Source organism: Miscanthus floridulus, chromosome 4 (genome assembly GCF_019320115.1).
Source record: "Miscanthus floridulus cultivar M001 chromosome 4, ASM1932011v1, whole genome shotgun sequence".
Taxonomy (NCBI): Eukaryota; Viridiplantae; Streptophyta; class Magnoliopsida; order Poales; family Poaceae; genus Miscanthus; species Miscanthus floridulus.
In genome coordinates, this window is record NC_089583.1 from 21,291,333 (window position 1) to 21,435,511 (window position 144,179).

Sequence of the window (144,179 nt, forward strand, 5' to 3'; positions counted from 1 at the left end):
CCACTAATCAGACGCTGCCAGCGTCTGGTCACATGCCACCGGACGTGTCCGATCGCATTTTCACCGCTCTAGAACCTCTCTATACTCGACCGGACTTTATTGTCCTGCGTCCGATTGATTTGCCGCCAGTGTTCGGTCCATAGTCCATAACGTCAAGCGTGGAGCCCATGCACGTGTAGGAGGAACAGGCGTGACCAAGAAACCGCAGCCGACCACCCATAACGTAGAGCGCGGAGCCTGTGGCACGTGTAGGGAGGGATCGGAGACTGGGTCTTCTCCATAGAGAACAGAGCTGAACGTGTGCTGCTCGGTGGTTGTTGAAATAACTTGGAGATGTACGTAGTAGAAATGGCATCCGAGCAATAAGTTTTGTGCTGCGCTCTCGGCCTTGGCCAACCCATAGTCCTTAACATCAAGCGCAGAGCCTATGGGCGTGTAGGAGGAACAGGCGTGACCAAGGAACCGCAGCTGACCACCCATAACGCAAAGCGCAGAGCCAGTGGCACATGTAGGGTGGGATCAGAGACTGGGTCTTTTCCATAGAGAATAGAACAGAATGTATGCTGCTCGCTGATCGGCGAAAGATCTTGGAGATTTGGAGAAAAATCTTCAGCGATTTGGAGAAAATGTGTTTGGTGATTTGGAGAAAAACATGTTCGGTGATTCGGAAAAAACGTGTTCGGTGATTTGGAGAAAAGCATTGAAGGGAATCGTGATGCCTAAGAGGGGGGGGTGAATTAGGCAACTTAAAATTCTAACTCTAAACTATGGCCTCTTTTTCTAACCTTAGCAAAACCAATGCAAACGACAAACTATCTAAATGTGCAACTATGGTTTTGCTAATGTGTTGCTATCTCTACCGCAAAAGGAGTAATGCAATCAATGTAAATGCGGAACCTAAAGAGTAAGGTAGAGATATGCAAACTCCTATCGATGACTCTGGTATTTTTACCGTGGTATCGAGAAGCGCGCAAGCTTCCCCCTAGTCCTTGTTGGAGCCCCTCGCAAGGAATCCCACGTAAGGGCCAAGCTCCCGGTTGAGTAACTCCGTGGATAGCCTTGGGCCTTCCCCACGTGCAAGTGGGTCTCCGACGTGCCTTCCGGCAAGCCTCTCCCAGATGCTCCCCGTCGTCTTCACTATCGAGCTTTCGATCGAAACGCCGCAGGCCTTGTTCCCTCCGGTACACGGTGGCGGCCACACCACAAACACTGTTGGTGTGATCTCGCAAGACTACGAGCCCCTCCGATATACAACAATGGTGCGCACAAGCACCGAGTGGTAAGAGGTATGCAAACCTCACTAAACAATAGGCCTAAACCTAGAGCAAGCGCATAAGCGGTGGTCTAATCAACCTAAGCACTTTGCAAAGCACCTACGCTAATCACCTAATAAAACACTAAGCACTATGCAAGTGGATATCACTAAAATGGTGTATCAACACCCTTGGTATGTTTCCTCAGCTCCACACGTCCCAAATGGCCGGTTGGGGGTTGTATTTATAAGTCCTACTGAGAAAGTAGCCATTGTGGATGAAATACCGCTTTTCTGCTACTAACCGGACATTGGAGTCATCCTGATCGGACGCGTCCGGTCGTCCCAACCGTTGGAGCCGCGATCCACTAATCAGACGCTGCCAGCGTCTGGTCACATGCCACCGGACGTGTCCGATCGCATTTTCACCGCTCTAGAACCTCTCTATACTCGACCGGACTTTATTGTCCTGCGTCCGATTGATTTGCCGCCAGTGTTCGGTCCAGCGTCTGGTCACACCTGTTGCCGAGCCTCTTGATCGGAGTGTCCGGTCACTTTCCTCCAGCGTCCGGTCTAGCGTCCGGTCACCTCTGTGGGCTCGTTTCTTTGCGATCTTGCGTACGGCTTGGTTTTGATCTTCGTGCTTAGACTTTGCTTGATATCTTGAGTCTTCTCTTGTGCTTCTAAGGTCTTGCTTATGGTGTTGATCATCGAATCATCACATTGCCTTCGTCCAAGTCACGTCTTGCATCCTATTGAACTATAAAACAATCACTTGTAAATTCATTAGTCCAATTTGGTTGTGCTGGTCATCAAACACCAAAATCCAAAGTAAATGGGCCGAGGGTCCATTTTCCTTACAAATATGTTTGGCGATTCGGAGAAAAACGTGTTCGGCGAAAACGTTGGAGAAAAACATGTTCGGCGATTCGGAGAAAACGTGTTCGGCGATTTGGAGAAAAACATGTTCGGTGATTCGGAGAAAAACGTGTTCGGCAAAAATGTTGGAGATTTGGAGAAACGTGGTCAGCGCAGGTACGGCGATTTCGTTTTGGAGTTCGTCATGGAGTAGCGTAGAGCCCTGTGACCGTTAATGGAGATTTAAACCATAATGGAAAAAATGGAGACAAATTATGGAGATCAAAACTTTATTCATCATAAAGTGGAGAGTACATATCTGGGATGTTTCAAGGATAGAAACGTATGAGGTCCTTGATGTGCCAAGAGTTGGGAACATCGATTCCGTCTAAGTCACAAAGGCGATAAGATCCTGGTCGGGTAACATCTTTGACGACATAAGGCCCTTCCCAGGGGGAGGAAAGCTTATGCATCCCTTTGGTTTTTTGTTTCCTACAGAGAACAAGGTCGTCGACAGCAAATAAATGACCTTTGATGTTGTGATTGAGTACCTCAGCAAGCCTTCAAGATACTTGGCTGTGCGGACGCAAGTGATTAGGCGTTCTTCCTTGGCCCTATCGACATCCTCTGTCCGAACAGCTATGGCTTGCTCTTCATCATAATTTTTCACCCTAGGTGCTCGAAAGGCAATATCCGTTGGTAGTATGGCTTCTAAGACATAGACCAAGAAGTATGGAGATACACCGATGCTACGACTAGCTTGAGTGCATAGTCCCCAGACTACAGCTGGTAGCTCCTTGAGCCATCTGCCTAGGTACTTTTCTTCTTTCTGATATAGTCTCTTTTTGAGGGCATCAAGGATCATGCCATTCGCCCGTTCGACCTAGCCGTTGGCTCTAGGATGGGCAACAGAGATGTATTTGATGAAGATGCAATGGTCTTTACAGAAGACCCAAAAGTGATGGCTAGTAAATGTAGATGATGCTGTTCGGGAGACCGAATCTGTGGATGATGTCTTCAAAGAGCTCGACTGCTTTTTTTGTAGTAGCGAAGGCGAGCGGTTTATACTCAATCCACTTGGAGAACTTATCAATGGCGACGTATATGTACCGGAAGCCACCTGGCGCTAGCTTAAAAGGTTCAATCATGTCTAGTCCCTAGCATGCAAAGGGCCAGGAAGCTGGAATGGTCTGTAGCTCTTGTGCTGGCGCGTGTATTTGCTTGGCGAAAAACTGGCATCCTTTACAACATTGGCTGAGGTTTTCTACATCAGAGATGGTCGTGGGCTAGTAAAAACTAGCTCAAAAAGCTTTGCCGACCAGTGTTCTCGATGCCGCATGATTGCTACAGGAACCAGAGTGAATTTCAAGAAGTAACTTCACTCCGTCTTCTTGGATGATGCATTTTTGTAGAATCCCTTCCTTGGCACTTTTCCTCATCAAGTTGTCGTCCACCAGCACATAATGTTTGCTTCAATGGATAAGGCATTCAGTTTTTGTCTTATCAGTGGGTACTTTAGTACTGGAGAGGTACTTGATGAACTATTCCCTCCAATCGGCGGTCAGCAAAGGTACCATATGTACTAGCTGCTCGGCGAGGGGAACTTCCTGAATTTTCTTTTCTTCCTTAATAGATGGTGCCAGAAGATCTTGAATGAAGACCCCCAATGGAATCTTGGCGCGAGAGGAGCCCAACTTGGACAAGTAATCGGTGAGCTGATTTTGATCGCGTACCACGTGGTGGTACTCGATACCGTAGAACTTCCCTTCAAGCTTCCTAATTTCAGCGCAATATGCATCCATCTTCTCGCTGGAGCAAGACCAATCTTTGTTAAGCTGGTAGATGACCAGCGCAGAGTCCCCGTATACCATGAGGCATTTAATGCCAAGCACAACGGCTATACGGAGTCCATGGAGGCATGCTTCATATTTGGCGGTGTTGTTGGAGGCCGGAAAGTGTATCCGAAGAACGTATTGGAGCTTCTCCTTAGTCGGTGTAATGAACAGAATGCCCACACTAGCACCATTGATGTTAAGGGCACCATCGAAGTACATCACCCAGTGCTCGGGGCAGGTGGCGGCGATGGGCTCTTGGGTCTCGATCCACTCAGCGACGAAATCAGCAAGCGCTTGAAACTTGATTGTAGGCCTGCTTCTGAATTCAATGGAGTAACTACCGAGCTCGATAGCCCACTTGATGATATGGCCGTTGGCCTTTTTGTTGCGGAGGATGTCCCCTAGAGGGAACTCGGTGACCACGACGATCTTGTAATACTCAAAGTAGCGACGGAGCTTGCGCGACATAATCAGAACGGTGTAAACAGCTTCTAGACCTGAGGATAACGAGTCTTGGGCTCATTAAAAACCTCACTGATGAAATATACTAGACGTTGCACCTTATAGGCGTGCCCAGCCTCCTCACGTTCGACCACAATTGCTGTGCTAACAACGCGAGAAGTAGCGGCGATATAGATTAGGAGAGTTTCATCTGGCCATGGCGCCATCATGATCAGAGGCTTTGTTAGGAACAACTTAAGCTGCTCGAAAGTTGTGTCTGCCTCTTTCGACTAGGAAAAGCACTCGAAGGCCTTGAGGAGTTTGAAGAAAGGTAGCCCTTTTTCGCCGAGGCGCGATATGAAGTGGCTTAAGGTAGCCATGTAGCCTGTAAGCTTCTGTATATCCTTGATGCATGTTGGCCATTTCTTATTGGTGATGGCGGAGGCCTTGTTAGGATTGGGCTCGATGCCTCATGCACTAACAATGTAGCCTAGGAGTATATCGGATGGAACTCCAAAGATGCACTTTGAAGGGTTCAGCTTCCATCGGTACCTTTTTAGGTTGGTGAACGTTTCTTCGAGATCGATGATAAGATCATTGGTGGTTTTGGACTTGACGACCACATCATCGATGTAAGCTTCGACGTTGTGGCCAATATGTTGATCAAGGCACATCTAGATAGCCCTTTGATAAGTCACCCTGGTGTTCTTGAGTCCAAAGGACGTGGTGGTGTAGCAATACGCACTGAAGGGCATGATGAAAGACATCTTGATCTGATTTTCTTTCTTAAGGGAGATCTGGTGATAGCCGGAGTAACAGTCAAGGAAGGAGAGCAGTTTGCATCCAACGGTGGAGTCTACAACCTCGTCTATCTGAGGCAAACCAAAGGGGTCTTTGGAGCAGTGTTTGTTAAGATCAGTGTAATCAACGCTAATTCTCCATTCTTTATTCTTTTTTTGAACGAGAACAGGGTTTGCTAACCACTCAGGATGATACACTTCTTTTATAAATCCGACAGCTTAGAGCCATTTTATTTCTACCCTAATAGCCTCCATGTCTAGCGTGAATCAGCAGAGTTTCTGCTTGATTGGTTTGGCGGTCGGCAAGATATTCAAGGAGTGCTCGATCTTCTCTTGTGGTACCCCTAGCATGTCTGTAGGTTTTCAAGCAAACACGTCGGCGTTGGCACGTAGGAAGGAGATGAGCATGCTTTCCTATTTGGGGTCAAGGTGAGCCCTAATCTTCATGGTCTTGGAGGGGTCATCGAGGCCGAGGCCGACCTCCTTTATTTCCTTGGACTTGGCGGAGGCATGGGGAGGCTCCAGCTCTGGGATCTCCATGTCGTCGGTGGACAACGTCTTGGCTTTGGTGACCACGCTGGCCATCTGGATGGAGAGGTTGGTGGCTTCGGCGAGGGCGAGACTCTCTATCTCACAAGTGTAGGCGATGGAGGGGTTGGCCTGCAGGGCTAGAACTCCTGCAGGTGAAGGCATCTTTAGCACTAGATACACATAGTGCGGCATAGCCATGAACTTGGCCAGAGCTGGCCGACCAAGTATGGTGTGGTAGGCGGTGTTGAAATCGGTGACGTAGAAGTTGATGTGCTCGACATGGTAGTTGCTTGCCGTGCCGAACTGTACTGGTAGGGTGATCTCTCCAAGTGGTTTAGAGGCCCTGCCAGGTACCACACCCCAAAAGGAGGAGTCAGAGGGTGTGAGATCCGCTAATTTGAGGCCCAGCTCCTTTAGGGCTTTAGCGAAGAGGAGATTTAGAGCGCTCCCACTGTCGACGAGCACTTTTCTAAAGAGCACCTTCTGGACGGTTGCGTCGAGGACAAGGGGGAAACACCCTGTGTAGGGAATGTTCGCCCACTGGTTGGCCCTGCTGAAGGTGATGGAGACTTCAGACCATGGGTGATAGCTAGGGTTGGCGATAGCATCCTCTGTAGTGATGTTGAGCACCCGCCGTGCGGCGAGCTTCCGCTCTCTTCTACTCTTGGTGGAGGCGAGGCCCTTGAAGATGGTGGCAACCACCTTGTCATGGTCCTAGAAGGCATTGTCATTACCCCCAGGTGGTCGGCGACCTCTGGCTCCATTGTTGGCGTTGTCGTCCAGCGTTTTGTCCTAGAACTCCTTAGGCAAACCGAGGCAGTTCTTCATCTTGTGCTTGGCATTCTTATGGAGAGGGCATGGGCCATCGAGGATCTTCTTGTACTACTCATTGTAGTTGCACTTGGTGCGAGGTTCATTAACGGCAGCAACGATGTGGTCTAGCCGGTCTTGAGTCCTTCTGGCCGATCATGGCCGCTGTCACAATGAAAACTACGATCATCGTGGTGGCGGTCATTGTGGCGGCGGTCATCGGAGTGGTCGTCATAGCGGCATGTTTGGCTTCCTCGGCATCGATGTACTGGTTGGCGGTTGTGGTCATCTCACCAATCCCCGTTGGTGGCTTAAAGTTGAACTTAGAGCGAAGCTCACGGTGATGGAGTCCTCGGATGAAGGCGGTGATGACCTCGGCTTCCGTGATATTTGAAATAGAATTCCTCATCTCGAAAAAGCATCGAATGTAGCTATGGAGGAGCTCAGATGGCTTCTGGTTGATGCAGTTGAGATCATGCTTGGTTCCCAGTCGTGTACACATAGCCATATAATTGTCGGTGAAGACTTTTTGCAGCTCATCCCAGGATCCGATGGAGTCCGAGACAAGGCTAGTAAACCAGTTCATGATGATTAGTGCGAGCATGATGGGAAGATAGTTCTCTATGACACTGGTGTCTCCCCTAGTGGTGCGAACAGTAGTGGCGTAAGCCTATAACCACTGTGTTGGATTCATCCTCCCCTTGTAGGGCTCGACCCCAGTGATTTTGAAACTATGGGGCCACTAAAGTGTTCAGAGCACCCTTGTGAATGCTGGGGCCCCTCAGGATTGTCGATGCCATCATCTACAGCGTTGCCATCGTTGATTGGCTCAAGGGCTGAGTCCGGGTTGTCATACTCTTGCTCGTACTCCTAGTAGCGGCGTACTTCGTCCTCATGGCGACCAAAATGGCGTTCGTCGATACGTCATCATGCATCTTGGAGATTGTTGAGGTGCACCCAAATGTCCTGGTCGACCTCCTGGTCATGTTGGCGGTGATGTTCGGCGTGGTTGCCCCTAACTCCGCCCTGGAGGGGTTGCCTATCATCGCGGTGCTGGTTGATGAAATGACTTTGGCGGCGATCGGTTCTTATGGCAACTGATCGGCGAATCGAAGTAGTGGAGTATGAAGGTCTTTGATCCTGTCGAATCTCATTGACCTGACAGTGCGCTGCTTTAAGCATGGCGGTGACCTTGACGAGCTTGGGCGTCTGTGGGAGGCGAGCGAGCTCATTGGCGGCCACTGCCAGATTGGTGTTTGGAGTCTTGAAGACGTCATGACCGTCAACACGAAGAAACTCTTCGTTGAGGTTGCGCTGGAGTGGCCTTCCTTGTGAGTTGAGCTGCTGCTCGGCCATTGTGAGGGCATTCTCATTTGCTCGGCATTGTGCACAGTTGACATTTTGGTTCTCATGAGCGGCGCATTCCTCCTCGGTCTTGCCGTTCCGAGGGGGCTATCGACGCTGACGTTAAAGATCGCACCACCCGGGAGAGGAGGGAGAGGAAGTTGCTTGGTGAAGGTTTCAGCGAGGGTCTCCATAGAGCCTTGGAACTCAGAGTCTGGATTCTCCTCCAGGATGGTCTGGAGGGATGCTCCAGAGCGTCGGCTGACGTGGAGCATGTTGTTGGCCGGCGGAGGCTGGTCAGCGATTTGGTCGGCAAGAGGAAGGATGTCTCCCACCTGGTCGGTGAATCTGCCCCCCAGGGCATCTTGGTAGGTGACAGCTATGTTGGTGAGCCCAAAGGACAGAGCCGCAACTCCTGAAGTTTTTTGAGCAGCCTCTGATAGATTTGGATCGGAGGGCGGTCGGCGCTGAACCAGAATGTCTAGAGCCGATTCAGCGACGGATAGGCAATTGGCGAGCTTCAGACTGACCCAATCGATGGATACAATCAGATCATCGTTGTTGATCTACCTCCTCTGGTAGCGAGGAAGCGGGCGGCGAGTTGTTGATAAAGGTGACCTCAGAGGTGGTTCCGTGATCAGATCTGCAGTCGCAGGTGTGGAGATGATCGGCATAGAATTGACCTGCGTCGTCTCGAAGAGCTCTCTGACTCCGTTAGCGTTGATGAACTAGGAGATCGATCCAACCGTGAAGATCTGGCCGGGCTACGGGAGGGACGAAGAGCCTATGGAAAAAACCATCTTCTTCAACAAGGAAACAACACATAAACCCCTACCTGGCGCGCCAACTATCGATAGAATATCATCGGCAGCCCTCTGAGGGGTATCCCACGAAGGTAGATTGATCGACAGAGATACATGAGATCAAGAACAAGAAGGCAATAGAGACACACGAGTTAGATAGGTTCAGGCCATCAGTATGACGTAATACCCTACTCCTGTGGTCTGTTGGTTTGTATTAGCTATCGTATGATATTGCGTGAGTTTGGAGGGGGTCCCTGCCCGCCTTATATAGTACGGGGAGCAGGGTTACAAGTCGGTTAGATCTGAGAGATAGCCGAAAAGTAATAACTGATTACAAGAATCTTGGGATCATACATATCCTAAGAGATCTCGTAGTATCTTTAGGATATCCTCCAGATGTCTTGCGGAAGGCGCCGAGCAGAGTCGTACCCCGCAAGGCTTTATCTTGTGGGCTAGACCACCCCTGAGGGCGCAACCCATGTGGTCTACCGTGGGTATCCAGGGTCATACCCCCCACACCCACCCGTGCCTCTGCGGCTCCACACCTCATGCTGCTGTTGGAGAGAGGGAGGGAGAGAGAGTAGGAACGAAGCAGGGAGAGACGACATAGCTCTAGATATTTTGGTGGGAGAGAGCAGGCTTTCCGGCCGATGGACGCTTGGGCGCTGCCGGGGATTTTTTAACACTTTTTTAAACTAATTTTAAATTTAACATTGTTTAATTTTTTTTCCAAAACTAACACTTTTGGTAGCGCCTATTTTTCTGGCGCGGCGAAACACCTGTGCTGCACCATGCATGGTGGCGTGGTGAGGGGGATGACGTGGAGACGACCGGGGCACTGACTGGTGACATGGCAGTTTCTATCGCGCCACCGATCTTGGCGCGCCACCGACGCGCCAAGGCCCATGGCGCGACAGGACCTGGACACAGACAGAAGCCGACCAGCCTCAATTGCAATTGAACCGGAGCTGAACAACTACAAGTGTCGCGACGCATTGAAACGAATATGAAGCAAATAAATGGAGTCTGTGCGTAAGTTGACAAGTTGCCACATGACATTTTCATTGGTTCGACATAACCAACTAAGTCCCAGGAGTGTAAGGATCCCTCGGACGCCTTTGTCTCTTTGGATTTGTAGGCAACACATTGGAAGTGTAGCCAACATCGGTGTGGTCACGTTGCCGATGCGTACGGCTCGTACCCTGCAAGTATATGATATGCACAATTACTTATAATCTTTATGATCGTTAGTTCATGGAGCCTACGTATTTAAAGAAACTACCTTTGTTACTACCTGTGAGGCTCCTTGGATACCAAGTGGGGCACCACCTAGCTGAGACATGCTGATCTCGTCCTACTGCCAAGGGCCCCACTGGTGGTGCTGTATGCCGAAGCCCCGGGGGTCGTCGTCATCGTTATCGTCGTCCTCATTTGCAGGGTCCTTCCCAGTGCTATGATGTGGTGGTGTACGCACAGCGAAAGCGACACCTGTCACTGGCTGAGAAGAGTCGCCTGGTGTCCTCAAAGAACCAGAATATGTGCCACCGTACCGCGTCGGGTAATCGGGTTCCACCCAAGAAGTGCCCATGTAGCTCAACTTCTGAGCTAGATTCCTGCAGCTTCGCTTCACCTTTTGCATAAATAGACGTTAAAGTTAGTGCATTTTTCAAATGCATATACACTAAAGAAATATTTTCAGAATGGACAAGTTTATGTTTACCTCTACAAAAGCCTCGAGAACGCCTGGCCCCTGCCCTCTAGACTCGTGAAGCCGAAACGTTGCTTCATTGGACAGCCTTGACAATTATGTCGCCTGGGTACAGAAACGCGGTTGGATAGTTTTAGTACACATACTTAATATCAAATAGATAACAAATTGTACCATTTGAGTATCTTACCACGTATCTTTGAAGCAGGGCTCTCTATAGTTGTGTGTCGTCTCTAGTGGCAACGTCGTACACATCTTCGATCATATCTTCCTCGTCAATCGCCTCCTCAGTGTACGGGGGCTTGATATGTGTCTTTGTAGACCTGTGAAGCCATCGTAGGTACTCATTGAAGGTGTGCTGGTCGTGTGGGGGACCCACATCGACCGGATACCGGTCCCTGGTCTGCCACAACTGGATGAACGCGTTGTGTGTCACGCGTCAATCCTTGGTCTTGTACCTCTTCCTACGGTCATACCTACAACAAAATGATCATTAGTTGTACCATACACACATCTGAATTATAGCTTTGTTATTAATCGATAACGCACCCGTGCAATTCTTGGTTGGTGGAGTAAAGCGGTGGTGGGTAGCCTGTCATTCTTCCAAACTGCCTGCAAACCCTGATGGACAAGTGAATCTCGACCACGTGGAAGAAAATAAGAGGTACGTTGCAGCGATACTCGTCTGACTCATCCCTAGTTACAGGACTCAGATAGTCCTAGAGCTCCGTAGCATCCCATTGACACCAATGCACCTGAACATTTTGTAATTGAGTTAGGTTGTGATATAGTGTACATTGAACAAGACACATGTATGATAGTAAAGAGAGTGTAACCTGGTGCTGTGTTAGGACGTTGAGACAATCCGTGTACTCCCTGTACTTGTGCCTCGCATTCCCTCTAACTAACTCTGCTTGCGTCCAGATATACAGAGTTGTAGGGAGTGTATCCTGTCCGTTCCAATGCTGCATTGAACACGATAATGAATTAGTCATTAATAATTTTATCATATGTAACTGCCTCGAAGAATATAGTGAACTAAAGTACTTACAGGGAAACCAGTAACAAGGGGCCTCCCAACGGACCATCGTTCTCAACACCAAACCTGGAGTAGGTAGGAGCAACCCCCAAGGTTCGCATACCCTAAGGTGCGACGGCAGGCAACGCATAGCTGTCGATACATCCATGCCAGGACTGCGCTGCCCCAGCTGTACGCCGCTATATTATCCCATGGCTGGTGTAGTATGTCAAGAAAGATCCGGCTGATGGTGTTGCTGGAGGCGTCTGGGAATAGGAAAGCACCAAGGAAGTGCCAGAGCCACACTCTAGCGACGAGAACTAGCCGATGGCAGATAGACAACGACGCCAGCGTGCAGGCCTCCCTAGCACCACCGTCTGATAGGAATCCAACTGCCTGCATTCGTTTCAATGACGTGGCCATGCTGAGGCCGCGTCGGCGGCGGCGCGAAAGGCGGCAGCCCCAGTCCAGTGATGAAGATCCAGCGCCCCACAGTAAAAACGTAGTCGCGGCCACGCCGGTTGCCCTCCGAGGCCCGCGGCTCTCTTGAGATTAAATTACATATTTGCAAATTTGGGCTGGTTTCTTCATGACCTGATTATTGTATTTTACCTAGCTTTACCGCCGTCGGGGATTACTGTATTCTGCTCACTCAACGGAGCTCTTCTGCCATAGGAGTATTTGTATCCACTAGACCAAATGGTGGGTGCTCGTAGTAATTTACCCTAAATTTCTCAAAGAAAGCAAGCAGTAACTTTGATCCGATTGGGATGTGTTGATGCTGATTTCGGTCACCGTATCGGTAGGGGCTACATCGTTCATGGCTACGCACGGCCTAGATACACATCGGAGAGAGGTCTAAATGATGATTCCGACCAGCAAGTCGACGAGGCATATTTGACGCTAGTCTTTTGCCCCAAAAAATCCACGAGCGGCTCCTAGAAAGCTCGTCGGTCGCACAACGGGGTATCCTAGTATCGATAAAGACACCTATAACGCCGGCAAATGGTAAAAGGCAGCCATTTTGTATTAGTTTCAAATTGAGTACCTGCTTGTCAAATCTCATGGTCGCTTGTTGATCATGTGGTTCACACGGGAACCAAGGAAATCCTGTATACGATGCCATCAGTGTTGGCCCCATCTACTGGTATGACACCGGCCACATCAAGGTTGTTTAAAACCCACTCCATTCTGGGAGCACCACAACATTCTGGGACTCGTGGCTCCTTCATGTTCTGACGAGTGACGCAGGTTGTTTTGCAAAAAGCCACTCGAAATTTTCGCTAACTAACCCACAGTTCCGTTCCTCAAACCGAAACAGTATCCACGTTTGTTACTTTTCCGAATAAGTCCCTAAAGAAAATTTTATTATAACATGAAGAAGAGAAAATTTGATATTGGTCTCTTTTTTGCGAAGAAGCCCCGCAAGGCACTTTACGGAGAGCCCCCTTCACCTTCCTCAAAGGCCCGAACAATAACCCTCTCCTCATTCCTCTCTCTTCTCGCAGCCGCCGCAATCCCTCACGTATCGATGCGCTCGCCTCCCGACTTGTCATCGCTCCTCCACCTCCTCCATAGGTGCATCCACGGCGACGACATCCTCCTCCTCCCTCCTTCACGGCCGCATTCACGGCGACGACATCCTCCTCCTCCTCTTCCGTACGTGCTACGCCGTTGGGGCTATCTCCTCTGCTCAGACGAGGATGACAGGATCCATATTGGTGCTGTACAAAACTGTCGGGGTGGTGCTTGGATACTCGGCGCACGGGCAGGCGGCCATCATCCTCGGCTCAGCGGCCACTGTGGTCGAAACCCGATCTATGGCGCGCAGGCAGGCCAGGCCGGCGGTGGGATCCATGGCGGACGAAGGGCACACGGGGGCAACGACGGCCATTTGTGCACGCACCCTCGCCATAGCCATGACGTGGGTACTTACCCAATGGCAAATCTGCGGCTACCTGCATTAGGTACCTTCCAGAACTTGGCATGTCATTTGCCCCCATTGCTTTGTATTAAGAAGTTACTAATTGAAATAGAAAGGTGGGGTGAGGGTGACGTCAGAGGCTCGCCGCGCCAGCAGGATGTTTTGCTCCGGTTCCGGGAGGTCGGAGGAGGGGCACCCAGGTGAAATCAAAACTGTGGCGAGCGTGAGGCACGAGTAGCTCGCCAGCTCTCTGCTTCCCCATCCGGCCTCCTGTTCCAGCAGCGTGAGTTCATTGTTCTTGGTAAAAAAGTATTAAGTTTAGCTCCTGGAGTTTTTATTTATGCTGAAGCATGAAACACACTTGCCGTGTTCAACACAAAACTTGAAGGATGATTTAATTCCTGTTTTTTTTTCTTTATTTGATATCGTTTGAAACCTAAGTATGTCATTGTCCTACTTCTCCCTCCGTCAGTTATCCTAAGTTTAAGTTTTTAAGGATAACTTTATTTTGAAGACACTAACTTAAATGAACAGTGCAAATTCCTCTTGGAAACATGGAACATTGATTTATGGTATATATGATGCCGAGGATGTTTGGAGCTCGACATTATAACATGTTTGCTAACTGTGATTCAAAGTATAGTGAATAAACGATGACATCCTGCACATAACAGATCTTTTTTGGCAGTGTTTGCTTCCGGTCTTTTTTGGCAGTGTTTGCTTGATGCACGGCAATGTTTTTAGGCCGTCCGATTAATCACGATTAATCGCGATTAGTCGTCCTGGTCGGTCCGTGGTATTCGATTAGGAGGACCGACTCTATTAGCTCGACTAGAAAGTTGGTCATCCAATTAGTCGACGACTAATCGCGATTAGTCGTTCGACTAGCATAGGGACGACCAGTTTGGTTACTCTGTTTTTTGGCATATTTAACTGGACGAACATGTGGGACTATTGAATGTCAATGTTTGTGAGTTTGTGTTGAACACTTTAGCTTATCTGTATTGAACTAATTTGGTTATGTAATTGTTTACATCAAAATTTGGAAGAAGTCTCGTAGAGACTTAAAAGCTCCTAAGATCATGTCATCAAGGAAGCAATTACGTGCAGATCGAAATTAGCTGATTCGAATGCAGCACCGGAATCGGCTTTCTTCAGACAGCGCTGGCAGATAATGACAAAGGCTACGATCGGCGTCAAGACAAAACATGATGGACTCTACAAAAGGGGAAAGATTAGAGTCCAAGTTATCTTAAATTATGAATATTTTCCTTTATACCGAAGATTGTAACGAATCGTGATCAAGTAGGATTCATGTTTAGACTCCGGGTATAAATACCAAACCCCGGCTATTGTAAAGACAACAATCAATCCAATATACAAGTCATTTACTTTTTTGGCTCCGGCCACCCCTTAGGAGTAGGAGTAGAGTAGATCTCGATGAGTTCTTCAGCAAGTACGGCTGCATCGATCCGGTCGACCTCCACTGCTTGTTGTAAGTACCGTCATGGCTTATACCTCTGTTCGTACGGCTGCATCGATCCGATCGACCTCCACTGCGACTCAGGTATAAGTTAGTTATCGATTCTTGCCTAGTTCAAGTATGGCTGCATCGATCTGGTCGACCCCCACTGCATGAACTAGATCAAGGTCAAGTTATGGGCTCTCCCTTAGAATGGCAGTCTTTGATAGATTCATTAAGTTACCGATATTGCTTATTGCTTTCATTATTTATCTAAATTACAGCCATATCACTCTGTCCGATCAGGATTGATCTAGATCGGCCTTATATCATGTTTAGTCCATCGTTTGTTAATCTAAAACTGATCTAATCTGTACATTAAACGATGAGTTACATTTTATCAGTTGTTTTACATCAATCTTGATCGTGCATAGCGTGCGGTTAAAGCATGTTGCGTCTTGAGTAGATTTATTGGCTAGCAAAAACCGTTCCATGGCCCGTTATCACGACCTGTGTGATTCTGCCTCACACCCCACTGTTAGCACCGTGGAGTGGGGATCATTATTCGGTAGGTCTATTCCTGATAAGGCATGACTTTAACTATGCGCTATGCCTGAATCGGCTGTTTTAGCCGATATCGAGTGCTTTCACGAACAGTTCGAATCACGAGACCGTTGAAGTAAAGATAGGTTGAAGAATGTGTTAGCCCCATGATCTTATTATGTATTACGGCCTGTATAATTCTACCTCATGCCCCACTAATATTAGTAATGAGTTAGGGTCATCGAGTCTATTGTTATTTCTATGGCCTGCATGATTCTGCCTCATGCCCCACTGGTCATAGCGATAGATGAGATCTAACATGTTCATTAGATTTATCTTTATTAAACGGTTAAATGGTGTTGAATTGTTTCTTTATATAAAAAGGGGTTCGGTTGCTTGTAATCATTGGCTCAGCATAAACCAATCATTGTTGACATCTTATTTGCCATTGATTAATATCTGCTTAAATAATGACATTTATCTTGAATGATAACCAATTCTTCTTATGCAACGCAATGAGCTTTAACCGATTTATTCTCATGAATATGCTAGAATCGACTATATAGTCAATCTCCTTTCATATCGGCTCTCAGAGCTGCACATTCGAGACTGTCTAGCAACACTGGCAAGTTCCGCTCGTTAATTACTGATAAGCTTTCTCTCCTTGTCAATTACAGGGTCAAATTGACTGCCATGTCTCGAGAGGAGTGCGCAGGATCGACCATCCGTGTGCTGAAGCTAGGCGGATCTACAGCTCCATTGAGCAGACCCTTCTAGCTTGATGCGTGTGTCCTCGACATGGGACAAAAATTCTATGTCGACACACGTTTTTGGCACGCTCGGTGGGACCCTATAATCGTCATGGCGGTTCACAACAAAAACGACATCCTTATGCTGCATTATGAAGATCTACCTGCTGGGGATAAGGGTATCATCAGCAAAGCTACAGAAAAGTTTCAGAACAAATGTTTGTTGTCCTACACCAAAACACGTGGCAACACAATTGTTTAGAAATTTCCGCTACCAAGAGTTCTACTATACGGACAGACAGATAGGACTAAAGATGAACATAGGTGTTTCTTTAAGGAAGTTGTAGACAAATCTATTCATGATGCCATATCAAGCCATAACGAAGCTTTCATGGACATATTCCACAACGCCATGAGAGAGGCGATTCATGGATTTTTAGTTGGTCAAGGCAGACCGGCTTATTACAACATTCTAGATCCATCGACCCAAGGGACTAATCAAGTCGGTACCAGCCATCAAGAAACAACACTAGCTGGTAATGGTGATGTCTAGATAGTTTAGGGTTCATCTGAACAGGCAGGACCTACTATGAATCAGATACAACACAATCCTGGACCATCAGTACAGCATGTGCAATAGTCGGTGGGGCAAAGTCAGAACCAGGTGATCAATTTTGGCACATCAGGCCACATACCATCGTCAGCTCAAAAAATAGCACCATCAATTCAAAGGATCCGTAGGGATATAGATCCTTATGTCTATAATCAGAGACTTTAAGCAGGAAGCCCGCAAAGGACCCAGCAGATCGAGATTCCATGAGGGTATCACTATGGCATGAATTATAATACCCTTCACATAATGCCAAATCCAGGATACCAAGGCACACATGATTTTAATCCATAGATGGGTCAGCAGGTGTAAAGAAATCCAAATCCGCAAGCCGATGAATTACTGCTGAGGGTGACCGAGATGATGAAGAATTAGTTCGGTCTGAAGCTAAAAGGGCTGACCTTTTCCTACAAACGCCTATATCTAGAATGGTATGATTTGGTCTCTCTTCCAACAAATTATAGGCCCCCAGAATTCGCTAAATTCACTAGCCAAGACAGTACAAGCACGATAGAACATATCAGTTAGTATCTTATACAATTGGGCGAAGCATCAGTTGAGGATGCCCATCGAGTTCCTTTCTTCTCTCTGTCCTTATCAGGGCTAGCCTTCACTTGGTTTTCATCATTTCTAGTCAATTCCATTGCCAATTGGGCTGACCTAGAGAAGAAGTTTCATACATATTTTTACACTAGGACTGGAGAAAAGAAGATCACCGATCTGACAACTATAAGATAGAAGACTAATGAATCGGGCATTGAATTTCTTCAGAGGTTCCAAGAAACCAAGAACTTGTGCTTCTCCTTAAACTTGGCCGATGATCAACTAGTTGCTTTAGCTGTTCAAGGAATGCTACCGATGTGGAAAGAAAAGCTGCTGGGACAAGAATTTAACAACTTGGATCAATTGGCTCAATGAGTAGCAGCGTTCAATAGCCAATTCCAGAGTATGCACAGAGATACCCGGTTCCAGAAGAGTACCGCAGTAGTCGAAGCTTATGATCCATACTCAGTCGATGACGACTATGAAGATGAAGAAGAAAAGGTTACTGCAGCTGAATGGAATTGGGGCAAGAAAATAGTAATGGTGTTAAATCCATGGGGAAGAGGAGTTGAGGAGAGCTATGACTTTGATGTCACCAAATTAGACAAGCTCTTTGATTTCTTACTTGAGAAAGGGCAGATTAAGTTGTCCGATGGTCATGTCATGTTGCCCCCTGATCAATTAAAGAATAAGAAGTTCTACAAATTCCATAATGCTACTTCTTATTCCACCAACGAATGCAAAATTTTTCGGCAGCATATACAGAGGGCTATTCAGCAGGGGAGGCTCAAATTTGATACGCCTCGGAAAATGAAAGTTGACGATAATCTTTTCCTAGGAGATCTAAACATGGTTGATGCTGGGCTATTCAAAGTAAAAAGGTCCTAACACCAACCAAATCAAAAGAAGCTGGAACAGTCAATCCCAAGATGCAAATACCGGCTGACGAGTACAGAGAGATTAGAAGACGTCATGCCAAGCAAAAGAGCCAATACGAGCAAGGGGAGACGACAAAGTCGCGGGTTACATCTCAGATTTTGTTGAATAAGTGGCAGCGGTAGAAAGAAAAGGATTATCAGTGTTGGTTAAAGGATCGAGCGTACCAGCATCAACTGAAAGAAGAGAGGTATGAAAGAAAACAAGTCAAATTACATTGAAATTGTCCTTTCTTCAGACATTGCTGGAATGAAGGTTTAAAGTTGCCTACCAGACATGACTGTCCAGAATATACCAATCAATATCGGGAGCATAGGTAGTCTCAAACCAACCGCCGGTCTATCCATGCTCAAAATGCATATCATCATAATAACATGGATCGACGCTTAAAAAATAAAAGTGTTCACGATTGGCTTGGGAAGAGAGTTGTTGACTTGGACTGGGTTGATCATGAAGAGAAAGGCAACTAAAGAAAATATGTTTGGCAGGAGGGTCAATGGTGTCTAGGATGTTTAACAAGAAGCCAGAAGAGAAGGGTGCAACGCCTAAGGAATAAAAAGATGGAACAGGCTCAGGCATCCGATAAACCTCAAGTATGGCATACCAAGCAGATAGCCGATAGAAAGCAACCATTGGCTAATATACAAATGGCTTTTCTATTGCCATCAGAATTTAGAGCTCCGGCAGATCAAGAAGTTTATTTGGATTTCGATGAATCAAAGTATGAGGAGATAGTTGCCAAGTTAATGGTTGTACAACAAGCAATATTTGACAAACCAATCAAACATCGGCACTTAAAAGCGCTATATATAAAAGGTCTTGTTGATGGGAAGTCGATGAACAAAATGTTGGTGGATGGAGGTGCTTCTGTCAATCTTATGACTTACACTACTTTTCGTAAACTTGGCAAAGGACCAGGAGATCTGATGGAGACTGACATGATGCTTAAAGACTTCGGAGGTAATACGTCTAAGACCCAGGGGGCAATAAATGTCAAACTAACAATCAGAAGCAAGACTCTGCTCACAACATTCTTCGTCATCAATGAAAAAGGGTCATATAGTTTGCTCCTCTGTCGCGATTGGATTCATGCGAACTGATGTATACCATCGACCATGCATCAGTGTTTGATTCAACGGCATGGACATGATGTTGAACTGGTTCATGCTGATGATTCCGTGAGCATCGCAATTGCCGATCCAGTCTTTCAGGAACTAGCAGACTTTGAATATTTTTCTAGCAAGTCATGGGAAGGAGGCTTCATTAAGATCAGCAATGAAAGCCAATAGCCGATGCAAGCGATCGGCTCTGAGAGTTTGTTTTAGTAGAAAAGTCACGGCTTCACGTCGACCGTTGGATTAAAGAAAAAAAAAACATTGAGTCTTGGAGATGGATTTAGGCCGACGTATATGAATGCTGAGTCAAAGTGCAAGCACGATTCAGAGTTAATGGATTTCTTAAAGAAGTTCTGTTTCGCTTAATAGGACGCTTGACCTGGGTTGATTAATCGTTTGACCTTTGATATGAAAAGTTCTACGGAGTGTTATCCTAACATTTGATCAACACTTGATAGCCGATTCATTCTCGGCTCTAATAGCCGGTACTAGGAGGGTATCGCCTCTAGTTCAAAAAATGAAAATCTTCAAAGACAATGAAAGCCGATACGATATGTATCGCCTATAGAGCAAAAACAAAAAGAAAAAAAAAACAGTCATACACAAGGGATTGCACTGAGGCACATACATGAAAGAACAAGAGTCTTTGTTCATTAGATTACCCCAAGTACAGACTAATCAAAGACCTTGTTCACCACATCCTGAGCGGATGTGATGTCTACTATGGCCTCCGCTACCATGATGAATTCTTCAAGAAGGTCCTTATGCTCCTCAGGGTCATCGCCCATTGGGAAACCAATCTCCATGGTGTGGAGCTCGTACCCAGTTTGGACTTGTGCCACGGTCAGCGCCACCGCCGCACCATGACGAACGCCGTGGAGGGTGATCTCCTGAACGCGGACCAAGACATCTTAGAGACGAGCGTCGATAGGGGAACCCCATGCATTGACGGCATCCATGGCCGTGTTTGCCGCCAGTTGGAGAGACTCTAGCTACACCGTCAGGGATGACAGTCATAGGAACAAAAGATTATCAAGATAAAGATAACGGAAATCGGAATGAGGCATTCTTGGAATTTATCTTACCCACCACCATGGCGTTAGACTCAGCCAGCCACATTCAGACGGCGCTGGCCTCCTCCTCAGTCGCATGAAGGGCGACCTGAGAGACCCCGAGGCGAATCTCTAGTTGGCCGTTCTCCCAAGTCGCCTCAGAATAACGATTCTGAGCCATCCTCCACTCATGAAGGTAGTGCCCGGAGTTGTCGCCATTGTAGGAGTCGGAAGAATCCGACGACAAGGTCGGCATAGAAGATGCGACGTCAGAAGGCCCACTGGCCCTGGGAAGAGGACGGAGACTGTCATTCATAACAAACCTATAGGTGAGTTAGAACTGTTCATCATCTTAAACAAAAAATGTCAATCTCACCTCATGCATCGGAGACGCTGGTTCATCAGCATGTTCTCCTCCAGGATTTCCTCCGCCATGCGCTTGCCTCAGTTGTCTTCGTCAGCCATGAGGGATGATTGGATCTACGAAAGGGAGAAGGAAAACCGCTACAAGGTTTCAGTAGGCGGAGAAGAGCAAAGGAACAATTGCGAGTGGAGATGTGTTCGAGGCCGAAGCCACCGACTGGTATTTGAAGACCTGGAGCAAAGAGGCGGACACCCCGAGACATGCAAAAAGCAACCGCAATCAATGGAAGGTGAAGCGCCACTTCAGTAATGCCGATGGGAATATGGCGTTGAGCAACTTAAGGCAGGAAATCGAAGGGTTCTCTTAATAAAAGCCGTGTTTTCAGACTTGATTGGATTAGAAGTCTAGGATCGACTATATCAAATAGGCTCTTTAGCCAAAAAAAGAAGCGTAATTAAATAACAGAGAGTATGATCGATTCTACACAAGATACGCGTTGACATGTAGATTTCAAGTCTGGAACGTCATGGGTCGGTCTCAAAATTTCTAAGCCAAATAGCATCAGCTCCCGTGATCTGTTTGACTTCTTCGGCTGATCTAGGGATGCTCTCGAAGATGTACTTATGATGGTCAATGGCAATAAGACTCCAGAGAAAGCTAGGGATGGATTACCCTTGACGGCCAAAAGCGAGATAACCAGTATGGTTGCCTAATCAGGAGAAACCTTATCGGATCAAACATTGTGCGCCTGGTAATATTTACATTTTTGGAAACACTGAGAGGAGAAGAGGAATTCGGCAGAGCAATCGAATGGGGAATATTTAAAGGAATATTACCCTAATATTTGGAGTAATACTTGACAGCCAGTTTGCTCAGCTATCAGTTCTAATAACCGATACCAGAAAGGTATCGCTTCTAGTATGAAGATAAACCCAGAAGGGTAAAAGCCGATACGATACGTGTCACTCGTAGGAGCGAGGCAAACATGGACAAAGTGGTGCATGAAGTAAAAGGAAAATCATTGGAGACGATGAAATTGTTTGCTTGATGTCACTTATTACAAGCTATAGACCAGAAAACACTTTGTTCACTATATCATCGGCCTAGGAGGTCAGGACTACAGAGTTGGCGGCGTCGGAGAAATCCTCGACCAGGCGCTCATAATCTCTAGGGTATCCGGTGGCTGGAGCTCCATGGGGAAGAAGCCGAAGATCGTGGCTGGAGTGAACTTGTGCAGCAGCCAGCGCCATGGCAGTGCCATGATGAATGCCATGAAGAGCAAATTCTCTGACGTGGTTTGGGATGTCGTACAAGCGAACTACTGGAACGGTGCCCTTGGCATTGATGAATCCTGCCGCATGGTCCACAGCTAAACGGAGGCTTTCCAGCTGAACCGATAGATCTAAAGGATTTAAGGAAGAGGTGATCAGGGTATTGGAGGCAAAAGTTAAGAAGAAACAGAAAAATTATGGTAAATGTCTTACCAGCGATTCTGGCTTTAGCCTTAGCCAACCTCTCCCATGTCGGGTAAGCCTCATGGGGTGATCGGCCCTGAACTATGGCCAGAGCCAACTCTGCAATAAGGAGGCAGTCGGCAAGTTTCTCATAGGTCCGGTCAATGGAAGCGATCAAGTCGTCGTTATCTCTTGGCCTCCTCAGATAGTGGGGAAGCTGGCGACAAATTGGTGCTAAGGATGACCCCAAAGGCTGAGCAGAGTCAACCCTCTGCTCTGAAACAACAGGAGCATCACGAGGTGCACCCTCTTGATGATGGATGCGCTGGCGTGATGATGCAGATCCATCAAGAGCCTCCTCAACAGATCTATTGCTGTTCTCTGTGATCTCAAGCCTACAGAAAAAGCAGAAACTATACTAAGGATGCAGGAGGTTTAAGACGAAGCAGGTGGCTTTTCGATCCAGAGCCATGGCCCATATATATAGGCCGGGAAGGCAAGAAGATGGACTTCACTGGAGGTGTAAAACTAAAATTAGGAACGGAAACGGATCGACACTCTAGAAATTCAGGGGACAGATAACGAAGAAATAACAAATTCGGACTTATTACTTCCCCGAATTACAAAATATCGTGGGCGGATACGAAGAATTTACATTGACCAGAGACCGACCCACCAATACTTCTCTGAATTGAAGGGAGTCCGGATCCCCACAAGGCCGAAGGTCATCGTGAACTGAGTCACGTCAGCCCATTGATAGAATTGTGCTAGGAAAAGGGGAAAGGCCACCCAACAGATGCCTAGCTGATTCTCGGTGGCTGGGAAACTGTGAGAAAGAAGATTGTGGCTTTTCCGGTGGGCATTTGGTGGAATGAATAAGGGGAAGATGTCCACACATTTTAGCCTTAGCAAACACTAGAACAGCTCTACGAGCATGGTGAGAAGACAGGTGATATCACAAGACTTCTTCTAGCCATAGTAGTTGATCCTCTTTCTCGACAAGGCGCTAGAATCAGGGGTACAGACATGATAATTTTGGAATAAAATTACTTTTATCCCAAAATTGAGGGGCATGTGTTTACACCAAAATTTGGAAGGAGTCTCGCAGAGACTTAAAAGCTCCTAAGATCATGTCATCAAGGAAGCAATTGTGTGCAGATCAAAATTAGCTGATTCGAATGCAGCACCGGAATCAGCTTTCTTCAGGCAACGCTGGCAGATAATGACAAAGGCTACGATCGGCGCCAAGACGAATCATGGACTCTACAAAAGGGGAAAGATTAGAGTCCAAGTTATATTAAATTAGCAATGTTTTCCTTTATACCAAAGATTGTAACGAATCGTGATCAAGTAGGATTCATGTTTAGACTCCGGGTATAAATACCAAACTCCGGCTATTGTAAAGACAACGATCAATCCAATATACAAGTCATTTACTTTTTCAGCTCCGGCCATCGCTTAGGAGTAGGAGTAGAGTAGATCACGGCGAGTTCTTCAACAAGTACGGCTGCATCGATCCGGTCGACCTCCACTGCTTGTTGTAAGTACCATCATGGCTTATACCTCTGTTTGTACGGCTGCATCGATCCAGTTGACCTCCATTGCGACTCTGGTATAAGTTAGTTATTGATTCTTGCCTAGTTCAAGTATGGCTACATCGATCCGGTCGACCCCCACTGCATGAACTAGATCAAGGTCAAGTTATCGGCTCTACCTTAGAATGGCAGTCTTTGGTAGATTCATTAAGTTACCGATATTGCTTATTGCTTTCATTATTTATCTAAATTACAGCAATATCACTCTATCTAATTGGAATTGATCTAGATCGGCCTTATATCCTGTTTAGCCCATCGTTTGTTAATCTAAAATTGATCTAATCTGTAAATTAAACGATGAGTTACGTTTTATTGGCTATTTTATATCAATCTTGATCATGCATAGCGTGCGGTTAAAGCATGTTGCGTCTTGAGTAGATTTATTGGCTAGCGAAAATCGTTCCATGGCCCGTTATCACAGCCTGTGTGATTCTGCCCCACACCCCACTGTTAGCACCGTGGAGTGGGGATCATTATTCGGTAGGTCTATTCCTGTAAGGTATGACTTTAACTGTGCGCTATGCCTGAATCGGTTGTTTTAGCCGATATCGAGTGCTTTCACGAATAGTTCGCATCACGAGACCATTGAAGTAAAGATAGGTTGAAGGATGTGTTAGCCCCATGATCTTATTATTGTATTTTGGCCTACATGATTCTGCCTCATGCCCCACTGATATTAGTAATGAGTTAGGGTCGTTGAGTCTATTATTATTTCTACGGCCTGCATGATTCTACCTCATGTCCCAGTGGTCATAGCGATAGATGAGATCTAACATGTTCATTAGATTTATCTTTATTAAATGGTTAAATGGTGTTGAATTGTTTCTTTATATAAAAAAGGGGTTTGGTTGCTTGTAATCATTAGCTCAACATAAACCAATCATTGTTGGCATCTTATTGCCATTGATTGATATCTGCTTAAATAACGACATTTATCTTGAATGATAACCGATTCTTCTTATACAACCCAATGAGCTTTAACCGATTTATTCTCATGAATATGCTAGAATCGACTATTTAGTCGATCTCCTTTCATATCGGCTCTCAGAGCCGCACATTCGGGATTGTCCGGCAACACCGGTAAGTTCCGCCCTTAATTACTGATATGCTTTCTCTCCTTGTCAATTACAGGGTCAAATTGACTGGCACGTCTCGGGAGGAGTGCGCAGGATTGACCATCCCTGCGCTGAAGCTAGGCGGATCTACAGCTCCATCGAGCAGACCCTTCTAGCTTGCTGCGTGTGTCCTCGACACAGGACGAAAATTCTATGTCGACAGTAATATGTTGACTGTGGGGCTGCTATGGTCTGCTAAATGTTAGTTGTTTTGCTACTGTAGCAGTGTTGCTGTTTAGGTGCGTCAAGATCAAGACTGCATTAGTGTCACCAGCTAAACACTAATGCAGTCTTGATGCTTTTATATATATATATATATATATATATATATATATATATATATATATATATATATATATATATATATATATATATATATATATATATAGACACACACACACACATGAACGGCTAGGATGGACGATCAGGATGGACTAATCGGTCTGGTCAACGACTAATCGCGATTAGTCTCCTGGTTGGTCCCATGGCAACCAGGTTCGACCAGACGACCTAAATACATTGATGCACGAGCTATCTTTGAGGAGATTAATGTTCTTTCTTTGCAGGTCCTGTAAAATCCTCTTGATTTAGATCAGATTGCCAATGTGTGGTCCTTGCTGAAGCATTTTCAGGCTACTTATATGGAAGGACAAGCATTATTGACTTTTTTTGTTCTTACAAGTTCTGTAAAATGCTCTTAATTTAGTTGCTATGTACTACCTATAGGATGTAGCGCTAGCCATTTGAAAAGTAGTGCACAAGATGCTCTGAAGTCTATTAATGTTTATCTCTCCATCGTTGGGTAAATTTGTTGCGGTTGGAGTAGATCGTTCTTTGTGTATTCAAGCTATTATATCTTAGACTGGTTGACTGAACATAATCTATGTATATTTTGACAATTATTTCTGCATAATATGCTGAATAAAACCTTGGTGGTGCTAGCGTGCCGATGATCATACCTAGAATACTGGGATGATTACTGAAATTGAGGACAAGGAGCCAGAGGTATTTTTCTCTGTATTGCTATCACTTTAGATGCTCGATCTGTCAGTTTAAGTCCCCTTTGAAATGTGCTTCCAGAAGATGCTTTCCATTATTAGTGCTTGGAAACTAATTGTCACATATAAATAATGCCATGTTCTCCTGTTGTATGTTGATGGATGCTGCTCCTTCTCAATAAGAGATCATGGGAATAGCCTGATAAACATATTGCCATGTTCACTAAATAATGATTTTGTGAAGCTCAATACTTTGAACAAACCAAGTGATATGATTAGAAATCTTGAGAGTTCCTGTCAAATGATGTAATTTCGGCTAGATGTTCTCATATGGTCCTTGAGGCTGCTGTAATAATTTGGGGTTGGAACTAAAGCTTACGATGTGCCACATAATAAAGATTATTTGATTTTCTAAAATCCAAAGGAGATGTTTGGGATGATTAGATTGTTACTAGATGTTTCTAAGCGTAACTGTAGAAGATATGATGCCCGCTAAATGTCCTAATCATGACGGGCTAAGGGCAGAGCACGAACTGTGACACTGCTCCATGGTGCTCCATCGAAGCCAACGACAAAAGTGGAGTATCTGGACTATGAATGAATTATTACTAAGATGGTTGTGCCTTGTGAATTGCATTTGTTAGTTGTTGAGCTAACTAGCTAGGCTTGAATAGCCGATGTTGGAATTGGAGGAGAAACTCTGGTTTGATGCAGTGTTCTATCTTTTTCTTTATGCGAGCGTGTTCTATCGTTTTTCTAATGCACTAAATTATGAGGAATGACATTGAGCGGGGTGTTTCGTGTACAAATCTTTCTGGATCTGTTTTGGTTAAGTGGCTAACTGTCGCGCCTGCTTTTTTATGCTCTCTTCGGGCATGCAGTGACAGGATTCTTTTGAAGTGAAATGAAGCATTCCTAGCACACAATTATAATCTCGAGATAGGATTTGTCATTAGTCAATCAACATGCAGTACAATTTTGCAAAGCAGTCATTAGAAAAGCATTCATCAGACATTAATCTCTTACACTATTAATACATAAAACAATTATCTAACCAACCTGCTGGAATTCAATGCTATAAAAAATAAGTCATGGCAGGGCGCCCTTCGGGCGCCTGATTCTAGTCCATATGCATCTTGGCCCCATCTACTATGCATTTCGCTGCAAACAGTAGTACAGTACCAAGTGTAAAAGGAGTAGGGTTAACGTGACACCCCTTAGGGTACACGGTTCCGTGTTATATAGAGGTGGGAAGAGCCCCCACCGTGGCTTACATGTTTGTCAAGATTACAATAATCAGATCCACTAATCTAGGAACTAATTACGGTTTACATATGTGCCATACGGCTTACATAAAGACTTCTATTTTCTAACATCCTCCCTCAATCTCAGCCACTTCTAAGGTTGAGGTTGTCTCTAAATTTTCTTAACTACTACAGGAAGAGCCTTGGTAAAACCATCAGCTACTTGATCACCTATTGAGATGAATCTCACATCTAACAACTTTTGAGCCACTCTTTCTCTGAGAAAATGAAAGTCTATTTCTATGTGTTTTGTTCTTGCATGGAACACAGGATTAGCTGAGAGATAGGTTGCTCCAAGATTCACCATAGCCGTGCTCTTGGGGGATGATGAATACTGATTTCTGTCAACAACTTTTGAATCCATAGCAATTCTGCAGTTGCATTGGCCAAAGCCTTGTATTCGGCTTCTGTGCTAGACCAAGAGACAGTAGGTTGTTTCCTAGCTGTCCAAGAGACCAAATTACTGCCAAGGAACACAGCAAAGCCACCAGTGGATCTTCGGTCATCAACACAACCAGCCCAGTCAGCATCTGAGAACACACTAACAAGCATTGATTCTGATTTCTTGATATGTAACCCAAGTTTGATGGTGCCCTGTACATACCTCAGGATACGTTTCACGGCGCTCCAGTGAACTGTAGTAGGTGCATGCAAAAATTGGCAGACCTTATTCACAGAGAATGAAATGTCCGGTCTAGTCCATGTTAGATATTGTAAGGCTCCAACCACACTTTGGTACCTTGTTGCATCATCAGGCCCAAGACAGTCACCATCAGTAATGCTTAGCTTCTCAGAACTAGACAGTGGTGTGTCAACCGGTTTGCATCTGTTCATACCGGATCTCTTAAGGACATCATTAGCATATTTTTCTTGGATGAGAATCATACCATTGCTTCCCCGCTTGACTTCGATGCCCAAGAAATAATGGAGGTCACCTAAGTCTTTGAGAGCAAAGTCTTTCTATAAATCAGCAAGAAGAGCGGCGGTTGCTTTAGATGAAGAGCTAGCCACAATTATATCATCCACATAAACAAGAACAAACAATGTATGCCGGCCCTTGTTATAGTAAAAGAGTGATGCATCTGACTTTGATGGAGTAAAACCCAAGGCTTCAAGCTTACCGCATAGGCGAGCATGCCAGGCTCTTGGAGCCTGCTTAAGACCGTAGATGGCTTTATCAAGTTTGCACACATACCCAGGGTTCCTATGATCAACATAGCCAGGAGGTTGACGCATGTAGACTTCTTCTTGAAGCACACCATGGAGAAAGGCATTCTTAACATCGAGTTGTCGGAGAGACCATCATTGAGAGACTGCAACAGACAAGATAAATCGAACAGTGGAAGCTTTAACGACGGGACTAAAGGTATCCTCATAGTCAACACCATATCTCTGTTTAAAACCTTTGGCAACTAATCGAGCCTTGTACCTCTCAATGTCACCATTAGCTTTTCTCTTTATTTTATAAATCCACTTGCAATCTATAACATTTTTGCCGCGAGGAGGTGGAACCAGGTGCCATGTACCATTTTGAATCAAGGCACGGTGCTCCTCGTTCATGGCCATAATCCAATTTTTATCCCGCAAGGCATCATTGAGAGTAGTTGGTTCTTCTAAAACAGCAGCACTGTTACACCACCGAACCGTACCATCGGAGTAGGTCTTGGGTTTGACAATGCTGCTTTGAGATCGAGTGGCAGGTCGAGGCACAGTAGGTACTTCACTTGATGATCCGGGTTGTAGCAGCGAAAACGTAGTATCACCAGCAGAGTTAGCTGCCACAGCCGATCCATTCAGCAGCCGAGATCCTGATCCCCCCGGCCCGAGATCAGTTTGTGCAGCCGCACTCGATGAGGTAGGCGACGGTGGTGGATGAGGCTGCACAGAGGATCCAGATGGGCTTGCCGGTTTGGATCCAGATGACGCGTGGCTCGGCAATGATCCGGCCCCGCCTACCGTGCCTGCATCCGCTGACGCGATCGAATCAGCTCCGAACGCCGTGCCACCGTTGTCTCCTGGCTGGTGACACATGAAATAAGGGTTGTTTAACCCGATCTGAGCACCATTTTGAGCACAATTTCTAGCCAAATTTCCTCCAGTACGTTCCCCATCCTGTAACACATCTCCAGAAGAACTTGTAGAGATATTAGCAAGGTATGAAGAATCAAACACATGATCATGTGATGAGTTGCTCCCGGGAGTGAAAGTAGGATTAAGGAGAACATCAGGAAGAAGTTGAAGCTCGGCTCGGAGTTGAGCACCAGCATTTGGGTGAAGTTTAGAAAAAGGAAATACGTGTTTGTCAAAGACTACATCACACGAAACATAGACTCGACCAGTAGAGGGCTCAAGGCACTTATAACCTTTGTGATGATCACTATAACCAAGGAACACACATTGCTTGGAACGGAAAGCAAGTTTCCGAGAATTATATGGTCTAAGATTCGGCCAGCAAGCGCACCCAAAAATACAAAGGAAAGAAGAGTTTGGTGACTGACCATGAAGTCGTTCAAAAGGTGTATCATGGTTAATGACCTTGGAAGGCGGCCGGTTTATTAAAAACACAGTTGTTGAGAAAGCCTCGTCCCAAAATTTTAGAGGCATGGATGCGTGGGCCAACAAGGTGAGTCCTACTTCAACAATATGCCTATGTTTGCGTTCGGTTGACCCATTCTGTTGATGAGCATGAGGACATGACACATGGTGAGCTATGCCTATGCGTTGGAAAAAGGTACTCAGGGACTGATATTCGCCACCCCAATCGGTTTGAACACTCTTGATCTTGCAATCAAACTGTCGCTCAACAAGTTGTTGGAAATCATGAAAGCGTTGAAAAACTTCAGATTTACGCTTCAGAAGGTAAATCCAAGTAAACTTACTATAATCATCAATAAAACTTAAATAATATGTGTTCCGACCAACATAATTTGGAGCAGGGCCCCATACATCCGAGAAAACAAGATCAAGAGAATTGCTAGACACACTGGTGGACTTAGGGTATGGCAACTGATGGCTTTTACCCTGCTGGCATGCATCACAAACATGAGCTTTATTTGACTCTTGGGCAAAGGGGAGCTGGTGGTGACTGATGACACGCTGGACGACTGGAAGGGAAGCATGACCGAGTCGATGATGCCACAGAGAGGTAGGAGGCTTGACAGCACCGAGCGCCTCTTTGTGTGGAGTTTTTATTGGGTAAAGACCATATTCACATCTGCCCTGAAGAAGAGTATTCTTCGTTCCCTGATCCTTGACAAGAAAACGATCAGGGTGAAACTCTAGAAAGACATGATTATCACGAGTAAATCGATTTACAGAAACAAGATTTTTGTTGGCTTGAGGAACATGCAAGATGTTACGAAGGTGTAATTTAGTGGAAGGAGAACTCAAAACACTATGACCAATGTGATTGATTTTCATACCTGATCCACTAGCAGTGTGAACTTGATCTCCACCATGATATTGATCACGCACGGTGAGCTTCTCTAGATCACTGGTGATGTGATCAGTGGCACCGGTATCCATATACCAATTGGTGTCCACTCCATAGCCAGTTGTTGCAGTTGAGGCGGACCTTTGCTGCTGTGCACCCCCTGAATAAGAGGAGTCATACCTCTTGTAGCATCTGCTGGCATGATGACCCTCCTTGCCGCAGATCTGGCAAATGACACCGGCTTGAAAAGACGATGTGCGACCGCCGCCATTGTTGCCGCGACCAGAACTAGCGTTCCGGCCACCACCACCACGGCCACCTCCAGATCGGCCACTTCCACCGCGGCCCTTGGATGATTGACCGCCACCACGGCCACCCTTGTGCGCCGCGTTCATGGAGGGCTGATGCCCACCATTGCGAATGGCGATGCGTTGCTCGTGGCTGAAAAGCTGCACAAGCAACTCAGAGACGGCGATCGGCTCCACCCGTGCTGCCACCGCCGAAACGACCGGATCAAAGTCCAGATCGAGACAGGTGAGAATGTAGGAGATGAGTTCTTCGTCCTCCAGCTTGCGTCCCGCGGCTGCCATGTCATCTACCAAGGCTTTCATTTTGGCAAAGTATTCAGAACTGTGGATGTACCTTTGGAGGCTGTGGCCAAGGCCATCCTGGTGCTGATGATCTTTGCGCGCGACTGGGATGCAAACAGCCATTCAATGGCTGTCCAGGCGCTCGCCGCAGTGACGTAGGTGTTCACATGCCCTAGAATCTCCTTGGACATGTTCGACAGCAGATAATTGAGGACGGTTTGATCCTTAGCCACCCATGACGCGTAGTCAGGGTTTGGCTCAGGATCCTTCTTGGAACCATCCGCCTTGGATCCATCAGGGGTGATAAACGGCGACGGCGGCACAGCAGTTGGTTCGATGAACGAACCCATCTGGGCGCCCTGCACCGCCAACAAGACCTGGGCTTTCTAGGACTGAAAGTTTGTGCGGTTGAGTTTTTCATTTGTGGGAAGAAAGGTGAACGGAAACATGGCGGCGGCGGCGGAGGAAGATGAGAGCGCCATGAGAATTTCCGTGGGGATTGCGGCTCCTTGATACCATGTAAAAGGAGTAGGGTTAACGTGACACCCTTAGGGTACACGGATCCGTGTTATATAGAGGTGGGAAGAGCCCCCACCGTGGCTTACATATTTGTCAAGATTACAATAATCAGATCCACTAATCTAGAAACTAATTACGGTTTATATATGTGCCATACGGCTTACATGAAGACTTCTATCTTCTAACACCAAGGTCGCTTCTTCTTTACTACTCCACATCTTGCAGACATCGTTCGCATTCACACACACACGTCCATCAAGCTCCACGAAGAAGATTACCATTCATGGCAGAATCCAAGCAGGAGTCCTCTCCTCTGCACATCGTGGTGTTCCCATGGCTCGCCTTCGGCCACATCATCCCCTTCCTCGAGCTCTCCGAGCAGCTCGCCAAGCGCGGCCACTTCGTCACCTTCGTAAGTGCCCCGAGGAACCTCGCCAAGCTGAGGCCTGTCGCCCCCGACGTTAGGCCGCGCATCCGGCTCGTCCCACTGCCCCTGCCGCTCGTGGACGGCCTCCCGAACGGCGCCGAGTCAACGGCCGACGTCCCGCCGGAGAAGGTCGAGCTCCTTAAGATCGCCTTCGACGGCCTTGCCGCCCCCTTCGCCGCCTTCCTCGCCGAGGCTTGTGCCGGCGGGGAGGCCAGGGAAGGGCACTCCAAGAAGCCCAACTGGATCGTCCTCGACTTCGCACAGCAGTGGCTTCCGCCCATCGCCGACGAGCACAAGGCACGTACCTCTCACCGCCACCGCGCCTCCTCGTGTTTGGTTTCACTACGCATTGGTCTGACCGTCTGGTCCGTCTCCGTGCCAAGAGTGCAGGTGCCGTGCGCGGTGTTCCTGATCTTCCCTGCGGCCTTGATCGCCTTCGTGGGCCCAAAGGAGCTCAACGACGCGCACCCGCGATCCGCGGCGGAGGATTTCACCGTTGCGCCGCCGTGGATCCCTTCTCCGTCCCGTCTCGCGTTCCGCGGCCATGAGGCCGAGTGGATCGCAGGGGCGTGGCAGCCCAACGCGTCCGGCATCTCCGACTTCAGCCGCTTCTGGGAGACGACGCAGCGCTGCCCGCTCATGGTGTGCCGCTGCAGCCACGAGGTTGACGGCCCGCTCTGTCCCCTCCTCGGCGACCTCTACGGCAAACCCGTCCTCCCCTCGGGCCTCCTCGCGCCCTACGACGCGGCCGTTCGCGCCGCGGCTGCCGACGGCGAGGGCGAGCATGACGACGAGGAGAGCGCGGGGATCATGCGCTGGCTTGACGCCCAGCCCGCGCGGTCCGTTCTCTACGTGGCGTTCGGGAGCGAGGCGCCGCTGACGCCTGCGCACGTCGGCGCGCTCGCGCTCGGGCTGGAGCTGGCGGGCGTGCGCTTCCTCTGGGCGCTCCGGAAGCCGGTCGGCGGCGAGCAGCCGCAGCTCCCGGTCGGGTTCGAGGGCCGCGTGGACAGGCGCGGGGTGGTGCGCGTCGGGTGGGTGCCGCAGGTGCGCGTGCTCGCGCACGCCGCGGTGGGCGCCTTCATGACGCACGTTGGGTGGAGCTCCCTCATGGAGAGCTTCCTGTTCGGCCACCCGCTGGTGATGCTGCCACTGTTCGCCGACCAGGGCCTCACCGCGCGCCTGATGACGGAGCGGCGGGTCGGCCTGGAGGTGCCGTGGGATGACTGCGGCAGTGCGTTCCGCGGCGAGGACGTCGCGAGGACCGTGCGGCGGGTGATGGTGGAGGAGGAAGGCAAGGAGTTCTCGCGCAACGCCAAGGGATTGCAGGAGGTTCTCTGGGACACAGCGACGCAGGAGCGCTACATCGATGAGCTGGTCGAGCACTTGCTGCGCCGCCGAGGAGATTACTAGGACGAAGATCAATGTATCCGTCCAAGGGACATGCTAAAATTCTTGAATTTTAGTTTTCTTCCGGGCAACAACTATTGCATATATTTTGTATTAAAATTGTAGCTTTAGTACGTTGTAATTTTCGGTTTTGAGAATAAAAAATTCATTAGACAAAATTACAAACCCGATTAAATCTGATTTGTGTTAAGACAAAGACAATTAACAAATTTACTATTTACAATTGTTTCTATAGTCAAACAAGAACAAAAATTTGATATATTATGACATAAAAACAAATTACAAATAACAAAAGTAACAATTTACTTGTACTAGTTGGTGATAAAAGAGTGATGCTTGAAATTATCTTAAAATTCAAGCACCTGATAGGCTGAAACATTGGAGAAGTGAAATGAGAAGACCAAATGAATTGCTTACACTCTGTTTTATCAATTTTTTCAGGTGACAAACAGTAGCTACCGGGTGTCAATTTGACTGTCCCTGCTCAGCTGCTATCGTTCTCCTTCAACTTCCCTTTCGTCTTCCTCGTAGTGAAAACCACTCTCCATTATGGCTCCTCCACCGATCGTTGGCCGACTCCCATCCTCAGTGGTGTCCCCGCCGGCAAGCCTGTCCCTGCTGCTCTCTTCTTCATGTTAACCTGATGTCATCGGGCCATCAACATGACTCCCATGTCCTTCCTTGACTCAATCGTCATCTCCCACCACTCGTGGCCAGCAGTAGCCCCGTTGCTACGCCCCACATCCGTCTCCTTCGCCTGGCCGACCTTCGTAAATTAAGTTTCAGAGGTGGTTGGATTTTGGTTCACCTTTAGAAATTGATTTCTAGGAACGGCTCGATATCCCAATTCTTTTGGGCTCTACTTGTTCCCCCTCTTCCCATCGCCCGATAGGTGGGAGCAATAGCGGCCGGCATCCTTGGCTTGGTTGGAAAATGCGGGGATACCTTGGTTGTGGCGGCGAGTAAGGATATGGGCATGTAAGGGTTACTTCTCTTTGGAACAAGGGCTATGAGAGAGGAATTAATGCTGGTTAAATCAATGGAGTTGTCACTGAAGTCTTTGAAGAGCCTGAGAAAATCTTGCTTGATAATGGGTCATCACTTCTTGATGAATAACCCATTGTAGCCATCAGTGTGGCAGAACCGCCCGAAATAACACACCTTCGGAGGCGCTCGTCTTCCACCAGACACTAAGCACCTCGAAAGCACGCTACATCGGGCGGATTCCGTCGAGCACACCCCAAGGGAGAACTCGAATGATCCATATTTTTTCTCCAGGGTCCAATAATGAGAACGAGTTTACAATACTCAGTCCATTTCATACAACCAGAGTTCTTAGAAATACATTGTTACAGTGCCAAGTTCAGAGTGTAGAAATTAAATAGCGGAATTAAAATAAACATTTATCGATAATATACAAGGATCCGTTTGTGCCCATCAGAAGAATCCTTCACACAATAGCTACTTCTCAAGTTGCACCTACAACAGGGGTAAATAAACCCTGAGTACACAATGTACTCGCAAGACTTATCCTTTGGCTCTCTATGATGAGGCTTGTGCGGCATGTGAAGATGATGCGGCTTCTTGCCCTCATGGCAAGGGCAAGGCTACTGAAGAAGATGAGGAATACATGGAGGATGATGATGATGAAAACGACGATGGTACTGATGATGGTGACCAAGATGAGGATGATGACTACGAGGACGAGTAGTTGGTTCTTCATGCGGCCTACCCCTTTTGGCACTTGTTGACAAAGGGGGAGTGTTAGGCTTTGATCCATCTTGTAATAAGTTAGTTGGTCATTTCGTTTTGAGACTTTAAAAACTTTAGCTTGTATGAACTATGTCGTATGGTGGCTAGTATGTGATGGACAACTACATATATGTGTTTGTGATGCTTGATTGTAGGACAAGTAATGGTTATCTATTTATCTATCTACCTTATTAGCTTGTGCTTGTCTCTACTTGTGATGGTGGACGTATTTTGGATGGCCATGTGTTGCTTCAAGTTTTTACATTGAAATCTTGGCCATCATATTCTCTTTTTACTTGTTGTGTGAAATAACATGTCATATTGCATTTCTTTTCACGGATATATATTTATTCACACACACTTGTTGCACCCCACGGATTGCAAAATTTAGGGGGAGCTTTTTATCTTGATGCATGCAAATCATGTATAGATGACTCTAATTGAAATTGAAATTCATGCATACATCAAGGGGGAGCTCATCATAAATTTTGGGTTTCAAAAGCTTTAAATTCTTTCATTCTTATAAAAGCCTAAGTTGGTTGTCATCAATTACCAAAAAGGGAGAGATTAAAAATGCATTTGCCCCCTATGTGGGTTTTGGTGTATTGATGACATCCAAATTAGGGGCTAATGTGATCTTAATGAGATATGTCACAGCTATTAGTCCCATGAAAGATTCTAAGAGTTGATAAAGATGAAATGGTATCCCTCAATTCTTGAAGTTGTAAAGGCGAACGAACTCAAAACGCTCTCCAAAGGTTTTATTTTTGTTTTTGAGTTTAGAATCCGCCGCACTATAAAGAGGGATGCAAACTTAGTTGGTCTAAGGAAGATAGAGTGCTCAAGCATAAAAATAAAATCAAAAGAGAGACACTCTAGCACTCCACGAGCACATGGAATATTTTCCTGTGACTGTCGGTGTTGGAAGTCCCGACGTAAGCCGAAACTCCCAACCATCAGAAGTCACGACTCATGCCGGAAGTCCTGACGCCCAGTCACTTAGCCTATGCGATGACTGTGGGCGTCGGAAGTCCCGACGTGAGTCAGAACTCCCGACAGTCGGAAGTCCCAACACCTATGGTTCTGCTGGCCGGTTGTCTACGCCCGTTGAAAGTCTCGACGTTCGTCGAAACTTCCGACAGTCGAAAGTCCCGACCCATGTCGGGAGTCCCAACACCTGGAGTGTTGCTGGTTGGTTGGCTGTCTGCGCACGTTGGAAGTCCCAACGTACGTCGGGAGTCCCGACTATCGGAAGTCCTGACGTTTGTCGGGAGTTCTGACATTGACTAGTGCATGCGGACTTCTGACCCTATGTGAATAGTGTTTTCTGTTAAGGTCAAAAGTCCTAAGATCTGCGTTGGAACTTCCAACATAGATCTGAACAGTTAGATTTCTACTAAGAGTATCAATAGCCCTCTCTTCACTTCTAACCATTACGGACTCATTCACAGCTCACCCAACTTTGTCCTAACAGCTCCCAAGCAACAAAGGCACACCTCTCCTCCCTCTCTTGCTCCAATCTTCGATTCCCCTAGGGTTTTGAGTGAAAGGAGAGTTGATTAAGTGAGAGAATCACTTTGGCAAGCTTGAGCACTTGATTTCTTCATCAAGCCAGTTGGTTTTGTGTCTATTACTCTTGGGGCTTTGCCCCTAGCCGGCTAGACGTTGCCCAAGAGCTTCCATCTTGTGGAAGAACCTTGGAAAGGTTGTATTACCCCTGATTTCTTTGTGGAAATCTCAATTGATCTTTGTGGTAGCTTTGAGAGAGGCAAGGAGGTGAAAGAGACTCCAACCTTAGTGGTCACCTCAACAACAAGGACGTAGGAGCTCCACCGTGGGGTTGCCGAACCTCAAGATAAATCCTTGTGTCCCATGTGCTTGTTGTTGTGATTGCTATATATATAGTACTTGTATTTGTTTGTCTCTCTCTCTCTCTCCTAAATTTCATTTTAGGGTTTGGACTTGATCTAGGGTTTGGAGGCATTACGGCATCAAGGGAGTGACCCAACATCTTCACCAAACCACTAGGAAGTGGGGTTGTAAGATTATTTATCCACAAAGTTAAATTTGGTACTACTTTTGTAGTTCATGTAGGCATCGGGACTACTGACGTTTGTGCTGAAACTTTTGACGATGTCGGGAGTTTCGACCCAAACGCCGGGACTTCCGACATTGTCTGACAAATTTGAACTTAGCATTTGCAATTAATTTTTAGTTACACCTATTCACCCTCTCTCTAGGCATTGTTAGATCCTTTCACACCGGTGCAACTTTCTGTAGGTTGTGTACAGCGGCGGTGGGCATGGCTGCAATCTTCCAAACTGCCTGTACACCCTTATAGGGTAGTGCATCTCGACCACGTGGAAGAAAATTAGTGGCCCGTTAAAAAGCCACTCGTTAGACTCTTCCTCAGTACGAGGACTCAGGTACCCCTCTAGCTTGAATCTGGACCACGAACACCAATTCACCTAAAAGTTAGATAACTACAGTTAGTTTTTTGGAACAGTAAAAAAGATACAACACCGACTAGCAGTATCAAAGTGGTCGTTACCTGGTGCTGTGTCAGGACGTCTAGCGTGTTCGAGTACTACCTGTTCCAATGCTTTGGGTTCCCTCTAACTACCTCCGCTTCTTGCTAGACGTACAGAGCAGTCGGTCCTATGTCCACGTGATTACATGCCTGCATTGAATAGGATAGTCAGTCACAAGTGCGGCATCAAGTTTGAGGAAAATAAAAAATGAATGCACTTACAGGTAAACCATGAACAATAGGCCTCCCGACTGGCCATCGCTTCCAACACCAAACCTGTAGTAGGTGGGAACAACCTCATAGGTTGGCACCTCCTGTACTGCATTAGCAGGTGTAACAATCTTGGTGTTACACTATATAGCTTTTTGCTAAAACATTGCATGAGCATCATACTTATGTGTAAATATGTGTAATATAGGGTGTAAAGCAATACACGGAAATTGAAACGTCCATCGGAAACACGAAACAAATGTTACATTTCATGTCGCGTTATATCGCTTAGGGTTCTCAATGAATTTTTATGGAACAAAAATGCTATAGAACGCATATGCAAAGCTTTAGTAAAGTTTGTCGCATGAACTTCGTAGGTGATGGTGAAATATGTACGATCGAGAACAGGATTCGCTAGCTAGTGTATCGAGTAGCTTGGAAATCGCATTCGACGCGAAACCATTTAGGACTTAGCCAAAATTTCCTAAGTCAGACAACGCATTGACTAAGCTAAGTTCGACAATTTTTGTAGAACGATCGAGTTAAGCAGTGGCATAGTATTAAGGTTGGTTTTAGTAGCTTGATACACCATATCAAACGTAAAATAGTTGGTTTAGCTACTGGGCCATTGGGTTGGAATTTTAAGCAGCTTTAAAAAGTGTGCAAGTCACGAGTTTGAACGATGCCAGCGCTTGGGCACGGTCACCCTGCCCGGCTCACGGCATTGCCGCGCCAGCCGCCCGATGCGCCTACGCACGCATGCACGCGCGCGTGGCCCCGCGGTGCTGGCCACGGCCTCCTGCTACCACGCTCTGGCACACAACTCGCACGCGCATGCCGAGGTCCAGCATGCCTGGCTGCTCTGCCTGCCATCGCCATCGATGTTGCGTCGCTGCGTCCACGATTGCACTGTGCTCCGACCGCCGCTATCGCGCGAGCATTGCTCCTATTGACCTTTCGTGGCTGCACACACGTGGGCTGACTGCCTGCCTTTGCTTTCACGTTCGCACACGGTGCCACGCCACGCCGCTGCTTTCCCAGACATGCCAACCTCTGTGGCGTAGTGCCGTGCCGCCCTCGCCTTGCCGGACTCGTATGCGCACGAGGAGTTGTCACCGTCACGCTGCCGTCCTCTCCCAATTAGTGAATGCACCACGCCAAGCCCCGTCCCATCGCCTTGAATCGTGCCGACCAAGCCGCACTAAGGCCTAACTGCAGAGCAGGTCCCATCCCTGTAATTGTGCACATTTGGAGGTCGCACTGGAGTCTAGCTTCATGCTAGGGTTGCCACTGTTGCGGTAGTACGGTGTCAGGGCGCCAATTTGAGTTTTCCCCTCGCCGGCCGCCATAAGACCGAGTTGAGTCGCCCAACCAATTGGCCTTGCGTAGTCCACCTCCTTCCAATTAACCATGCACACAACTAGTCTTAGTAGTTATCCAGTGATTGGAGTCGTCCCGGTGAGTTTCCATCTTACCGTGAGGTAATGCGGGGCGTTTTCCCTGTGGTGGTCCGCCATGGCCGTCGCAGCAGGTACTCGGCTAGGGCATCACTCAGTGCTCTGTTGTTTCAATTGAGTGGTGTCATTGTGTCATGTTGACTTGGTTGCCTCACCATGTAACAGTTTCATCGGTGGAGCAGCAGGTCACCGGCGACGCCGTCACCGCGCTTGCCATGAACCAGAGTCTCCCCGCGCTCATGGCCAACCACCTCATCGAGTCTCACGTCTTCATCTAGTCTGTCCGTCATAGGTCTAGTGAGGCCCTCCTGCTCCTAGGGTAGTTGGTTGACTCAATTAGGGCCGAGGTTCGCCAGAGCACGTGGTCGTCTCCGGCGGATGTGGTGTAGGTGCCGTTACTGTGGCCGACGCGTTTGAGCATAGTAGCGATTCAAATAGGAAATTTATATTGTTGCCCATAGTCTATAGATGGTTAAAGAGTAGTGGTAGAGGTGCTGGGCTAGGTAGATGCGTCGGCGTCGGTGTTGCCGCGGCTAGACCCTGCCGCGGCGCATGGCCACGTTGTCGTGTTGCACCAATTGTGGCGTTTGATACATCGATCAGTTGCTCGTCAGCGTTGGCCGGAGATGCCACGACCTTGTTTAGTTCTAGCTAGGGACTTCATAAAACATGAATTGGATTAAGGGAAGGGTGCTAGATGCAAAGATAGTGACTCAGCTAAATAGTGTTCGAGTGAGCTTCGTGAATAGAAAAAACAGGGGTTCTTTAGCAAAAGCGCCAGCTCACGCATGGGTTTAGCCGTGGGCTGCGTCCGCGCGCCGTCGAAGGATAGGAGGGTGATGGGTTAGTCCTGCTTGTGCCTGGGGTACAAGCGGGGTGTGTGTTTTTGGGGTACCAGCTGGGGGCATTGATTCACGAATCACCGGCGTTTCGGTACGGCTTGTCTATGGTTTAGTATCATAGTAAGAACTGAAAGATGAAAGGTGATGAAATGGACTGATTGCTCAACTCTTGCTTGAAAGTAGAACAGGTGCTTACATAGAATGACTAGATAATAAATTAATATGGCTATTAATAATAACATAAATAAGGACTTACTATTAGTATTGCTTTCTGCAAAAAGGAAATCAGCAAACCATAAAGCTCATCATATTCCTTGGAGTCAGGAAATTATTCTCACTAGTCGGATAAGTCTTGCGAGTACATTGTGTACTCAGGGTTTATTTACCCCTATTGCAGGTAACACATGAGGAGTACCTTTGTGTGGAGGATTAATCTGGTGGGCACAGACGGATCCTTGTTCTTTATCGCTAGATGTTTATTTTCAATTCTGCTGTTTAATATTCCGCACTCTGACATTTGGCAATGTAATAAAGAATTTCTAAGAACTCTAGATGTATGAAATGTATTAAGTATTGTAACTCGTTCTCATTATTGGATCCTTGGAGAAAATGTGGATCTTTCGGGTTCTCCCTTGGGGTGTGCTCGACGGATACCGCTCGCTGTAGCATGCTTTTAGGGTGCTTAGTGTCTGGTGGAAGATGAGCACCTCCATAACTGTGTTATTTTGAGCGGTTCTGCCACAACAGGCAATGCAGAGCTGATGATAGATCCATGCTAGGATCGCACTACCCTAGCTGTAGGCTCCTATATTCTCCCTGAGCTAGCTAAGTATGTTGAGGAAGGCCCAACTGATGGTGTTACCCAACGCGTCGGGGAATAGGAAGGCGCCTAAGAAGTGCCACAGCCACACCCTAGCATACCTCTCGATGTCCTGCTCTGGAGCGTCTGGGTGCAGCGAAGCCCCAAAGTTTTTTGTTATCCAGACTAAACTGACACACGATGTTTTCCTGCAATTTATGAAGGACAATTACATGAGAGCTGAGGGAACAAAAATAAACATTAAATTACGTAAAGTGCTGGTGTCTAATTGGTAAATGTTTGGAACGTAGAAATTCTTACTTTACTCTCTTAGCATCCTCATCCTCAGGTGGTCTTCTGCCACAGAACTGCTCCACCAAGTCCATCCAGTGATCGTTATCAAGGATCCCAGTCATTGGAAGACCCCCCCAACCGTAGGCATAGAATCATCTTCACATCCTGCATCGTGATAGTCATCTCACCGCAAGGAAGGTGGAAGGTGTGGGTCTCCGGCCTTCACTTGTGGATTTTTAATTCAATACAAGAAGTTTTTTAATTCAAACAATGAGACAAATCAATGCTTTGTACTATCGCAAATGTGTATCAAATCATACCTATCGACATCAGTAGTGATTAGTGCAGGGTCGAGGATCGGTAGCCTAGTGTTGAAGACGCAGACGATCTCAAGGAAGCCGGCACGCTATATGTATGGCCGGTATCGCTCGTCCCAGCGATGCGGCTGGTGCGTGCATAGTCTAAGAGGTACCAAATTCTCCTAAAGCTCCGACAGGCGCTTGGCTCGGTGGTCCTTGTCGTAGTGCACCTCAAGAATGGGGTACTACAGATGATGATCCCCCATCCTGGTTCAAATTTCAAATGTATATGTTAGAACAAACATTAAGAGTACTATAATTTGATTGAACAATAGTGCATAAAAACAAAGTAAATGTAAAAGGAATAAACTATTATGCAAAATTATAGAATAAACATATATCATAGTAAACATAGCTCCAAAGTTCCAATGTACTAACATAGTAGTTTTAAATAGCATTGCAAACAATTAACATTAATATAATAAAATGTATGCTACATGCACCTACTGCCCTTGCCTTCTATGTCTGCTAGCCTTGTGACCAGGTTCTTTGCAAACGGAGCAAAGATTCCTACCATGGGTCTCGTTGAAGTCTCCCCCTCCGCACATATCTTCGCCATACCCTCTCATAGCATCCATGTCCCCCTTGAGTCGCTTCTTCTTCCTGCTACCCTTACCTACCTTCATTAGATCTGGATGTGGCACGTAGTCATAACCATTATAAGGTGGCCACTATGTTGGGTCAAGGTATGGCTCGAAGCTCATCTCCCAAATACTAATGGTGTTCGAACGGAGATACAAGGGTGACATATATGGCAGATCCTCATAGTTGTACCCGTGAACCCTGTAGGCCGTGATCATAAGAGAGCAAGGGGCATGCATGATCTAAGGGATGTTGCAACTGCACTCTACCTTTTCAAGATCAACTTGGTAGTTTCATCCACCATAACGTTCGCCACCCAAGCTTGTGCCACCCTTGCCCCGTACACTAAAGATATGGCGGCGGGGTCCATATGGCTCGGTAGTGTGCTGCTTGGCCAATTCCTCGGCCTCCTTCGAATGTTCTACTCCGACCTTTCCAAAACGCCCCTGCTCAGCTATATTCCTTGGCGCAAGTTCTCACCTCTTGACAAAATATTTGTTGCACTTATGAAAGGAGAACTCAATAATTCTAGACACAAGCAACGATCGAACTCCGATGAATACACGGGTTGAAGGACTCCAAAGAGTTAGTGGTCATGATGCCATACCTAAAACCCCCCTCATCATATGATAACTCCCACTAAGCCTTCTGTTCCATCTATGCCTCTAACCAGGCCTTTCTCGCTTCATTTAGCATCTTGTCTAGTTCTCTCTTTGTCTCCTTGAACTGGTGCTCTGTATGTACACAACATAGAGCCTTTACCTTGTCACATACCTCCTGCTTCCTCTTACGCTACCAGAAATTAGTGGCAAAGTGTCTCATGCACCATCTATGCACTAGAGGTGGGAACCCATCTATATGCTCAGCTGCAGCATTAAGAAGCCCTAGGTGATGGTCCAAGATCAAACATATAGTGCGAGATGGTCCAAGCACTTATACACGTAGAAGCCGCATGAATCATGACCATGATTCATTGTTCTCTCCCTCTACCAAAGCAAAAGCCATGTATACTATCTGGTCCTTAGGATCAACAGCAATAGCCATCATCAAGGTGCCCCTATACTTTCCTATCAGGAAAGTGCCATCAACAAGTATGATTGGCCGACAAAACTAGAATGCATGTTCCGTTTATGCAAATGACCATAACACACAATAGAGGACATGCCTCAACGGGTCCCAAAAATACATCCCACCGGTGTCCACAAACCATTTCAAGCCAGGGTTGTAGTAATGCATTGCACATAAGATGCGGGGCACCCTATTGTACGCTTCCTCCCAACTACCCCATCGAATCGCCAGGGTAATTTGCTTAGCATGCCAAGCCTTTCCGTACTTCACATTGTACTTAACGAATTCAGATATGGACTGTTGTAAAGAAGACACTGAAATATCGTTATTGTCATCAACAAGCCCCAATATATGATGGGCAAGGTAATGTGCAGTGAGTTGCTAATGATTTCCCTTCCCCCTATTTGTTAGGCAAGTGTGGGGTTCGATAACTTTACTTATCCTCCACTTGCCATCACTCTGTCTCTTTTGTGCATTTAACCTCCACATACAACTGTTTTTGCATATCACGTGGTACCTCAACTCCTCGTCCGAATGAGTGACATTGTACGGCCTATGGTGTTCATTTCTGACATTGTATTGAATATCATCCCCTTCCTAAGGGTTTCTTTCTCATGGTCATACAATGATTTCCTACACATCTGGAGACCGGTGTCACAAACTACCATATCCATCATGCTGACATCCCTATAGTTCGAAATGCCCCTAAAAGGGTTGTTCATCGACCTTAGTTGCTCAAGCTCAGTCGCTGTGTAAGGTGGTGGTGGAACATACTGCTGTGCTTCGCTAATTCTGCCCCATGAATCATAGGGGGTATCATCTACTGGCAAATCTATGACTAGTCTACCTTGAGCCTGGATAACATGCAAAACCTCAGTTGGTACTGGTAATGGCATACCATGAACAGGCACTAGCATGGCATCAACCGGTGTGGGCATAGCATGTCTATCTCCCTAGTCATCATCAGAATCGTCCGAATCACTGCTAACTCCATCACCGATCCTATCCTCCTCCTGCTCCTCCTCTTGTAGTTCGAACTCGTTCACATCGAAGTTATTGCTTATACAACCTACTTGACTTGAATGAAATTGCTCCTATGTCAATGGACCATCCAAATCCATGTTACCTTGAGTTGCTTCCCCTTTGACCCCCAATTCTTGCTCATTGCCTCCAACACCGTTAATGGACGGCCTGTCTAGGACACCCTGCATCCTGTACCCATTCTCCACCACCACCTCAGCCATGGGCATATTGGAACCTTGGAGCACCCTAGCGTAGCGGGACCAATGAGTAGGGTCATGCAAGGGCATGAGGACATAGTGTGCCCTAGGCTTTCCAGTATCAAACCTCCCCTTCAGTGTGAAATCACCGCCAAACTTTGCACTCAAATGGACACAAAGGTCGTTGAAGCTAGGAGGTTCATCAAACCATTCCAATTCTTCTTCCATATCCTCAAACATAACATCTTATCTCCTAACACTTCCTCCGTAAAAAACTCTAACACAACAATCCATCTACAAATGCATTTCAAGAAACTTCATCAAGTCGTTGAAATCATCGTACGTAATGTCCACAGTAATATTAATACCTATTCTATAACTATACTAACTAATCTAATATTAACATCTATACAAGGATAACTACAACAACTAATTATACTAAATACAATGTATAACTAGACTCACTAACTGTACTAACTAAACTAACTAACTTTACTATCTATACCAACTTACTATATTGCCTATACTAACTAAACTAACTAACTTTACTAACTATACTAACTTTACTAACTTTACTTATTGTACTAACTTACTATACTAACAATGTCAATTCAATCAACAAATACACTTGGGGAGTACCTCATAGCAGTGGTGCTTGTCCTCGTGGTGGCAGCGGCGCTTGTCCTCGCGGTAGCAGCGTGCGCTCATCCTCACGGCGGTGGCACGCTAGACCGGGCCAGGAGGCACGGGCGCTGGCCTCAGCGGCAGCGGCGGGTGGACACGGGATAGAGAGAAGGGCGTGCATCAGTTGGGAGCGGTGTACAGCGTGACAGCGAGGGCATCGACGACAGTCGTGGGCATTGCAGTGAGGGCAGTGGCGCGACAGTGAGGGCGGTGGAGGGTGCGGCGGGCGACTGGAGGGGGTGGCGCATTGGTGTGCGGGCGCGGCGAGAGTGGCGTGCTGGCGTGCGTGGCGCGATCGGCGCGGCGGGCGACGGGTGGCCGCAGCCAGCGGTAGGCGTGGTGGGTAGGCGCTGCCGGCGGCAGGCGCGGCAGGCAGGCATGGTGGGCAGGCATGGCGGGCGCGGCAGGCGGCAGGCGCGAGCGGGCGCGGGCATGCGTGTGGTGGGCAGGGCTTGGCGTGGTGGGACTAGGGCACGGGCCTTTAGCCAGCTCTGTCGCGCCATAATGCATGGTGCGTCACCGCCAAGCCTTGATCGGTGGCGCGGTAGAGCCGGCCATATCACCGATCAGGCCCCTGGTCGCTGCCATGTGGGAAAGCTTGCCGCACCGCCATGCAAGGTGCGGCAGCGTTAATTCGCCGCGCCGTGCGAATAGGCGCGGCCAAAAGTGTTAGATTTGAAAAAAAACTAAACAATGTTAGTTTTAAAATTAGTTTTAAAAATGTGTTAAAAATAAAAAAAAACATCGACGACAGGGCAAAACAAGAGCAGTACGTGGATGAGCTTGTGGACTATTTGCGACGCTACAAATAAGATTTATCTAGTTATTTCAGTGTATCTTTCAGTATTGTCCGAATATGTTGTCTCTAATAGTTTGGTTCTTGTATCATTCAGTATAAATTGGTGAACATTTGTTATGAAATACTTGCGCCTTTCTTTAAAAAATGGTAATACTACAGACAGGACATCCGACGGCAGCAACTCCTCTCCGGACGCGTGGCGTGACGTGCACCACAACTTTACCTAACTGCCGCACGCATAGCTTGCCTAAACAAATAAAATAACAAAATCAACTCCTAGACGCCTTGCTTCGCTCCGCACACGCCGCCTACCCAATGAGCTCCTCTCTCTCATGCTTCCTTGCTGCTCTGCTCTCTCTCGCTTGGCCACCCTGGCGGTGCCCCTCCCCCCACCTTGGCGCCCTCACCCACCGGGAGCCCTCAATGCTGCAGATCCGGTGGCCATTTCCCCCACCCTAGCGAGATCCATGGAGTACTAGCGAGATGCGGCGGTGTTGTAGGGGAGTGGGCGGCTCTCCCCGACCCCGGCGACCGAGCTCCCCCCACCCCGGCGGCCATGGCGCTCCACGCCCCTCATCCCCCATCGTCTCTGCCGAGCCAAGCCCAGTACTGGTGGTGCTGGTGAAGGTGGTGCTCACGCGCAGCCACTCGCCACCATCTCCGACCTCAACGACCGAAATCGACAGGCCCAACCTTTCCCTCCCCTATGTTGCATAGGTATGTTTTAAGTTTTCCAGATGTTTTAGATGTATATTGCAATTGTTTCATATGGATATTGCAAAAGTAGATCGGGGGATGTTGCACATGTTGCATATGTTGCAAGCGTTTGTTCAAAATGTTTTATCTGTTTCTAGACATATGTTGCAAGCATTTTGATCTGGATGTTTCATATGTTTTCACACATATGTTTCAACAGTATGTTCAAAAAAATTTCATCTGTTTCAGTCTTCTGTTGCATCAAGTGCTTTCATGTTGCATATGTTTTCACAAATATGTTGCAAGTATATGTTCTAGATGTTCTATCTGTTTTAGACATATGTTGCATTCAAGTGTTTTATGTTGCACGTGTTTCATGCTGTTCGGGGGCGCCGGGGAATGGGGCGCGGTGAGCCGGTGGCCGGCGGACATGGCGCGCGGCATGCTGGGGGGCGACGGTTGGGGTACGACGGGGTAGGGGTGCACCTACAGGGGCAGGGTGAATGGATGGGGTTGGGGGCAGGTTAGGTGTTAGGGCGGGCGTGTCAGGCGTGTGGGCGGAGCTACAAATAAGCATGGTGAGGTGGGGGATTTTTTTATTCGCATATTAACCTTTTAGCAGGAATTTGCCCCGTCCGAAGCTAAACATCCCTATAAGGAAAATGAACCCTAGGTCCATTTACTTTGGATTTTGGTGTTTGATGACCAACACAATCAAATTGGACTAATGAATTTGCAAGTGTTTGTTTTATAGTCCAATAGGGTGCAAGACGTGACTTGGACGAAGGCGACGTGATGATCTGATGATCAACACCTTAAGCAAGATCTTAGGAGCACAAGAAAAGACATAAGATATCAAGCAAAGTCCAAGCATGAAGATAGGAACCAAGCCATACAAAGATCGCGAAGAAACAAGCTCGTAGAGGCGACCGGACGCTGGTGGCTCGGCAGTCAGGACGACCGGATGCTGGACCGATGGCTCTACAGCCGGGACGACCGGACGCTGGACCGGTGGCTCTACAGTCGGGACGACCGGACGCGAGCGGTGAAACCGACCAGACGTAGGGAAGCAGCGTCCGATCGAGTACAGAGAGGTTCCAGAACGGCGAAACTGCAACCGGACGCGTCCAGTGGCAGGTGACCGGACGCTGGCAGCGTCCGATCAGTGGTTTGCGGTTCAATGGTCAGGACGACCAAACGCGTCCGATCAGGACAATTCAGCGTTCGGTTAGTAGCAGAATTGTGGGAGTTCGACCCCAATCGCTACTTTCTCAGTGGGGCTTATAAATACAACCCCCAACTGGCCATTTGAGAAGTGTGGAGCTGAGGAAACATACCAAGGGTGTTGATACATCATTTTAGTGATCTCCACTTGCATAGTGCTTAGTGATTCATCAAGTGATTAGCGTAGGTGCTTTGCGAAGTGCTTAGGTTGATTAGACCACCGCTTATGCGCTTGCTCTAGGTTTAGGCCTAGTGTTTAGTGAGGTTTGCTTACCTCTTACCACTCGGTACTTGCGAGCACCATTGTTGTACATCAGAGGGGCTTGAAGTCTTGCGAGATCACACCAATCGCGTTTGTGGTGTGGCCGCCACTATGTACCGGAGGGAACAAGGCCCGCAGCATTTTGGCCGAAAGCTTGATAGTAAAGACGGCGGGGAGCATCTGGGAGAGGCTTGCCGGAAGGCACGTCGGAGACCCACTTGCGCGTGGGGAAGGCCCGAGGCTATCCATGGAGTTATCCGACCAGGAGCTTGGCCCTTGCGAGAGATTCCTTGCGAGGGGCTCCAACAAGGACTAGGGGAAAGCTTGCACGCTTCTCGATATCTCGGTAAAAATACCGGAGTCATCGACGGGAGTTTGCATATCTCTACCTTGCTCTTTAGCTTCCGCATTTACATTGATTACTTTACTACGTTTGCGGTAGAGATAGCAACACACTAGCAAAACCATAGTTGCACATCTAGATAGTTTATCTATTGCATAGGTTTTGCTAGGGTTAGAAAAAGAGGCCATAGTTTAGAGTTAGAATTTTTAAGTTGCCTAATTCACCCCCCCCCCCTCTTAGGCGTCACGGTCCCTTCAATTCCGATCAGACGTCCGGGCACTAGCAACTCCATTAAAAATCATTTGGTTTCTTGGCATATCTTCAATCTTACATACAATACTAAAGAGAGCAAACTTTTAACTATGAAATATACTTGGCCATCGGGCCAGCCTGGCTCGGCATGGCCCGAACACGGGTCAGGCACGGCCCAGAGGATGTCGGGCCGGCACGGCACACCGTGCCTCCCATGCCATGATGCTGCGGGCCTCGTGCCTTGCCATCAGCCCAAGCACGGGCCTGTGGGCCTAAATTCGTGCCGTGCCAGCCTGCTAGGCACGGTCAAATCACCAGGCCGTGCCAGCCCGAGGCCCATAGGGTTCAAAACACATCAAAAAATTCATCTCAACAAGAAGTATTCAAATTTGAAATATTTTTTCCCAGAAGAGCTTCAAACCAAAACCAAAACCATACACATAGAGAACAAGAGGAAATCAAAAGGATAACTAAGCTGTGTGCAATGCTGCCTCATTAAAAACCTTTCTGGATAAAACTCACCCTTGTGAGAAACCCCAGAAAGGAAAAAAGAGTGCAGCACAGCTCTTATAAGTCTTAAACATGTTCAAAGGTTTACATGATACATCACAGATACAGATCATAATCAAGTCTCAGGCTCTTATCTAACCTCTCAAGTCTCACAATCTCACTGTCTCAATCTCAACTCTCAACTCAAGAACCACCAGATGCAGAAGCCACAGATGCAGATGTGCTAGCAGAAGGAGCCCTAGAAGTAGATGCATCTTCATCAAGATAGAGATGCTCGAAGGAGTCTACCAGTTCTTGGTTGTCAACATCATGTTGTAGTCTTCTTTCACCTAGCTCCCAATATTTTATGCAAGCAAGCATCTCCACATGTTCAGGCAATAGTCGACGGTGCCGCTCCTCAAGTATTCTTCCTATCAAGCTAAAACAAGATTATGAAGACACTGTTGAAATAGGAACTGACATAATGTCTCTAGCCAGGATAGAAAGCACTGGATATGTTAGCTTATGGTCACACCACCAGAGAAGTAGATCAAAGTCATCCTCATATGCAGTGACATTGTCACTGTCCAGATAAGCAGATAGCTCACAAGCAGCAGCAAAAGTAGATAAAGAAGGACTAGGAGCAGAGGCAGGGGAAGGTCCAACAACACCAGATGCTCTAGGGCCTCCAAAAATTCTTTCCCATGCCTGCTTCCTCTTACTTGTGATGTTTGTAGGATGTGCAGCCCTCCTTTGAGACCTAGCTGCACCAAACTTTTCTTCATACATGTTAAACAACTTGAAAATTTTAGTTTTCACAATACCATAATAAGAAATGTAGTCAAACCAGTTTTTTGTTGCATTATGGTAAGAACATTAAATAAATCTCTCATTTTACCTCTAGGATCAAGAATGAATGCAAATGAATACAGCAAAGGTATGTCCTTCCAGTATTTTAGGTATTTAAGCTTCATAGGATAGACAATAGAAAACAGATTCTGATCCTTTGAACTTTCATGCAAATGAGTTATAATATCTAGCAGATGGTGCAGAATAAGTGGACTAGTTGGATAGTAAACACCAGAAAGAGTGACTGTGGAGTCATAAAAAACTTCCAGGAATTCAAGTATTTTATCAGCAATGTACCAGTGACTTGCAGTTAACAACGTTGAGCCATAGTTGGAATTAATGAACACAGAAAAAATATCCTTATATGGAAGCAGGTGTTTTAGCATAAGATATGTAGCATTCCATCTAACATCCATATCCAAACCAAACTTTCTAGGTCTAACACCCTTAGCAATGCAAAAGTTCTTGAACAAAGCAATCCTTTGATTAGATGAATTCAAAAGGTTAATAGCAGTTCTGAAATCCTCAATGTAAGGTTTGAACCTTTTTAAGCCAGATTTTACTATCAGATTAATAATATGGCAAGCACAACGTTGATGCACACGATGATACTTAACCTTATTAGGATCTAAAGGTGTAGGTGCAGGTTCAGAACCCAGATAACCAACAAACATAGGTGTCAATGTTTCCATAGCCTTAGCATTGGAAGAAGCATTGTCAAGAGTAACAGAGAACACCTTATCAAGCAAACCAAATTCTTCAATCACACAAGCAACTTTTTCTGCAATATTCTCACCAGTATGTTTTACCTCAATCAAGCGGAGACCAATTACCTTTTTCTGCAACTCCCAGTCAGCAGTCACATAGTGAGCAACAACACTAATATAGTCTTCCTTTGCATTACCAGACCAAATGTCTGATGTCAGACCAATAGAAGAAGCACCAGACAACACATAGTTCTTAATTATATTACATCGTTCATTAAAAAGTTTGCCAAGATCTCTAGTGGTGGTCTGTCTAGAGAACTTAACAAACCTAGGATTATGAGTTCTAACAATGTATTCTTCCCAAGCATCAGCCTCACCAATTCCTAAAGGTAGATCAAGCTTAGCAATCAAACGACATAATTTAGATCTAGCAACTTCAGGTTTATAATCCCAGTTATAAACAGAACCATCAGGATTGTATGAAAGCCTAGATTGAACCCTAGCACGTTGATCAGTTTTAATCCTACATGATTTTTGGCGCCTTTTTAAGTGACCAGTGCCAGCAGCAGATCTAGCAGATAAGGTAGATTTGCACATCTTACAAACAACCTTGGTGCAAATTTTAGAACCATTAATAACCTCATAGATCTCCTCAAAATCAGCCCACACAGGCGATTTGCGCTTACTAGTGTTACCTATACCAGCAACCGAAGGAGCAGAGCCGTTGGAGTTCGCAGTCGCCATCGCCCCTTCGCCACCGTCCACGTCCACATCGATCGGAGCAGCAGAGCCGTCCCCAAGATCGATACCGAACAACGCAGCAGCATTGGCTCGAGTGTCATCGTCGTTCTCGCCCTCTGGGGCCAGGCCAACCGACAGGAGGCCATCCTTGTCGGCCATGGCCGCCTCTCTAGCCCCATTCCTCAACGGTGCGGGTGGCCGCCTTGCTCGCTCTAAGCCGCAGCTAGAAGACGATGCATCGGCTACCGACCTGCGAAACAATGGAAGAAGAAGAAATCAGAAGCATACATTGAAAGAAAAAGAAGAAATTAGAACATGGTTAGTGTTAGGGTTAGGGTTTCACCTGCGCAGCCAGAGCCCGGTGTCGGAGAAGACGACGAGCACCCAGAGTCCAGAAAAGACGACACTCAGTCAGCAACGACGGCGGACGGCGGAGGAGGGACAAACAGAGACAACCAACTCACATAATCAACGAGATCTAGAGGGGAGATAGGGAGAGGGAGAAGGGAGAGGCGGAGTAGGGAGCTGCTCGCCGGTGGCAGGAGGATCGTCGAGGTCACCTCACCGGAGTCGGGGAGGATGGAGCCGAGACCGTGAGAGCTGAGAGCGAGGTGAGGCGAGGAAATGAGCAAGGGTTCAAGGTGTGAGAGACGCCACGGCTGCGGCGTGCGCTTATATATGAGGAGGGGGGAGGCGTCGAGGTCACCTCACCGGAGTCGGGGAGGACGGAGGCGAGACCGCGAGGGCAAGAGCCGAGACCCGAGAGCGAGGCGAGGTGAGAGAGACGAGAGCGAGGCGAGCGAGCAAGACGAGAAATGAGCTAGGGTTCAGGTGTGAGAGCCGTCGCGGCCGCGGCATGCGGCTTATATATGAGGAGCGGGGGGAGGCAAGACGGTGGGCCGTGGGCCATGGGCCGGCCGCGTTGGGCGCGTGGGGAGAGGGTATGCCGGGCCGCTGCCGGGCCGACCGACTCAGGTCGGGCCATGCCATGCTAGCCCACGGGCCTGAGCAGCGGCCCAGGCACGGCCTGCTCCCTCGGGCTGGGCTATGCTCGTGTCGGGCTAAAAAAACGGGCTTCGTACCGTGTTGTCGTGCCTCGGGCTGCATGGCCAAGTATACTATGAAATGGCTCCATCCTTTTTTTATAAATGATGTATGTTTTTTCTTAAAATAAAGACCCCCACCGACTCTTATTACAACTTGGTACCAGCATTTAACGTGAATCAATACTGGCCTACGGAGAGGCAAACATGAGCTGTGCATGCGGCCATCAATTCGGATTCAGATAGAAACAACAGCAAATTAAATCAGCAACATCGACAGACAGACAGACATGCAATGGCTAGCTAGCCCCTCTTTAGTTCACCAAAACTCCCAACTTTGGTATTATGCAAAAAGAAGATTTCCCGTTATATCAAACTTGTGGTACATGCATAGAGTACTAAATGTTGACGAAATCAAAAACTAATTACACAGTTTGGTTGTACTTTGCGAGACGAACGTTTTGAGCCTAATTAGTCAACGATTGAACAATTATTACCAAATAAAAACGAACCGCTACAATACGCTACAGTGCCAACCGAATTCTGCCGGCGCCAACTCTGGGGTGAACTAAACGGGCCCCTAGTTGAATTCAAACTCCGATCTACAGTGTGTGCTAGCTGTATTGGTGTTCCCATGGTTGGCGTTGGGCCACTCTCATTTTCAATGTTTGACAGCTGTTGGCAAACGGCAACAGCTCTTTGAATGTTTGCAGGTCTACAAATGAGGCTAATTATTCAACTTTATAGGGCGTGTCCTTTTCTGTAGTCCTAAGGCTAGAGACTAAAACAAGCCTAGTGAAGGAACTAAAATGATGTTTATTTTTATGGATTAGAAAGAACTAAACATCATTAATGTACCTGAACAATGACCAAAGAGCCCCTGATCAATGCTGCTTATCTATCTCTGCTCACTCACCCGCGCTGGCCTGCTGGCTGCTCTTGCGCAGGTGTGTTCCCGCGCTGGCTGCTCCCGCACCGAAGCCAGCTGCTCGCGCGCCTGCGTCGCTCACTGATGCTCCCGGCCGCGCTGCTGGCCAGGATTTAAAAAGCACCAAATTTCATTTATTTAAACCATTGTTCATGCAGTTCAACAATCTCTATTATTATAAATCATTAAAGCTACCTCCTAGCATACAAATCATCGGCTATCCAATCCTAAAACTGATTCATATTTGGATCTTCATTGCCATGAGTAGTACTAGCTCCATTAGCTTGGCTAGACGATGGTTCTTCGAGTGGATTGTAGTTTTCATCTTCATCACACCTCTCAAAGTCCATGTCCTTTTTATCATTCTCTCTTACGAAATTATGAAGGGCCATGCACGCGATAATTATTTTGCTTTGCTTTGGCATCGGATAACTCGGTAAGTCCAACAAAATCCTCCACTTCCAAATGACCGCTCGATGACATTTCGAAGTGAAGAATGTGCATAATTATAGAGCCCTTTTCTACCTCTTGGGGTGGGACCTTGTCGATACTCTCGGACATGATACTTTGTATCCTTGTAGGGTGCAAGATAACCCGGTCGGTTTGGGTAACCCGAGTCGACAAGATAGAGCTTTCCTACACAGTTGTAATTACTTGTAAGCCAAATGCAAAGTAAGAGCATCTAGATGAAACAAGAGATAACATGACAAATCAATACCTTCAGTTGGACGTGGAAACTTGTCGCCATACTTGTCGATTGCATCTTTAAATACCCGCATATCATGAACCGATCCAGGCCATCCCGCAACAGCAAATGTGAATCTCATATCGAAATCACAAAGGGCCAACACATTCTGACTAGTGTACCCATGTCTTCCTATATGAGGTCCTACTTGATTCGCTGGCACCACTACCTTCACATGTGTTCCATCTAGTGCTCCAATGCACTTATCAAAGAAAGGAGCAAACCTTGGGGACTGCAGCCTCTTATGCACAACTCTAAATTCAGGGTCTTTTGGTCTAATTATATCAGCTGCTAGTTTGCACAAACCAGCCAACACCTCTTGCGGCTGGAACTACCCATTGGACTATTTTCAAACCCATCGGTATCGGTCCCTGCCTCCCATGGTACCTCGTATTCTTGTTCCTGACTTGCAGCTACTGAAAACTGCCTTGGGATGCAAGATGTAGAGCCATCTACCACTACCCCTTTGAACATCTGCTCCAGCAAGGGGAAATACGCAGGCCAGCCCCATCGAAATTTCTTGCACTCTGTAGGCCATCCCTATAATTTCTAGATTTAGTCAGAATGAAATCAGAATCCATAGTTTGACAGAAGTTTGACACAAGTTTGATAGAACCGACTTTACCTTCAATTCGTTTTTCCACCATTCCAGCGTTGCATCAATTGTTCCATCAACCTTACGGCCATCAACCTTACGGTCTAACCCTGTGTTCTTCATCAGTTTGTCGCCAAAATGATACACGGGCTTCAAATGACTGACTCGGTTCTTCAATTGTTTTCTAGTATGCTTTAGTTTAGTTATCTTTTCCAATTGGCGTTTAATTATATTGTAACCTCTAGTTGTCATTGTCCCAGCATTCCAGTTTCCGGAGTTCATTTTCTCAACAGAGTTCACACAAAGAGGTAATGTTTTGATCGGACCAATTGACCTTGTCTTTTATGTTCTAAAAAATGAAAATAGGACATCACATATCAAAATAGTTTTCATCCATGAACCAAAAACATGCAGCATGCAGTTTTCAGGTAACAGATAACATGAACACAAAATGGTTCAGTTTTCATCACATATCCATGCTAAAGAATCATCTGGAGATCACCAAAACACATCTAGCATAGGATTTACAACAAAATAGGGTTTAGGGTATGGATCTTACCAACGCAGGGGCGTTCTCATCGGATTGTTCGTTGTCGTCATCATCCTCTCTGTCCAGATCCTCTATAGTGTCAGAGTTGCTGGCGGCAGATGTGGATCCATAGGACACCATCTGCCTCATCCTGACCCCGCGGCCACCACCGCCCATTCCAAAAAGTGGCAAACCTTGAGGAGCGGATGCTGCTGGCTGTTTACCGGAGATCCGGTAAACAGAGCTCCGTGACGGCTACCTCCTGAGCGCGTAGCCTGGCTATCTCCACGGCTAGTTCTGGGACATGATCCGGTTAGCATCGACCGTGGAGGCTAGAACTGGCATTGAGCAGATCTGCCGCCAGGGCTAAGGGGAGAGAGCCCAACGCTCACACGAAATCCTTCCGACTGCAGGTGCTCCTGGTTGGGGAAGACGTCGAGGTGGGGGAACTTGGCCTAGGAGTTCAGATCTAGGCTCTCTAGCCGTGACCGTGGAGCATAGAGGCTGGGGAGGCGTAGGGAGAAGAAGGAGCTTGGGAGTACACGCCAAACTTATCATTGACGGGGAACTGAGGGTAGGGCTCAGATCCGACGGCGGGGAAGGAAGAAAACCCAGCAAAGTAATCCTTGTAGTTGTTCCCGTAGCATCCATGGTGGATGCGGTGTGGGGAGGAAGGTGAGCAGCGGCGGCGGCGTGTGGGCGAGATGCGCCGGCGGTGTGCGTGCGAGATGCGCGGCGGTGAGGGGATTTGATGCGCGGGGGCGGTGGTGAGTAGGATGGCGAGGGGAGCGACTAAGGACGGTGAGGGCTCGGAGTGGTGGCGGGGACAAGAGAGAGGGCGAGGGAGCAAGTTGCGCTGAGGGTTTCGAGATGGGTGTATGAGGGTGACGGAGCAGGCACTGGGAGCAATTATTGAAGGACCAGGGGTGTCAATTTAGACCCTTTAGTCCCAATAAGCATCCCATCAAGGGACTACTACATTTTAGTCCTTAGTCCCTGGTGTTTCGTTCAAAGGGACTAATTGAGACTAAAATTTAGTCTTTAGTTCCTTCTCTCATGGAAATGAACACGCCCGTATATTTGCAATTGAGGTCAATCGTTCAGTTGCATTGGAACTAGTGATTTGCACTTGTGATTTGCGCGCGCCCATGCGCGCGTAGAGCCACTTCATTCATTTTGATTACTTACAAAGCATGAGAATATCTTATCAAAATATAAATATAAAGAGAGTGAAGGAATGTGTTAGACATATTTATGGATCTGAACAAAATATAATGAGATACAACGTGGGATCATATGATCGAAAACAAAAGAAGAAAAGAAAAATTAGAAACATCGGTAATCAAACTTCAGACCTACACTGTAATCTCTGACTAAGCTGACGCAGATGTATGATCTTGCATTATAAAATCTCAAATTTGAAGCTATGGGAATCTGATGATAGAATCTAGGTGGAAATGAGTGGATTCACAATTCATACATCACACGGACGAAAAGGAAATGTCTTCCGTGAATGTAAAGTGCACATTAGAGATATGAAGGCATGCCGTCTAGGCGGTCTCTCAGTGTGTCCACGTATATTCTATTTAGTTGGTGCGTTAGCTAGAAATTCTACGACCTAGATGAAGCGCATCACAACCAGCCTTCCTCCATGCATTCGGTAGTGGATAGATGAAGCAAGTGGACATATTCAATGAAGTAGATGAAAAATTGAATGACCATGCTTGCAAGGACAATATAAACTATAGGTGTACTTTGCATGAAAAAAATTACTACGGCATGCAGGTGATGTGCCACAGCTACCAAGGGGACCCTATTAAAACCCAAGCACATGCTATGGTACCAGCAAACACCGCAACGCCACTATGGCAGCAGCAGCATCGTACGGCAAGCTCACATCACCCCACCCCACCTCTGTAACCAAAGCTCTGGCCTCCTGATCAGGATCACACTGACCCCCGCGAGGCGTGTCGGCGTCCAGTGGTTGCACTAAGGGAGCCTTAGCTAGCGAGTGACGGCCACCCACCCACCCACCATGCTCGTGAGGAGCGCCTCCATGCCGGTCCTCGACGCGCTGCTCCCCTCTGGCAGCCACTCGCCAGCGGTCTCCTCACCGGCCGTCCACTTCCCTAAGTCGCCAGCGGCCGCCTACCACCCAGCACCCATTTCCTGCCACCTGGCCGGGCCCGGGTCTAGGTCCGACCACAAGCACTCGAGCGCTGGCATGTGTCGCATGTGCTTCGAGGACAACCTCGCATCTCTGGCCAGCGGCCGTGCGGACGACCACCACCACCTCCTCCCACCATCCGGCAAGGGCGCGCCCCAGGCACAGCCGGTGCTGCTCGAGACCATCCAGTCATTCAGGGGCCAGCAGGCATCCACAAACGATGAAGAGGATGAGGACGAGGAGGACGCGTATGAGGTGGAGCAGGAGTTGCGCTTTGGCCAGTTCAGCTTTGCCGATGGCGGCACCGGCAGCACCTGTTAAATTTCGTAGGACTCAATCGAGTCAAAATCCTAGTAATCAAAGATCCTAACACACGATCTACAAAGAGGTAGAGAGAAGGGGAGTGAGAGGTTGCAGACCATCGAAGGCCATAGTGGTCGAAGTAGCCGGAGTGGTGGAAGCGCCGGCCGCGGCCTCGTTCGCGGATGCCATCTGCGCGCCAGCAGCGACGTTCGGTGGAGAGAGGAGTTGGTGTAGTGGCGTCCTTAGCGGCGGCATGTGCGTTGGGGTGGCGTTGCCGGTGTCGGTGGTGCTTCCCATCGCTGGCAGTGCCCCTTCTCAAGATCGGGTTAGGGTTAGGATGTCGGTGGGTGTCTGGCGGTGCGGTGAACCTCGTACTGCGAGCCCCGGCCCCTACCTTTCCTTTATAGCACTGTGCAACGGGGGCCCACCAACCATGTAGGGTTGGGCGCCCCCGATCAGGGCGCAAGAACAAGGCCCAAAGGCTGTTGGGCCTAATTGCGTGGGAGATCAATCCAACATTCTCCCCCTTGATCTCTCATCACTTTCTTCGTTCTTTAATTCTTACTCAAACTTTCGATTCATATTTTTCTTGCTTCCATCCTATTTTATTATAGATTAGTGCATAGAACTGTCCCATTATCACAGCAATTAGTGCCATTAGACTAACAGCCACAATACACTTCTCCGTTTTGAAATGTAAACTTTCTTTGGGCCCTTCGTATGTTCGGGAATCATAGGCTTTCCCTTAAACCCATGCCGGCTACGTGTTCTCTGAACACGTTGGGTGGTAAGCCCTTTGTGAGTGGATCCGCGAGCATTTTCTCTGTACTTATATGCTCAAGATTTATTATATGATCCCGAACTTTATCTTTCACAACATAGTACTTTATGTCAATGTGTTTGGCAACACCACTTGACCTATTGTTGTGAGCGTACTGTACCGCTGGATTGTTATCACAATACAATCTCAGTGGTTCATTTATATTATCAATCACTTTCAATCCGGGTATGAATTTCTACAGCCAATTCACCTGCCCCGTTGCCTTATAGCATGCTACAAACTCGGCATACATTGTCGAGGATGCAGTTATAGTTTGCTTGGAGCTTTTCCACGATATAGCCCCTCCTGCGAGAGTAAATATATATCCTGACGTGGATTTTCTTTCTTCTCCCGCATAATCAAAATTTGAATACCCCTCTATCTGCAGGGAATTAGATCTTCTATACGTAAGCATGAGGCCTTTTGTACCCTGCAAATAACACAGGACTTTCTTCACTAAATTCCAATGTTCAATTCCTAGATTCTTTTGATATCTGCCAAGTAACCCGGTAATAAAAGCTAGGTCAGGGCGTGTACACACTTGAGCATATTGTAAACTTCCAATAGCTGAAGCATATGGTACCGCTTTCATTCGGTCAATTTCATATTGGTTCTTGGGACACTGATGTTCCCTAAATCTATCGCCCTTGACTATAGGAGCAGGTGAAGGACTGCATGCATGCATACTAAATTTCTTTAGGACCTTTTCTATGTATGCCTTTTGCGATAATCCTAGAACCCCCTTTCTCCTGTCTCGGTGAATCTCTACTCCCAAAACGAATGAGGCCTCACCGAGATCTTTCATATCAAAGTTTGAGGACAAGAATTTCTTCATTTCCATTAGTAGATTGATATCACTACTAGCAAGTAAGATATCATCCACATACAAAATTAGGAATATATACTTTCCATTCTTGAACTTTGCATAAACACAATTGTCCTCAACATTTTCTTTAAACCCAAAACCTTTTATCATTCTATCAAACTTCAAATACCACTATCTTGAAGCTTGCTTCAATCCGTAGATTGATTTCTTCACGCGGCATCCCATATTTTCCTTTCCTTTTACGACAAAACCTTTCGGTTGTGCCATATAAACATTTTCTTCCAAATCCCCGTTTAGGAAAGCCGTCTTTACATCCATTTGATGTAACTTCAAATCATAGTGGGCTACAAGTGCCATTATAATTCTGAAGGAATCTTTACATGAGACTGGAGAAAACGTCTCATTGTAATCAATCCCTTCTCTTTGCGTGAAGCCTTTCGCCACAAGTCGCGCTTTAAATCTTTCTATATTCCCTTGGGAGTCATATTTCGTTTTGTAGACCCATTTATAGCCTACTGTTTTGGCTCCTTTAGGAATATTTTCTAAGTCCCAAACTTTATTGGTACTCATTGATTTCAATTCATCTTCCTTGGCCTTAAGCCACTTTGATGAATGGTCGCTTCTCATGGCTTCTTCAAATGAGGTGGGATCATCCCCCATCTGACATTCTTCTGTTTCATAAACTTCATAGTCATCAATAATAGCTGATCTTCTTATTCTTTGAGACCTTCTAGGTGCCTCTGGCACTTGTTCCACATTGGGTTGTTGTTGTTCTTCCTCATGTGCAACATTTGGTTCTATAGGTTCCTCAAGGATAGGTTCCTTAAGGACAGGTTCCTCATGTTCATTCATTGTCGCCACGGGAGAACTTGCAACAGGTGTTGGCACTACAGTGTCCTACACTGTTGGTGCAACAGCAGCAGGTAGCGTGAAGAATGGTTCTTCAACCATCAGAGTGGGTACATGTACCCACTTTTCCTGTAGGCTGATTTCTCATGCTACCATGCTCCCCCTGATCATGTTATCCTCCAAGAACACAGCGTGTCTTGTTTCTACAATCTTCATATGTCTGTCAGGACAATAGAAGCGATATCCTTTTGATCTTTTTGGATAGCCAATAAAATGGCAGCTGACTGTCTTGGAGTCTAACTTTCCTATGTTTGGGTTAAACACTTTTGCCTCAGCTGGACAGCCCCACACACACAAATGGTTAAGTGAGGGTTCCCTTCCTGTCCATAATTCATATGGTGTTTTAGGCACCGATTTACTTGGTACTCGATTAAGTATGTGAATGGTGGTTTTCAGTGCCTCCATCCATAAACTAATCTGTAATGTGGAGTAACTCATCATGCTTCTTACCATATCCATTAAGGTATAGTTACATCTTTCAGCCACTCCATTCTGCTGAGGCTCCCCCAGTGTGGAGTACTGAGCAACTATGCCATTTTCCTGTAGGAACCTTGCAAATGGTCCAGGAATTTGGCCATATGGGGTATGTCGCCCATAGTACTCTCCACCTCGGTCTGATCGTACTATCTTGATTTTCTTATTGTGCTGATTTTCATCTTCAGCTTTAAATATTTTGAATTTATCCAATGCTTCCGATCTTTCTTTAATTGGACAAATATTGCCATAACGAGAGTAGTCGTCTGTGAATGTTATAAACAAGTCATAACCATCCACACTTTTCACAGGAAAAGGACCACATATGTCTGTGTGGATTATTTCTAAAATTCTTGTCCTTCGTTTGGCATCTTTCTTAATTTTCTTGACATACTTTCCTTTGATACAATCAACACATTGTTCTAGATCTAAAAATTCTAAGTGCGGTAGAATTGATTCTTTAACCAATCGTTCTATTCTCCCCCTCGAAATATGGCCCAAGCGACAATGCCACAATTTCGAAGAGACATAATCAATTCTCTTCCGCTTCTTAGTTACATTCGCAGATGCGGAATCATTCACATTCATATCGCATACATTGTTCGCATTCTCAGCAAGAGATAATAAATAAAGCCTGTCTTGTCGGAAGGCAAGACCAACACATTTATCATCAACCAGTATATTACACTTGCCACCACCAAAGTGGCAATCAATTCCATCATCATCAAGTTTCGAAACGCTTATCAAATTTCTACGCAAAGAGGGAACATAAAGTACTTCTTTAAGTCTAAGTACAAAACCATTATTCAATTCTAAAGAAAAAACTCCAATGGCTTCAACATTGGCTTGCACTCCATTTGCAGCTTTAATCGTTCTTTCTCCTCTTTGCAAGGTTCTCGTCCCACTTAACCCCTGTAAGGAATTTGCAACATGAGTAGTTGCTCCTGAATCAACCCACCAAGTGGATTTATCATAACATAAATACAGGGATTCATCTACAAATGTAATAAATTCATCACCTTTCTTTAGCAGAGATTTCAGAAAGTCTGGACAATCCCTCTTGTAGTGTCCCTTTTTGAAGCAGTGCTTGCACTAATCTTTTTTAGCTCCACCATACTGCTGATTCTCAGAATCCTGAGGTTTCTTTCCCTGTGAATTGGAGGAAGAGGCCTTATCCCACTTAGGTTTCCCTTGTGGTTTAGAATTCTTGCCATTAAAGTTCTTTCTTTTGTTATCATTCACAAAATGAGCGGATTCACCCTGTGAGGACTTTATCCTCTCCTCTTCTTGAGCACACATTGAGATGAGTCTTTCTATGCCCCATCTTTCAGGCTGCATATTGTAATTCACAATGAAGGTGTCATATTCTTTTGGCAAAGAAGCAAAAATCAAATGAATCAGGAAATCCTCCTCCTTCAAATTCATTTCCTTTAGCTTAGATGCCGTAGTGTTCATCTTCAAAATGTGCTCTCTTATGCTACCATCAGTGAATTTCTCATTCATAAGCTTCTTAATCAGTGAACTTGCTGTGGCCTTGGTAGACCCAGTAAACTGACTCTTGATTTTCTCAAGATATTCTTTGGCAATAGCACATTCAGGGATTGAGCCCCTTATCTGTTCTTCTATGGTGGCCTTAGCCACCAACAGGCACTTGCGGTTGGAGAGAGTCCATTGCCTAAGTTCAAGGTCATATTTTATTCTTATTTAAGCATGATCACGCTTTCGAGCAGTGAAATCAGCGTCAGATTCATTTTCACCTCTCACTGGGTCCTCTGGCTCAGTAGGACACGGTGAGGTGATGGCAAAATCGACCTCTCCCAACGCAAGTTCCAATTCATACTTCTCCTGCCACACACGGTGATTGGTCCCATTGAGTATCGGGATGTTGGCAATGTTCACAATGCATTTGCCTCCTAAAATCACACCAGAGTAAGTAAGAAATATTTATACATAAAATTTCATGCTTTAACTCAACGTTGGTCAAATTAAAACTTATAATTCATCCATGCAAACATTTTACATCACCGTTGGGCAGAAGTAAAATTAATGCATAATTTCTCATAGATCAAAATTATAATATTGTTATTAACAATGTTGGTCAGAAAATAACAACATCATAATCTCATCAAAAAATTATCAGAAATTCATCACTTCTCTTAAAATTAAATTATCCCATTGGTTCAAATTTAATCAAAGAGAACAATAATTATCATGCACAACGGAAACTTAATAATCTTTCATATTATTATTTTCCAGAAGCACTAAAAAAATTCACTGTTTTCTGAGCAAAATATCGTTGGATAAAATTTGCACAGAAAAATTATATCAAAATCATTCAATTTCATCAAAAAATATGCATTAAAATTGCTCCTAGAAAAATAATAACAAAAAAATTTCTTATTACTTCAGCCCAGCACAGCCCAGCTCGCCCATGCGCGTGGCCCAAGACGGTAATAAACCGGCTCGGCCTAGTCCTCCGCGCGCGCGTAGGCCGCACCCAGGCCGCAACCTGGGCCTGGGCCGGCAAAGTGCCGCGTGCGCTCACGCCCACCTGGGCCGGTGATGGCCCGATTTAATCTGCACCGTTGGTTCTGATCGGACGGTCGCGCGCGCGGATAGGGTGAACAAAAACCCCGCCCGCGGCCACGCCCTCCAAACCCTAATTCACTTCTCTCTCTCTCGGCCTCTCTCTCTTCACTCCTCACACAGCAGCGAGGCGAGCGGGCGGTGGAGCGAGCATGGTGCCATCGCCGACCCCCTCGCCGGCGCTCGTGCTCCCCAATGGGTGAGCACGCTGCCGTCGAGCGGCCAGGCCGCGGCGCCCCTTTGGCCGAGCCCGGCGAGCAGTGCCCTGAATCGGCTCTTCTTCTCCCGCGCCAGTGAAGGGCCGGTTCGGCTCTTCTTCTCCCGCGCTGGCGAAGGTGAGTCCGCCCCCTTTTTACCTTCTTCCCCATCCTTTCTCTCTTCTGGGATTAACCTGTGGTGGGGATGGGGAAAATTTAGGGTTAGGGATTTGCTTTTCGATTTGATTTTGCCGATTCGGTTTTCTGTTCTTTTGATTTCTTTTCTTTTCGTTCATCTGAATGGGAAACTAGGGTTAGGGTTAGGGTTCCGACCCTTCTTTTCTTTCTTCTTCCCCTTTCCCCTACTCTGATATGATGTGGGGAATTAGGGTTAGGTCTTAGGGTTCGGCTTCGTGAGCCGAGGGCCCTATCTCTTCTCTGATCCGAATGGATCTGTTCTCTTTTCTTCTTTTACCCGGTTAGGGATACACAGAGGCACCTGGCTCTAATACCATTGTTAAATTTCATAGGACTCAATCGAGTCAAAATCCTAGTAATCAAAGATCCTAACACACAATCTACAAAGAGGCAGAGAGAAGGGGAGTGAGAGGTTGCAGACCATCGAAGGCCGTAGTGGTCGAAGCAGTTGGAGTGGTGGAAGCGCCGGCCGTGGCCTCGTTCGCAGATGCCATCTACGTGCCGGCAGCGACGTTCGGTGGAGAGAGGAGTCGGTGCAGTGGCATCCTTGGCGGCGGCATGTGCGTCAGGGTGGCGTTGCCAGTGTCGGTGGTGCTTCCCGTCGCTGGCAGCGCCCCTTCTCAAGATCAGGTTAGGGTTAGGATGTTGGTGGGTGTCTGGCGGCACGGTGAACCTCGTACTGCGAGCCCTGGCCCCCACCTTTCCTTTATAGCGTTGTGCGATGGGGGCCCACCAACCATGTACGGTTGGGTGCCCCCGATCAGGAAGTGAGAACAAGGCCCAAAGGTCGTTGGGACTAATGGTGTGGAAGATCAATCCAACAGCACCTACTCGCAGGAGTACCCGCTGTTCCTGGCCAGGGGCCTTGGCATCGATCGCCTTGGCTCAGGCCTCCTCAGCACCGACGGCGGCGACGCCGGGTTCGATGGCAGCGATGGCGACGGCGGCAGTAACTTGGTGGTGTCGGGGAACAGAGGGGACTGCTCTGGCATCGAGATGCACTACAAGAAGATGATCGAGGAGGACCCCTGCAATGGCCTCTTCTTGAGGAACTATGCACAGTTCCTGTATCAGGCAAGCAGCAGTCTCGTTCTTCAGAATCTTGTAGAAGATTAAAAAAATAACGTTTTTTGTTTCTAAATTCTGACGGTGGCACCTGCACAGTGGGTTTTAGGTGAAAGGGGACTACAGGAGGGTAGAGGAGTACTACTCCCGTGCGATACTCGTTGACCCCAACGACGGTGAGCTCCTATCAGAGTACGCCAAGATGGTCTAGGACGTGCACCGCGATGAGGAGCGCGCCTCCAGCTACTTCGAGTGGGCAGCCAAGGCATCCCCGTAGAACAGCCACATCCTCGCCACGCACGCCGCATTCCTATGGGACACGAACGACGAAGAGAGCGGCGGCGATGTGCTCAGTAGCTACGCGGGCTTCGCTCAGCCCGCACACTCGTCGACTCTGACTTCGGCGACCACCTAAATAGAACAGCCTCTCCATCGTCTCTGAACTCCAAAGTGAATGAATGGAGGTAGCTTGCACGATAGTGGCCTATGCTCATCTCTGTAGCTTACCAATTAGAGATATGAAGGCATGTCGTCTAGGCAGCCTTCTAGGGTGTCTATGTATGTTCCATTTAGTTGGTGCGTTAGATAGAAATTCCACGAATCAGCGCCATCTAGGCGGCCTCCTAGGGTGTCCATGTATGTTCCATTTAGTTGGTGCGTTAGATAGAAATTTCACGACTCAGATAAAGCGCGTCACAACCAGCCTTCCTCCATGCATTCAGTAGTGGATAGATGAAGTAAGTGGATGCATTCAATGAAGTAGATGAAAAATTGAATGACCATGCATGCAAGGACAATATAAACTATAGGGGTACTTTGCATGCAAAAAGCTACTATGGTAAGGGGATTTACATCACTATGCTTTCACGTGTCCTTACTTAAAAAAGTAACTATGACAGGAGGAATTTACATCACATGTGCCTTCTCCTTTTACATTAATGAATTTACTATCAATAGATACTAGGCAGTAAATTTCCATGTATGCACGAGTGCCTCCCTAAGCTATCCAGAAATTCACTCAGTAAATTTAAAAGCACTAGACATCTTCACCTACGCAGGGTGGGTCGAAAGAAGGTGGACACATTTAATACCTTCCCTCCATGCTACCATCACATAAAAAGAAGTCGGACAGGTGGACACATTTAATGCCTCTCCTCCTTACCATCAGATAAAAACAATTCACCGACCATGCAGGAATATTTGTACTTACACATGCATCCATGCATCTAAGAGACGGCTTGGGTTGCGTGCATGTTGCTCCCGAGGTGGTCGGTGGTTGGGGTTGGTCACCATTAATACGGCTACCATACTTGCATATGCACCCATGCATGCACATGCGCCCGTTCCTCCTCCAACTCTTGCCTATAGAAGCATGTGACATCCATTGCTTCATCGCACCCCTCCTAGCCCTCCTAGTGTCTCCATGTGTCCTCCTTGTAGTTCATATATGAGGAATCAGTAGTTATGGCCTCAGGGGCACCTGTAGTGGTGAGTTGACCCATCTCAGATAAAGACAGCCTATCAACTGAGCCCATGAGTCGACTCCAGTCGGTCAATTTTTCCGGCATCCACGTTGGATGATGAGTCGCTTTTCTATCCCCACTGGAGAAGCCATCATTGTAGTTCATCCCCTGCAGTAGTTTGTGTGTACATTGGCTATGTGTAAGCTCGCATATGTACCCGCCCCTGTTTGCCACCTTCATATATACATTTTTTTTAATTTTAACACTTTTTGGAAACTAATTTTAAATCTAACACGGTCGGTTTTTTTAAAAAAACTAACACTTTTGGCCGCGCCTATTGCCTTAGCATGGCCAAATGCCTGTGCCACACCATGCATGGTGGTGCAACAGCTGGCTGATGTGGCGTCGACTAGAATCGCGACTGTTGACGTGGCAGGGCCTGCCACGCCAAGCGCGGCGGTACCTGGATGGTTTACCGCCTCTGTGCCTCATGCTTGGAACTACGCCACTCACCAGGGCCACATGCCCATCCACCTATTGCAGCCACTACCAAGGCCTGTGCCGCCAATGAACTTCACACCGGCGACCACCCCGTCACTCCATGGCATCAAACTCTGCACCAGCATCGAGCTCCGTGTTGATGAGCTTTTTGCAATCGGATGTTTCACGCGTTTCAGATGTATGTTTCATGTGTTTTCCCTTTCAACGGCCACCCATATTTACCACCATAATGACTTGTTTTTAGTTCCCCCCTTACACACCTCTCACATTAATTATAGGTGAATCAATCGATCACAAGCACTCGTGGACTAGTGGTGTTGCTCCTTAACAACTCATAGGATATATACATACGCACTCATCGTGGAAGTTCATCAGATGCTTTTGACTTCTGGCCTCCTCCTCCTTGTCTATCTTTTCAGCTCCATAGAATAGATAGAAATACAACTATAAAGCTAATCATGATCTTTAGGTTGTGGGGATATATAATCTGTTCCTCAATTGTTATTCGATGCTCATCTGTTGTGTAGTATCTTGGGACGCCACGAAAGCTAATCATGATGGCAGTGCTATCGCGACGCATAGAAACGAATATGAAGCAAATAAATGAAGTCCGTGTGCAAGTTCACAAGCTGCCACATAACATTTTCATTGGTTTGACATAAGTTCGACATAACATAACCAAATAACCCCGCAAGTTTTGGACGCCAATATTTGTTTGACCTAACAAACTAAGACCCAGGAGTGTAAGGATCCCTCGGATGCCTTTGTCTCTTTAGATTTGTTGGCAACACATTGGGAGTATAGCCAACATCGGTATGGTCGAGTTGACGGTGCGTACGGCTCGTACCCTGCAAGTATATGATAAGCACGATTACTTATAATTCTTTATGATTGTTAGTTCATGGAGCATACGTATTTAAAGAAACTACCTTTGTTAGTACCTGTGAGGCTCCTTGGGTACCAAGCGAGGCACCACCTAGCTGAGACATGCTGATCTCATCCTGCGGCCAATCATCCCACTGGTTGTGCTGTCTGCGGAAGCCCGGGGGGTTGTCATCATCGTCATCGTCGTCCTTGTCATTCTCGGTTGCAGGGTCCTTCCTAGCGCTATGATGTGGTGATGTATGCACCACGGAAGTGGCACCTATCATCAACTGAGAAGAGCCGGCTGGTGTCCTCAAAGAGGCTGATGACGTGCCACCTGACCGCACTAGGAGTGGTAGTTCCTCATAAGGAGTGTCCATGCAGCTCAGCTTCTGAGCTAGCTTCCTGTAGCTCTTCTTCACCTTCTGCATAAATAGACGTTAAAGTTAGTGCATTTCCCAAACGCATATACACTAAAGAAACATTTTTGGAATGGACAAGTTTATGTTTACCTCCGCAAAAGCCATGAGAATGCCTAGCCCCTGCCCTCTAGACTCGTGGAGCCAAAACGCTGCTTCGTTGGACAGCCTTGACAATTGTGTCGCCTGGGTACAGAAACATGGCTAAACAGTTTTAGTACACATACTTAATACCAAAAGGATAACAAATTGTACCATTGAAGTATCTTACAACGTATATTTGAAGCAGGGCTCTCTGTAGCTGTGTGTCCTCCCTAGTGGTAATGTCGTACACATCTTTGATGACATCTTCCTCCGAGTCCTTGTCAATCGCCTCCTTAGTGTATGGGGGCTTGATATGTGTCCTCGTAGACCTGTGAAGCCACTGTAGGTACTCGTGAAGGTGTGCTAGTTGTGTGGAGGACCCGCATGGACCGGATGTCGTACCCTGTTCTGCCACAAATGGATGTGCGCGTTGTGTGTCATGCACCAATCCTTGGTCTTATACCTCTTCCTGCGGTCATACCTACAACAAAATGATGTTAGTTGTACCACACACACCTCTGAATTGTAGCTTTGTTATTAATTGATAACACACCTGTGCAATTCTTGGTTGGTGGAGTAAAGCGGTGGTGGGCAGCCTATCATTCTTCCAAACTATCTACAGACCCTGATGGGCAAGTGAATCTCGACCACATGGAAGAAAATAAGAGGGACGTCACAGTGATACTTGTCTAACTCATCCCTAGTGACAGGACTGAGATAGTACTGGAGCTCCGAAGCATCCCAAGGACACCAATGCACTTGAAATTTTGTAATTGAGTTAGGTTGTGATATAGTGTACATCGAACAAGACACAAGTATGATAGTAAAGAGAGTGTAACCTGGTGCTGTGTTAGGACGTTGAGACCGTCCGTGTACTCCCTATACTTGCACCTCATATTCCCTCTAACTAACTCTGCTTTCGTCCAGATATACAGAGCTATAGGGAGTGTATCCTGCCCATTCCATCGCTGCATTGAACATAATAATAAATTAGCCATTAATAATCTCATCATATGTAACTGTCTCGAAGAATATAGTGAACCGAAGTACTTATCGGTAAACCATTATTAAGGGGCCTCCAATGGGCCATCGTTTCCAACACCAAACCTGAAGTAGGTAGGAGCAACCCCCAAGGTTCGCATATCCTGAGGTGCGACGGCAGGCAACGCATAGATGTCTATACGTCCATGCTAGGACTGCACTGCCCTAGCTGTACGCCGCTATATTCTCCCATGGCTGGCGTAGTATGTCAAGGAAGATCCAGCTGATGGTGTTGCCCAAGGTGTCTTTGAAGAGGAAAGCACCAAGAAAGTGCCAGAGCCACACTCGAGTGAACCTATCGATCAGAGCCTCCTCAGCCTGTGGGTCCAAGTAATCAAAGCGCTCTGTGATCTAGGACAATGAAACATCGGAACTTTTCCTAAAATTGACCAAAGAAAATGAGACCCATTGGCTACAGAAAAGCAATGCAAGTATTAAATAGGCTTAAATTACTCACTTATTTTTCTTGGAAGCCTCGTCGTTCAGTGGAAGAAAGCCAGTAAACTGAGCCACTAGCTCCCTCCAGTGATCGTTGTCAACTATCCCTGTCACTGGAAGTCCCCCCAACCGAAGGCCTAAAATAGCCTTCACGTCCTGCATGGTCAAGGTTATCTCGCCACAAGGTGGGTGGAACTTGTGGGTCTCAGGCCTCCACCTATTATAAGAATAGAACGAATGTTAGTTGCCTCAAATTTGTTACAAGAAAGTTTACGTACAAAGAATGCACTCACACCTGTCTATAGCTACAGTAAGTAGTGCTGGGTCAAGGGGCGAAAGACCATGGTTAACAACACGGACAAGCTCGAGGAAGCCGACACGCCATATGTACGACGCATAACGCTAGTCCCACTGGTGCGCCCTGGTGTGCATGCGGGGCCTCAAAGTAGGCAAGGCCACCTCTGCGTCATTGTCACTCAAGATGTGTGCTCGGTGCTGGTCGTCGTACTCCACCTTAAGAATGAGGTACAACGGGTGCTGCGTGGGAGGGGCCATCCTATTACAAATTGATAAACAAAGCGTTAGAGTATTCAAATTAACAAAATTCAAATTAACATTATGTAACATTACAAAATTTGAACTACTTGTTATGCAATATGAAAGCACATGTATATTTTCAAAGTAAAATTAACAGACATATCACGCACTAGTAACATAAACAACTTCACTAGGAATATAAGCATTTGACGAAACTTCATGAAGTCATCAAAATCGACGTATCACGCACTAGTAAGTACCGACATTTGTAAACTAGTATCTATACCCAAAATCCCTACCTAAATAACTAACTATAAACTAAATAATAAATACCTAATCAATCCCTAAACCCAAAATCCTAACCTCAAACCTAAAAACTACCTACGTAAATCACAAACAAATTCACTAACCTAACTATCCTAAATCACTAACTATCATAAATCACTAACTATCATAAATCAATAACAATCATAAAACCCTAACTATCCTATATTACTAATTATCCTAAATCACTAATTATCCTAAAACAATAATAATCAAAATAACATAAAATCGAGAGGGAGGTACCTTAGGAGCGGGCGGCCTTGACGCACCGGTGTTCGTGGCGCGGCCGGCGCGGGCGCTGTGTGGTGGCGGGGCGCGTGTGGCTGGCGGCAGGTGATGCGCGGCGGCAGGCGAGCGGGCAGGGGTGCGTGCGGGCAGGGGTCTCGCTCGCGATATTTATTTGGCCCAGCCGCGCCAAGATCGGTGGCGCGATAGAGCCTTGCCACGTCAGCTATCGCGTTTTTGGTCGTCGCCACGTCAGACCTCTGTCGCGCCATCATGCATGGCGCGACACAGGTATTTGGCCGCGCCAGGATAATAGGCGCGGCCAAAAGTGTTAGTTTTAAAAAAAAACCGACCGTGTTAGATTTAAAATTAGTTTCCAAAAAATGTTACAATTAAAAAAATCCAAATATATACATGTGGTGCATGTTTGTGATGACATGTATTCCATATTGAATGAGAAGGAGCGTCTCCTGAACAAACTCTATTACCGTGTTAACAAGCAACTTGGCCGCAGAATGCTTGAAGCCTAAGCATCATTAGCATAATTCTAGGCAAGCACACTTGCCTATGGCGACAAGGACTAGCACACCCGCTGGCACCGAGTGGCAGTACTCACAAAAATTCACATGTACCTAGGGACATTCTATAAGTGAATTAACTTACCTACCATGTGTCATGTAACCAAAGACATACTGGTACATACAAAGTCTACAATATTTTAGCTAGCTGGTAGACTATTCTAATGTCTATGGACTACTTTTCTGCAATATTGTGGTTGCTCTTAGATTATGTTTTCAATGATGTTTCAATTTCACAACTAACTAAGTAAACAGTAAGCTACTCAGAACATAAAAGTAGACAATCATGGGATATATATAATGTGTCTACTGGTTGTACTTGGATGGAACGTTGGCATGGTTAAGATGGTCGAATTACATGCACACGCTCGCTCCTGCAGTTGTGCGTGGAGATTGGAGCACCATGACTGCCTGCGCGCCACGCAACGCCAGCCAGAGCCCGCCGTAGAAGCTAGCGTCCAGAGGCCCACCGCCCACCTCCCCCTTGAGGGGAATTCCAAAGGAAGAAACTGATGCGGTTTTCATAGCACAAGAAATCATCTATATAAACTATCTTCCACAGTGGAGGTGTCTTTGTGTAATAATTATTTTCTCTTTCTCTCTCCCAACTCTATCTTCTTCCTCCAATAGAAGTGTGGCACGAGCCCCCTAGAAACTGGTGGTTTCTCCCCAATGGCGATTTCATGGTTTCTTGGTGCATTGGGTCAAGAGAAGACCTGATTTCTTCATGAGGAAACAATTTCTAGGATTTTTGCTCTCTTTTTCATTAATTATGTTGTCATGTCAGCATTTTGCCTACGTGGCAAATTATTTAACAAGGATAGTACAATCGCCGCTAGCTGCCTGCCTCATCTTTTCGGTCCGTACGTGACCCTCTCTCTCGGCTTGCATGCGCCACTATCCTCTCTCTTCCTTTGTCGGCATGCTGCATGCCACTGTCCTCTCTCTCAACGGATCTAGTCATCGTGTCTGCCTAGCTCTGCATAACTAATGGCACTTTTAAGCAAAGCCACGGCCGGCCAGCCCTATATGGTGGCCGCTTTGGAATCTGGGGGCCTTTGCAAATATATTCCTCCTATCCCTTCGCTCGCCGTCCCCTCTCACAATGCAAACAGATCGATCGAGTCCATATATATATATAAATCATGTAGCTGGCTACAAAATAACTTATTCTATAGCTACTTTGAGTTACGATAATTACTATGTTAATTTACGAGATTATAGTAACTCCATACTAAGTGGTTTACTATAATGTTATGGTAAATATCTCCATGTGTTATAGTAACCCAACTATCGTAAATATGTATTGCCATTATCGTAAATTAATATATAAATTATCATAAATGGAGGTGGCTATGGAACCTTGGTGGACCGCGCCAGGACCACTGACCGCTCTGCCTTTATACGCAGGGTCTAGCTTAGCTATTGGTACCACCACTCGGTGCACTTTAGCTCGCCTAGCTTTTCCTTTTGACCTAGCTTTTCGCTCAGTCCTTCCTTGCAACCACCGCCAGTGATGGTAGGAGCCTGGGTTAGTAGTTACTGCCTAAACACTAAGGGTTTTCCCAAGATCCTGTATGTTACCCTGCAAAAGCTCGGAGTCAAAGATCATCCCGAGTACGAGGGCCGTGAGTATGAAAAACATGGCACTGAGCAGTGTGAAGTTACCATCTACATTGGGAAGAGTGAAGAGTTCCCTGACATCACTAAAGCCTGGAATGTGACCGCAACCGGGTTTCGCTTCGTCAACACCTACCAGGTTGTGGCCCATAAAGCCTTGCGGTACCTTTGCCAGATCTATGAAGAGCCCATTGCCTGTACCCCCATGAGGTTCTTTCCACCTTTGGAAAAAGAATCGACGGGCATGGAGGGATCGTATGGAGGCTTTGCAAGGGCGGGATGTGCAAGAAGATAGTCCTACCATGGTGCACTTGATCACGTACCTGCTTGCTCTAGATGAGCAGTATGACCGGTAAGCCTCAGAGCTGAGGAAGTGCCTTGGGCGAGCCGAGGAAGCCAAGATCTTCTCTAGGATGCTCCAGGTGCACCTTGCCGAAGCGCATGTCAGTGCGACAGCCGCTGAGAGTCGAGAGACTGCCATATCAGAAGCTCTAAAGGAGGCTGAAGATCGACATGCCCATCAGTTGGGAGAGGCCTACCTTGTCACCAGGGCCAAGCGGAGGACGCTGGCTACTGAACGGCAGGATCCCTTGATCGTGGAGGGGATCCCTATCCACCTACCTGAAAGAAGGAGAACCGGTGTTGTAGTACCGTTAGCACCTCCACCCTCGGAAGTGTTAGAAGTAGAACCCTTGATTCCTCTCACTCAGCCATTGCCAAGAGAGGAGGCAGATCCATAGCCAGGGCGGTAGAAGAATCTGCCAAGCCTGAGAATGAAGATGTGTGGTCCAAAGTAGATTAGTTGCCTTGGGATGATGTACCTATAGTTAGTAGTGTCTTTTGTCGCTATCCACCGGTATTGTAATCTTTTTGTTGTATTTTGTCCGTAGTTGTTGAGATAGTCTGATCATAGAAAAGGTGAACGATGTGTCGAGAATGGGAGACTAAGTGTCTATATGCTGTACCCGCATAAGGATGTTCGGAATATGCATTTTATTTATTTCGCTACGTTATTGCATCCATCTACCTTAAGTCTTGTTAGACGTGCTTAGGGTTTTCGGATGCGAGCAGACCAGCCGTGATTGGATAACATAGGACACTATATCGACTAATTGTGGATGTCCCAGCATAACACTTGAATCTCTTTAAATCAAATCCGTTGTTGGATTTGAAGTCCTTGTCCCTTGTTGCAAAAGAAACCCTTGTTGTTTGAATCTTCCCTTGTAATACTCCTCTGATTCTATGGTCTATGACCCCACCGTCTTCATTGCATGTAAGTTGGTAGTAGTTGCCTGGTTAGTAGCTTATGGTGCCACAACACAACCGAGGGCCCCTGTGGAACAGTTGCCACATGGTGACGCTGCTCAGCACGCGCTGGTATCGAGGTTGTTGACCAAGTACCTTTACCAAATTACACCACCATACCACTTTTGATACAAATATTTGGGTGTTTGAATGGGAAATCCACAACGGGTTGATGAAATAGTGTTCTCTCAAATAAAACAAGAGGAGGTGGTTTCAGAGGAAGCATGTATGTTGCGATCTCACTTCATACAAAGGTTGACGCATATTATGGACAAGGAAGGGAAGGAAAGAAGAACACCTAAAAAAGTTAGCCTTGGGTAGTAGGGAGTGCTTAGAAAAGCCTGAGTGGATGTCAAGTCCCAAGCACTGTGCCCAGCTCAACCATGCTATGCATGTTGGGTCGCTGTCACCGCGTGCCCTGCAGACGCCATCGATGTTGGGCCCATTAGCACCCTGCCCTCGCATGTCCACGACATTGTGCCGCACTCGCCGTCCTCATGCACTATGTGCTTCTCCTTTTCCTGGTCTCCGGTCCACTCTTAATCCTCGCCCTCGTCCCTGTACCGGACCCCCTCCCTTCTTTCTTATTTTGGGGACACGGACGCTTGCACGCCTCCCTCGTCAAGTGAACCCTCTCTCTCCTCTCCTTTATCGCCCCTCCACTCGCTTGCACAGGGAGCATGCCATGGCTGACTTTATCCCCACAACGTGAACCGGCAGTGTATCCCATCCATGCCGTCTCCAATTTTGGTGCACTGCGCCCCATCTCCGTTTGCCACTATAAGATGTCCTTGGTCCTTGCTCTTCTTCTTCATCCTCATCCCTCTCGAGTCTGAAGCAGAGCTACGAGATCCAGTCATCATTGTGGAACTAGGTTCGTCTGACAGAGGCGATGGTGTAATCTGAGAAGAAGGGATCTGGTTTTTGAAGAAGTTCAAGTCTACCGTTGGTTAGTTTGGTCTTAGGGTTCACGATGTTTGACTTCTCAGTCTCCTATTTCTAGATCTGTTGGTCATACGCCATGTTTTGAATAATCATTATCTTGTTGTTTCTCTATTGCCCTTGTCTATCCCGGCTTCTGGAGTAAGCTTTGGTTGTACTAGGTTGCTCTTAACCATGTAACTTTAAATTCCGGTGTTAGTGTTCGACATCATGTAATCTTTCATGTAATTCCAGATTTATGAAATGTGTTGTAGTTTCGCCTAAGGGGAGTGGATCCTAATTCACTCTTTTGTAAACCCTCGTGTTAGGAGATGTACTTGTGTTGTAGTTTTTGCTCTTTCCACCTATAATGTAATCCTAGCCAATGTTGTGCTTTGAATCTAAGTGTGTTAGTTGCTTGAGCCCAACTCCATCAAATGCTTCTTTCCACTAACATGTCATTGATTTGCTGGCCTAGAATGGGCACTATGTAATGACAACCAACCTCTATGTTTATTTATAACATTGTAATGAAAAAAGCCATGTTACCTTTTCTTCCCATATTTTCCCATTTAATGTACCAAATAGACCAATCTTTCGTAGCAACGCGATGAAAAAACATATTAGACATATGAGCCATATTTCTCAAGATTTTTCCTATACCAAACACATCACCCGCAGCGAAGCGCGGACAGCAGTGGCTAGTGTAAGGGATGATTTACACTATCAAGAAAGAAAGTCAAATTGTTAAATTGCCAAAGAAAAAAAAACAAAACTCAGGATAATACCTTTGTTCAACGTGGAGCCTGGCTTATTGGGAAGTTGAATCATGGCTATCCCACATGCCTGAACGATTAATCCTATGACATAAAAAAAGAGGGGATACCATTTAAGGGGACACTTTTAGGAGGTTTGATGACAGATCATAATCAGTAATACACAAAATTTAATTAAACTGTCAAATTTATAAAGTACATTGTGTCATCAGCACATGAAGATATAGCTTGGGTAAAAGTGCTAAGGTTATAGGCATACTGTCTTTGCAGTTATAGTTGGCCAAACGAGCCGCCCGACACGGCACTAGCATAGGCACGACCAGGCATGGCCTGGCCAGGCATGGCACTACGCGGCACGGTAGACTAGCCATGCCATGCCTGTCAGTGCCACCGTGCCGAGGTGTCGGCCCAGGCATGACACTATTAGGTCTTAGCCGTGTCGTGCTGTGTCACTGGGCACAGCGGCCTAGCAGCGCCCGTGCCGACACTGGCACTACAAGTGATCAAACACCTCAAACTGATAAGAATATCAGGGACAAGTTCATCATCTCAAACACCTCAAACACTTCATCATCTCAATCTTAAGTTACAAGTTCAGAGAACTTATCAAAGACTCAAAGTTACATATTCACAGAACTTATCAAAGACTCAAAGTCACATAATCACACAAACACAGGCAGAGAACAAGGGTTAGGGTTAGGGATCCATCCATCGCCACTCATCGGTGCCCCGGTCCCTCAATGGCTTCAAACAAAACAGAGCAAGGGTTAGTAGAGATTGAGGGTTAGGGTTAGGGATTGAGCAGGGGTTAGGTCGACGGCGACTTACCTTCAAAACCGGAGCACCAGAGTCACCGGCGAGGTCGATGAGGCATGGATCTGGCCAGGAAACCGAAGTATCCGGCTAGGAAATCGATGGATTCGGCGAGGAAACTGATGGATCTGGTGAGGTCGACGATGAATCCAACAAGTAAACCGATGGATCCGGCGAGGTCGATGAGGGATCCGGTGAGGACGAAGCAAGATCAATGGTTAGGGTTAGGGATTGAGCAAGGGTTAGGGTTAGAGATTGTGCCAGTGCCGGTCAACGATGGCTCTAGAGGCCACCGGAGAGCGAGAAGAAGAGTGGAAGTCAGAGGCGAGAGAGGAGAGCGAGTCGCCAACGCGGCGACGCTGACTCACCGAGAGAGGAGAGCGAGGCGAGAGAGGAGCGGGCGAGACGGCGCTGTGGGGGAGAGCCGAGAGTGAGGCGAGAGAGACAATGAGTGAGAGTAAATGAATTAGGGCAACGGAGGCGCGACCGGCCGACCGGGACAGGCAATTTTATACCCCCGATTCCAACAGCCAGATCCAATGGTCCGATGGGAGCAAGGCCGGGGATCCAACGGCCACCTGCAGTCGAGCCGTGCCGCTGCCGGGACGGCCCATATAGCGTGCCATGCCCGGGCCGGCACTATGGGCCAGAATGGTGGCCTAGGCACGACACTAAGGTCGGGCCATGTTAGGCACTAGCACGAAGGCCGTTGGGCCAGGCCGTTCATGGGCCGTGCTAATTAGTGCCGTGCTTGGGCCGGCCCGTAATTCCCGGGCCAAATGGCCAACTATATTTGCAGTGATCTTCATGTAACATGTGAGCTCAATGTCGATAAAGAGGCAGAGAACACCTGCGCTCGGGAACAGAGAAACAAATTAAGTAGCATTTAGCACAGAAAGGTATGGTGCACCTACAACGAAAGTATCAGCATCGAGAACACAGCCTATGATGCAAAATATACCTTAGCCGACATGCATGCACAAGCCAGGCAAACTAAACCTGTATACCCCATGTGAGGCCGACCGCGCCGTCACGCCGCCGCGCCCAAGCCCACCCGTGCCTCTACAGCTCCACGTCTCATGCCGCTGTTGGAGAGAGAGAGAGGGAGGGAGAGAGAGTAGGAACGAAGCAGGGAGAGATGACACTGCTCAGATATTTTGGTGGGAGAGAGCAGGCTTTTCGGCCAATGGACGCCTGGGCGCTACCGTTGGTCACGACTGTACCCGACCCAATCACCAATCGACAACGGCGAGAACTGGCCAATGGTAGATAGACAACGACGCCAGCGCGCAGGTCCTCTGACCGAACCCTGATATCCTCCCTGGTCAGCACTAGCACCACCGTCTGATAGGAATCCAAGTATCCAACTGCCTGCATTCGTTTCGATGACGTGGCCATGCTGAGGCCACGCCGGCGACGGCGCGAAAGGCGGCAGCCCCAGTCCAGCGATGAAGATCCAGCGCCCCACAGTAAAAACGTCGACGCGGCCACGCCGGTTGCCCTCTGAGGCCCGCGGCTCGCTTGAGAGTAAATTACATATTTGCAAATTTGGGCTGGTTTCTTCAAGACCTGATAAGTGTATTTTACCTAGCTTTACAGCCATCGGGGATTACTGTATTCTGCTCACTCAACGGAGCTCTTCTGCCATAGGAGTATTTGTATCCACTAGACCAAATGGTTGGTGCTCGTAGTAATTTACCCTAGATTTCTCAAAGAAAGCAAGCAGTAACTTTGATCCGATTGGGATGTGTTGACGCTGATTTCGGTCACCATATCGGTAGGGGCTACATCGTTCATGGCTACACACGGCCTAGATACACATCGGAGAGAGGACTAAATGATGAGGCCGACCAACAAGTCGACGAGGCATATTCGACGCTCGTTTTTTGCCCCAAAAAAATCCACGAGCGACTCCCTCGGAGAGTCGCACAACGGGGTATCCTAGTATCGATAAAGACACCTAGAACACTGGCAAATGGTAAAAGGCAGCCATTTTGTCAGCCTGTTCGGGAGGCCGTAAACGATTGTAGATTATTTACTGCTGGCTGGTTTGGTGTGAGAGAAAAACACTATTCCCGGCTGGAAATTTACGATCGTTTACAAGCAAGCGAACAGGCTGTGTATTAGTTTCAAATTTGAGTACCTGCTTGTCAAATCTCATGATCGCTTGTCCATCATGTGGTTCACGCGGGAACAAGGAAATCCTGTATACGATGCCATTAGCGTTGGCCCCATCTATTGGTACGACACCGTCCACATCAAGATCCTGTTCGGCTTGCTGAATCTTGACTGAAAGTGGTTAAAAAACACTGTTCCGGCTAAAATATTATAAAAAAAAAATACTGTTCTAGCTAAAAAAAAATGGCAAACAAATTAGATATGGGTAAGCCGAACGGAGGCCGAGATTGTTTAAAACCCGCTCCATTCTGGGAGCACCGTAGCATTCTGGGACTCTGGCTCCTTCATATTCCGACGAGTGGCGCAGGCTGTTTAGCAAAAAGCCACTCGAAATTTTCGCTAACTAACCCACAGTTCAGTCCTCAAACCTAAACATCATTCACGTTTGTTATTTTTTCGAATAAGTCCCTAAAGAAAATTTTATTATAACGTGAAGGAGAGAAAATTTGATATTGGTCTCTTTTTTACGAAGAAGCCCCGTAAGGCACTTTACGGATAGCCCCCTCCACCTGCCTCGAAGGCCCGAACCCTAACCCTCTCCTCATTCCTCTCTCTTCTCGCAGCCGCCGCAACCCCTCACGTATTGATGCGCTCGCCTCCCGACTTGTCGTCGCTCCTCCACCTCCTCCACAGGCGCATCCACGGCGACGACATCCTCCTCCTCCCTCCTCCACGGCCGCATTCACGGCGACGACATCCTCCTCCTCCTCTTCCGTACGTGCTACGCGGTTGGGGCTATCTCCTCTGCTCAGACGAGGATGACAGGATCCATATTGGTGCTGTACAAAACTGTCGGGGTGGTGCTTGGATACTCGGCGCACGGGCATGGCGGCCGTCATCCTCGGCTCAGCGGCCACTGTGGTCGAAACCCGATCTATGGCGCGCAGGCAGGCCAGGCCGGCGGTGGGATCCATGGCGGACGAAGGGCACACGGGGGCAACGACGGCCATTTGTGCACGCACCCTCGCCATAGCCATGACGTGGGTACTTACCCAATGGCAAATCTGCGGCTACCTGCATTAGGTACCTTCCAGAACTTGGCATGTCATTTGCCCCCATTGCTTTGTATTAAGAAGTTACTAATTGAAATAGAAAGGTGGGGTGAGGGTGACGTCAGAGGCTCGCCGCGCCAGCAGGATGTTTTGCTCCGGTTCCGGGAGGTCGGAGGAGGGGCACCCAGGTGAAATCAAAACTGTGGCGAGCGTGAGGCACGAGTAGCTCGCCAGCTCTCTGCTTCCCCATCCGGCCTCCTGTTCCAGCAGCGTGAGTTCATTGTTCTTGGTAAAAAAGTATTAAGTTTAGCTCCTGGAGTTTTTATTTATGCTGAAGCATGAAACACACTTACCGTGTTCAACACAAAACTTGAAGGATGACTTAATTCCTGTTTTTTTTCTTTATTTGATATCGTTCGAAACCTAAGTATGTCATTGTGCTACTTCTCCCTCCGTCAGTTATCCTAAGTTTAAGTTTTTAAGGATAACTTTATTTTGAAGACACTAACTTAAATGAACAGTGCAAATTCCTCTTGGAAACATGGAACATTGATTTATGGTATATATGATGCCGAGGATGTTTGGAACTCGACATTATAACATGTTTGCTAACTGTGATTCAGAGTATAGTGAATAAACGATGACATCCTGCACATAACAGATCTGTGCAGCATGCAATTCGGTGGCTTATACTTGAACTTCTGCCCTTCTAAGTTCAGAGATTGTTTGTGTTCTCATATTTTGTACCTGTTGTACTGATATTATGTTTCAGGCAGTTGTTTTATATTCTGATCCTTTTGCCCATCTGAACAAATGACCAATGGATAGTTTTTCGTTTTTTTTTCCAGAAACTTTCAATAAAGGATCAACAAGATGGTTGGGGGTTCCTGTGTTGCGATAAGGTGGAGTGGAACTCACTTGGGTAATTCTTCCGGTCTTTTTTGGCAGTGTTTGCTTGATGCACGGGCTAACTTTGAGGAGATGAATGTTCTTTCTTTGCAGGTCCTGTAAAATGCTCTTGATTTAGATCAGATTGCCAATGTGTGGTCCTTGCTGAAGCATTTTCAGGCTACTTATATGGAAGGACAAGCATTATTGACTTTTTTTGTTCTTACAAGTTCTGTAAAATGCTCTTAATTTAGTTGCTATGTACTACCTATAGGATGTAGCGCTAGCCATGTGAAAAGTAGTGCACAAGATGCTCTGAAGTCTATTAATGCTTATCTCTCCATCGTTGGGTAAATTTGTTGCGGTTGGAGTAGATCGTTCTTTGTGTGTTCAAGCTATTATATCTCAGACTGGTTGACTGAACATAATCTATATATATTTTGACAATTATTTCTGCATAATATGCTGAATAAAACCTTGGTGGTGCTAGCGTGCCGATGATCATACCTAGAATACTGGGATGATTACTGAAATTGAGGACAAGGAGCCAGAGGTATTTTTCTCTGTATTGCTATCACTTTAGATGCTCGATCTGTCAGTTTAAGTCCCCTTTGAAATGTGCTTCCAGAAGATGCTTTCCATTATTAGTGCTTGGAAACTAATTGTCACATATAAATAATGCCATGTTCTCCTGTTGTATGTTGATGGTTGCTGCTCCTTCTCAATAAGAGGTCATGGGAATAGCCTGATAAACATATTGCCATGTTCACTAAATAATGATTTTGTGAAGCTACATACTTCGAACAAACCAAGTGATATGATTAGAAATCTTGAGAGTTCCTGTCAAATGATGTAATTTCGGCTAGATATTCTCATATGGTCCTTGAGGCTGCTGTAATAATGTGGGGTTGGAACTAAAGCTTACGATGTGCCACATAATAAAGATTATTTGATTTTCTAAAGTCCAAAGGAGATGTTTGGGATGATTAGATTGTTACTAGATGTTTCTAAGCGTAACTGTAGAAGATATGATGCCTGCTAAATGTCCTAATCATGACGGGCTAAGGGCAGAGCACGAACTGTGACACTGCTCCATGGTGCTCCATCGAAGCCAACGACAAAAGTGGAGTATCTGGACTATGAATGAATTATTACTAAGATGGTTGTGCCTTGTGAATTGCATCTAGGCTTGAATAGCCGATGTTGGAATTGGAGGAGAAACTCTGGTTTGATGCAGTGTTCTATCTTTTTTTTTTTTTATGCGAGCGTGTTCTATCATTTTTCTAATGCACTAAATTATGAGGAATGACATTGAGCGGGGTGTTTCATGTACAAATCTTTCTGGATCTGTTTTGGTAAGTGGCTAACTGTCGCGCCTGCTTTTTTATGCTCTCTTCGGGCATGCAGTGACAGGATTCTTTTGAAGTGAAATGAAGCATTCCTAGCACACAATTATAATCTCGAGATAGGATTTGTCATTAGTCAATGAACATGCAGTACAATTTTGCAAAGCAGTCATTAGAAAAGCATTCATCAGAAATTAATCTCTTACACTATTAATACATAAAACAATTATCTAACCAACCTGCTGGAATTCAATGCTACATCTACTATGCATTTCGCTGGGGCGCCTGATTCTAGTCCATATGCATCTTGGCCCCATCTATTATGCATTTCGCTGCAAACAGTAGTACAATACCCAGGTCGCTTCTTCTTTACTACTCCTACACATCTTGCAGACATCGTTCGCATTCACACACACACATCCATCAAGCTCCACGAAGAAGATTACCATTCATGGCAGAATCCAAGCAGGAGTCCTCTCCTCTGCACATCGTGGTGTTCCCATGGCTCGCCTTCGGCCACATCATCCCCTTCCTCGAGCTCTCCGAGCAGCTCGCCAAGCGCGGCCACTTCGTCACCTTCGTCAGTGCCCCGAGGAACCTCGCCAAGCTGAGGCCTGTCGCCGCCGACGTTAGGCCGCGCATCCGGCTCGTGCCACTGCCCCTGCCGCTCGTGGATGGCCTCCCGGACGGCGCCGAGTCAACGGCCGACGTCCCGCCGGAGAAGGTCGAGCTCCTTAAGATCGCCTTCGACGGTCTTGCCGCCCCCTTCGCCTCCTTCCTCGCCGAGGCTTGCGCCGACGGGGAGGCCAGAGAAGGGCACTCCAAGAAGCCCGACTGGATCATCCTCGACTTCGCGCAGCACTGGCTTCCGCCCATCGCCGAGGAGCACAAGCCACGTACCTATCACCGCCACAGCACCTTCTCGTATTTCGTCCGAGTGTCTGACCGACCGTCTCCGTGGCAAGTGCAGGTGCCGTGCGCGGTGTTCCTGATCTTCCCTGCGGCCTGCGTCGCGTTCGTGGGCCCAAAGGAGCTCAACGACGCGCACCCGCCATCCGCAGCGGAGGACTTCACCGTTCCGCCGCCGTGGATCCCTTCTCCGTCCTGTCTCGCATTCCGCGGCCACGAGGCTGAGTGGACCGCAGGGGGGTGGCAGCCCAACGCGTCCGGCATCTCCGACGTCGGCCGCATCTGGGAGACGACGCAGCGGTGCCCGCTCATCGTGTGCCGTTGCAGCCACGAGGTCGACGGCCCGCTCTGCCCCCTCCTGGGCGACCTCTACCGCAAGCCCGTCCTCCCCTCGGGCCTCCTGGCACCGTACGACGCAGCCGTTCGCGCCGCGGCTGCCGACGGCGAGGGGCGAGGACGACGATGAGGAGAGCGCGAGGCTCATGCGCTGGCTCGATGCCCAGCCCGAGCGCTCCGTGCTCTACGTGGCGTTCGGGAGCGAGGCGCCGCTGACGCCGGCGCACGTCCGCGCGCTCGCGCTCGGGCTGGAGCTGGCGGGCGTGCGCTTCCTCTGGGCGCTCCGGAAGCCGGTCGGCAGCGAGCGGACGCAGCTCCTGGACGGGTTCAAGGGCCGCGTGGGCGGCCGCGGGGTGGTGCGCGTCGGGTGGGTGCCGCAGGTGCGCGTGCTCGCGCACGCCGCAGTGGGCGCCTTCATGACGCACGTTGGGTGGAGCTCCCTCATGGAGAGCTTCCTGTTCGGCCACCCGCTGGTGATGCTGCCCCTGTTCGCCGACCAGGGCCTCACCGCGCGCCTGATGACGGAGCGGCGGGTCGGCCTGGAGGTGCCGTGGGACGACTGCGGCAGCGAGTTCCGCGGCGAGGACGTCGCGAGGACCGTGCGGCGGGTGATGGTGGAGGAGGAAGGCAAGGAGTTCTCGCGCAACGCCAAGGGATTGCAGGAGGTTCTCTGGGACACAGCGACGCAGGAGCGCTACATCGATGAGCTGGTCGAGCACTTGCTGCGCCGCCGAGGAGATTATTAGGACGAAAGATCAATGTATCCGGACTTGCTAAATTTCAGTTGTCTGAATTTTAGTTTTCTTCCGGGCAACAACTATTGCATATATTTTGTATTAAAATTGTAGCTTTAGTACGTTGCAATTTTTGGTTTTGAGAATAAAAAACTCATCAGATAAAATTATAAACCCGATAAAATCTGATTTGTGTTAGCACAAAGACAATTAACAAATTTACTATTTACAATTGTTTCTATAGTCAAACAAGAACAGAAATTTGATATATTATGACATAAAAACAAATTACAAATAACAAAAGTAACAATTTACTTATACTAGTTGGTGATAAAAGAGTGATGTCTGAAATCATCTTAAAATGCAAGCACCTGATAGGCTGAAACATTGGAGAAGTGAAATGAGAAGACCAAATGAATTGCTTACACTCTGTTTTATCAATTTTTCTGGTGACGAACAGTAGCTATCGGGTGTCAATTTGACTGTCACTGCTCAGCTACTATAGTTCTCCTTCAACTTCCCTTTCTTCTTCCTCGTAGCGAAAACCACTCCATTATGGCTCCTCCACCGATCGTTGGCCGCCTCCCATCCTCAGCGGTGTCCCCGCCGGCAAGCCTATCCCTGCTGCTCTCTTCGTCGTGTTAACCTGATGTCATCGGGCCATCGGCATGACTCCCATGTCCTTCCTTGACTCAATCGCCATCTCCCGCCACTCGTGGCCAGCGGTAGCCCCGTCGCTACGCCCCCACACCCGTCTCCTTCGCCTGGCCGACCTTCATAAATTAAGTTTTAGAGGTGGTTGGATTTCGGTTCACCTTTAGAAATCGATTTCTAGGACGGCTCGATATCCCAATTCTTTTGGGCTCTACTTGTTCCCCCTCTTCCCATCGCCCGACAGGTGGGAGCAATAGCGGTTGGCATCCTTGGCTTGGTTGGAAAATGCGGGGATACCTTGGTTGTGGGGGCGAGTAAGGATATGGGCATGTAAGGGTTACTTCTCTTTGGAACAAGGGCTATGAGAGAGGAATTAATGCTGGTTAAATCGATGGAGTTGTCACTGAAGTCTTTGAAGAGCCTGAGAAAATCTTGCTTGATAATGGGTCATCACTTCTTGATGAATAACCCATTGTAGCCATCAGGGCCTGGGGCATGACTCTTACGGATGGAAGATTTGACAGAATCTATTTTAGCTTCATTGAAATCATCAGCCAAGAAATCCAACTGGTGGTTTTGCAGGAAAAAACCAAGGTTATAGGAGATACCACTGAATTGGCTCAAAACCATTCTGTTCTTGAAAGCATCCCAAAGCAAGCCTGCCTTTTGTTCATGATCTATCACTAGAATGCCATCCTGAGTAGTGATGTTGGAAATAAAGTTTGTGTTGTGGGCCAAGGTGGCCATTGCTTGAAAGTAATTGTATTCATCTCATCTCCCAACTTAACCCATCTAGTGGTATTTCTCTGTTTCAAAGAAAATTCTCTTAGATTCAAGAAGTCTGTTAATGTGATCTTTAGTTGGAGTTCTAAAGGCCCTTTCTAGCCAAGAGAGGGGTCTTTGGTCTTCAAAACCATCAAGTAGTAACAAGACCCAGTAGGAGTTGTGGAGGGCTTTGCTAAGGCCTTGGAAACTTTTTCTCCAATTTTTTAAACCAGCCATAGCCTATTTGAATTTGGCAGACAGGGTTTAGCTGCATTGGCAAAAAAAAAGGCTGTGCTGTTCCAATGAAGGTCCACAACTTTTAGAAAATCATCATGGTTTACCTAGTAATTCACAAATCTGAACAAGGAGGATCTGGGAATGCTGCTGCCAATGTTGATGACGATATACATGACATAATTAAAGAAGTCTATGAAGCAAATTTAGGTTATGGTAGCAAGACCTATGCATCGTATGAAGGTTTCATGACCACTCGAGTTCATCCTGCAACATTTCTATTAGATTGTACAATATAATCAAATTGGCAAAATAAGGACGGACACATTTTAGTCGAAATATTAGAGCATCTTCGGGAGCTCCACAATACTATTTCTCCAATAAGATGATAATGAGGGTGGTCTAGTATTATGTTTTGGTTTACTGGGGAGATGCTAGATTACCAATAATCTCTGCCCCCATTGCGCTGCCTGTCAGATTACAATTTATGTATTTTTCTTTTTTTTTTCTTTTCAACGCATCTTCTCCCACTGCGTCCACCATGGCCACCTCGGCCCCCAATCCGGACCCCGGCGTGGCGGCCCCAATCCCTGTCTCGCCATCACCGTCCCTGGCCCCGGCTCGAGTCCCCTGATGGGGCGTGGGTTGGCTCCAGCGCAGAGGATGGCGCAGTGCGGCGTGCAGGCTCAGCAGGCGTGGTGCGTGGGCCTGGCAAACGTAAAAGTTAGTCCAAATGGTCATGTTGATCATTAAACGCCAAAAAGCCAAACTAAATGGTCCACAGGGTCTATTTTCCTTAAGGGGTGGTCTCATACCACTAGAAAACCATCCCAAGTTGTAATCCGAAAGTTCCCCATGAGTTTAGAGGAGTTCGGATTGGAACTATAAAAACTGGGCTCGGGCATGGAACGTTGGAACTTTCGACGAGAGTCAAAAGTTTAGATAGTTCTGACCCTTGAAGCATACGATAGTTTCAACGAGAGTTCGGATTGGGGAAGTTTTGGACACGTCGGAACTTCCGACACCTTGAGTTCAAATGTAACCTCCCCTGATCTTTTTTCCTGTCAACGGGATGCCAATGAATAACATCATGGGAATAACAAAATACCAATGCTATGCTCGCAGCAAATGCAAAGTCGGCATTTCCGTCACATTTTTTAGGCAGAGATAAGAGATTGACAGAAAATAAAAGAAACGGAGCTAAGCTACCCCAAGAACAATAATATCAACTTCCCTGATCGTCAAAAATATAAATCCCCTAGCCATAAGCTGGCTCCTGCGGATTTTTTATTTGAGAAAAGGCTCACCTGTTCTTCTCCGTTTTCTTCTCCCCACACTCGTAAAGAGATGAAAGAGGAAAAGAAGAGTTGAGCCTTTTCCCCCACTAAAAATTCCGTCAGAACCAGCTCGTGGCCAACGTGGAGGCCGCATCGTCGGCAAACGGGTCGGGATGAGCCCACTTGGACGGCCATCAAGGCTAAGCCCATTTGGACACGCGTCGTAACCAAAGCCAAGTTCTTGTAGGCAGGTGGGCATTTTAAGAGTTTGAGCCGTAGCTAAGTTTTCATGAGTCTGTCTACTGTACACACGTGTGTTTTAACATAAGTCAATATATGGTTGTTGGCTGTATATAAAACATACAGATTTCAACATAGGAAAACCATGTGGTTTTGGACTAGTTAGCACATGGTTGTTAGATGCCTAAGAAACACACGAATTGAAACACTGAAAAAAAACATGTGTTTTAAGAGAATGCAACACACAAATTCCATCAGGCAAACAAGGCCCACAGCTGTCGTTCAGCCCAATAAAGACGTGCCAGAGAGATCCAGTAACTAAGAAGACAGAGAGGCCCAATATCAGCAAAGAGTAGTTCAGCCCAGAGCCCAATAACTAAGAAGACAGAGAGGCCCACTAACTAGGAAGACAGAGAGGCCCAATATCAACAAAGAGTAGTTCAGCCCAGAGCCCAATAACTAAGAAGATAGAGAGCCCAAAAACAACAATCACTAGTAGAGAAACAGGCTATACTCCCGGTTCTCAACACCCTTCAGTCCCGGTTTTGGAACCGGGAGCACGATTCCAGGACTAAAGGGCCCCTCCTTTAGTCCCGATTTCGCGCCCAGGACTAAAGGTGGTTGGTAATACCAACCGGGACTAAAGAGACCTCCTGGCTTGGCCACGTGGGCTGGCCCTTTAGTCCCGGTTGGTATTACCAACCGGGACTAAAGGTTTTTTTTTATTTTTTTTTCTATTTTCAATTGATGATTTATTTTGGTTTTCGAATAGGTTTTCGAATACGCATTCTACGCTGCTAATAATATACGTATTCTACACGTTTATAATGTTCGAACATTTTGTACAAACTAAAGTTTGAAACTAACGTATATATTACATGCATATACATATATCGTTATTTTATGTACATATAATATGTATATATATATTATAAATAAAGATTGCATTGTATATTCTATCATATCCTTGGAATAACAAATTCACTCCATCTGGTTTGGCTTCCATGTTTCGTTCACGTCATTGTAGAACTCGTCGGCGGCGTTTAAGACCTGGTCATTAAGAAATCCTGCTATGGTCTTTTAAATTGCTTTCAGTTGGTCACGTCGTATGACTTTTTTCTTCAACCATAGAGTCTTCAATAAAAGTTAAAGGAAAAGTATTAATATATATGAGCAATAAAAGAAATTGTGAATATATGAATATATTTATATAACGTACTTTGAGGTTCTCTTCGGGAGTTCTTTTTGAGTATGCCATGATGAACTCGTAAACATAGTATCCGCAGTAGTTGTTCCCCTGTTCTTGCCTCAGAACCCACTTTTACGAGAAAAAAGATCCGGTGAATTGAAAGCATGCAAGGTGTTAATTGAATTATATATATATAAATGTAGCTAGTACTTACTTTGTGTGCGATTACATCCAGTGGCGCTTTGCAATGTTTCATGTGGTGTTCCTCAATGAAAATTTTCCAAACACTGCGCCCAATAAAATAAAAAATTAATTTGGCCTTTAATAATTGTTGCAGTTAAGAGATCGGGGTATATATAGTTGCTAGAGAGACTAAATTACCCTTGGATAATATCTATCATGTCTTGGTACTCTGTTTGCTCTTTTCTTAACGAGTCTAAGATGCTCAATCGACTATTGGCCATATCGATGACCATCAATATCCAGTGATTGCTGCATATGTTTTTATACACAAATATGATCGACATTAACTAGAGTCAACCTATGTATATATGGGAGATAGCTTAGCTAGTAAGCAAATAATTGAATAAATGTCCATATGATCGACATTAATTATTTAACACTCACTTGAAGTTGTAGGGGAATAGTATGTCCTTGTTTTATTGGTTCACTAAGAACCTCATGAGATTTTTCTCGAGTTCAGCTTTCCATCCAGACGGGGGATCAGGGTGTTTGAATACGACATTTGGATCAACGAAACCAACATCATTATCCTGTCTCTTTCTGAGTTCTGACATCTCATATCTGCATATATAAAAATATAGTGTGAGAATATAATATATATATATATATACATGTAGCTTTATATATATACACTTTAATAGTAGAAAATAATCACACTTACAGACAATAGCAGCTAATGAGACTTTTGTCGAGAGAGTCCAGGTGGCATAGTTGGTGTAATTCTCCAAACTCGACATATATAACGTCATCGCCACGGAAGTAATGTTGGTTTCTAATTCTGACAGAAACAAAGTTCTCTCCTCGTTTACACGCCGCCATGTACCACTTGTTTAGCAGGTACATTTACGTACCCAGATCACCTAAGGCCTCAGGGTTGTATAGACTCTTTCCATGTTCAAATTTCTTCCAATGATCCACTTTCAGAGCAGATGGTCCTTCAGCGAGCACTTGGGCAAGGTCCAAACCAGTATCCTCGTAAAACCGAACAAGTTCCTCAAAATCGACGTCCGGTAAGTCTAAGTTTGAACCATATTCATTACGAATGACAAGAGGGGGGACTGATTGTTGCAATTGTTGTCCGAGTTGTGCAACACCTTTCCCTGCTCTAGTCTTTTTCTGTGCCGCCTCAAATGACTTGGTGAGAGAGCGGTCATAGTCCAATTTTGGCCGGGTCTTTTGAGATTCCCGCTTTTTCTGGTCCACCTTCTTTCTTAGAAGATCTGAAGCTAGGTAGAAATACGGTTTCTCCGGGTTCTCCCTCGCTTCTCATTGCTTTCTTATTTTTTCGAAGAAAGTTTTCACATCTTTTTGTACTGTATCCTTTAATTCCTTTTTACTTTTCTCATAAGACAATTTTTGGGGAATAACTAGATTAGAGGAGACTTTCTTCTTTGCCGGCTGGTGGGCCAACAGCTTCGTTTGTGGGGCGGACCTCTTAGGAGCTAGCTGCTTCTTGATCATCAAGGGAGGCGGGGCAGCCGTTGGAGACCTTCTTAGAGGTGGCGGCGGTGGAGACCTCCTTGGAGGCGTTGGAGACCTCCTTGGAGGTGGCGACGGTGGCGGCGTTGCATAATCATTGCCCGAAGCACTATGATGATCTAGAGATTGAATAATTTGACTTAGGTTGGCGGAGGCCCGGCCGTGTGATTACAAAAAAGAATAATTAGGTATAAGAAATTGTTATTATTAATCATGCATGTGAATAGAAAATTTGTGAAAAAATTATTTCGTTCACTTTTGTCCGCACCTATTGTCTGGCAGTTGAGGAAGCGGCGGTGGACTAGAGACCTCGGGAATAATGATGTAGCGCTTGCGCCATAGTACGAATGTCTTCTCCGTTTCTCCTAGAGTCTTCTCCCCATCACCTCCTGGAATGTCAAGAGACAGATCACCAAAACCTTTGTTAACTTTATCCACTGAGACGCTAACATATCCAGGTGGTATTATTGCCCCATGGATTCTTGGTGTCTTGGTAGGATCTGGAGGAGAAAAAACACCGAGAGCCACCATGATTGTGGCATTCTCTTTTGGAATATGTAGCTCACATAATGTAAACGGTGCAGTGATGTCATCCACGAGGAAACGTAGCATTGTGTCATCTTGATTTGGTAACTCCGTGGAAGCACAACTGCTTTTCAACTGATCAGGGGGGCTAATATTAATGTTGATTCCTAGATCTGATGCCTGCCTTTGGGCACTCATTGCTATTTGCACTTGCTTTATGATTTTGTCCTGCATTCTAGCTTGCATGTCTTTTTCGTGCTCCTGTGCTTGAAGCAATGCCTCCCGTGACTCACGAACCAATTCCTCCAACCTGCTGATCCACGCTGCATCCTCATCCTTCCTTCTCTGCTGGCTTCTGTAGGTATCTCTATCATCAGGGAAACCATGCTCCCAAGAAATGTTCCGTCCTAAACCTCTCGTTCGGCCACTATGTTCAGCGGTCCCGAGGGCATATGTCATTTCATCCTTCTCTCTATTGGGCCTGAATACACCAATAGTTTTAGCTTGTAGAGCATAAGAAAATCTTTGTGTTGCTCTTTTGAGTTTTGGGCCATGAATCATCTTCCCGGTCTCTAGGTCCAGTCTTCCCCCATGAGTGAAAAACCAATTCTTCATGCGTTTGGGCCAATTGAGTGATTCTGGTGTGATACCCTTGGCAAGAATGTCCACTTCCATTTTTTCCCACTTGGGAATGGTAGTCGCGTAGCCACCTGATCCCATGCCATGGTGGTATACCTTCTGTCGGGCATTGTCTTGGTTCCTTCTCACCCGTTCCTCACCCTCTTCCGATGTTTTGTACTGTACAAAATTATTCCAGTAGAGCCTCAACTTCGCGAGCGGGCCACTAGTATTGAAATTGGGCGTTAGGTTCTTCTTGACGTATTTCGTGTATAGGGATTTCTTCCAAGTCTGAAATTGTGTGGCCATCTTCTTCATAGCCCACTTTCGAACTAGTTCCTTCAATTCATCATCGCTGATAGCATCATAATCATCTGCTTGCAATGTGAAATGTTGAAGGATATCATCCCAAATTAAATTCTTATTATCAAGATTAGAGATAAAACTAACATGAGGCTCGTTGATCTTTTGCTTCCATTCACGGGCACTGATCAAAAGTCTGTCCCTTACAAGGCACCCACAGTGTTGCACGAATTTCTTTGCATGTGGACCAAGTGGTTCGCCTGTCTCGATATTGAATTTCGATATTATGTAGCGCCCCTCCAATGGCTTTTTCGGGCCTCGAATTTTTTTGCTTTTCGCCATTGTGGTCGTCGATCCAGAGGGCTACGTATAAAAAAGAATAAATCAATATCATGTGTACACATAATAGATGATAGATATTCAAAAATATATATATATATAATATTCAAATATATATATATAAATATATATACCTCGCCAGTATTTTCTTGCACAATATTTTCTAGGTTATCTTCAAGAGCCAGGTATTCACTCCCGTCATCTACATCCTCCTGGTCACCATCGGCAAATTGAAGTGCCGATGTTGATAATATTCATCATTTCTTCATCCATGTTGTCTTTCGGGGCAGCCATCTAGCTTTTACACCACCAGATATATCTATAAAAAATAAAAACTATATCTATAAAATGAACTCCTGCAGGACGTGCCACCTCAAGGATAGTAACATTTGTAAAAATCATTTCTGTATCTGTACTAGTGATAGAATCTAGCATAAGCCTTATTTAAGTTTAAAGGTTTCCAGAGCGTTTAACACTACTCTGCTTGCCGAGAAAGTTGCTAGTGTTGTGTCGTTGGCATTTTTCATGGTCGTGGCCATGGTCATTGTGTTCTCGTCTTTTACTGCGGTAGGTAAGTAATTCACATGATATTTCCGCAGGTTAACAGAAGAATGGGAGTGTACACACATAATAATCGGGACAATATCGGGACGTGTGAATAAATAACCATCCGTACTAGTTGACCTTGCTTACGTGATTATCTCGGCGAGCATTTCTCCACCGGACGGCACCGTACTTGGCCACGAAAGAGCTCTGATTCTACAAGGAAGGGAACACGGTCTTCCACGACCGTTGCCGCTCTCCCTCGTAGAATCAAAGCTCCTCCTTGACGTCCATTACCGCTCGGCAGAGAACATGCTCGCCGAGATGAACACGGTCCGTAAGTTCAACTAGTACGGATTTTCTACAATTTTCTAACTAGTCGTCATAAGCTACCGCGCAAAAAGGAGGAAACGACGAGACACCAGGCCGCGCCCGTGCTCCACTGAGCTCGATGGCTCAGCGCAAAATCGCATTACAAGATTGCCGGCACGAGGGCTCAGCACACGCATCCATCCGATTACAAAAGGTTGGAGCAATTAATCCATCATAAACGGATTATATATGGTGGCGGCGGTGGCTCACATCCAAGGTGTCAAACGCGAGGTCCAGCTCCTGCAGCCAAAAAACATGTTAGAGACTTAGACTTTATTAAAAAACATGTTATAGAAATATGCACCAATTGCAAAGGCTACGAGACGTCTACGAGGACTTCGTCAATATCAAAATGTTTGTGCTTACGGTGAATGAGTGTGCATGTATGTGAACGTCTATGTCTAATATTTAATTTGGGGAAGAAAAAAAGTGGATCAAGAGCTAAGTAGTCACCGATAATGGTAACGCGAGGACAGCTCGATGGGGTCAACATACATACATACATAGTAGTCACATGGATGTTTATGAGGATTAGCGCTCGGTCATTATCTCTATCCTAATCCTATCCATCCATCCATCATCCATGTCGGTCTCACCAGCTTTAGCTAGTCGTATTATAAAATCCCAATGTACAGTTCTTTTTGTTTCTTCATTCTCCGCCTTGTTTAATTTCTTGGTTAGCGTATTCAAGTCGATAAGTCGGTATGTATATGATCATTATATGGATATCTTATCCATAAACTCCGTACCGAAATAATCACCGTACCGAATGGTGTGATAATGTATGGGCTCTCGACTGGAGTGAAAATGAAAAACATGTATATATAGAGATACATACTCCAGAGACCGTTCTCGGTAAGTCGGTTCGGTATTTTTTTTGCAAAAAAAAGAAGCTAAAACTAGAGGCTGATGATTCCAGGCTCTATTCCTGCCCAGAACCACCCTAAATGAACGAGCCCTAAGTGATTTCTAAGCCATTTCATTCTAAGTGATTTCTAAGCATTGCATTCGGTGAGCTACTGATAGGCACATACAAGAGATCAAATGAGCCCTAGCTAGTCGTTGTCTTCCAAACACAGACAATTGATGTGAAGCCGCAAGAAATCGAAACGAGCAACATAGACCTAATTGATGGCTCGGGGCTCCTCCTTCGCTACGGTGTCGCTCGGTCCGGTGAGGCAACGCGCGTGGGGTAGGCTCAGGCGAGCTCCGGTGAGGCAGCACGAGGAAGCCTCGGGCGCGCTTCGGTGAGGCAGCGTGCGCGGGGAAGGCTCGGGCGAGCTCCGGTAAGGCAGCATGGGGAAGGCTCGGGCATGCTCCGGTGAGCATGAGCGAGGTGGGCCGGGGACGAGGACGGCCCGTGCTCCAACGAGGACGAGCGAGGCGCGCTGGCTAGCCAGAGAAGAAGTGTGCGTGGGGCCGATGATAGTGTGCGCGCGTGAGGCGAGGCTAGGGTGGCCTGGGGACGACGGCGCTGCTGGATCGATCTAGTGGAGAAGATGAGGCGTGGCAGAGACAGAGAGGATTTATAAAGGGAGACCTTTAGTCCCGGTTGCATCTACCAACCAGGACTAAAGATCTTTTAGTCCTAGGTTTTCGTTAGAACCGGGACTAAAGGTATAATCTTTAGTCCTGGGTGTAGCCACTGCCCGAGAGTAAAGGGCATTTTAGCGGGCTGCGAAAACGCAGCCCACCTTTAGTCCCGGGTGTAGCCACTGCCCGGGAGTAAAGAGCATTTTAGGCCTAGGAGTAAAGGTGGTCTACAGTTGGCTTTCTCCGGTTTCCATAAGTTTTTTCCTTTTTTTATATATTTCTTTTATATAAATATGCATAGAGTTATTAATTGCCTAATAAATAAAATATTATCCAAAAAAATTATAAAAAAATCCCTGGACTTGGTTTTGCATTATTATACACAACAAAAAATTGTAACCTAAACTCTTTTGTTTTACTGTATAAATATTTGACATAGTGTAAATAATAATTACAATTTGCACCATGTAAAAATATACTACTTAATTAAAATCATTAAAACTATTGCTTTTCGATAGGAAATTAGTTTTCACATCTTATTAACGTTGATCATTTGGTTTTTCATCACACATTCTCCACGGGAAATCCACCGTCTAGCAGAAAATTCATTTAAACCATAGAAAATATGAAAACATGACAAAAAAATCTGAAGTCATAATTATTACATAATAGGTCTAATACATCACTATATATATCAAGCGGGCACAATAGTGAACTTCTTCTTAACGTATATCCCTTGGTTATGATCGCGCCGTAACCATAGAGTGTCCTCATCATTTAGCTGGATGCTTGGGTCTTTGTTCACTGTGAAGGTTGGAATTCGGTCATCCTTTTCATAATCTTCTGATATGTCTAACTTGTCTTCAATTCTGACGATGTTTCTTTTCCCTGAAAGAACTATGTGGCGCTTTGGCTCATTGATTGGGTCGTTGTTGTTTTTCCCTCTCTTCGGTTTTGTAGACATGTCCTTGACATAGAACACCTGATTCACATCCTTGGTAAGGACGAACGGTTCATCTTTGTACCCAATATTGTTGAGGTCCACGGTTGTCATTCCATACTGGTTGTCGACTACTACCCCGCCTCCAGTCGCCTTTACCCATTGGCACTTGAACAAAGGTACCTTAAAAGTAGGTGCATAGTTTAGTTCCCATATCTCCTCTATGCGGCCATAATATATTTGCTTATTTCCATTAGGGTCGGTGGCATATATGCGGACACCACTATTTTGGTTGGTGCTCCTTTTATCTTGGGCTACTGTGTAAAATGTATTCCCATTTATCTCGTACCCTTTGTATGTGAGGATATGCCATGATGGCTGCCTTGCCAATAAATACAGTTGCTCATCAATACTCTCATCACCCTGACATTCTTTTCGCAACCAGTCGCTGAAAGTTTCCATGTGCTGACGTGTGATCCAAGCTTCAGACTTCCCTGGAAACTCGGATCGGAGCAACTCTTTATGTGTCTTGATATACGGATCCACCAAGGAGGAGTTTTGCAGAACTATGTAGTGTGCTTTATTAAAAATAATTATCCTGCGTACCAATATATGTTTTCTTCCCTAGTGTCCCCTTTCCACTTAGTCTCCCCTCGTGTCGTGATTCAGGAACACCAATCGGGTCAAGGTCGGGAATAAAGTCAACACAAAACTCAATGACCTCCTCTGTTCCATAGCCCTTGGCGATGCTTCCTTCTGACTAAGCACGGTTGTGAACATATTTCTTTAGGACTCCCATGAACCTCTCAAAGGGGAACATATTGTATAGGAACACAGGACCAAGAATGCTAATCTCCTTGACCAGGTGAACTAGGAGGTGTGTCATGATATTAAAGAAGAAAGGAGGGAACACTAACTCAAAGTTGACAAGACATTGAACCACATCATTCTGTAGTTTAGCTAGATCCATTGGATCGATTGTCTTCTGAGAAATTGCATTGAGGAATGCACATAGCTTCACGGTGGCTAGATGTACATTTGGAGGTAGAATTCCTCTTAATGCAACTGGAAGCAATTGCGTCATGAGCACGTGGCAGCCATGGGACTTTAAGTTTAGGAATTTCTTCTCTGGCACATTTATTATACCCTTTATATTCGAGGAGAATCCAGATGGTACCTTGATGCTTTCTAGGCATTCAAACATGCTTTCCTTCTTTTCTTTGCTAAGAGTGTAGCTGGCAGGACTTAAGTAATGGCGTCCATCATCTGTCTTCTCTGGATGTAGGTTTTCTCGTTCTTTCAAACATCGCAGGTCATGTCATGCTTCAAGTGTGTCCTTAGGCTTCCCATACACACCCATGAAGCCTAGCAGGTTCACACAAAGATTCTTCGTCAGGTGCATCACGTCGATTACGCTACGGACCTCTAGAACTTGCCAATAGGGTAGCTCCCAAAATATGGACTTCTTCTTCCACATGGGTGCGTGACCGTCGGTGTCGTTCGGAACATGTTTGCTGCCATGTGCCTTTCCAAATACTACTTTCATATCATTGACCATATTGAGTACATCCTCACCAGTTTGGTTGCTCGGCTTGGACTGGTGGTCTGCCTTACCTTTAAAATGCTTGCCTTTCTTTCTTAGGGGGTGATTCATAGGAAGAAATCGACGATGGCCAAGGTACATGACCTTTTGATATTTTTTCAAGAATATACCTTTAATGTCATCAAAACAGTGCATGCATGCATTATATCCCTTGTTTGATTGTCCTGAAAGATTACTTAGAGTAGGCCAATCATTGATTGTTACGAACAACAATGCTCGTAGGTCAAAGTGCTCCTGTTTGTGCTCATCCCACACACGTACACCTGGTCTGTTCCACAAAAGTAGAAGTTCTTCAACTAGTGGCCTCAGGTACACATCGATGTTGTTGCCAGGTTGCCTTGGGCCTTGGATGAGCACTGGAATCATAATAAACTTACGTTTCATGCATAACCAGGGAGGTAGGTTGTAGATACATAGAGTAACAGGCCAAGTGCTATGACTACTGCTCTGCTCCCCGAAAGGATTCATACCATCCGTACTTAAAGCAAACCTTAAGTTTCTTGCGTTATTTGCAAACTCTGGGAATTCTCTGTCGATTGCTCTCCACTGGAACCCATCAGCAGGGTGTCTCAACATATTGTCTACCTTACGGTCTTCTTTGTGCCATCGCAATAACTTTGCATGGTCTTTATTTCTAAACAGACGTTTCAAGCATGGTATTATAGGAGCATACCACATAATCTTGGTAGGGATTTTCTTCATGGGACGTTCGCCCTCAATATCACCAGGGTCATCTCGCCTGATCTTATACCACGATGCATGACATACTAGGCATGCATCTAACTTCTCGTACTCCTCACCACGGTAGAGGATGCAGTCATTAGGACATGCATGTATCTTCTGGATTTCTAATCCTAAAGGGCAGACTACATGTTTTGCTTCGTACGTAGTGACAGGCAATTCGTTATCCTTTGGAAGCATCTTCTTTTGGATTTTCAGTAACTCCCCAAATCCCTTGTCAGATACACCATTCTTTGTCTTCCATTGCAGCAATTCCAGTGTGGTACCTAACTTTTTCTGTCCCGCATCACAAGTTGGGTATAGCAATTTCTTGTGATCCTCTAGCATGCGCTCGAATTTGATCTTCTCCTTTTCACTTTCGCATTCTCTATGTGCATCACGAATGGCCTGACCAAGATCATCAGTGGGCTCATCTTCTGCCACTACGTCTCTTCAGCTTCCCCCATTGCAGTATCATTGAAGGCACCATATTCAACAATAATGTCATCATCGTCCCATTGTTCTTCTTCACCTTCTTCCATTATAACCCCGATTTCTCCGTGCTTCGTCCAACAAATATAGTTTGGCGTGAAACCCAACTTCAACAAGTGTGAATGAAGACTCCTTGAGCTAGCATATTCCTTCAAATTCTTACATATGGCACATGGGCAGCACATGAAACCATCGCATTTGTTTGCCTCGGCCACACGTAAGAAAGAATGCACGCCCTCAATGAACTCTTGGGAGCGGTGATCAGCATTGTACATCTAATGCTGGCTCATCTGCATTACATGATATACCTACCATATTAAAACCTAGAACATAATTAGTTAATTATACGATATGCATGCCACCACACAAGGTATTAATTTATGAAAGTCTCGTTATAATGTAGACAATCCCAACTACCACTAAAAAACTAAAGCTAAAATGCACTTCAGCAGCATAAGGATTTCGCGACCAATCCCAACTAAAATAGACAGATCATGCGTTTGTTCAACATCTATGGGCTTCTTCTACAGGATCACTGCCTCATCAGCCGCCATAGCCGCCTGTGCAAGAGAGTTTTGCACGTGTTCAATGTACTCTTCCTCCCAGTACTAGCCTAAACATCCAGTGCCATCCCACTGAAATTAAAGTAAAAATTAGAACTTTAAGCACAATCATCATGAAAATAAGTATAAATTAACCATAATCATCAAATGCGACAAAATAACTCACATTACGATCTGGACACTTGTAGAAGATATGGCCCTTGTTGGGACACTCCTTTCTCATCCGGTACTCCATCACAATCTTCTCCTCACACTCGCCGCATGCAATGAGAGGAAGGTCCGACCTCAGTCGCTTTATAACCCAATGAGAGGCTGAGGACCCAGAAGCAGTTGCCATCTACTCTCTATACTCATTTTTAATATAATATAAATTTCTCATTTTATAAACAAATAAAATTAAAAAACTCTAAAATCCTCTATATCTCTAAAGCATGAAGTGTGCTATGCATGCTAGAAATGAAAGCTCAATACTAGTTTTGAATAACTACTTTAACCTTCCTTCATCCAAATACGCAAACTTTAAAGTGATTTTGAGCTTAAATGGCTTACAAGTAAAAAAATCTACCATAAAAAAACCACATATATCTAGTCTACAAAATGAAATAAGCTACTGATGAAACATAAGAGTATAAAGTTGGTAACCTTTGAACCGAAGAATCGATGAAGGAATGGAAGAAATCTTGTGATACATTGGTGATGAGGAAGAAGAGAGGCCGGCGATGAAGCAAGAACACTGAGCTCGAAGTGGCTCGGGCTTGGGGAGGAACAAGTGGTATATAGGAGGGGACCTTTAGTTCTGGTTGTAGACAGAAATCGGGACTAAAGGTCCCTTCCTTGTCCCGGACAGAGCCTCTAGCCGGGAGTAGACTTTTACTTCTGGTTGGAGGGACCAACCGAGACTAAAGGTCCCCTACAGCAAAAGCCTGCCGCAGTAGCCATTGGGCAGGGACCTTTAGTCCTAGTTGGAGCTACAAACCGAGACTAAAGGTCTCTCTAGCCCGGGCGCAAAAAATACTGGGACTAAAGCCAAATTTCAAGCTGGATCAAAGGTCGTTTCTCTACTAGTGAATCTATATACTTGGGAAATAAGCCGAGCAAACAAGGGGAAGCCTCTGCCCTGCGTGGAGATCAGATCTCTTCATGGGGCAAGCAGAGCACTACTCTGTGTGCAGATTTGATCAGATCCCCACATAAAGCAGGGGAAAGGAGCAAACAACCGGCAGATCAAAGATGAAGATCTCCTCTGCATGGGGCCAAGCAGACCAGAGGAAAGGGGCAAGCAACCAACAGATTGAAGGGGAACCACTAACCTCAACAGCCACGGTAAGCACACCGAATTCCTCATAAAGATGTAATCTAAGATTGCTAGTATTTGCTGCAACCAAATTCAGGAATCAGAATTACAGATTCGCAAATTAAGGAACTTAGGAAACAAAAATATAGAATACCTAAAAACAAATTGCATATTTCATATATTGCAACTGGTATTTGCTGCTAATGTAATTATACTGATTAAACAAGCATTTTTTGATGTTGCAAATCTTTGAAAAAAAAGAAAGGCAGTGCTGTGTATAAACCCAAATCTTTGCATGAAACACTATTATGTCTTATTAGCTAACCATTTTACCTAAATCATAAAAAATTCAGGTGGTTCAACTTCACAGGGGATAATATTAACCACAAACCTCCACAGTTAAGCACATGACCTGCTAAATACTTCTTTTAAAAAATAACACAAAGCAACATCTTGATTTGAAACTCCATTGCCTGTGTTTATACAGTTGAAGAAAGGTAAAGTGAAGCTTATATGTGTTTTTGTTTTGTTTCTCTAAAGTTATTTAAATTTTCCACTCTTGACCTTTTGATTGAGACTCAGCAGCTAGAAATCATAAATAAATTTATATTCTATATCTGACCCTTGTCTTGAAGGCAAGGTGCTAGCTATAGGTTGACTTACACCTTAGTAACTGAAAACAAGTACGAAAAGCAACATCAACATAGAATGGAGAGTGATTACCTCTTAGTGAATAGAGAGGCATGAAATCTTTAGCCATGCCATCTACTTCATAACTGCAAGACAATAAGTACCATCTAGATCAGGTTCATTTTTTTTAGATGAAGACATGGGTTTATATATGCAAAACCCCAAATCACAGGTGCCTGATATATTAACCTGATCCTGTAATCCTATGTTCACACTAATCAGAAGACTAATGTACCTAATGCATCTAACATTTGACGACAAGGCAAGAAGAGAGATTATCTTCCTGTCACACCAATTACTTCATCTAGATATTACTTCATCTAGATATGTTAGGTTGAAGGATGAAAGGAAGCCAAACAAAATAGGTTTCCTTGTCGCTAAAGCAACATTTTTAAATTCCAGCAAAAGCTACAAACCTCACGAGGTCATAGAGAAACACTTCCTTATGGCTGTAAAGGCTATGGCCTAGCAAATCCATAAGTGCCTCACCAACAAGGTAGTACATAGACAAAAATGTAGCAGAGGGAATTATGGGAGTGTTCATGTATAACTTTTATTGAAAAAAGAAGAGTGCCACTAACCATTTCCGGTAGCAGGCTTTATGCATCGTAGGATCAAGTTCAATTGCTTTGTTAGCATCCGCCACAGCTTCTACAAGTTTAGTTAGTAATTCCTTTAGTGCTATACATTTATTGTGTTAAAAAACAAATATGCAAGCCAATGATAGTAGCATGAATAACACTACAAACTATGCTTTCTATTTATAGCTGATTCTAACTACTTACAATAGCCCTACTTTGTGTTAGATGCATGGAATATGTACTGATGAGAAACCTTCTAACTATCAAAATATGAAATCTAGATGTTTTAACAGAACATGAATCTAGAAAGAAGAATAAGACTGTAGGAAATGTCAGAGGCACAATATCAGATTCACAATTATGAGGATATGATTCGCCAACAAGAAAGCAACAATGATGTAAAATTACTCCTAATTCAAAATAGTTGACACAAACAATAAATAAATGAGAACTAATGGCTTCTTCATTTTCTTGCAGGTTTCAATTGCTTCCCTTATGCAACTAATACAAGCACCATCGAGTTTGATCAACTACTTTAGGTAAGAAACACAATTCAATGATGCAATGAAAATCTATGTAAGTACTCACTTGCTTGCTTTTTTTATGAACCAGAATAATATGTATGTCACAACAAGTAGATGTGATGATTATCCAACATCAGTGAAGTCACAAGAAGCAATTAAGGAAATGCAGTCAACTCCTTACCAAATATTTGCAGACACAAATTGTTCCAGTGACCTTTCAAATACCTACAGATACAAAAAGGTGAGCAAAATCATTGATCAGAATCAAAAAATGCCAACATAAGAAGGTTGTTTTTCGACTAGAATATATTTCAATGTAGGGAGGCTACACTGAACTTATGATAGAACAGATGAGGAACTCTTAGGAAGATAATTAGACTGACTGGAATATGCAGGTAAAATTTATAATACCAGTACACAAAAATTACAATTCACACATATGTAAATTACACTCATATGTGCAATGTAATTTCAGCATAACAGTACTTTAATTTCAATGCTTCATTATAAACTGTGCAGCAACATGAAGAGATGCAAGGATCATTAACAAAGATGATACTTGGAAATGATAGGAATGAGGTAAAACTATATTATATATGCTTGTCAGACTAGTTGTGTTATATTATAAATGGTAACCATTCTCATTATCAAACAAATAAAACAGAATATGAGACTTGAAGATCTGGATAGAATCTTTGGACAACAAACTGACTGGTCAATATCAGAGTCAAGGCTATCATATAAGGTACATACAGACAGCTGAGCCAATTTGATTACATTTACAAGCAATACAAATATGTACTGGCATCAAAGTAAAACTTATCTTTGCAAAAACAGGATGGAGAAATGGCAATCGTCGCTGATGACGATGGAGCAATGACAAGCATAGCTGATGATGATAGATCTGAAATTCAACAATACCATTGGCAAACTAATGTATTCAATAACATGGACATTGATAAGGTACATAAAAATGATCTCTTCAACTATTTCAGTACACATTGAAAAAATGTATTATAAATCATGTTACTCAAAAACTGAGACTGCTGCTAATATATTTACAGGTGCAGCATGAAAATCAAGATGACCAACCAACAATGGGAGAAAATGACTTGAGGATCATAGCAGTAGAACCAACAAGTTTAGATATTACATCAACAGTAACAGATGATAATGAATATGTAAATGGCAGCCAGGAACTAACGGAGGAAGAGATTGAAGAATTCATAAAAAATGAGCAGGTTGCAGCATCTGAAGGCAATAATGCACCAATCAACAGCAAGTACACCCCACAGCTATCGATGGAATTTAAGAGTAGGGATGATGCTCACCATTTCTTCAACTTCTATGTGTTCCTAGCTAGATTTTAAGTTGCCATAACACATACGACAAGAACTCAAAGTAAGAAGAGAAATAATGAGGTAGTCAAAGTGACAATGAGATGCACTCGACAAGGAAAAGAAAAGGAACCAAAGTGTTTAAAGCAAGAAGAAGCTGAAGTAGACAAGGATGTTGGAAAGAAACCGATAAGGAGAAGGAAAACAAATGTTCAGCAGAAGTCAGATTGTCCTTGTGTTATGATGGTGAAAGAAGAAGGAGGTGTATGGAAGGTTAAAACTCTTGATTTGGAGCATAATCATGAGCTGTTCCCTGGAGACAGGGATCAGCTATTTTCTGGTCATAAGTATATGACAGAAATGGAAAAAGGACTTATCAAGACTCTAAACGATAACAATATCCCGACTAGGAAGATGGTTTCTATTCTATTGTATCTTAGAGGGGGGCTTATAGCTCTACCGATGAAAAAGAAAGATATCAGCAACTACAGGACAAGGCTAAATAGAGAAGTTAAAGGATCAGATATGACATAAGTACTGGATTATTTTAGAAAGAAACAAACTGAGGATTCGTCTTTCTTTTACAAGTTTGATTTAGATGAGGACAATAGAGTGAGAAACTTGTTTTGGATAGACTGTTCTTCTATGAAATATTATGCAGATTATGGAGAATGTGTAAGTTTTTACATGACATATATGACCAACCGATACAACTTACCTTTTGCACCATTTGTTGGAATCACCGGACATGGGAAAAGTTGCCTTTTCGGATGTGCTTTCCTTCATGATGAGACAGTGGACACTTTTAAGTGGGTATTTCAAACTTTCCTTGAAGCAATGGGAGGAAAACACCCTCAAACGATCATCACAGACCAAGACATGGTGATGAAATCAGCAATAGAGCAAGTCTTCATAAACACAAAGCACAAAAATTGCTTGTTCCACATAAAGACCAAATGCTACAATAAGAATGTCAAGGTCTTTGCAGCAAACAATGGACTATATGAAGACTTCGAAGATATAGTGAACAATAGTCTAATGGTGGAAGAATTTGTGCGACTTTGGAAGAGAATAATTAAGGAAAGAAACCTTCAAGGGAATCACTACTTTTCCAAGATGTGGGAAATGAGGAAAAGGTTTATCCCAGTCTAGTACAAAAATGACTTCTTCCCGTTCGTACAGACCACATCTAGGAGTGAGGCAACAAATGTGAGGTTCAAAGACAATGTTGGGCCAACCTATAGTATCATCAGCTTTCTGAAAGAGTACAATCAGATTATTGATACCATAAATCGAGTAGAAAGTCTAGAGGATAGCTATAGCAAGCAGAAAAGGCCAAAGGAATTTATATTCGGCTACAGAATAGAGCAGCAGGCACAACAGCTATACAACAGAAACATATTCAAAAAGTTCTAGCTACAACTGAAGGCAATATCAAGGCTAAACTACAGGGAAACCGAAGATGGGAAAACATTTGAGGTGTGGCAAAAAAGTAACCAGATTCAGGAGGTTCATAGGTTCAGGAGATATACAGTAACACTGAACTAATAGAAGGCGAAGAAGAATTTACCTGTATATGTGCAAAATTTAGCAAAGATGGCATACTCTGCTCTCATATCCTGAAAATAGTCATTGAAAAGAAAATCAGCACAATTCCAGACAAATACTTCTTAGACAGGTGGAGAAAAAGGATATGAAGGTACATGTTGAAAGACAAGAAGAAGAAACAGTTGCAACAAGCTCATTGTTGAGATTCAACATATTATCTAGGAGATCAACAATACTAAATTCAAAAGGATCAAAAAATGAGAAAGCCATGGAATACCTTATGGCAGAATTCGACAAGATGGAAATCGATTTAGATAGAATGCTATGTGCTCAGCAAACAGGTGAAGCACAAAATGACCAGTAAGGAAATGAAGAAGGACAAACTATAGCAGCACAAGCTGGAGATCCACAGACTGAAATAGATGATCTAGAAAGAATTCAGAGAAAGGGAAGGCCACCTAAACCTGTTAGAATGAAGACACATATAGAAGAAATAAAGACGAAACTGGTGGCAGCAGAAAAGAAGAAAAAGAAAAAAACAAATGACACAGACAGTGCAGGTATAAAATTTAAGGACATACAAATAGAATTTGAATCCAAATGCAAAAATTCTTATTTATGTCAACAAAAATGTTTTGTAGGCTCCTCGGTGAAGCCAAAAAGAAAGAAGAGGAAGGAAACATCAAATGGTAGCACTGATCCCGAAGCCACACCACACTAAGGACACGGTGATCAAAGACATGCAGCAATTCACGATGATCAGCAGATAGAAGCAAAATTTAAGTAGCCAATATATTTATGTAATTTAAGTAATGAGTAGGATGTTACAAACATTAAATTAAATTATGCCTAGATCTAAAATTACATATGCTAAGAACTACAATTGCAGTGCCCAATATTTGCAATTTGCATTATCAGTGATTGCAATTGTGTAACCGAATTTTATATTTGTCTTGTTTTCATCAGCAGCAGGTAATAATAGTAACAGAGCACTTGAAAAATTCAGTGAACTCTTGGAAAAGATCCATCTACTACTGGATACGGAGAGGACATGTGTGCTACTGCCTACTGGCATCTATCAACCAAACATTAAAATAAAGACACTCCACATATAAGAATGTGCTACAAAGAGACTAGGCCATAAGTATGTGACATTGCTTCCAAATTGTTTCTGGTAATACTGCTACCATCAAGAAAAGAAATTTGATACCTCTTGATCCAACATTTATACAGAAATCAAACACATACCCCAAAGCCAAATCTAGCACCCACAAAAATTAACACGAGCAGATTAACCTGTGCAAACAAGCTACTGAGAACTACGGATATAGCTCAAGCAACTAAGTAGCAAACACCAGATATGAAGTATCTCACAACTCAAAAAGATTAGCCATATACCTTTTCTCAGTGCCCACAAAGCACATGCTCACCCCCCCCCCCTTGCTACCTTTTCTTTGAAACATTGGATGGTAGGCGATTACCATAGCTATCACAACACCGTGCTGATTCACCAAAACAACCTACAAATCATCAAATTAAAATGCAGCTGGCTCAAAAGATGTAACAAAAGGAAGTAGCTTCACACTGAACTTGTACAATTTCACCGCATTCAGTTACCTGAGATTCAGATTGGCACTGATGCTCGTCATTTGAAGCAGCATCTTCCTGAAAGCCATTAGCGTCAGACCGCACGGTGAGCATACCTGTAACACCCTAAAATTTGCCTCTGTTGAAAATAGGTTTCAAATGATTTGTTTCTGAATTTTGTGCTCATGAAATATAGGAAAAAGAAAAATTTTCATTAAATTAAAAATCATCATAAGGTTTAGCAATATATATGTGCATACATGCCGGTGCATTTGTTTCTTTGTATTCTGTGGATTTGATTCAAATTGAAAATATGTCAAAATGTCTTTGAAGTTGGCTTTGAAGTAAAAGAAAAGAAAATTAGGAAATAAATGTATTTAAAAAGTTATAAAATTTTATTTTTGGAAAACATACCAAAATTATAGCTAAATGCGTCTTGGTTGAATATTGCCCATCTGATGAAAACCGCCAAATATGTCTAAAATACAATATCTCTTTAGATACTGCAGAAAATAATCAATAATTATAGCTACTGTGGTGCATGTCAGAAATAATTACACCTACTGTGGTGCATGTCAGAAATACAATATCACTTTAGATACTGCAGAAAATAATTATAGCTAAATGCGTCTGTTGCTGTGCAAAATGAGCTATTCTGAAGAGAGTAAAAACAAAAACAAACCTGCTAGTTTCTATCTCCATGAATACAAGTAGCTGGAAACCCATTCATGCACAACCAACTTTCCAATGAATTAGCACCCCTCTTGGTTTCCACAAGGACAAGCGTGAGAGTTTGCTACAACAGAAAAGATACAAGAAAATGAGTACACAAATATAAACTATGAGAATAAAAAACTGAGAGTGAATTATTACCTTTCCTGTATCTCTTTGTGCATGAAGAAGATCCATCAGGTGGCTTCTTTTATCTGCCTCCTGCACAAACTCGGCTCTCTCGGAAATCAAATCAGTACTTAAGCCAACTCTTCCAACGGCCAGGACAATGTAGTTATCCAGGAAATCCGATGCCATTTTCTGTATTCATTAGAGTAATATCGATATCATTAAGCATGCAAATTGGAACTTGAACAAGAAGTTTTGGCAACATTTCACAAAAACAACCAGGATTCACAAACTGGGACATAGAAAGTCGGTTTCTGTTACCTAGTATAGAAAGCACTGAAGGATAACCTGACTAAATAGGTTTACAGTGTTCAAAACTAGTAAACTTATATTAATGAGTGCTGACACAGGAAGTAGTGACAAATAGCTAGTACAGGAAGTTCTAGGAAGGAAAAAGGTACAGTCTTACATGATCTGCCTCCTTACTTGGCCAAAATAAGGTCCAATAGTTCAGCACCCTCACATAGTCTGCAAAAATAGAAGGTAATACTTAAGAGTTGGTTTTGTGTATAAAGACAAATTGTGACTGTGGTGACTTAAGACTTAATATTTAAGAGTTAGTCTGCAAAACAAAGAGATGGGGAACATCTATTTGAAATCACAGGATCATTTATGCCATTATTAGCTACATTTTAGAACAAGGAAGGTCCTAGGTGTGTGCTGGCATAGTCACAATTAACATAATACAATTTTTACTACAGAAAAACAAAGACAAATATTTGAAATATGTTACACAAATCAGAAAAACATTTTTTTCTATGGAAGGACAAAGACAAAAATGTGGTGTGTGCTAGCACAAATCACAATAAACAAAGGACAAGGACAAATATGTGTTGTGTGTGTTGCACAAATCACAACTAATAATTTTTTCTATGAAAGGACAAGGACAAAAATGTATTATGTGCTAGCACAAATCACAATAAATAAAGGACAAAAATATGGGCAAACGAAAGAAGTATATCGACTGACCAAGATCAATATTTGGATGGCTTCAAATAATTTTGCAGCGGCACTAGCTGATGGTTGTGAGCTTGCGTTCAACAACCGAAATGCCTATCACCTCAATCTCTTCAACTCGGTCCTTTTTCAGATGGGAGCAAGTACATTGTCCTGCATGCAACCAGCAGAGTAACTAGTGAATTAGTCTCACCACAAGGTGAGTGATTCGACTTGTATCCTGATAAATAAAAAAAATGGCAAACCAAAGAAGCAGATGGAATTTTGATGAAAACTTTCCAGATTTACTTAGCCTTCACTTATTCAAATACACTTGCAGAATATATAGATCAGCTAGCAGAAAAAAGACAAAATGAGGAGGCAAATAGTTCAACGCCAGCATATTGCATACGCCCAGAATTACAATTGCGGTGCCCGATACTTGCAATTTACATTATAGCTTATTGCAATTTACTACTTATAAATGTGCAATCAAGAAATGGATACTAAACACAACTTTCTTGTATAGTATAATAGAGTTAAAAGATGTGAGTTCATGATATTCTACTACAACAGCCATAAGATAGCCTAGCTATCCAAAACCATCAGCTGCTAGTTTGAGGTTCAATTAGCTGAAGCCAACATGCTAAACTATCAAATGACTTTATCGGGTAATTATGATGTCAAAAGAAATACGAATGTATTAGCAACCATCAGACAATCAAGTACACAAGTAGGAAATTAACATTAGGAGAATAGGTTAGCACATTAAACTAAGATAACAGAAATATAATGAGTGTATCGTACTGCCTTAGCCTCCTTGTATTCGTTAACAACCTTGTGAGAAGTGTAGGAGAACTTGGTGTTAGGGCCCAATTCAGGGACAATAAAATGGCTATAAAAGTAGAACAAAGTTTGTTAGAAAAAATATACAATACAAAATCTGAAACTAAAATTACCATTAGTAGCAGGCAAAGGACTTACTAGTTGGTGTCGAACCACTTGGTCATCTCCATAGCAGGGATAGTGGCATTGCCCCTGGCCATGGAGAAGTAGGTGTCAAACCCAATCTCTCCTCCAGTCCATGAGTAGCGCTCTAGGACAGCGCCGAGCATGGCGGTGTGTGTTGACACAAATCGCAATTAACAGATTTCAAGATGTGTTAGCATAAACAACTCACAAGAGACAATTTGGAGCACACAATAACAGAGAAAGCACACACTAACCGGATCAGACATCATCTTTAGAAGAACAAGAGGGACCTCCACAAATCTCAAGCTTGTCCTCATCTTCGCTATCAAAGGTTACTACACTGACACATAGTGGACAAAAATGACAAACAAACAAAGAAGGACATAAACTTAGAATAATGGTTCAAAAATAGTTAACATCAAGCATCCAAACAAATCATCCAACCAAATATTATCATCCACTTTAGTTTAGCCTCTTGACTATAGATTAATATTTACAACCATTTCAGCACCAACTATTCTCACCAACGTAGTTGCTTCTTTACAAAGTACCATGCACTCATAGCATGAACCTACACACTACATGACAGGAACCTAAACACAAGATCCAAACAAAACACGCAGATCATGCTCTCTTATAGTATTGTTCGTAGACCTGAGAAAAAAATATTAGAAACAAAAATCAATTGAGTACATGATGGAACAATACACAAAGTGATATTGCAACTAGTACTACCTCAGCATCATATTTCATCACTTTAGATCGACCATCTTCAGAACTATTGTATTCATTGAAAATCATGTCATTGACGTACTTGATACGAAGATGCCCAATATCAGCTTTAGAAAACTTGTCCATCAAAGACATTTAGCTCCCAAAGCTCTAGATTCTTCATCGCAAAGATACCACTATCATTGCTAAAGCTAAAACATGATATGAGAAAGACAAGACAAAATATTATAAGCACCACACAAAATAATATGATCTAAAAAAATAAAAAAGACCATACACTACCTACTTCTCAGTTTGGTGAGGTACATCTACATAGATAACTTCATATCCATGGAACCCAAAGTCAATTTGAACAACTTCACTCCAGACTATGGTCAAGTTTGGTATCTAAAAGCAGGTAGAGGACATAATTAAAGTGCAAATATATATTTTTTCTTATTTGAACAAAATTTCACATTGCATTCAAACAAAATGATGTGAATCCATGTGCTGCTGCCACTTACAAATTCATCACGGACAACTTTATGGAACTATGAGTCTGCTCCAAAATGTAGAGTACAGGAATCCAAGATCACAATCAATCTTCGAGTGATATACACAACAACCACATACCACCGATCATGGAAGAGAATTGGAAAATAAAGCTAACAAAATAACACAAAATGAAAAAGAAGGGATTATTAGCACAACTGCAATGCACACAACATATGTGCTAAAGCTTAAAAAATTAAAAGGATGTGTTACTCACATATTGGTTGTATGCTAATGACCTTGCACGACCAGCACCCTTAAAGCATTTCACTGCATTATCATATAGCTCCTCCTTGCTATCATTAGGGCCACGATTTCCAATAAAATAGTCCTACAAAAATAGATTGGTCAATATTATTTTATTTGATATAGTTACCACATGTAATTGAGAGAAAAAAAAAGAGAAACAAATGACACTTACACCAACTTTAGAGAAGAAATAATGCTTGTAAGAATTCTTAGGGTGTTTCCTATGGAATAACAATCTGCACAAAGCATTCATTACAAAGTAATGGACCTTTCCTTGAAGCTTAAGAGAACTTGCAAGTGCACTTAATTTCACAACCACTTGCCCATAATCGATTACTGCAAGACTGAGACAAATGAAAATAATTCATAATTACTTGATTCAAGTGTACTCAAGAGTGGTGAAAACGGTAAGGACGTTGTAAACATTGAAAACTTACTTGGAATGTTCAGTTTCTGTCATCTTCAAAACAACCTCATATATGTCAGTTTCAAGTCTGGAGACTGTTATCTTCGAATGAGGCATCATATAAGGGCTCAACTTGTATTTGCTTGGGATCACTGTCCTCCTAGGACGATGAACAGCCAACTTTGCACTAGAAGAGTACCAAGGACCTTGGTTTGAAAAGGACTCAAAGTCGTCTGATAAACCATTGCTTCCCATACTTTTTGCAGAAATAGAAGTCCCACCTCGATGGGATGGAAGAGGTGTAGGTGCCTGCAAAATCAAGAAAAAACATAAAGTTGTTCAAAAATCATAAACTAAAAATTAACATAATAGGTACCTCTATTATGTCTGATTTAAAATTGACATAATAGAGGTATAAAGAATGGGACAATAGAAATGCTTCTATTGCCTTTATTGTCAATATATACACCACTAGTACTGCTAAGGTACACTAGAGTATCGATACATGACTGAGAGCACTTGTACTAGCTATTACATGACTGAGAGCAGCCCCAACTACTAACAAATTGTTCCAAATTGATAAAACTAGAAATCCCATTTTACAATGTCAATGTGTACTCTAGAAGGGCTAATTGCAGCTAGAGGAACAGGAGCAATTGATTCTTCAGGAGTCTCAGTAAAAGGTAAAGACTCCATACGCACAAGGTCCTAATCAAGAAATACTACGATATTAGTTACAGAAAAGAGATCATAAGATATGTCACAATACAAAATTGATCCAATCTAATAAACAAGCTTACAGTTTCAACATTGTCATTTCTCTCGGTCTCAACAGTTTCATGATTCCTCACGCTACCGCTTGGACCAAATGGATTAGAACTCATCCGATCAATAAAAGTCCAATTTTCTGGTCTAGGGCTAAATCGGAAGTAGAAGCTGCTCTCAGATTGAACCTATCAAAAGTGAAAATAAATCAGGTGCTATAGTACAGTGAATAAGACAAACATATTACAACCACGATTTTACAAAAAGAACAAGTTACGAACATATTACCACAGAATTGACTTTTCATGCATGTTATTGGATACAGCACATCGAATCCCAGATATCACTCGATCAATAGGACAAGCTGTACTAGCACCTGATAATGGACCAATAGGATGCCACAGTTTAGGGTCTTCAACATAATTCCCAAATCATCCTCAGATTCAAACATTCTAAAAGATGGAATGCTAGGACTATTAAAGTAAGGAGCCTTATTCTTTATACAAGGTTTCTCAACAGATGCTTTCCCTGGTTAATAAAAAAGAAAATGGTAAAGAAAATTGAAAATTATAGGTGACAACAACGGATATTGCACATGTCAAATACTATAATTGCTTTATTTCAATTGTGCAATTTGCTGCTAATAAAAGTGTAATCTAAAAAGTGCTAATCGTTAAGAATTTCAAAACTACAATTTACTGCTAAAGAGAACAAACCTGGGGCCTTCTCAACCATACTCATTGAGGGGGCAGCAGCAGCTGCACTAGTTGCTTCGCCTTCCTGAACCATAGGAATCGAGGGGGCAGCAGCACCTCCACTAGTTGTTTTGCCTTCCTGAACAATGGAAAGCAGATGTAACAAGTCTAGTCAGTAGGATATTTCCTTTACTTGATCACTGCCTTAGTACTGTCTAGCAGGATAAGACACAAGAGAAGACCAGAGCACACTATCACATGGATAAGCATTCAGTTTCCAGTGTCATCCATCAAAAATAAAACCAACATTGACAAACACATACTCACTTTTAGATGAAGCTTCTGACGTTTACTTGCACCTTTAGAAGTTTCCACTAGGACTTCCTCAACAATTACAGGATTGTCCGCCGTACTTCCAATTCCAGCATTATCAACATTTGTGCGACTGAGGGGCGATTTGCAAAGCCTTGTAGAGAATCTTCGTCGAGTCATAGAGCCTACACTATTAGGACTCAGAGATTGGGATGCTTTGCTTTTCCTCTTGCTACTCCTTGTACCTGAAGCTGCACCTAAAAATATACAAAAAGATATATGAGCAAGAGATACAAAAGTTAACTGAATGCTGAACCAATGTTATAGAACAATTCATCTACCTAGAGCTGGTGAGTCATTGGAAGGAAGAATTTTAGTTGACTGGGATGATGCATTTTTTTCCTCTTCCGATTCGTTGCACCTGATTCTGCACATGAAAAATATGCATAAAGAGTATGAACAAGATACACAAAAGTTAATTCAATGTTGGAACAAATGAAACAGAACACTTCATCTACCATGAGCAGATGAGTTAGTCGAAGGAAGAATCTTAGTTGGCTGAGAAGCAGCACAATACTCAGTACCAAAAGCATTGTATAAGCCATCTGATTCCATTTTCTTAGTCATAGAAGCTTCTTCCTTGGACTGGACATCTTCCACAATGCCATCTATACTAGAAGTAGCATCAACTTCTTTCACAGCTGTTTTACCTCTAACAGCAGCCATTCTCGGATCAGCATTATCATGTTCAGTAGGCATAGCATCAACACCTCCATCATCAGCATTATCATGTGCTGGAGAAGCCACTCTGGCATTAGAATTCTGAGCCTCAGCAGGTGGGTCGGCGGCATGACAATAACGCTCATGCATGTACTTGAACATTTTGGCAACAAGTGTGCTGGGACTCCTATAGCCAAGGCTCGTCAAGTGGTTTTTGAAAAGCTCACACATAGCATCTTTGTCCTGTAATGTCAAGTTAATAGTACCATATGAATCATGTATTTTTCAATATAGAAGAATACGCATAAACATATTGGACAAGGCACCTACCTCTATACGGATGAAATCACAATGTTTATCTAGAGTATTCCTAAAGGAATCACGAGCATCTACCAGTAGGTATGCTTCTGCATAGCAAGTGTCCTCAATGGATTTCAGCTACACAAAATGTATTCAAGTCAGCCAGTGATCTCAAAAACAACAGGAGATGTATGTGTCATGTAATACAACAAGAGAACTCAAAAACAATGAAATCATCACATAGTTTGGCGGTGATATAACAGACAACACTTACCAAGCGCTTTCCATACTTCTCACTAGACACATGATCATAAGAAGCATATTTGTTAATCATCGAGCCCTTCCAACAGAGGATCCTTAGCAGATTTGGGGGAGCTCATTACATTTTTCAAAGTTGACAAAATCAAGATAATAAGCCTACAAAAGATTTCAAAGACATCACTAAAATAGGATACATATCCAAGACAAACAACAGAATACAGAAACACTTACAGCAAGAAAATATCTGCAACCACCAATAGTGCTTCTATTCTTCTTTCTATAGTTTGAAATCGAAGCAAACAACCAATCAAACACAAACTTGGACCAATCCCATTCTTTCACCTTAGTTACATCAATCAAAGCACCAAGGTACTGCGGGCTGGGAAGAGTACTAGAGTTTGCACACAGAAAAGTGGACAAAGCAACAACCATAAAGTACCAAAACACATCATCATCTGACAAAGTGTCACCTAACAACTTCTCGCCAAAGGTCTTGATTAGGGGCAGAGAAGCCTCATCAATTTCAGAAAGAAACTTGGTCTTTACAGAGTCATTATGATTTTCCCTAATGTCTTCACCACCTATTGGAAGGCCTACGAAAAGATGAACTGCCTCTGTAGAAAATGGGATTACTTTCCCTCCAACAACTATGTCACAGCAATTCAAATCAACTTGATCTGCTATCCACTGCACAAAGCCTCTAGGTGCAGAACAACCATCATACTCCAGCAAGATACCGAAACCCTAATCCCGAATAATCTTCTTCTTACGCTCATCCAATTTCACAAGTATCTCTCCAAAATACTTACTATTGAACCTAGAGGATGCTCTCTCTGATGTACTTGTAGCAGCACTTGATTTCCCTTTACCCCTGCCTCTGGCAGTTCTGTTAATCTGAAAACCAATGCAAAAAAATAATATAAAAATTCTAGTTAAGCTACCGAATTCAGTAAACATGGTGACAAACAAAAAAGAAGATTAGTTAGGTACTGAATTTACCTTTCCAGAACGTGTCTGGACGCCAGACCGTCTTGATTTCCCTTTGTTGCCAACAAACTTAGAAAACTGTAAGAAAAAATACTTGTTAATCTAAATATTTCTGATATTTGATGTGCGGGATCATGTGGCATGTGTGCACAATTGACTACATATCTTGTCCTGATCTTATCTAACATCTGTAATGCATTCCTCAGGCTTCTAACACCCCCTAGAACTCCCCGTGTTCAACTTTAGTATTTGGTATTAGTGCTTAATTTTCCTACTTGTTAATCAATGACAGACAAAATCAACTAATGCTTATGCCCCAAAAGAGTACTTTAAAACAACCTTCACTATGCGTTAGAATGAGCTAACTTTTGCTGATATAAAGCACATTATTTAAAGAATGTGTTATGCATGTGTTTCATTAAGAGGGGAAACAACCCATAGAAGTATAGTACAAAAAAACAGGAAACAGAATAGCACACGAAGTGCCTAGGATGACAACTGCGCTACAATTTAAATATAGGAATCTTCACCACACAAATTTCAGAACATACTCCAGATAAAGCTTCCTGCACATACTTGAAAGTCTTCAACATCTTAGCAGTATCAATATCATCATCTGTGGGATTTCGATCCTAAAAAAGGCAATAACATATATCATATTATTATAATACACAAGTGCACAAACAAAACAAAATCAAGTGAACTTAGTACATCGCCAACATTCATAGAATCAGAGTTGTTTTCTTCTTCAGACTTCATAGCAAAGTCATCCTCACTCTCACCATATCCAGAATCAGCATCAGAAAGAAATAAATCATCATCCATGGCTACATAACATAACAAAAAAATTGGTTAATGACCTCATTGCTAGCTGCAGCCAATAAAAGAAGAAGCAAAACAACTAGCTCGAAAAGTAATTTTACGCTTACAGAACAAATAAAAAAATAACTAAGAGCCTTCCTGAAAAAATAACCTGAAACTCCAAACAACTCAATGACAGGAATTTTAGGACAAAAATGAACTAAGATCACTGGAATAACTAGAGCCAAATATATTATATATCATAGTTCAATATAATAATTACAAGCTAGCAATAGCTGGTATTCATAAAAAAACCAATACTTATAATATCAACTAACTAAACTACAACTCAACATCATCACCATCGTTTACACTAGGATACCTATATCGGCACAGAGGGCACGACTTATTGCTACCAAGCCACTCAAAATGCATATCTTGTGGAAGACATGCATACAAGGCAGCACCCTCAGTGTCTCCATGGCAGCCTCTAAAGCAGCTTCGTCATCGTCCTCTTTTCTGATATCTAAGACACCCAAGCAGATAGCACGGACATCGTCGTCTTTCAAAGACACTAAAATAGGTTCCCTTTCAACGCGAGGAGCTGACGATTGAATAACAGGGGGACATGAAGAGCTCCGCATGTGCCTGTCCATCTAAACTCAAACGATCAAAGATGAAAATATTAAAGCAATGTGTTTCACTGGGAACTACAAATATTGCATCATCTCTGTCAGACCGCAATGTTGTACAATTTGCTCAAAATAAAATAGCAGATCACAAGCGCTGAAACTGAACATTAACAATACATCACCATTGCTTGAAAATGACATATCATACAATTATGAAGTACTAAAATAACAAGCACTGAAAAAATAGAGGCTCTTCAATAAATGTATCAAGGATACTTATCCATACACATAGAAATTCTAAAAAAAACTAAATAAAGAAGAACAAGACTGAAATGAACATATTGCTAAAGCCGTAAGTAGCAGCTAGTACTAACAAGCAAAATATTTCAGATTTGGTACTAACAATATTGCTTTAGTAAAGTTCTTTGAAACTGCGTAGAGTTTCAGTAAGCATAACGGAATTCAACATTTTCACAGAGCACATTCTTTCGGTTTTCAGAAGAATTGACCACACGATGGTCAAATAGGCGACCGAATACGATCGAAATCACAAGAAATGTATAGCAAAGCAGTGTTCACAAAACCCCTGGGTACTGATCTAACTGAACGCACACCAAGTACAATCGGATACTCCGCTACTGCCCCTACCTCTCCTTCTAGAGTTAGTTTTTGCCTGTTGGATTGCATAAAAGACTAGCATTCCTCTATCATCAGCAGATTCACCAATAACAGAACAGGCTAATAGCACAACACAACCACCCAGACCCAACAAGCACAGCTGCAGGGCAGAAAGACACCAGACGGGAAGCAAGTAGAGAAAAAAATAGAACCCTCTCCCTCTCTCTTTCTTCAACAAACAGGTCTTAATGTCTTATAATATGCTGTCATGTTCTTTCCTTTGATGAATTGTCACACTAACAAACTTTTGCAGGTTAGGGAAACCTAAGAAATGCCAAAGAATCTCCCCCCTGCAAGTGCTTACTACATCCTGTAGTTGTTCTTTGCCTAGGTTAAGTTGATCTGATGCTAATAGGTCATCTCACAGCTGGCACAAAGAACAGAATTCAAAAGGTGCCAGATAAAACAGATTGACGACTAGCTAGCTCAGCCCTACCAAAGTAGACTGCCGTGTCCAGTCCATCAAAAAATGTCGTCCTGTCTTCACTCTTCAGAGAGAGACTAGGGAGTCCACATAGTACAGCAGCCAAACACCAACCATGGCTCATCATCACTAGCTCAGCCCATGACACACAAGACAAGTTACAGCCAGCACGAGCAGACAAATTAAGAGGAATAATCATTTTTCTACAGTTGTACTGTAATTCGATAGGTGGCTAGTCCTACCCTGAGACTTGACCCCGGCCCTCACATAGAACACGTACAGAGAAAGTGAAGAATCACCATGGTTATCAGCCATGTCTGATCCACAGATCAAGCCATCGTGCCCCACAACTAAGAGAAAGTGAAGAATTGGATTGCGAGGGACCGGCCAAGGCTTAGGAGGTAATTCAAAATAAACCAATCAATTAAGGATGCTTTAGGATCAGTTCTAGTTTTTGAGAAGGGATTACTGGAGCACTTTTCTTAAAATAATTATTCTGACCATACATACAAACATACAAGACATAGAAATGATAGGACTCGCTACAATAATTACTAGATATCCACATTAAATCCATCCTCCAAAATAGTTCACCATATGCAGGGGAATATTAAGCTACGACGAGATAGGACTCACTACTACAAACCAATAAGCATCAACTGATCATCAGCAACAAAAGAGAAAGACACAAGCAGAGCCAAAAACTTCACTGCAACATGGGATCAGAAACAACGAAATCAAAATAAAGTTTCACTATTTTGATTTCAACATGGGATCAGAAACAATGAAATCAAAATAAAAACTTCACTCGAGCACACAACAAGCAGGCTTAACAATATTATTACCTTGCTGACAGCCTTCAGTGGGTACCCTCCTCCAAGCCTTGGATCTCTGCACCTGAGTTCAGTTAAAAAATTAGGATGTCAACTAGCCATCAACAAGCTTGATGTACAACAATGAAACCAATCACAGATATAAAAGGTCACAAAAAAGGATGACACATGATGTATACAAACCAGGGAAGAACAACCTAAAAGCTGGCAATGCTTCTATCTGTGGTGCACACAAAACCTGAAAAAAAAGACACATTAGCATGGAGGAACTAATTGAGATAAAAACACACATCGTGGATTCAACCAAATCTTCACTACCTAAAAGAGCAAGAACAACAAATGAACAGACAGTGATTATCCCACACACTGAGACTAATACATTCTACTAAAAGCACTAAATAGACATACTGAAATTACAGCAGAGTGTACTGAACGTTGTATGCAACAGAGAAAACAACACAAAAGAATTGAATCTGATTGAATCATGAGTTCAATAACTCATAAACAAAATAATAAAACTGAAGCTAAACCTAAGATCTCTCAGTATATGTCTCAGTATACGTATCATCCCAACTGGAATGCACTGGAATGCAGTGTGGCCACTGCCAGATTGAAAACATCACCACAAATACATGTAAAGCATCCATGAGTTAATCATCCCAACTGGAATGCACGCTCCAATCCACACAGTCCAACTGCGACTACAGCACGGTAGGGTAAAGAACCAAACATGCTCTTAATATAACGTTTACGTGACAAAGAATGTTGTTGGAACCCGTTAGGATGTGGACGTCGCTTAGTTGCTGTCCTAGATAGGTCAACAAAGCCTAGGACACAACTTGTTCTTTTGAGACATAAGAGGATATGATATTTTCAAAATCACTCCTAGTTTTCATCTCCAAGAAAAGAACATACTAGAAAAAGGTTGGTTCGCAACATACCTGCTACTGCTATTGCTAGCCCTCTTCAAGTTCCAGCTCTTCATCTGAAAAATGAAATTTTGTTTAGTTACCAGGAAAAGAAAATAATACAGAAAGATGTCCCATAGTTTCAGATCCAAGTTTTATATCAAAAACTCAAACTGAAAGAAAACATTGCAGAAGCGACACCATCACAAAATGTTGCTGCTGCTGTCTAGTGATAACTATCATAAAGCTTACTGCTAGCATTATTACTACAGCGTAAATTCATTAGAAAAATATTTAGTACAATATCTTGCCACAGCCAACAATTGTGACACTGCAGAAAATAGACAGAAAATACAAACACAGACCTCGTCATTGCAGAAAAAAAAGCTAACAATTTAGCAAAATTACATCAAAGATAACTACGAATTAAACTAAATCAACAACTATAAGTACAGTTGAACTCTACTGTAAACTACGAGCAATCACAACTGAGCATGATAGCTACGAGCTACTACAGATAAAGTATGGAAGGACCAAAAATCAATTCAGATAAACAGAGAAGACAAATTTAAAGAAACCCTAACCATTCAGAAAAAAAAATCAAAAACTGAAGATGAACCACAGCTGTAAAAGACTGAACACAATAGATCAGCAAATCTAAAGAAACCCTAACCATACTATAAAGAACAATTTTGACAATCCAACACATCTCCATTCCGACATGAACAAAACAAATACCCCATCAAATATTAGAACAATCCATCAAACCAAAACCTAATTAACAAGGAATAACAGAACAAACCCTAGACGCATTCGAACCTCACCCACACATGAGCAAAAGAGAAACACAGGTCAGAGAAACTAGCTAATCATGGTCGTGGCCTCAAATCATGGTCGTGGCCTCGTGGGGATCCAACCAGCGAGCAGAGAGGGGGCAAGCGCAGACGTACTTTGCGAAGCAGATCTGACGCACAACTATAGGCTAAAACCTAAGAGTTACGATGAAATCACCATAAATCTCGTCTCCATGTAGCTAATCCCCACGGCAAAAAAAAACACGAAGCGGAGCCACGGATCATTCGTTCTCATGCCAAAAAACTCAAACCAAACATGGTGACGAACACAGAGACCGCATCCACACTGCACCAAAATCCCGGCGATGAAATGAAGAAGACATCGAACCAACGCCAGAAAAAATAGATTCACAAGGAATAAACTCGATCCCCTCATCCAAACACATCACTAATGCGAGAACGAACCCTAACAACAATGATTTACTAGCAAACAAGGGAGCGGAAGCCAACAAACCTGGCCAAATCCTAGAAATCATCAGTCGCCGCCGACGGGAAACGAGAGCACCGCGAGGTCGCCGCCGATGGGGAACAAGAGCACCGCGAGGTCGCCGCCGACAGGAAACGAGAGCACCACAAGGAAGACGCGGCAGATCTAGGACTGGGTCACTGGGAGAGTGGGAGGGAAAGCTCGCCGGTCGGCCGCGAGCGGCGCGTCGCCTGGAGTCGCCTCAAAGAAGCCAAAGAGTCTGAATGGAAATGGGGTGGGGTGGGGGGAGGTGAGGGACGGACGCCACTGAATCGGCGTGACTCCCAAAAATCAAAACTGTAGCGCCAGGGTCCACAGGTCAGAGATACATAACAGATCAGACGGACGGACATGCCAGCAGCGCGACGTCGACCGACCAGCATCGCGCGATACAGATCGGACGGACAGAAAATCCATGTGCCAACCAAGCAAAAAACACCCATGTGTTGTATAGCATTCCTGTAAGTTTAAGAGCCGCCGGTGCATTTTACTTGAACCAAATTATGAGACTGACTTATTCGGACAATGAAAGATTTATATAACACTAAAAAGGGCTGAATAAGAATCTTATTTGTAGCGCTGCAGATAGTCCACAAGCTCATCCACGTACTGCTCTTGCTTTGTCCTGTCGCCGACCACCCTCTGCATCTCCCTGGCATTGCGAGCGAGCACCCCGCCCTCATCCTCCGCCATCACACGCCGCACCGCCGCCGCGACGTCGTCCCTACGGAACGATCCATCAGCGTCGTTCCTCGGCACATCGATGCCGACCCGGCTCGCCGCCATGGCTCTCGCGATGAGGCCCTGGTCCGCTATGAACGGCAGCATCACCAGCGGGAGGCCGAACCGGAAGAGGCTCTCCACGGTGGAGCCCCAGCCGCAGTGCGTCAGGAACGCGCCCACCGCGGCGTGCGCCAGCACGCGCACCACCCCGCGCCCCGCCACGCGGGCCTCGAACCCGTCCGGCAGCAGCGCGCCGGAGTGGCCGACAGGCCGCCGGACCGCCCAGAGGAAGCGCGCGCCGGAGAGCTCCAGCCCGAGCGCCAGCTCACGGACCTGGTCCGCCGTCACCGGCGCCTCGCTCCCGAGCGCCACGTAGATGACGGACCGCTTGGGCTGCTCGTCCAGCCACCGCACGGCGTCAGAGAAGGACCCGTCGTCGTCACCGCCCCGGGCGCCGTCGTCGTCGTCGTCCTCGGGCATGAGGAGGCCCGCGGGGACGACGGGCTTGCCGAAGAGGTCTGTGACGAGCGGGAACAGACGCGGCTCCGCCTTGGGGCAGCTGCGCTGGACGATGAGGCGGCAGCTCGTGTGGTGCAGCTGCCAGAAGCGGTCCGCGTCGGACACGCCGGAGGCGTTGGGCCGGAACGCGGCGGCGATCCACTCCGCCTCGTGGCGGCGGAAGGACATGGTGGTCGGGAACGGTATCCACGGCGGCTGGACCATGAAGTCCTCCGTCGTTGTGCGTGGTTGCGCCTCGTTCTGCTGCTTGGGGCCGACGTAGGCCACGAAGCCTACCGGGAAGATGAGCAACATGGCGCACGCGATCTTGCGGCGGCGGGGCAGACAAGAAGGAAATTAAAATTAAGAAAACTAATTAATACTCACTTTTAATTAGCACATGCTACCGAAATATATATATCGCCTTGTGCTCTTCAGCGATTGGCCAAATCCAGCTTTGAGCGAAGTCGAGGATGATCCAGTCAGGCTTCCTCGAGAACGCGGCCGCCTCGGCCTCGCCGGCGGCGGCACCACAGCCCTCGGCGACGAGGCGCTCGAACGGCGCGGCGAGACCGTCGAACGCCTTCTTGAGGAGCTCGACCTTCTCCGGCGGGACGTCGGCCGTTGACTCGGCGCCTTCGGGGATTCCCTCGACCTCCGGCAGGTCCAGCTTGATGACGCGTAGACGCGCTGCGAGCTCCGGCGGGACTGAGCCCAGCCTGGCCGCGTTCCTCGGCGTGGAGACGAAGGTGACGTCGTGGCCGCGCCGTGCCAGCCGCTTGGAGAGATCCAGGAATGGGATCATGTGGCCGAAGGCCAGCCATGGAAACACGACGATGTGGAGAGCTTCTTGGGTGTCCTCCATGGCCAGCCACCAGATAGCTTATTAGCTTGACAGTGCAGATGAAATAATGGAACGGTAGCAGTAACACCCTGATATGATATGAAAGCATGACAGCAAAAGTTTCTTCGACTCAGATTATTTGATGATATAAAATGGTACATCGTGATCTACGCGTATGTGTTTATATATATATGTTAAGTTTCATTCAATCGATCTTTGGCTTCAATCACTACATAAAATGGTACATCGTGATCCATGCATATTATATTTTAAACCATGCTTCAATCACTACATTTTTAAACAATTTGTTCCCAATTTATGTATGTAGTACAATAGGCGATGTGAGGCTTGATGAATTATATAATTTGTGGTGTGGAATCTATATCCAAATTGGTGTTAAAAGCTATTGTGTAAATTTCACAAACTCCCCAGCATTTGAGGATCACAGTAACAAACAGATCAACTACTGTGTCCTTTTTTCTTTTCTTTTTTGACCAAATCAGCAGGGGAATCCCCTACCTTTTTTTTTTTTTTTTGCTTTTCCATTAAATGAAAGAATGATATGCACAGCAATAAAAGGAGAAAACGAAATTGTGTCCATTTATTAGAAGGCACACCAATAATCAGGGTGGTTGCCTAAACCAACCGCTTTTCTTTTTTACTTTGAACCGCTGCATACGTCAGCAGGTGCACATGGTGTCAACCTCACCGTTTCTCCATACCACATCAGCCGCGTCACTAAATTGTAAGCAAGAATAGTGAGGTTGGCATGTGTAGGCTTAAAATGTTCAATATATGGTTTGGTTTGTAAGACAACTACTAATAGTATTTATTTGGATGTATAGGGCTAATTGTTAGCCAACTAATATTTATCTCTAGTCTAACCTATCAAAACAGAGGACTAATATGTCGACTATTTTTTTATTAGCCAAGTCTCTAGCAAGTTGGTGGTTGGCCAACCTCAGCTAATTGGGCTAATTTTTAGCCCTAACTAGCTCAAGCTGATCCAAATAGACCTTGAGTATAATGTAGATCAACTGATGGCAAGGGTGAGAACGAGCACGAGCTAGATCTTTTTGGGATCAGTTTGCATTTTATCAGCCTGTTCGGGAGGCCGTAAACGATCGTGGATTATTTACTGCTGGCTGGTTTGGTGTGAGAGAAAAACACTATTGCTGGCTGGAAATTTACGATCGTTTACGAGCAAGCGAACAGGCTGTATATCATTTGCTTACTCCCTGTCCCCGATCACACATACAAAAAAAAATCATCTAGGTTTTTGTTTTAAGTCATCTTATTTTAACTTTGACTATCATCGATATCAAAACTTTAATATAGATTAACAACATAACATTGGATTACTAAAATTTTTATAAATCACGCTTTTATTAGACACAGCTCTTTGTGTAAGATAATATATTTTTATAGCTATTTGCTAGTTATTAAGAGTCAAATGTCCGTGGGACAAACCTATATGGATTTATTTGTACAATGGAAGGCTCTATATTTGTGATGAGAGGAAATTGTGGAGATGTTAACTTTCAGGGGATTATATTTGTGATTGTTCAGGAGATTTATAATTTTTATCAAGGAAGTTGATATTATTGTTAGCTCATCTCTGTTTCTTCTATTTTCTGTCAATCTCTGCCTCAAAAATGTGAGGAACACCAAATTTGCAATTGCTACGAGGACGACATTGGCATTTTGTTTTTCCCGTGATGTTATTCAGCGCATACCTGTTTGGATCCTCTAAATTAGGCTAAATTGGACTTGCTTTTTTCATCCATCTTGTTTGGACGGACCATGAATTGGAAAGCAATATTCTGTGCTTTTCCACGATCCGAATCGGCAGCCTACTTGAGATTATTCAGGGCCTAAAAATATTTCATTATTGTCCGAATAATGTTGCCTCTAACATTTTGGTTCTAATAGAATTCAGTATAAATTGATGAACATTTGTTATGAAATACTTGCGCCCTTGTTCAAAAAAATCATTTGTTTTCTTGGTTGGCATATCCTCAATCGTAGTCAGACTCCAAATGCGGTCCTAAGTCCTTTTCAACGCCTGGGTCTAACCGAGGCCTTCGTGGCCGCCGCTGGTCCCCTTCCCTCTCCGACAACTCGCTGGAGGTTGGAGGGAGTGGGGATCCATCTTTCTAATAAGTTTTTCAGTAGATCGAGACTTATTAGGGGTTAGCGTCTCTCCATGAAGTTTTTTTTGGTATTGGGGATTTGTCTCCTCCTTTTCGACGATGGCGAGGAGGTAGAGTAGATTTGGTTTCTCCATGGTGACTCTGATGAAGATGAGGGCGACAACTACTATGTCAGCAACTTCCTCGGCATGATGACATAGAGAATTAGGTTTGCGGATGGCGACATCAAGGCAGAGATGATATTGCAGCCATGAAATAATTTTCTTCGATTTTTTCTCTTTTGTTGTGGTTAAATCTAACCATGATGAAGGACTAATGAGAATAAGTATGTCCCTCAAGCCGATCACTGGAGTTGAGTTGGGAAGACTTAAATTAGTTTTCCTTATTCTTCAATGGCAGATGGAAGAAGGAAGACAAAAAAAAAAGCTTATGCTCAACTCCATCTAGAGAAATGTTGACCGCTATTTGTTGGGCATTCTGAAGCCTTTTGCCGAGTGTTTGCCTTTATGGTCATCCATATAATTTGTCATATAGGTTTGGGTTTGAGATTTTTGAGCTATACGAAGCGTGAATACAATATAGATGTAGAACAGTTTATGGGGACACGTATTGTATTCCAGAGTGCTTGTAACCTGATAACTTACTCAGCTATATTTTAATATAATTCTTCTTTCGTCTTAAAAAAAATCTTTGATTGTTGTCTTATCCGAATTTTCGGAAAAAACAATACTCTCTCTATTTTGAAGTATACAGGGCGAAGCATCAGTGGTACGAGGATGAGCTCTTGGAACGTTTCCAGATCTATTACCCAGACCCGGTCGTGCAATTTATCAAGATTTATTGTATTTTACTTAGAGCATTTCCAAGAGTACCCAATATTTTCTTCGTAAAAACATGAAGTTTTACAACTCCTAAAAAAATATTAGAAGGAATAAAGAAGGCTATCTCAAGGAGTTTTTAATAATCCACTCCTAAAATATAGACATCAATTTTATATCAGAAATATTATACTATTTCTAAATTATCCTAACCACTTTTATATATTTTCTCTTGTACATTTGCATCAGAAACCCTTTTGTACTTTTTGTTCTTTCCACGTCCTTCCATCTTTAGATTGGCTGACAAACACGCACAGGAGAAAAAAGATACGTGCAACTCAGAAGCGCGTAACTTCCGACAAACACGCGCGGGAGAAAGAAGATACGCGCAACTCAGAAGCGCGTAACTTTACGTGAAACGGGACGACTTTTTGTAAGTTCTAAAAGATTAGGAGGATGAATTACAAGCTATTAGAGAAGGATTTTTTCTTATCTTACTAAAACAAGGATTAGGAAGAGATTTAGGAACTCTCGGAGATGCTCTTACCAACGGAGCTCTTCTACCATATTTGTATCCACAAGTCCAATAGTCATTAATTATCCCAAATTTCTCAAAGAAAGTAAGCGATAACTTGATCCGATTGAATGCCCAAGCATAACATCAGGGGAATAACAAAATGCCAATGTCATGCTCGTGGCAAATGAAAAGTCGGCGTTCCTCACATTTTTGAGGCAGAGATCGACAGAAAATAGAAACAAAGCTGAGCTACCCTGAGAACAATAATATCAACTTCTCCGATCAAAAATATAAATACCCTGAATAATCACAAATATTCCCATGAAAGTTAACATCTGAACACTTTCCTCCCATCACAATCCTTCCATCATAAATATAAATCCATATAGGTTTGTCCTATGAACATTTTACTCTCAACCAGTAAATATCTATAAAAATATGTTATCTTAGAGTAGATAAAGAGTGATATCTACATAAACGTATGTTTTATAAGAAATTTCATATCATCAATGTTATGTTCATTAAGTTTTGATAGCGATGATGGTCAAAGTCAAGAGAGGTTTACTTAAATGACAAACCTTGATTAAATTATATCTATGACCGGGAGTAAGCAAATGATATAAAATGCAAAAGATATTTTGTGAAAAGAGACATCACAAGCATGAGGCGTAGAACCCACCAATTCAGATAATAACATAAAGCCAATCCCTAGTACAACACAAAACACAAGATTTCACCAGAACCAAGGCAAAGGGAACATTTCCCGACACCGTACTCGTCAAGTCAAGCAACAAATTCGAAGCATTCGTTCCACCCAATAGGGACTAATTTGATCACGGTTGACCCATTTTTCAACTTCTCACCAGAGTCTGGTTCAGTCCCAAGAACTCGTACTCTGACCACCACCATAGCCGCTACCGCCGCCGCCGCCATAGCCACCACCATATCCTGATGATCCCCCATATCCACCACCACCGCCGCCTCCACCACTGCCCCTATCTCGCCGGAAATCACGGCCACCAAATCTGGCACCGCCACCTTGTCTGCGGTTTCTACCACCTCCGCCTCCGTAGCCTGAACGGGCAGCGTACCCGTCGAGCCACTTAGGAACCTCCTGGTTGGCCTCTCTCATGAGATCGCTCAACGGCCTTGCAAGCGTAGTGTTGCTCTCGTTGAAGAATGCAGTCGCCAGACCAGATTTCCCAGCACGTCCGGTCCTTCCAATCCGATGAACATAATCATCTATATCATTAGGGAGGTCAAAATTAATCACATGGGCAACATGTGGTATGTCAAGACCACGAGCAGCAACATCAGTCGCCACAAGGATGGGAGTTGCTCCACTCTTGAAGGACCTAAGAGCATGCTCCCTTTCCTGCATAAAGAACAAACAGTAATATGGTCAACCACATATCAAGGAATCTCAAACATTAGGAGTACATAATAGTCACATCATTAAAGCAATAGCAATAAAAATTCAGCAGTCCATGTGGATGAAAAGTGAATCTATTTTCTGAATATGCAACTCATTATCTTTCTACTCATGAATTGTACTCGAACGATTAACTCTCCAGGTCCAGGAGCACCAAAGAAGAAAACAGTGATTTTTCAGCAAATGAAATAACAGCGTCAGATGTGTTCTTTTGTATTCCAATTGCTAGATGTAATCAACACCCTAATAACACTCTCCAATAAAAATAATCACCCTGTTCGCTTGTTGGTTTCAGCGAGGCTTATTCAACCAGCCAACAGTGTTTTCCTCTCACAACAAACCAGCACCAGCCAGCCCAAACCAGCCCAGAAACCAAGCAGCGAACACGCCGAATAATTTAAATTTCAAATGTACACATCAATGGCACCTTTTAACGTACTGAAGAAACAGAAAAAATTGCAAACTTTAGAGTTTGAGTTTTATTAATTGGATGCCCAGATTTTGATTTTTGAGCTTTATTCATTTAGCAGATACACAATAATGTCAAAAAAAACATAGGTAACAAAATTGTTTTTGATATATGTACTCTTTTCTATTGATATACTAGCGTTAATAACAAATCCAATTGCACAATTGATTACTCATATTAAGTGATTAAAATAAATCCTATTTGTGCTGTACACTATTATATCTTAAGCATGCACATGCGCTATTGGTTGCAATGTAAAAAAGCATGCAAGGTGGTCAAACCATGAAACCTACAACCTACCTGTTGTGTCCTGTCTCCATGAATGCTAGTTGCAGGGAATCCATTTCTAAAAAGCCAGTCCTCCAGAGCATCAGCACCCCTCTTTGTCTCCACAAAGACCAAAGTAAGAGCATGCTGCATCAAACAAAAAAAAAAGATAAAGTGCCATGAAAACTATGAACAAGTTAGGAAATAATAATATACAAAATAGTATGATATAGCCATTAAGTTTGATAGGCAACTTCAACCTAATCATGTTCAACCTAAAACATAACAACAAATCCTGAAAAATATAGTACCTTTCCATGTGTCTCATTAGCCTTTTGTGCATGAAGAAGGTCCATAAGGTAGCTTCGTTTGTCTGAATCAAGGACAAACTCCACCCTCTGAGCAATCAAATCGGTGCTTGAACCAACTCTCCCAACAGCAAGAAAGATGTAATCAGCAAGGAAATCTGCAGCCATCCTCTGCATAACAATATATGAAATATTCAGCACACAATTCCTATTCTACAGCGAACAACTTGTGATAAAGATCCTATAATAGCAGAAATTAAACAGTCTCTAATGAGTAATGACAGTAAAATTTCTCTTTCCACAAAATGCTTTGGCAAACACCACTATAAAGTAACCAAGTCCATATGAAAAAACTCGACCTGCAGGGGGTAACCAAGTTCATATAATCCCCGTATTTGAGGCATGACCATCATACCATTTCCCGTTCCATCAATTAACTGTGTTGCACATATCCAAGAGAAAATAATGCATGATAATACTAAAGATGTTTTGGAAGTACATAGGAGAGGTAAATACGGACAAATGGTACGCTCATTTTCTTTACAGCTTCTTCATAACAAAATTTCCGTAGGAAATGAAAAGGAACACAAATATTTTCAGCAAAAAGCCTACATTATATGGTGACCCATGCATAGTTGTGAAACTCAGCAGTATTGCAATGCAAACAGTCTCCATAGCTCTAAAACAATTAGTCAGACCCTTGTTCAAAAAACACACTATGCCAGAAATAGAAAAAATAGGGTCCGTCTTCCATATTTTTCGATCGAACAAGATGCCTGACAAGTGGAGAAGTATATTGGTACCGATCTACAAGAATAAAGGGGATATTCAATGTTGTACTAATTACCGGGGAATTAAGTTGATGAGCCATACTATGAAGCTATGGGAGAGAGTTATCGAGCATCGCTTGAGAGCAATAACGCGGGTCGCTATGAACCAATTTGGTTTCATGCCCGGAAGGTCAACCATGGAAGCCATTTACTTAATAAGACAAGTTATGGAGCGGTATAGGGAGAAGAAGAAGGATCTACACATGGTTTTTATTGACTTGGAGAAGGCTTATGATAAAATATCAAGGAATGTTATGTGGTGGGATTTGGACAAACATAAAGTCCCAACGAAGTACGTCGGGCTCATTAAGGACATGTACAACAATGTTGTGACTAGTGTTCGAACAAGTGATGGAGACACGGATGACTTCCCGATTAGGATAGGACTACATCAAGGGTCAGCTTTGAGCCCTTATCTGTTTGCCTTAGTGATGGATGAGGTCACAAGGGACATACAATGGGGCATCCCTTGGTGTATGCTTTTCGTAGACGATGTAGTGCTAGTTGATGAAAGTCAGACAGGAGTGAATCAGAAACTGGAGTTATGGCGAAAGACTTTGGAGTCCATAGGTTTTAGACTCGGTAGAACTAAAACTGAGTATATGAGATGTGACTTCGACACTACTACTCGGGAGGAGGAAGATATTAGTTTGGAAGGTCAAGTAGTGCCCAGGAAGGATATCTTTCGATATTTAGGATCAATGCTACAGAGAGACGGGGATATTGATGAAGATGTTAGCCATAGAATCAAAGCAGGGTGGATGAAGTGGAGCAAGCATCTGGTGTCCTATGTGACAAAAGGGTACCACAGAAGCTAAAAGGCACGTTTTATAGGACGGCGATTAGACCTGCTATGTTGTATGGTGCAGAATGTTGGCCTACGAAAAGACGACATGTTCAACAGATAAGTGTCGCGGAAATGCGTCTGTTGCATTGGATTTGCGGTCATACAAGAAGAGATCGAGTTCGGAACGATGATATACGTGATAGATTAGGGGTAGCACCAATTGAAGAAAAGCTTGTCCAACACCGGTTAAGATGGTTTGGACATGTCCAACGGAGACCTCCAGAGGCACCGGTGCGTAGTGAAATTCTAAGCCAGGATAGTAACGTGAAGAGAGACAGAGGAAGACCGAAGTTGACTTGGGTAGAGGCAATAAAAGGAGACTTGAAAGGATAGAATATACCCAAAGACTTAGCCTTAGATAGGAGTGGCTGGAAAACAGCTATTCATGTGCCTGAACCTTGATTGCTTCTGCTGGGTTTCAACTCTAGCCTACCCCAACTTGTTTGGGACTTAAAGGCTTTGTTGTTGTTGTTATTCCATAAATTAATAATTTTCTGATCAAACCATGATTGATTGCAAGAATTGAACGCAATAGAACTGACCATAAACACATTTTTTTTGTGTATCAAGTACACAATCATGGTGATGAAGAAAACCACAAGATAAACGACTACACATGCACTCATACAGTGTAGGCACCGCATATCCGTTGGTTGCTTCAAGTGTATGAAACCCCACTAGAGTGACAATACACACAGAATACATGACATTTACTTTAAGGGTGGAAAGAGAACAGGAAAGAAACAAACCTGTATCTCTTTTGGGAATGTCGCACTAAACAACATTGTCTGCCTCTCACCACGTTGAGGCATGTCCATGCCCTCAACAATTTTACGTATCTGTGGCTCGAAACCCATATCAAGCATCCGATCAGCTTCATCGAGAGCTAAATACCTTATCATTTGCAGTGAGACTCTAGCCCTCTCCAACAGATCCATTAAGCGACCAGGAGTTGCCACCAGGATTTCCACACCTCTCTCTAACTCCCTCAGCTGCAATATTTCAAGAAACACATTATAAACAAAGATGATTTTCTCATTGCATTAGTATAGACCAAAAATCTATAACCCAATGACACCACAACATTCTGATACATAAGAAAAAATAATGATGCAACTAGTGATTCAAGACATGTTTCCTTTCATATCCAGAGATCTATATACTTGATGTGGCATGGAGACTAGCAAAAGAATGCTTCGTATCTATTTTTGTTACACTTCAACAACCAATGTAGACTCTCCAATAGCAATATGAGAGTCAACGCACCTTTTCTTCCTTGCGGTACAATACAACTACAATATTTTACATTAATTGCCATGTACCACTTCATTCTTACAGTAGAAACGAATGTAAAAAAAAAAGTTTATGGCAATAGATATTGTTAAAATTCCAAACTGAAAAAAAACATCGATAATTTAAACTGGAAAGAGGCACAATAACTACCAAACAAAAAATATGTTAAGAGATATGCAGCAATTAAAATACCAGGAATCACAATAGAAACACATCATCAACAAAACGGGTACCTGGTTAGTTATTGGTGCACCACCATATGCAACCACAACTCTGACACCAGTCTGGTATGCAAACTTCCTTGCTTCTTCATGGATCTAAGGCATTAATCGTTAGTCGTTAGAAGAAAAACAATCAAAATTAAAAAGATCTACATATATTACTACTGACTAAATGTTTATCGGTTTGACATACTTGGACCGAAAGCTCACGAGTGGGTGATAAGATCAGAGCCAGAGGACAAGCAGTCCTTGTACTCCGTGACCTCTGTTGTGGCCTTGGTGACTTTAAGATGCCACTGATGATTGGGAAACAGAATGCAGCAGTTTTTCCAGATCCAGTCTGTGCGCAAGCCATGAGATCCCGCCCAGCAATGGAGATTGGGATGGCATAACGCTGCACTGGTGTTGGTTTCACATACTTGCACCTCCGGATATTCTCATTCAATGCGTCACCCAAATCAATCTCTGCAAATGTGTTGACTGGTGCAGGCACATCATGGCCACTGGTCTCAACAGGGATGTCTTCATAGGCATCAAAATTGATGCCAGTATTCTCCTGGCCCTCGAAGTCAACTTCTTCAGCCTCGGCTTTGGCAAAAGGATCAGGCTCACGGTCTCTGCGGTCCCAACCCCCAGGACGGGAGTTCCAGGCACCACGGCCTCCGCTCCCGCCACCACCACCACCACCATAACCCTGGCGAGGAGCACCAACACTGCCACCACCACCACTACCATTCACAATGCCAGCCCAGCGAGGGCCACCAACAGCAGTGCCCTGACCAGAAGGTTGTGCAGCAGCCGAGGGCAGTGGTCCACCTTGTACCGGTGCTACTAAGCCCGCTTGGGTGTCAAAGCTGGCATCAGCTGGACGGCCACGGAGGTGAGGCGGCACGTAAGAGCTGCGCGTGGGGCGCGAGTTGCCATGAGTTGCAACAGAGCCGTTTGCAGCAGCAGCAGCAGTCGCGGGCGCCGATTCCTCGGCGTTCGCAACTGAGTCAGCCCATGAAGATCGCATAATTAGCACGAGTCACTTGATGGAGATGCCCCGCTCGCAGATTTAGCCTGAAACATATTTTCGACGCAAATTATAGCTAAAGGGGCAAGCGAACCGCAGAAAACAAATTAGTAGAATTTAGCCAATAAAAACAGTACAGAAATCTAAAATCCAGTATGATTTTTGCGATTGAGGCAAGCAGGGGCGGAACCAGTAAAGGACTTGTTTATACCGCTATACACCCGATAATTTTTGCGAAACAAATCGAAGCCAGTAGGCACGATACAAATATACACCAGTACTAGATCAGATCCGAATACAAATAGCCAAATAGCTGAAGTTAGGGTTTGGGTGCTCGTTTCGCACGGCAGGAAGGGAAGAGAACGGGTAGGCATACCTAGTGGTTGCTCTTTGGCGGCGAAGGGACCGGCGAAGACCTGGGAATCTGCGTAGGAGGAGGAGGCGGCGGCGGCGGCGTTGCCCAGTCGTTGCCACGAGGGAGAGGAACTTGTTGCAGGTACGGGGTGAACGGGAGAAGAAAAGCGAGACAGCGGTGATCGAAGGGGGCTCGCTACCTATCTTGTGGAAGTAATCAATCCAGCGGCAGCCCAGCGTAAATATGTAACAGGCCCAGAACGGCCCACGAATAATATGCAGCCTCGAGAGTCTCTGTGCAACATCGGGAGACAGACTTTCAGCCCATCATCACGTGACATGGTAGCATTTTTTTTGAGCTTTCGCTAACGACGGACCGACGCTCGTGTTAGCTTTTCCCTTTGTTACATGCGGGCCATGCTAGCGCCCGGACTGCCGGGAGAGTATGTGCGTGGGTCCGCCTAGCTACATGCGAGAGAGAGCATAGCGTGCGTACCCTAATGTGAGAGAGAAAGCACAGCACACGTGGCCCAATACGAGAGAGACCAATACGAGATAGAGATAGAGGGATAGCACAGCGTGCATACCCATGTGTTAACCTCGTCTACATACTCTACCATGGGGACCTTGGTGGTGCAGGGGCGCCTAGTTCCGTATGCGTTGGGTGCTGGCCCACTCTGCATGCATGAGAGTGCTTGGCCTTTTGGGCACTGGCCGTCTATTGCGTGCACGTCCGACTACTGGAGCTGCTAGTGTGACAGAGATAGGCAGCGTTGTATGCGCGCGTGCAGCGCATGTATGCCCACAAGTCAGAGTGCGCTACAATATATGCAGCATATAGATAAAATACTTACAACATACGTCTAAAATAGGTGAAATATACACTTGCAAAATACGTGTATAGCTACTGCAACATATGCAACATCTAGATGAAAACATGCAACATCCAAATGAAACAACTGAAACATTTGGAAAACATACTTGCAACATACGTGTATAGCCACTGCAACATATGCAATATCTAGATGAAACACTTTCAACATATGTTTTAAAAAATAGAAATATTTGAAACATACACTTACAACACACGTGTATAGCCATTGCAACATATGCAATAACAGATCTACTTTTGCAACATCCAGATGAAACATACACAGCATACATCTTAAGCACATGAAACATACGGTTGTAACATATGCTCCTTTAATTATTGCTGCCTAATGAAGGCTCGTTAACGTGGGTATGGAGGAGCGCAGCGCGAGGCGCGGGCGGCGCGCGACGCAAGGCACAGGAGGGGTTCGTGGCATGAGGCGGCTCCAGCATGAGGCGCAAGGGCGCGCGGCGCGAGGCAGGTCCAGCGTGAGGCGATTCCGTCCTGGTGGAAGCGTCTAGATTTTTTTAAGAAAATGGATAAGCCATGAGTTGAGTTGGGTCGGTCAGATCTGGTCCATAGGCCCAACGAAGACGCGCGTCCGGCCGGCCAGACGCTCGGTAGAGAGCATTACGCCTTTGTTATATGCCTAATATTATAATATATAAGGCATACTTGATATAGGGCTAACTACTCAGCTAAAGCTAATAGGTGGACTAATTTTTTAGCCAAAACTTCAACTAGTTGTTAGCCAGCAACAATGAATTTAGGCTAATTTTCAGTATCAACTAATAACTAATCATATGTATAGCAAAATGTATTCATGCTCTGCAACAGAACCCAATACGTATACTAGACACAAGTTGTTCTAACTCGTATGAGTACGAGTTATGAGCCTATATCAAGATATGAAGGACGTAACCCAATACATCTTATAATCGAACTCTGTATTCATCATCGCTGGACGCGAGTTGTTCTGACTCGTATATGATCATGGGTCCTAGGTCTAGGGCATGTAAGATACACGGAGAGCGTGGGTATAGCTTGGGATGTAAAAAGAGTATGAAGGAAGAAACTTTTCACTTTTTGGATAGTTAGGAAGAGGTTAACGGAAAAAATAGACACAAAAATTTGGCTCTATAACTTTCTTTGAAATTAACGGTACACGCACGTAAATCATATCTTGATGACCACCTTCGAAAACTAGACCGACAAATTCTCGAGACGATATTGACGAAGTCACCATAGACGTCTGCACATACGCTCACAACACACGCACATTCACTCCTATGAATGCACGCATGTAAATCTGCCTCTATGAAAGCCGTTAAATCATGTAATATTCGCTCACATGGAGAGCTGAACCCAGGACCTAAAGTGCTACTGAGGCTCTTGTAACCACTAAGCTACAGGCTCTTTCAGAGCTTTTTAATATGTTCGTTCTAAATTATAAGTCGCTTTTAACTTTACTGGTACATCCATTTTGTTATGTGTCTAGATATAATATATGTCTAAATGCATAGCAGAATCAATGTATAAAGAAGTCAAAACGACTTATAGTTTAAAACGGAGGAAATATATAAAGTATAGATATCATATCCTGTCCTATACTTTTATATAGCAAAACTCCACTAAAAGAGTCTACCTTATTCCACATCGCCCCACGCATCGCTACATATAGTCCATCCGATCATACTCAGGAATCAAATCCATCCCTTAATCATCCACCGCCTCAGTGGCAGGCCCGCGGGTAGTTCAGGTAGGCCCAGGACTACCTAGAATTGGGCCCAAATTTGTTTTAGTACTCTGCGCAGCAGCACAGGCCATGAAAATTTGGCTCGTTACTCATCTCTCCTGTCTCCCCGTCTGCGCGAGCGCGACTGCGCACTCTCCGGCTCTCTGTCTGCGACTCTGCACGAGCGAGGCAGCGAGCGGCCCTTCCCGACGGCTGGCCGCCCCACCCCACCGGCCTCCCCAGCTCCCCTCCCCTGCGGCTCCGCCTGGCCGGCAGCCGGCAGCCCCACCCCGCCGGCCCGCGCCCGCCACTCCGCTCTGCCTCCACGGCTCCGCCAGATCCCACATCGGCACATCCCAGTCCCGGCAGTCCGGCGTGCGGGCCGTGGCGCGCCAACGCCGGCCAGCACAGCAGGCAGCTCCGCATCTAGCTACGCCGGCCGGCGCAGCGGCCGTCCACCCGTCCCCAGGTGGCCTCTGTCTGTCCTGGAAGCACACGCACTGCCTGTCTGCCTGGTGAGTTTCAGTAAATCCTCATTCTTTTATGTAGTTATAAGCCTTGGGGTTTGGATATTGGAGATTGGAAATTGGACTGTAAAGGTTTAGGAATTGTGGATCTATTGTCTGTGAGTCTAGAATTGAATGAAATTTGGATGGTGAGTGTGCTTTTGAAGTTCTGAGATGCAGAGCTTGGATTTGGATCGGGCCCCAGCTGCTGCTCCATCAGTCAAATCCCCAATACCAAAAGGCCATGAAAGGAAGAAGAGTTGAGCCTGATGAAGAAGAATCGATGTTAGTCTGTCTCTGGTGTGCTCTTCTGAATGCTAGATCGTGTTTTTTTATATGGATGCTAGACTGTGTCTTTTTTTTTAGCATATGCTAGACCGTATCAGTTAGCCTATGATTGAACCACCAGTGTAGTTTGTGTGCATTCCATACCCATCCTTAGTGCTGTCTGTACATGTTTTCATAAATTCTATTGCTTCAAACTTGCTGATACATATAGATACGGATTTAACGTCTCCGCGGTTAATTTATAGCTATTTTACCGAACTTTTTCTTTGAATTTTGTCATGTTACATATAAATTTTTTTGACTAGTACTATCCTGGTTTCAAATCCTGGGTTCGCCACTGCAACCGCCTACACCGTTGTTCAACATGAGATGAAAAAAAAAACGCAACAATTAATGGCATCCATCTCCTCCTGCACACCTCCGTACTCCCACCTGGCCCACTTTTTCAATAGAAGATGGAAAAAAAAAAAGAAACCACATCAATTTACACACGCATCCACCTCCACCTCCGTATTCCCTCCTCCGTCCTCCTGTCTGCAGCAAACGCCGCCGTCCACGGGAAAAAAAATAGATCGCCGCCGCCTCCTCCTGCCTGCCGCTCGAGTCCTCCACGCCGCCGCCATTAGATTGAGAAACTTCCATCCATTCATCATATCCCACACAGAGACACCAAGCGAACGGCCCATTCAGCACTACAACTTGCAATAGTAATCGTTTCTCCTTCCAGTCAGCTTCCTTTAAATTCTCCTTTCGTCAGCCTTATCTATTCATTCACCTCCACGTCTCCACCTTTCCTCAGTTGCAAATAGCAGCGTCCATGAGCCATGCCAAGATCCTCCATCGCAGTTGGATCAGAAGTCATAGGATTCTAGCCTTCCGGAGGGAGCAAGAATCCCCCTCATCAGCTCCACTATGGCGCGAAATTCTTGCCACATGCGCTCCCCACGGTACAGGCCTGCCGCTTGCCAGCGCGGTCTCCTCGCCACATGCAATGGCTGGTGTGAGAACCCCACCATGCAGTTTTTTTTAACATTTTTTAAACTATTTTTAAGTTTGACACAGTTTAATTTTTTTTTAAACTAACATTTTTTGCCGCGCCTACTTCAGCGACGCGGCAAAATCAAACTGCTACGCCATGCATGGCGGCGCGGCAGGGCCGCCACCATGGCAGCGACCAGGCCTGCCGACCGCTGACGTGGCCAGGCCTGTCGTGCCGCAGATCAGGGCGCGGCCTCCCTCCCCTCCCTCTCTGTTTCACTCATTCACTCCCGCCGCCGCCTTGCAGCAACCACCGTGCCTCCCCCACCACTACCGTGCCGCCGCCTCCCTCTCTCCCCATTCCCTCCCTCTCTCCCCACTGTTGCCCGCCCCTACCTCTCTCCCCACTGCCGCTCCGCCCCTCCCCGTCACCGGCGCGGCTGCCGCTCCCAGTAGCGTCGCCTCCCTCTCTCCCATCCTCTCCCTCCCCTAGCACCAACTGTCGGCGGCAGAAGAAGCCCGCCGTCGGCTAGCCCCGCCGGCCATCTCGTCTCCTTTGCTGGATTGGGGTGAGCCCCAATCTCCACCTCTAGTTTGTCGAGGTAATCCTCTTGTACATTTGTTGTTAGGATTCAAAAAATTTTGGACTAAATAATGATTTCTATAATTAGTCAGCAAAGTTAGTTAGTAAAGTTAGTAAAGTTAACTGATTAAGGGTTAGTTTTTTTTTGTTAGCTAGATAGGTATAATTAGTAAAGTTAGTTAGTTAGTATGGTTAGTATAGGTATTAATATTAGATTAGCTAGTGTAGTTAGTATAGTTAGTTAGAATTGTTGGTATAGGTATTAATATTAGATTAGTTAGTGTAGTTAGTATAGTAAGTTAGAATTGTTGGTACATGTATTAATATTAGATTATTTCCTAGTGCTCTGTTCAAACGAAAAATGAGATCATAAGTCATTTCAGACAAGAAAAATTTGATTTCATTGTTTCCACAGTAATAACCAACCTCATCATAGTCAACCATATGGCCACATCAATGGCCTATTCCAAGCTTTGAAGGGACTAGGCCGTAATTGGCTTTAACACCACATTCACACAAGACAGAAGGTGCTTCGATGATTATCCTTTCTTTCCTCTTTTCATTTTCCTTTGGCTCTAGCCAATGATTCTTAGGACCATAGAACCACTCTCTGAAATGACGCTTTGCAACTCCATGGAGCTAAAATAGGATAGATTAGTACATGCACACATAGAGCTAAACAGTTCAATAGATACACTTTGCACTTACTTCGTGCTTGTTGCCACACACAAACTCCAATGAATTCGAAGGGGATATCACAGCTCGATCTCCGCAATCGCACAGAGGAGGTTCCTCAAGTTGTCTTTGCTGCGGCTACATGCTTCTCCTTAGCCGTCATTGGGGGGGGGGGGTTAGGGGAGGTGGAACCCACAACTTGAAGTGCTCACGTGGATGTCTCCCTCTCCACCAATCGTCAAAAAGGTAGTACCTTGGGTCAAACTTGTCTGGACCGTCGATCCACTGAAAGAAAAAAACACCTCTCATGTGCCTACACAACAAAATTCTACCAAAATATTAGTAAACTACTAACACAAATGAAGAAATAATGATATGGAGACAACTACTTACATTAAAATGACTGCATGTGTAGTAGAAACACACAGTTGTGTCTCGATATCTTGAGTGAAACACGTGGGCTGGAAAACCACAAACACAGGTAGGGACAGGGAGGTCAGGAGGGACATGGGCATCTTTGCTAGACACGTCGGGGTATAATTCTTTAGGACGACCCCGTTTTCGTCAAAACTGCTCACGATACATGTCTTGCATCTAATTAATAAAATGGTTATAATTTAACACCAATCAAAAACATCACAAATTAATGTAAAACAAAAAAAACTAAAGCAATCTAAAGGTGAACCTTTTGCATTAAAACTAAGAAAATATAACCTAAACTTAAGAACTAAAATTTACCTTAGACTAAACATGGTAAACATAGTTCTAACTGACTAATTAACCTTAACATAGACAAAAATGGAACTAATTTGTTCCTCCAAACCCTAGCTACCCATAGTTCCCAAATATACTTTTCCTCATAACCCTAGCTACTAATCCTAATCTTTGAATCCATCATTTAAACAACAAATAAGGGCATCAATAGCTTGACCGAGGCCGAGGAAAAGCTTGGGGGCAGGGAGGGCTGAGCGACGGCCGTCCCCAGGGTAGGCGAGCGGTGGTGGTGTGGGCGCATGGAGGTGCCTCCACCTCTTTTTGAAGTAAGGCAGAGACAGGGAGGGATCGGAGCCTGCGGCGCGACGTTTACTCGGCCCTGCCACGCCATGCGGTTTAGCACGGCAGTGCCGCGCCCCTGATCTGTGGCGCGGCAAGCCAGGCCACGTCAGCGGTTAGTGGGTCTGGTCGCTGCCACGATGGCGGCCTTGCTGCGCGCACCATGCATGGCGTGGCAGCTTGATTTTGCCGCGCCGACAAAAGTGTTAGTATTGAAAAAAAAATAAACAGTGTCAAACTTGAAAATAGTTTTAAAAAGGGTTAAAAATTAAAAAATCACCATTCACCCTCAACATGACCTTTATGGTCACTCGCCATCCACACGATATCGTAGGCTACGCGCGAGCTCCACCATGTTGCCATCTGAGAGGAGAGAAAGTGTGAGAAAGTAAATGGAGAAATAGATGAGAGATAATCACGGGAGAGATTTGCTAAGGGCATTCCCAATACTAGAAACCATATATAGTTTCTATGCATGTAGACAATATATATAGACAATGGATAGTTTCTACAAAATAATCCTTTGTCCAATCGCATATTTTCTCTCTCCCTCATCTACCTATTATATTTCTTCATGTCTTGGTTCTCGTGTAGACATTGTTTCTTATTAAGAAACCATTTCCTTCTCTCTCCTCAATAAATCGCTTGCCACGTCAGCAAAATATTTAGGTGGCAGGATAATTAATGCACATAGAAACTATGATAGCTACATTGTGAGTGCCTGAAAAGATCAGCAAGAGCTGAATTTTTTTTAACCAAGTTTCATATATATGCTAAACCCCCGCCTCGTTAGGCTATTAACATTGTTGGAGGAAGCATTATCGGGGTGAAGAAAAATAGCTTGGTGGACCTTTTTCAAAGAGAAACCGTCGTCACCATGGAAATACCAAACCCACACTCATCATCGCTTGGGAGAGAAAAGAAGGGAGCAAAGGAGTCACTGACACAGCCGAAAGAAAGAGAAAGAGACGTAAAAAAAGCAGGACCTACGACATTCGGCGGGTCGCAATTGCAACAGCTCACATGACGACTCTTTTGGTCAGCAAACCGACGGAAATCAGCGCCAATGGGTCTAACACGGCTTCTGCAGTCGATGACTATTGACTTGTGATGGACTAGCAGTTTTGTATATTAGTACAGGAAAAAAAATCATTTGTTGAGCAATGAAAGGGCCATATTTTTATAGTAAGGCGCTCCACTTTCCCTACTGAAAAGTTAAAACAAAAATAGCCAGTTCATGGGACTGGAATTTATTACATTGTCATCTGAGTAATTAGTTAATCCAAGGGCATATTTGGAAACATGTTCTAAAAAGGTCAGTGCTAGCGCCCGGACGACCGGACGGGCTACCCTCCGTTTCCCGATCTTGCTCCGTGACGTGCGCCCTGCCCGCTCGGATTCCGCGCTGCCCAGACGACTCGCCTCGCCCACGATGCCCGCCCACACACGGGGCCGTCCACACCCCTCTGTTTTCCCGCGCGAGCTTGAATTGCCACGGCAAGATGGAGGGAAGGGAAGGGAGGGGGAGATGGCGAGGCGCGCCGCGCGAGGTAGGAGCCGAAGCCCTGCGGTAGGCCACTATCTGCTAGCGACCGGCGCCATTGCAACATGTGCAACCCCCGATCTACTTTTAAAACATCAAGATGAAACGTTTGCAACATACGTCTGCAGACAATGAAACACTTGAAACATGCGTCTGAAACATTTGCAAAAAAACTCAAAAACACTTGAAAAGTCATTTGCAAAACATATGCAACATCCAGATAAAATAGTTGGAACATATGTGTAAGACATGCAACATACAAATAAACTCGCTTGCAACGTACGTAGAAAAAAACAGATGAAATATTTGGAATAGACGCTTGCAACATATGTGTATAGCCATTGCAACATATACAATATCCTGATCTACTTTTGCAACATCCATTTAAAACACTTGCAACATACCTCTGAAACACTAAAAAACATACGCTTGAAACATGCACTTTCAGCAAACCCTGGTAGGCGGATGGGCGGGCAGAGCACTGCACAACAGAATCCGACACTAGGTCGCGGTGGAGAAGGAGGATGGAGCCGTGACACCGCGGAGGAAGTGGGGCCCAGGACAAAGATGGCAACAGAGAGCGCTCGGGGCCTGCCGCATGAGCGCGGGAGGAAGGAGGCATGGTGGGAGGAGGGCTTGGGGGAGGCGGGGAGTGCGGTGTCAGGGAGCGCCTTGGAGAGGAGCGGGGACAGGACACAGAGGAAGGCCGCTGGGAACACTATTTCAACGATCAGTGCAGGCACCGTGGTTGCGCGCGACGAGGAGAGGTCAGTCTCGTGGAGTGGGCACTAGCGACGCGGAGTGGGAAATACGGTAGCAGAAAGGCAGAAGTGGACGCGTGGCATCCGGTCGGATGAACACCCGCTCCTGAGCATCACTGTGGGGGATATGATCCTCGGTATCCACAAGACAAGACATGGGCCGCACCATCAGAGGTGGCCCAGCCCACAAGATCAAGACGTGCGACGCACGGCACTGGTCGGCGTGCACCGCAAGGCTACAATAAGATATTGTATAATACCAAATATGATACTTTCCTTGTAACCCTACCCCTCCAGAGCATATAAGGAGAGGTAGGGGTCCCCTAGTCGATATCTCCATACGGATCCTAGGCTTAGCCTAAGGCATCTGATGACACACAATATCATACGATAGCCAATACAAACCAACATACCACAAGAGTAGGGTATTACGTCGTGCAGACGGCCCGAACCTTTCTAACTCTTGTGTCTCTGTTGCCTTATTGTTCTTGATTACGCGCACCACTGCCGATCAATCTACCTTCGCGGGATACCCCTCGGAGGACTGCCGACGATATTCTGTCGACAATCACTGTTCTATAAACGCATGAATAGGAACAACGTATGAATAAAATACCTTGCTATCTTGAATCTTGTGGACTGCGAAAACACAGAAAACTACAAGATTGAATGTTTGGATGGAACACGGGGAAAAGACTGACACAACGGAAAAATACCATGAAGTTCAACCTCTTCGTAAAATTTCTCCAAAATTCCTATGAACCAAGCTACTCCATATAGGAATTTCATAGAATTTGTAGGAACCAAATCCTTTGTTCCCAAAGGTTCATAGGAAACTTCCCTATAGTTTTTTAATCCTCTAAAGTTTCTCTATTTTTCCTTTGTTCCAAAATAGAGCCTAAACGAAAAGGTGCAGTAAGAAAACCTTTTTTAGGTTGATAAATTAACCATTCTTAGGCCAAATATTTGTCTATATCCTTGTTGAACTTAAGCTCTTGTCTTCTTCCCTAAAACGGTAAAAAGTTCATGCGTTGAGCTGGACAAAAATTACATGCTTCTTCCCCCATGAAGTGTCACAAATTGTAGAGAAACTTAAAAAAATCGTGCGTTAACGTTGGGCTGCTCAGATTAGAATCTCAAAGGCGATGCGGTACACTGGTAGAAAGTTCTTTTTTTCTTTTCAAAACCCAAATATGATGTTCCTGCTCCTGCATTACTGTTGGCCCTCAATAATGCTAGCCAAACTCTACTAGTCCTCAACCATTCTAACCTTTAGTATGTAACGTGCCTGGTGCCTATGACCAGGACGACGAACTCTATTTTCCCCGTAACGAAAGGCGGAGCACGATATTAAGCGTAAGAACAAACAAACATAGAGCACATCGAAAGTCTTGGTTTCCAACAACCCACTGCTCGGCTACTCGCAAAAGTTCTTCAAAATTGATCAGGTCGGAAAAAAGAAAATATAGCATGCCCTTTGTCCTGAAAGTAGACAAGCATGGTGATTTTTGACTTGTGAGATGCTATGCTTATTTATACATATACATAAAACATGGGATCGTATATGCTGACACTGTAACTCCTCGAAATTCCCATTTGTGAGCATGTGTTTTGCATAGTTTTGTTGGAATACAAATATAAGTTTAAAAAACTTGAATAAACCCTT

General features: G+C 44.9%; 4 protein-coding genes, 1 long non-coding RNA gene, 1 other non-coding gene and 2 pseudogenes across 7 annotated transcripts; 4 read left to right on the forward strand and 4 right to left on the reverse strand.

The window, feature by feature from the left end:
• Nucleotides 1-21,801: 21,801 nt before the first annotated feature.
• Nucleotides 21,802-31,537, reverse strand: LOC136548213 (uncharacterized). The gene is made up of 8 exons (XM_066539819.1): nt 31,240-31,537; nt 30,587-31,192; nt 30,207-30,442; nt 29,121-29,276; nt 28,360-28,477; nt 27,469-27,799; nt 22,183-22,547; nt 21,802-22,100 (listed from the first exon to the last, which is right to left on the reverse strand). Exons 1-8 carry the CDS (start codon nt 31,535-31,537, stop codon nt 21,802-21,804), a joined length of 2,409 nt encoding a protein of 802 aa, XP_066395916.1.
• On the reverse strand, nt 31,031-31,169 carry LOC136553103 (small nucleolar RNA Z247). The gene has a single exon (XR_010783011.1). It is a non-coding gene; the product is annotated as a small nucleolar RNA Z247 (small nucleolar RNA).
• Nucleotides 31,538-31,951: 414 nt separating the features above from the next.
• On the forward strand, nt 31,952-33,679 carry LOC136551120 (putative UDP-rhamnose:rhamnosyltransferase 1). Its single transcript, XM_066542710.1, has 2 exons — nt 31,952-32,430; nt 32,524-33,679. The coding sequence occupies exons 1-2, from the start codon at nt 31,990-31,992 to the stop codon at nt 33,541-33,543; spliced, it is 1,461 nt and encodes a 486-aa protein (XP_066398807.1). The 5' UTR covers nt 31,952-31,989; the 3' UTR covers nt 33,544-33,679.
• Nucleotides 33,680-57,574: 23,895 nt separating this feature from the next.
• LOC136551121 (uncharacterized) lies at nt 57,575-65,523 on the forward strand (annotated as a pseudogene).
• Nucleotides 65,524-79,738: 14,215 nt separating this feature from the next.
• LOC136551123 (uncharacterized) lies at nt 79,739-81,561 on the forward strand. Of its 2 annotated transcripts, none has more exons than XR_010782448.1 (4): nt 79,739-80,194; nt 80,264-80,434; nt 81,012-81,085; nt 81,166-81,561. It is a non-coding gene; the product is annotated as an uncharacterized lncRNA (long non-coding RNA). The 2 variants fall into 2 exon arrangements; XR_010782449.1 differs by having other exon boundaries at nt 81,012-81,065.
• A 1,008-nt stretch (nt 81,562-82,569) lies between these two features.
• LOC136551122 (putative UDP-rhamnose:rhamnosyltransferase 1) lies at nt 82,570-84,548 on the forward strand (annotated as a pseudogene).
• Nucleotides 84,549-121,467: 36,919 nt separating this feature from the next.
• Nucleotides 121,468-123,028, reverse strand: LOC136551124 (UDP-glycosyltransferase 91C1-like). The gene is made up of 2 exons (XM_066542711.1): nt 122,577-123,028; nt 121,468-122,479 (listed from the first exon to the last, which is right to left on the reverse strand). The coding sequence occupies exons 1-2, from the start codon at nt 123,015-123,017 to the stop codon at nt 121,499-121,501; spliced, it is 1,422 nt and encodes a 473-aa protein (XP_066398808.1). The 5' UTR covers nt 123,018-123,028; the 3' UTR covers nt 121,468-121,498.
• A 4,120-nt stretch (nt 123,029-127,148) lies between these two features.
• Nucleotides 127,149-133,700, reverse strand: LOC136549525 (DEAD-box ATP-dependent RNA helicase 52B-like). Its single transcript, XM_066540827.1, has 7 exons — nt 133,543-133,700; nt 132,345-133,213; nt 132,164-132,247; nt 131,387-131,629; nt 128,964-129,131; nt 128,686-128,799; nt 127,149-127,859 (listed from the first exon to the last, which is right to left on the reverse strand). Exons 2-7 carry the CDS (start codon nt 133,164-133,166, stop codon nt 127,359-127,361), a joined length of 1,932 nt encoding a protein of 643 aa, XP_066396924.1. The 5' UTR covers nt 133,167-133,213; nt 133,543-133,700; the 3' UTR covers nt 127,149-127,358.
• Nucleotides 133,701-144,179: the final 10,479 nt, after the last annotated feature.

Bases quoted from the DNA above. Each gene is read 5' to 3' on its own strand.
- LOC136551120 (XM_066542710.1), top strand. From the start codon at position 31,990: ATGGCAGAATCCAAGCAGGAGTCCTCTCCTCTGCACATCGTGGTGTTC. The intron at 32,431-32,523 runs GCACGTACCTCT...CCAAGAGTGCAG, and splicing joins CCATCGCCGACGAGCACAAG to GTGCCGTGCGCGGTGTTCCT.
- LOC136548213 (XM_066539819.1), bottom strand. From the start codon at position 31,537: ATGGGTTCGTTCATCGAACCAACTGCTGTGCCGCCGTCGCCGTTTATC. The intron at 30,443-30,586 runs GTATGAAAATCA...ATGTCTTTCTAG, and splicing joins TCACACTGCTAGTGGATCAG to AGTTTCACCCTGATCGTTTT. The intron at 22,548-27,468 runs GTGAATCTTGGA...CTTTTTCTGTAG, and splicing joins CCCCCAAGAGCACGGCTATG to GCTTGAGATCACAGAGAACA.
- LOC136549525 (XM_066540827.1), bottom strand. From the start codon at position 133,166: ATGCGATCTTCATGGGCTGACTCAGTTGCGAACGCCGAGGAATCGGCG. The intron at 129,132-131,386 runs GTTTGTTTCTTT...ATTGTTATGCAG, and splicing joins CATTCCCAAAAGAGATACAG to AGGATGGCTGCAGATTTCCT. The intron at 127,860-128,685 runs GTAGGTTGTAGG...TTCTTTATGCAG, and splicing joins ATGGAGACAGGACACAACAG to GAAAGGGAGCATGCTCTTAG.
- LOC136551124 (XM_066542711.1), bottom strand. From the start codon at position 123,017: ATGGAGGACACCCAAGAAGCTCTCCACATCGTCGTGTTTCCATGGCTG. The intron at 122,480-122,576 runs GCGATATATATA...CGCCGCCGCAAG, and splicing joins CAATCGCTGAAGAGCACAAG to ATCGCGTGCGCCATGTTGCT.